This window comes from Necator americanus, chromosome II (assembly GCF_031761385.1).
Source record: "Necator americanus strain Aroian chromosome II, whole genome shotgun sequence".
Taxonomy (NCBI): Eukaryota; Metazoa; Nematoda; class Chromadorea; order Rhabditida; family Ancylostomatidae; genus Necator; species Necator americanus.
Genome location: NC_087372.1, coordinates 25428097 through 25569886, shown reverse-complemented (window position 1 = coordinate 25569886; position 141790 = coordinate 25428097). Strand labels below are relative to the sequence as shown.

Genomic DNA, 141790 nt, shown 5'->3' with positions numbered 1-141790 from the left:
ATTTTACTCGTTGAGCTATGAGCGAATGGTTGCGTAGGTTGTTCCAAAGCTTCCGCGCGTTTCCGGACCCTTATGTGGCCATTCACGCTGCAAAAAAAAAATCGCGTGTTGTTGTCGCTTCCGGTCTCTTCTGGGAAGTTCGATTGTTGCTCGCTTTCTTTGTCCATCATCCTTTGTTCTCTTTCATTGGCCTTCATTTTATTTTTAGCGACCGCATATTTCCATGCAGTATTCTACGTTTATTTCTGCTTTCGCTGATATACGTCAGCAGAATTTGATGAATAGATTTGCTTAATGGCGCATCATGTCGCATCGAAGCGTTTATGCATCGTTTCATGTGCTTGTAGCACTTCTTTCTAACTATTTCAGTAGGTTCCCGTTTCGGTTTTGTTTTTCAATCCTGTTAGCAGTTTGCACAGAGAATCAGAGTGAAGCAGTTGCATGAAAACACAACAGCTTTCCCTTTAAAAGAATAAAACCCCAATATTTCCTTAGATTTCTCTTTTAGCGGGAAGCAAACCGGATAAGATACGCCTCAGTGGCTTTGTTTTTCTGGATGGTTGCTTTCGAACACAATACGTCCCCTCATTATCACATCGGTGTGGATTCCACCATTCGTTTAGTCCTTTTGGAGGAGGTTGAAGATTATGTTATGATTAATTTGTAATGTGGTCGAATAATGCATGCGTCAAATTATCTGGAGACAGGGTTTTACCGCGAAAGAACCTCAACATCAGTTTCACAATGAAAATGAACCGATAAAGCATGTGAACTTGGTTTTCGTGATTATGACATTTCCTACGTCATATTTTGACAAATCTCGCTGATTCTTTGTTCTGTTTCGATCTGAGCAGATGCGCTAAGGGATGACACAGGCGAACTGCAAACTCAGAAGAACTCAGACACGAGGGGTCCCGAGATCACCAGAGTGCTTTTGTTTCCTAGCATCCAGGTCCTCACATCTGCGGAAACCTTTTGTCAGGTCGAGGTCACTGATTCGCCTGAGGCTATGGATTAGCAGATTTAAAATTGCAGGTAGTGTGGTTTTCTGCAGTAGGTAAGAGGTTTGCTGCCTTTCAACCCTTCGCAGTCGACAAATTGGCACTAGAGTTGTCTGGGACAACAAAAACACCGAGTAGACGCATTGGATCCCAGTGCGCTGCGCCCTTCAAAATTGGATATTATCAGCATTAATATTTCTGTGGTCTGTTCGGGCGAGTGTGGGGCAGTCGGTTAGAGGTCTGTTGTAGCCAAACGGTCGATGGTCTGAAACTTAAGGCAAACCAAGCCTTTCATCCCTCCTCGGTCGACAAATTGGTACCAGACTTGTCTGGGAGGATAAAAACACTTACTTGATCATCGGTTGGCCCCCGCAAGAGTAGGCCAACGCGCGTTCCAAAACCTCAGCGAATACGAATTCCAGTAAAACGCGTTGGTGCATCCCAAGTGGATTGATACCCCAGTGACTTTATTCTTTATCCCTTTGATATAGCTGCTTTCTTCGTACTGACTGTCGCGTTGCGGGCTGTTCAAACAAGGCCTTTGCCAACAACATATCCTCAAATGAAGGATGTGGAACTTCCCTTGCTATCGTGTTCAAATTCAATTTTTCTTATGGAGTTTTGTTTTCGCTCAGTCCCACGTCCTCGCAGCAGTTGCTACTTTTTCTTTTTTGAAAAAAAAGCCCAAAGTATGTTTAATTGATTTTCAAATGGCTGTGAATGAGAAAATAAGAATGGATAATCTGTCCTTCCGTTTCCTAAATCACCAGACAATAACTCATTTGTTTTGTGCTTCGACCCTAATAGGCCCGTATGTGTAAACAATTAGACAATAAAATATGCTAATTTTACTTTTTCGTTGTATATTAATTCTCAAAAGTTGAATTAATTTGGCTGGAGACGGAAAAAGCCAAAGCGTAAACTGTGTGTTTACACTTTGGGTAAAACAAAATATTAGTCTAATAATATCTAAGTATAATATAATAATAATTAGTTATGAATAACTGTTATTTTAAAATCATGCTAACTTTAATGACCACATGCAGCGAGCTCAGCGCGTTCTTTGATGGAAACAAATCCTCAAGTTCTATTGGAACTCGTTAAAAATAGTACATGACTTCTATGCATATGTAGTTGAACTCCTTGCGAGCCGGAATGAGTAGAGGACGGCCACGAAGATCCACGCAAGACGCTTTTTATAACTGTTTGTTTTGGTGAAGTCAACCGAAAAATAGCCAGTGCCCAGCCATTTTTCACAAATCTACTCCTGTTTTCGGAGGGTGTGCTAAAACTGGAAGCACACACTCTTTGTTACGGCTAATGTTTCTGCTCTGTCGCTTTCGTCAGAGTCTGGAAAGTAGGAACATTTGTGACGTATTCTCGCCAATACCTCATCCACAATCCCAGCTCTTGCTTCGCATTGATAATCGGCCAGTTGCACTCATTATGCGAAGATTACAGGAAAGTCGAGTTTTTACGCTTCTGTTGGCACACATTCCACAGTTATTTCATGAACAAACGCAGCCAAACTTTGATTAATGCTTCTTTGAACCATTTTACACATTTGGGTCCTGAAAATCATTTATTTATTGTTTTAATGCATTTTCATCGCTCAACGTATCTGTCCCATGTAGCATGAAAGTCGCCATTCTGCACATTCTCTGTGTTATCCTGAGAATAGCTTTCTGTTTCCATACTCGGCTACCTTTGAATCTTGGCGTATGTGAACACTGTGGATGGACTGCGGATGTTGCTGTGCAAGTCACTTGAGGTGTGCCCCAAAATTGTGGTCGTACTTCATTTACAACTAATATTTCATCGCTACAATCCGTCGAAGCACAGGAAACCAGACACTCAGATGATTTATCCTCACCCTACAGAAAGTATGCAAGTGTCTAGGGCACTGAAAAACTGCAAAAGTGGTAAGAAAGTGGTTACCCTACAGAATGAACTGAAGAAACAGACTACTTCGCGCCAAAACTATGGATCGCGAATGTTTCTGAGTTGACTACTTATTTTCCTTACACATCGGAGAAAATTGACTGGGAAGAAGAAGCTGGGATACGAATTCCTTGTGGTTCCAATAGCTTCCTAACAAAAAATAGACGTCGCATTTCTGTTGTACCAACGTTGTAATGCAAATATATAGACATCATATTCTACAAATGGAAGCAACGGCATATGGCACGTCAGGCGGCTGCAAATGTAAACGAGGCGTTGGGCGATGGGACAACTACTCGCTTAACCGTCAAAAACTTCATCCCAGATGCTGGATCATCCAGGCGTGAACTCACGGAGAATGCTGTAGTGGGACCCTTGGTCGACGTCAGGGTCTACAGCTCTGCGAGTTGGCAGCGCCAATCCGAGAAAAGCAACTGAAACGTCCCGCCCTTAATCACCTCCTCGACAACGTGCGACCGCATGTCTCTTCAGCCACCTGCCTCCGAATTAAGGCCCTCGGTTGGAAAACGGTCCCCCACCCACACCTCCCCTGTACTGGACCCATCAGGTTACCATTCGTTCGGGACCTTAAGCATTGCCCGAAGCAAAAGTTGCTTATGTCTTTCACTGACCTCCTGTTTGCGAGTTGTCCTCTTGACTTTCAGCCGCCCAGCTTCTAGTCCCAGGGAATGGTAGTTCCAGAAGGATGGAAAATTGGTGATTATCGAATCGCGATGATTAATGTGTGATAAAGAAACTGTGACACTGAAAAGGGCACGTGTGTGTAAAAAAATAAGTACCCAATCTAATACAAAGCACCGTAGGTTCAGCCTTTTGCGTAGGCCAAAACCCGCAGAGAGTTCAGTGATGACTGCTGATGGCTATTGTTTAGGTCATTGTTAATCGTCGTTCATTTAGTTAGAAAACGTCTTCTCATAATTTCTATGAAAATGGCTTATTCTCGAACAGCAGTGCTGAAGATTCAACAGAACGACTGCAATGTACCGCATCTCTGGATCGCTAGTCTGGTTTTCGCAGTGTAGAGACTGCCTTCGGAGTGTTCTTTCTCGCATAACTTCTCCTTCATTCGAAACACAAATATTTCGATGTGTTTTAGTGCCTTTGACACATTCCTTTCGTGACTGGAAGCAGATAAGGTAACAACGAACGTAGAATATTCTTGTTTGTTGAACCCCAGCATTTTGTTTCGATGCTCCTTGACAGCTTTTCTTTGAGCGACAATTTCCGAACCAAAGGAAAAACACCAAAGACTCATACTTCAACCCAATCAAATTATTTCAACATGAATAGGTGGACTTATAAGATGGTTATCAGTTCGAGTTCTCCTGTCATCATTCACACAGAGATCATTCTCGAGGCAGGAGTGACGAACTTACAAACCTCAATTCTCCGAAATTCAAACTAGCCGCGAACGGTCGTTGTGCGAAGAAGTCACGGGAAGAAATGGAGACCTATTCTATTCACCAGCATTTGACACATTCATCAAGCCACTGGAAGCAGAACAACACTCCAAAGTAGCGACTTTGAATGGTTCTCAAAATATATGAACACAATAGAATAATTACTTAGACGTCATGGTCAGAACGTTTCTGAAAGAAATTCGATTGTGTTTGTTTTTAATGCAACAATGAAAAGAAACAACACTTGCGCGTTCCGCACATTCTGTGGATGAGCTGCCCTCAGAAGATTTTTTGAAGCAGTTGACGAATGCAGCGCAACAGCAAAATGACCCAGTTGCGTTTTTTGAATGCTTCGATGTCTCCTAAGGCCAAGCAGCTCAGTCATCGCTTACAATAAGGAGATAAACTGACAGTAGGCTTCTCTTAAATGATATGGACACTGGCTTGTCGTAACGATTTTTGCAAAATCTTGCAAAAACAAGCCGTTACGACAAGCCAGTGTCCATATCAATATGACTTTTTGTGCCGCATTAAAAAAATACATATATGTAGTATGAATTTTTACGGTCTTTAGTAGAATCTTCTAACCCCTCGGCTCTATCTAAAGGAACTGAACGCTCCCAAACATTATCATTTCCTATTCTGTACAAGAAACAGGTTTGTTCGCCTTTTGTACAGTTTTTTTTCTCGGTTTTTTGACTCCTTAGGTTTAGTCGCCTAGAAGAACTGTAGGTTTTTAAGACCTAATAACTTCTGAAACCACCTTTCGATGAATGGAATCTTGACTTATAGGAATTCCTCTGTTGTTGGCATCCGCCAACTCTTACTACTGAGTAGTTTTGTAGCCTCAGCTCAACTCCATCGGCTTCCTCAACTGGGATAAGCGGACCACATTTTGCTTTGCGCGAAAATTAACACTAAAACATGCACCATTGATTGTAGTTATCTCTTAACGTATAAAGACAATCCCTCTGCATAAAATGCACCACCTACGAGGTTTTTCGATGGGACTGACAATTACTCAGGGTCTTCAGCAGAAGGAAGGACAAATCCGAGAATCCTCAGCAGAAGAAAGACAAACAGCAGCAAGTAGAGAATACAACATGAAGATATATGCGTAGTGTGAGTAACAGTTCGTCTACAGGTGTTAGGAGAAATGTTGTGAAGGAATTACAATAACTTCATATTTTTACCCGCGATAATACTTTGTGCACTCACTTGACTTAGTTTTAATTAAATTTTAAATTTTTCGATTAGTCGCAACTTCGCCGAGGTGTGTCTTCCTTACGCATATCCGAGCCCTTTCTGTTCGATTTTCAACCGGAGTTCGCACGGAATCTATCTATCTACTCCATGATCTGCGAATCTTTACATCTTGATTAAACTGCCTTTCAACACTAAATGTCTTCAGATCTTCTTTTTTCACTCCGTCGAAAATCTTCTTTTACGACCAGGATGCTATCTTGAGTTTGGGAGCATCCGTCGGGACAATTTGCACACGATGATCAGTGGGTCACCTTATAATGTGATAAAAAAGAGCGAACGCGGTTCCCTGAATACTTTGGAAGGCCGCTCAAGGTGTTGACGTTTTCTACTTGTCGTCTGCTGGCACACCACATCCAGTTTCGAGTAAAGTTCTCTGCTGTGGCACACCATAGGCCAGAAGTAGCCTGACAGTTGTCTAAACAGCTTCCTTTTCATGCTTCCTTTTCAAAATTGTCCATCCCTGTCACCGACACTGCCCAAGTCTGGAATCCGTACATCATAATAGGGCGTATTGCGGCTAAGCACACTCGCAGTCGACTTCGTTGGCGATTGGGGTCGATCACGGGCACTTGGTCAATGAGTTGAATGCAGAAAAGGCCGTAGTGGTTTTCTTGCAACAATCTTTTGTGATTATGCTACGTCGAGTTCATGTTCAGTGGAACATTTGCAGTTCGGTTTGTTTCCAGCCCTAAACACATGTCGCACCACTAGGACTAAGAAAATCCAAAACTTACCTTTTACTAACATTCTCCACTCATCCATATAGTAGTTTTTTCTACAAGGAACCCATTCAGTTGAAATTAATTGGCACGGATTTTGTTGATATTTTAAGCCCTCTTAGAGTAAAAATTTCCGTGAGTCCGTGAGAACAATCGCTGCAGAGACGGGGCAATATGTGATGTTCTGACGCCTTTGAGGTTTTGCTAGAATATCGAGCACTAGAAAAAATGATGTAAAGTGCATGGCAGACGGAAAGGTCAAGAGATGCTGCGTATGTTTGCTGTTGGACCTATGATTCCGATTTCAGAGCAATTTATTTTGCCATCGCTTCTCTGAACTAGTCGAGTTAACGTCTCCGTCCGTGAGTGTGCTTCTTCTTGCCTCCTTACTCTTTGCATGGCTAGCTGATGTTTGAAACATTCACTACTTTAGCAGTAACTCAGCGGCTGTATAGGGGTGTTTGCCACAATTTCCGCTGCATTTCATTAGTAAATGGGATGAGCAGCAGCGCTCTCTTCGCTATTGTTTTGTTGTTGGCATACTCTGCAACTTCTGGAAAACATCTTTAAGGATACTCGCACGATAAAGCCATCGTGAACTGCTGTCCAGGAACAGTTCCCGTGGCATACTTCCGCGTCCTTTTTTAAGTATTTTCTACTGCTCTCTAAACCTCTCGGAACGTTGAACACCCTTTGCCGGTCTGACTTCCTTCTTTGTCATTTTCTCATTTTTTGCTTTGCACTTCTGTTTTCCATTCTTTTTTGTCTGAAATATTATCTTCTATTTCCATGTATCGGGCTGCAATGTTATCCATTTATTCGCTCACATCAATTCGATCCTTGAGAGAAAGCGCATTTCTTTGTAGGGTTAAGCGTCCGGAATTCATGGGCTACCCCCGCACGTCATTGTACTGGCTAGACCCACGTTCGCAAAACCTCAAACGATCCCGAGTTGAAGTGAAGCATCCCAAGCGGATTGATTACCGCCAGACACTTTGTCCTTCATTCAGGAGTTTTTGTCTGCGAAGTGTGGAAATTCAGATTACTCTCATTCTCCTTTTGTGTGGGCGAAGGGCGTTTCGTCCTTCGAGTTCTTCTTATTTACGCATGCATTTAATTGATATTTATGCATATATGAAAAAATTAATGTTCTATAGCAAAAGTACCAGTGTAATCAGCAATCGGTCTGTCAGATCTGTTGTTTACCCCTCACATTCGATTTTTCATTGTCTTGGCCATACATACTGTTTGTGTTAATTCTGCCAGCATTCAGTCAGGATAAAATCTCCTCTTGCGGTCCGTGCGCTCAAACATCGGAGCGAAAACCATGCACGTTCTGCTGAAAAAGATTAGTGGAGAAGGATGTGGTTGAAATAAGGAGCGACGCCATTTTTTCTCCCAGTATAGTTTCCCATGGAGTTCCGTAGCTTTATCGTTTGGAAGTGAGTGCTAAGAAGAGAATGGCTGGTGTAAATCAGGTTTTCACAGCATTCAAGGCAGCGCTAGCACTAAGCTGAAAAATAGTGGGAGATTATGGTACTGGAAAAGACTTCTTCGTCCCCTTATTTGAGGCTTATTTTTTTCGAACACAAGGAAAAGTACTCTCGGATCAGTTGCTTATTTTTGTAGACAATGCGGAAAGAAGTAACTAACTAATTAATATTGGCTGATGATGATGCACCATAGCTTTCCTTGTTGTTGATTGTGAGCTTGTTTAATTTTGATAAAGTTGAGATAGCGAAACATTGGTACGTTACCGCTGTATTATTTCTTGTGTTGTATCTATTGCTTGCTTTTTGTTTTTTGTACTCAAAACCTGAACCATTTCTAATTTACCCGTTCGAAAACAATACCACAATTTAAAAAATACAAACTCAATAGCATTAATTTCAAGAGAAAGACGTAATATTTGCGTCGACACTGGCAATATTCGATTCCGTATAGTAATTTGCTAGGATATGAAACGCCAATCAGTGTCCTTTAATCTATTGGTGGGCGTTCCTCCTGTTCATTCGCTTAAAAAATGCTTCCAAAAACTCGTTAGATGATATCATGGCAGCTCGAGCTCTGCGTAGCTTGAGTAATTTTGTGTTTTGTGATAATTGCGCCCACTTTTCCTATGAATCGACTGTTGGTTCGCAGAATAAGCGAATTTCGCACTTTCCATCGCTTCGGCATTCTCTTGCAGTTCTCTTTTTTTGCGGATTGCATAGATTGATTGCACTTCTGTTTTAAATGGATGCGATGTGGATGTGACCTTGTTAGAGATAAACGGAAACAGCACTCTTCCAAACAGGTCACTGGGGATTTACTACGGCGGTTCATGCATTCTGTTTTCGCTCCATTTATCTTCTTTTTTTTTTCTCTCTCTGGTGCGCACTGCGCTGACGTCGCCACTACCGAACGAGCTCCCAGTGGGGTTCAGTTCATCCGAAGAGACAACTTTCTACGACACCGACAAGAGTGGTAACACGAATGCGAGCAAAGTGCCTCTCATCAACCTTGTGGATTGTAGAGTTGCTGCTTACGGTAAATTGTATCCTTTGACCAATTGATGTGTGTCTGATGGAGGGGAAGAGGTGGAGAGACGGGTTTTGCGTTTCAGTTGCGATGCCTGCAAAGCATCTTTTGAACGCTGCAATTACTGGTGAAAAGAATCCAATAGAAGGAATTTCCTAAAGTCTTTGAGATAGTTGATTATGACGAGGCAACTGGAAATGTCTCCAGTTTTTGAAGTTGTTCTCTAAAAGTAAATGACATCTGAATGCGGACTACCGCGTCATAGACAGCTACTGCCCTTCAGCCATTTTATCTCTCTGGCGCTCCTTGAACAAACAACCTCCTGGGGCAATCTCTGAGTTCTTCAAGGTCGTTCGCGCTTTCAATTCCTAAGTCTTGTGCTCTTTTTGCTCTAGTCCGCCTATGGCACTGTTTCATCCCATAGATTCTCCGTTTTTGCCGTCCACACAACTATTCAAATTGAGCCGTAGATAAGTATGTAGATACTATAGTGATCTGCAACTGCTTTCACAGTCCTGGAGGAAAAAGTTAACTAAGGAGCAACGGCTCAATGGAACCCTCCCTAAACTACTAGCTTGGAATAGAGAAATAGCGATCTTTTTCATAAGAAAGCCACAAATTTCTCTTCTGCTCCTTTTTCTAAGGTTATTTTGTTTCCCTATGATTTTTCGAGAAAAACACCTCTAACTTCCATAATTCGGCTGCATGAACATGAAACTCAAAATTCTAAAAACTTTTTCAATGATATTCTATTCTGTTTATTCCATTATATTCTAGATAGAAGAAAAAATGACTAAATTTTTTGCCCTGCATTTAGGACTATCCTCAAATTCTCTGTGTATTTCCTCTTTTTTGTCTGTGTAAAGTACCGATTACTATTTTCCAGTGGCGCCCCCTTCAATCCTTTTCTTTGAGTGCGTAACTTGTTTTCAATGATTTCCAGCCGGTAATTGGTGGTTCAGAAAACAAAACGATGAACTCGTTGCTCGCTGTGCGAGAGGAGGCCATCCTGGAGAGGAAGCCATCTTCTCTCTAACTCTGCGAGCACACGAACTGTATTTAACATCACCGCTTGTGTTCGTTAGTCGACTCATCAGCGATAGGAGTTCGTGCCCTGCGGATGATTCGATTTTTCAAGCAATTTATGCACGAGAATCCCTCTGGAAGAGCACGTCGCGAAGCTGGATTTCCACCTCTCGGGTGAGAATTCCCAGCAGCTTTGCAACGCTCAGCGAACTGAGCGAGTATCACATTGGCGCCCAAGTGAGCTGTTTTCAGCCCATATCAGAGTTGTTTACGTGGAAAATTCTTCTTTTTTTTTCGATTCGTGTCATGCCTGCGGCCTTCGCTCTTTCATTTCAAATACATCGCTCCTCGTACCTTCTGCAGGGCTCTGGCAGCCTCTTACCGTCTAATTCCAATTTCAATTTTGCGGACACCTTTACTCTATTCTTCTTACTGGAATTGACATATTCTTACCACTTGATTTTAACTGCACATTTTTTGAAAAGTAGCAATTTCCGTGGGCGAAATAAATGATTTCTGACGGTCCTCAGCGCTTACTTAAAAGCGGATTTCTAAAGAATAATAAATTACTGAGTACTTTTGATGTTTGTGATTATTCTTCATATTCCTGTCACTTTGACAAAAACAAAGTACGTTGCAAAATTGCTGAGATTTCAAGGAGTGAACTTCCTGCATAATTTTTATAGAATTTTCACTAAGAAAAACCCTTCAAAACCCTTTCATTAGTGAAAAGATTGTACTTCACATGCAAGAGAAAAATCGGATTTTTCACGAGGGATCATCATTTCTACTCGGAATCAGTGCACAAATGCCGTATTGCGGGAAGTTGTAACACTGGAACTTGTGACAAAGTCAGCCCTGACAAAATTCAAGAAATCTCCCACACGGCAAATAGCCATCCTGGCTATACATTTTGTGCAGCGAGCTGTGGATGTTTAACTTGCAGTGGCTGCTTTTTCTGTTTGACAAGCTGCCTTTTCTATCGCTACTACGCGTATCCGGAATTGCCAACAATATACACGGCTTTCAACTGTCCACTATGGGAATTCAACGTCGAAGCACATGTAACACTGCAACAGAATGGTCACTCGGAAAGCACAGACATTGTCTTACATCCCGCGAAAACCACTAGAAGGCACAACATTCGTCTGTCACTGATCGCGTCAATGGCACCTCAAATGCCAGTACTATCGTCTACGTTTGTAATCGCTGGACAAACAACAGCTGTTACAGAACGAGCGTCATCAGGACAACTCATCCCCAATGCAATTGGTCAGCTACAATGTATGAGCCGCGACGATGCCAAACATTTCAGATGCAAGTAACGCGTGCGTTTGCAACCAGCAACGAATCAAGCCGTATGCACCTGCAGTAATGGAGATATCAGCGAACTGTTCAAGAAAACACCTCTACCACAAATCACCAAAAATGTCATGATGTATCAGAAGGAAACCGAAGTCATCGCAAAAACTAAAGTAGGAATTGCCGTACAACTCTACATCATCACAGATGACTTACAGCTAGTCTCTTCACGTCTCAACACAAATTGTTCGATAATCACCTCAGAATTATCCGGATACTGCGATTGCTTCACATGAGCAGAAGTATCTATCGTACGCAAATCCGATAAAGGAGAAATCACAGCCGAAGTCAACTGTAAACATCAATTTCAAGTTGTGATTTGTACCCCAAGCGGCCACATTAACAAAGTCTTCCTCAACTTCAACTCATCAAGAATTCGAGAACATTGCACAATTTTCTGCCCGGGAGAGACGATTTCCCTCGAAATAGTCGGAGAACTCAGCTACTTCAACGATGGTGTTTTGCTACAACAACAAGGAATAACGAATCTTCTGACTGGTAACCACTTGTCTTTGCCATCCGCTAAAAAAATTGCGGAAATTTTTCGTACATTGTGTACATCGATTGTATCACCTCTCCTCTCATTTAAGACATTGCTTTTCATACTGATTATCACACCGATCCTAACTATTCTTATGCGACTTCTCGAAACTTATCAAAGAGCAAAAGCGCGAAAAAAAGGCAATCTGACTCGTTTGCTTCCGCGGGAGTTTTCTGCATCTCTGCAGAATTCTAAAGTTTTCGGAAATGAATCAAAAGCTAATACGAATCTCTAAAACCTTAATCATCGATTTTAATAACGTCTAATGTTTTGTCTAAGCCGAAGCTGAATTGTACGATTGAGTTTCGGACATGTATATATACTTTGCCGAAATCGTAACAAACGCCTTGGGAACAAATCGTCAAAGCAATATCAATAAGACTCGTCATTCGTCATGGTTGAGAGCAGAGCAACAAGGCATTACAATAAACAATCCGTCAGCGTAATGATATGCTATCAGTGACCACAATACGGTAACTTGATTTACTGAGCCTACAGGGATTACGGAAATGTACATACTACTATTGTGCCTGCCACGTTTGAAAACCAAGGAAAAATTATTTGGGTAGAACTGCTGATGCCTGATTACTGTTACTCCGACTTCCTGATATCGGAGCGAAAACAGGGAAGTCACATGTTTCACCTCAATGATATTCTCCTCACAGCAAGATGGTGGTGATTTCCTCTCAGCTTGAAAGAGTTGTTGCCTCAACTTCTTCAGTTGTTCTATGATCAGAACGAAAATCTCTTGTAGAGAGAACACGCAGAAATTGTCTTCTTATTCAACGACTCTAGAAAATCAGGTATTGTCGGAACAGAGTTTCCAGGACTATATACTATGACACCACCTGATGACAAAAAACAACCCATCCAGTTCCAAAAAGTGTACATCAACGACTATATAGTGTAGTGGCATTGTGTTCATGTTCACGCCATACCTTTCAGTATCCACTTCCCGGAAGCTTCGCCGAACTCTGACGTCGAACGTGCAACGTTTCGTGGAGGATTTTTCGCGAAGCACTTTTCCTCCTTTTGACGATATTTGCGGCGGTTTCCGCTAAATATATACGTCATTCATATTCTCTTATTGACGGGTTTGTTTCTGCATTAGATGTGCAGTAGTCATCCCAGCAACGCAGACGCAAGCTTCCTTTGCTCTTCCATTTCTCGCATCTTTTATAGCCTAACACTTTTTTGAAACATTTTTTAATCTTAAAAAATGATTTGTTACAGGTAGACCCGTGTTTGATGCAGAAATTTACCTATGACACATATGTATGTACATCTGCATGCATAGATTTGCGCGCTTCTGTCTACGTGTGCACATACTGTGTGTAAATGTGAATGCAAGCATGCATATGTACACTTACATGTATTCGTGTGTATTCGCACATGTGTGTATGTGTATCTGGGACCATGCAATTGGTGCAACACATGTGTATGTATGCATAATATGTACACATGTATATGTATGTATATGTGTATATGTACGTATATTTGCATATGGTAGCCACATCTATGCGTGTGTATGTTTATGTACATCTGTGTATATGTGTGTGCATATTTGTATGTTTCCATATGCTTCCACATATTCCTGCACGCATATGTGTACGTGGGTATGTGTATTTGTATATATATATATATATATATATATATATATATATATATATATATATGTATATATATATGTATATATATATATACCGGAGTTGTGTGTACGTATATGGTGTGCGTATGTCTACGTGTGTATGTGTGTGTGTGTTTTCCACTTTTTTGGCGTAAACAGTAGCAGAAGTAATTGAATGAATTGAATCAATGCTATCTCGAGTTCAATTTCGTTACCGCGTTGCTATTGAGGGATTTCACCCCTGTTCGCTCAAAGTCCGATGTGCCACCCATTTTCTGCCCAGCCAGTCACTGGAAGCGCTTCACTCCTTTCGTAGTTCGGATTTTCTAGTGAAGACGTTGGCTTCTCATCGCTTCCAATCGCTATGCCTATCGTTCCCGCCCGTCTTCGCTCGATTTCCTCACATTTCCGTTGCGTTGATTACAATTCAAGCCGTTGTTTACATATCACATCATGGCTTCCACTATCTAAAATTTTCAAAGTTATTTCCTCTATTGCTCCTACTATATTTTGCCTATTTTCTCGTCCCTTTCGAACGTTTAGACGCCCTTACAGATGTTGTTTGAACTGAATAAGCACTGAATACTGAGACGATATCAATTGGTATTGTAGCGGATCCTGCAGCGAAAATCGGTGCTAAAAAATAAACAGAAACAGTTAATGTGAACGGCGGAGTTTCGGTGGCGAACAGCTTCACCGATGATGGTGAACGGAGTTTAATTGTGCCACATCCCACGTCTATTTACCTTATTTTATTTTATTTTATTTATTTGTTTATTTATTTATTTGTTTTCCATTTACAACGTCTAGTGTTATACGCCTAGCTTTCCCCTGCTCATGTCTCACTGTACTTTTTGCATTCATCTTTAACTTTTTGTTTCCTCTTTATCTTCCTTCTTCTACTTCTTTATCTCTCTATCTTTTTTCTCCTTCTTTCTATCCTCTTCCTTTTTCACTTTCTTTTCCCTTCTTTCTTCTTTTCTTTTTCTGTGTTTAAGTAATTTTTGAGATGCTGGTCTTTACTCGGGAGTTGATGTGCTGCGAGTTTCACGTCAGCTTTTATAATGGGTTGTTGGGTAGCATTCACGGGATTTCCAATACATCTAAGGGCCTCCCTTACATAAAACAAAACATAACGTCACGTCTCTTACAATTGCAGGGTTCTTTTTGGGCAGCCTGTAGCACACCCTCAATTGCTGCACTAAAACACGACCTTCAAATGAGGAAAAATGACTGCCGACAATTTTTGGAACAAAAAAAGAAACCTTCCCTTAAAAGGCGGAGACCTCTCTTAAGAAGCTCACTAACGTCCTAGGACTGATCCATTGTGCAAAGCTTCCTTTTCTTTGCGAATTTGTTTCCTGCAAGGAACATTAGAAAAAGGGCTTCGGACGACGCTGCACTTTCAAACATCGTTTAGCGCAACAGGTCGTTCCGAGAGTTTCAGGATTCAATTACGTAAGTACGCTATTACAGCGCTTCTCATTGCGCATCAAAAGTGCGCTTCCCGGATAAAATGCGATTGACCCTGATGCGGTTTAGCCTATTTGAACGAGTGGTAAGTGAAACCACTGCGCGAGCAGACACTGTGGCCTCCGTCCGCTCCGCGCTGCCCCTCGTCGCTCTCGCTCTGTAATCGACGCTTGCTAATCTCGGTAATGGATTTTGGCTTATTCCGCATTCTCAAATCTCGAAAGCCATTCAAGGCTTGTGCACGGCTTGCCCGTTTTTCTGCTGCACTCCCGCCACTTCATTCTCCACCCATTTTTTTCTAACCACTAATTTGTACCCCTGAAATAGCAACCCTCCGGTGAGAAATAGGCCTTTCGAAGGGACAGTTGTGATTTATTCTGCTACAAAATCCGAGCATTGTGAAAAAAGACAATCATTTTGGTTTTTACAGTTGATCTCCGTCATCGGCGAAAAATGTTCATTTTAACTGTTAGCCGAAATTTTGAAGTAAACTTACAAAATGAACACTATCTTTACCACTATCTATAGTACAATCATAGTCGATATAATGTTGTAATTGTTATCATTGTGTCTACTATTATATATAATTACTACATTATTACAATATATTTTATTCTGTAATAAGATTAGTAATTATTTATCTCAAATCGTATGAAAATACGAGGAAACTACTAGAACTCGGTTGGTAACAGGGGTTGGCTAGGTTTGGCCACCCGAGCATCCAGACCCAAATATCTTGCTGATTCTAAACATTTAGAAGACTGAAAATACTCAGAAGTGCTTCTCAGGACCCAAACTCTCTTCGCGAAGGCGTCCTTAACAGTTACCGTACACGTAACGAACAAGTACTAGAAAAATTTCCAGTGTTGTAGTAAGCACCAGTGAAACTCTTCCATTCATTGGTTGCATCAGGCCTCGATTTGGAACGCACGCTGCATAAATTTTCCATTGAAATGTAGTATTTCTATGCACCGTTTCAGTGTGCATAAATGAGCCATATTAATTTTCCTAGAAACTTGAGCCTTCTCAAAGTGCACTTCAAGGCGATGCTGAAAAAATCTTGGTGGAAAAGTTATAAAAACCTCATTGAATAACGTGCTTTTGATTGCTTCCCAATCACAAAGATTCCAATCGACTCCAAAACCTGGAGTTTTTCCTAGATTTTGACGCTCATTTATCGTATTTTGGCTGAAGAAGCACACGCCGCTGCTCATATCAACGAATCCAGCTTCATTGTTTTTGTGCATCTAAATGAAGCGGAGAAAAAGGGGCACAACTAGCTGGAATAGAGAAGGTTTTGGCTTTTTAACTCCGAAATCAATGCCAAACGACGGACGAAATGCTTTCATTCATGAAATTCTACAATTTTACGGCAATTTTTGCAAGAAGTACCAGAATCAATTTTCGAAGAATATATCTGACAAAAAATCGCTTTAAAAAGAAATGTTGCTGATAAACCCCAAATGTACAGAAGTTGTTTTTAACAGAACAGTTTCTTTGAACAGTAAAAGAATATAGAAATAAGTCAGTAGTCCCTTTTCACTGTTGTCTCCTCTGAAAAATGAGGTTAAAAAAAGGAAAGAAACAAAACAGCACCGGAATGTTATTGCTTTCTTTTTTGTAAGTTCGAATCTGGTCTGACTACGTACATAAAGCAAACACCGTAAGTGCTACAGATCTCCTGTGTTTTTGATGTCTACTAGCTCTCATTCTACATTTAAAGGTGAAAATCAAAACTCGCTTTGTTGACGCGAGACCGAGCAGAACTTCATCATAATCTTCTCGGAATAGATTAATTGCAGTCAACGCAAAAAGTTTCATTTGCGTGCGAAAATTGAGTGCTCCACTCATCACCGGATGCTTTCATAATGAACATCGAAAAGCTATCCAAGGCGGTTTTTAGATATTCTGACGATGGTTTGCGGGGTTCCTGAAATGGAGGTTGAAAACGAGACATTAACTAATTATGGCGGTAATTTTGAAGCGCTATCGACTGTTTGTTAAATTTTTGCAGTTTTTTTTTGCATTTTTTTTTAAAAGCTACAGTCTAGGAAGGATGCAGTACGAAACAGGATTCCATCTGTTTTCTGAATCATACAAAGGCGGACCTTCTCCATAAGTGGTTCATCCAACTGATGTGTACTATTTTCCACTACGAGTTAAGACAGAAATAGGTGCATAAGATATTATTCAGAAAGAAGAGAATGACAAACGCAGAAGCCGTACCAATCCAAAAATCAGAGGCTTATTTTTGCCCTGCGAGGCAACTTTTTACACGTCCTGCACTTGTGAAAAGAAAGCACGTGAATCATAGTAAAATTGACAAAGTTTAGCGATGCGACTACTTCAACACATATGTGTAAAAAATTCTCTCCACACGCTTCCATTTGGTCATCCGCACGAGTGAGCGTAAAGCGTTGCCTCGTTGACTGAACTGAGAACTCCTGCTGCTGAAAAAGGGCAGCGGATGCTGCTTTAAAATCTAACGGAGAAATTCCCCGTACCAAATTCATCAAAAGTCTTTAGTGGATTACAATTGCGTGGTAAGATATCGAGCTTATTTACTGCAACAAAAACCTACTAGTAAATTTGAGAAGTATCGCGATCTGGAGTTCACGTCATCAAAAATTTAGCTGCTCCACTGAATGTGCCAGTGAAGTCTAACGAGGTGCTTCTACATGCTAACGAAAATCATTAGAGCGAAACGGTCATTGCTTATGCTGCATGTTCTGTGAAGGCGTAGGCGTCGGCTCTCACCACGAATCCGTTGTGTAATTCAGCCTTGTTGCTGGATGAGAAGTGCTACACACGCTTTTTCCACAATCTGTTTGCCATCGCAAGCACTTCTACACCCAGGAATATGATCATTTCGCTCCAGATATCAATTGAAATAGTTGTATGTTATAAGATTCCTTCGAGGGCAGCTTAGCATGTGTAAAATCCCCAATAAATTGCTGGAGTAGAGGATATTTTACTGAACCGGTGTTGCGGAATAAAAGTAGATCTGACGTAGCATGCTTAGTCCGTTCAAGCCTTTTGAATCTTTCATCAGGAACATTTAGACCTTGAAAGCAAAACATCTTGTAATCAACAGAATACATCACATACTGAAGACAAAGAAATGAAAAATGTTGACCAGTAACCAGGTACTTATCCGGAATACTTTGGTAAGCATCTTCATCTAGGATGGATACGTCAGAAACGATAACAGCTCCCCGTTTGTTGATGTAGGCCGAAACGACCGCAATAAGTCGAAAATGGAACGATTTCGTTGGTCGTGGAAGCATAGTCGTCCTTCCTCTCCATTTTTAGATTCATGATGGGAATCCAGGAAGGCAATAGAGGCTTGCAGAAACCTGAGTTTCAAGGCGACAAAATCGAGATTCTTGCACCGCAACTTCTTAGCGGTATAACAGAACATTGGCAAATGCCTGAGGAAGACCTGGATTTTTGTGAGCCATCCAAATGTTTTTTCTTCGTCCTAAGACGAATTGACCCCCCAGTTTCACCAGTGGTTCCCTCATTTCCACACAACGTGCAAAGTATTACGTAAACGAATAGGAACCCTTGCAGTCACTTTGTGATAATATTGGAAATTGTGTTGCTTTGATGTTACGTGGGCGGTCGTTGGCACAATATCGTATGAGCCGTTCCCCAGCGATTGCAACTGACATCTCTACCGTACACAGTGAGTTTTGTATGCAAAAGCGACCCATACCCCCAAAATACACACAGGCATTCGTATTTTGTTCGCAGAATGACCCAAAAAAACCCGAAAAGGACGGAAATCTCCCATTATCCTCTTCGTAGGATGGGTTTTTCGCCAATTTTTGTTTCTGATATAACCGCAATGGTGCAGACCCATGGTATTTCTTTCATTACTAGTTTGTTTTTTCAAAAAAAAAAGAGAAAAAGTATGACAGTGACGTAGAAAAGAGAAGTGCGTCGTATCCCAAGTTCACAGCTTGATCCGACATGCTTCCCTGTTTGAAGACGGGAACCAGTTTCGAGGCCACACTCCTCTCGATGACGATGCGCGAAACCCGAAGCTTTCAGCCGCCTTTCCGTATCGCATTACAATCTGAAACTCTTCGGAAAGCTGAGGAAATATTGGCTGCTGGGATACAGCCATACGTAAGCGATACTCTTCGCACTCCGAAAATACACTTACACTATGAAAATATGGCATAACAATTAACGGAGGAGCATTTTTCGATGAAAACCTCATAAGCCATTTCTTCGTTAATTCGTAAACCAGTCCTTCGCCAACCGAGACAGCAAACAATGGCTCATTTGTTCGTCATATTGGTTTTGATAATCTTTTTCCGCGTATACATGCTTATATCGCTACTAGGACGTTTGAAGACGCTACTAGAAATTAACGCGACAAATTTCCTCATGAAACTCGTTGTAAGTTGAATTGTACGTATGAAGTAATTCTTGTAGAAGTAGAACACAAATATTTAAAGGGTCACTGAAGACACGCAACTGTTTCTTCGCACCTGATGTGGACAGCGGCAAAGTTATTTGCAAATCATCTATTTTACATACCTACCACCTCTTTGTGTGTTTCGGAGCGTTCTCGACACTTTTGACCACTAACATATATTTGTTTCAATGAATAGCCAAAAATGAAATGGCATACGGCAGAGAGTAGGCGTGGCTCGCGTGGAACTCGCCCCCGATGGATGATGCAGACTTTTCCACTTTTCCTGTGGCGATATCAAAAAATTTCCACCGGCATAGCTCCTGTGGCATACGACCAAGGGGACGGCCGGAGAAGCCCTGACACGATACGATTCCCACTGACATGAAGCAGGCTGTCATCCATCCTGGTCAAGCACATGACCGGAAAAGATGGTGCCACCTAAAGAGAAAGCAGACTTCGCAACTAAAGAGGACAAACGCCGAAGAAGTAGATTCAGGAGCAGAATTCACTGCTTTCCGAACTATTGTCATCTTGTACACTAGCTCCTGTCGCCCAACACTCCCAAGGCACTGATTGAATCTCAGCCTTCAAGAACGCTTCGAACAAATTCGAGACAATAACTATGGATTAGCAGTGTTGGTTCGAAAGGTTTTGATCCATGCTGGAAAATCATCGATTATATAAGTGATGCAGACAATTCACAATTGTTCGCAGTCATCTGCTAGCGTATTTCTGCAGAGATGAAGAAAGAGATAATGAATGGCTGACTTCCAGCCCGACAGCGAAAGTAAAGGCTGCGTATCACGAGCGGAACCACGCTGGGTTCCGCAGTCACCTATCCAAACTCCACGCTTTCGTTGTGGGTTCCGCACCACGTCAAAATCGTGATACGCTGCGCTTAAACGAAGGTTCTGCCACGCAGACGTCTTTGTCGAAAAACGAGACGAAAAACTTTGGCGAAATGGAAGTAAAGGTTGGTTGACTGACTGACAAGGGATTACTCTGAAGATCGGAAACCTTTGACTGCACTGTGCACGGATACAATGATTCGATCTCTAACAAATAGATTTGAAATCGTACGTGTCCTTTTGTTTTCCTTTTTCCAAAGAAAGTTAAATCACTGATACTGCCTCTGGAACTCTGGAACTCCAGAAACTTTATAAAGCTTAAATAAAACGGAATTTGTGTTCTTAAAGTCATATGTGAGAAAGCTGCTCTTGGCGAAGTCTTCGAAAGGTGTGAATTGGAGGTTAGTGGTGCTATGGACTTTCAGTGTTTCCGAAGCACAATAGTTTATTCCTGGCGTACTTACGATGCACTTATGCTCGTAAAGTGTCGTTTTTCCCACACCAAAGCTAAACCTTGATTATAATACGCAGTGAACAACTGATGTTCAGCTAATTTCGTTCACCTCTTTGTTCCGTTCCACATACCACTAGAAACCGACTAGAAATGGAAATGGTATGCTCTGGGTTGTCTGTGCAAATTTCAACTAATTTGAGGAAGGAACGTTACATCTACGTAATGTATGTCCTGCAAGCCGGGTTGGTTCGCATACCTTGCGTACACTTTCAGGTCTCCTTAACCTTAAGGAGACCTGAAAGTGTGCTAAGTTTACCATCGGATTTCTATGAGATTATCTTGATTTGCATTACAGTAATCACAGATTAATCACAGATCACAGTAATCTTAGTTTCTTTCAGTATAGGATAGGATATATATAGGCTTAGGTTACTTACCTTATAATTATTTTATTACAAGTAAAAGATTGAAATGTTAACTAACTAGTTTTTACTTGAGTTTGTAGCTAATCAATAGATCATTATGGGGCGGGTGTGGCGCACTCGGTTAGAGGTCCGTTGTAGCCACACGGTCGAAGGTTCGAATCCGCCCTAGTGCTTATCAAGCCTTTCATCCCTCCGGCGTCGATAAATTGGTACCAGACTTGTCTGCGAGGATAAAACACTTACTTGATCATCGGCTGGCCCCCGCAATTCATTGTATAGGCCAACACTGGTTCCAAAACCTCAACGATTACGAATTCCAGTAAAACGCGTTGGCGCTTCCCGAGTGGATTGATACGCCAGTGACTTTATCCTTTTTAATAGATCATTTGTTAGTTGTGCAATCCATAGTGGGTTCTCCGCAGAATCGCCTATCCAGAGTTGCTCGCTGCAGCGAACCGTCAATAATAATGAGCTTATGGTAGGGTCAAAACCACATGAAGCACGGCGCAGTTGCGTAGGCGATTGCGCTCAGAGCGGGGCAATGGTGCGTAGCGGTTAGGATCCACGGTGGACCCTTACTAGCACCATCCATAGCTGTACTTCGTGATGCTCGATCCCTACCCATGCCGAGCGGGAAGAACAGTCGCTGCTCTTCTTGTTACTCTCCAAAATATTTGCTAGATTGAGGATTTACTTAATTTTACATTTCTGCTCTTCTTTTCAAAAAGAAGAAAACAAAAAGAATATTACTATGAGCCAAGACACTAGAAAAAGAATAAACCAAACTTAAACACAGCAGAGAAAACAGAAAAGGAACAACTAGAAACAAGTAGAGAAAACACTAGTCTCTTAACATAACATTTCTAACACGCAACAGCACGAAAATAACCCTAAAATAAAAGCACAAGTGTTCGTGAAGTCATCGTTAAGTGATACACATCCCATAAGGAACATCGCTCTGGTGAGCCGCTCCTTCACATTTGGAAGCTCACTTCAGAGTCAACGGAGCCAGTATTGAAAAAGAACTTGTACGCACAACACTTTTCGTCCTGACGAAGATGCTCAAAGTAGAATTGAGTTGTGAGTATGCGCATTCTCGAGCGATTTCTGCTTCTGCCAGAAAGGAATGGGTTACGTACGTATTATGTTTTTCACGTCAATTAGAGGGCCTTGGGCGCGGCTACGTTCATACTCGTACTCTTCGCCCCCAATGTATATTTGCCCATAAAGACCCCAACATCGCCAGTTTCTTGATAGACTGCATTTAATTTCTGGCACTCGGATTTTATAAGTTACCGACGACTTTCGTGGTAATCTCGAGGAACATTCTATCTAACACCGTACGTCAAAATTCGTCGCCATTTGTGTCGATTGAGTTCCAATCATTCGAAATTCACTGCAACAAAAAAAAAACAACCTGGGGAGGGGATTGCTGGCAAGCGTTGTCAGCGAGCGAGTGGGCGAAGCTTCATGCATCCCATAATAAAATAAGGACTAGAGTTTTACTAAGCAGTTTTCCATCTCCAGGACTTTTTAATGTGGAGATTCAAAATATACTCACGATATTTCTCTCTTTTCCTACAAATCCAACTTCTCATAGAGCAGGTCAAAACGACTATGGGAGGCACTGTGCAGTAAGCGGCTATTATAGATACGGAATTTCTCGCCAAGTGCTGCGAAATCCTCTTCGAGAAATCGTTTCGGATCAAACTCGAAGTTGTGTTATAAATATTTGTACTACTCAGCTTGACTCTTATCCACCATCCGTTCCTTCAGTTGACCCGTCAATATCACTAGGAGGAGAAAATTCGGTTCTCAAATCGAACTCGTTATAAATTATCAATTCCTCTTTAGTTTCTATCCACTACTTCTTCGACAGTTTCATTTAAGGAGATTTTGTGCGCTCAAATGAGAAGATGTAGCAAGTCTTTCCTTTCTTTTCCTTTCTATCCACATTCTAGCATTTCTTTCACAAAACTTAATCCGTATCAAATACGAAAATGGCGACCAGATCCAGACTGAATCAGATGTGGAGGTTTTTCTATGCGCTGTGGTTTACAAGCTTTGCTGAAAACCTTGGATTGCACAGATGAATGGAGCTAGTGAGGCTCCACCTCTATCGAAAACGACAAGCGCGCCAGCGACGCTTTGACGCAGCCACCTGCGCAACTGCGCCAGGCTTCAGCTCGTTTTAGCTGCACGTACGCAGCCAAAGGTCACATGTAACGCATGAAGCTGGGGTTTCTATGGAAATGTGGGACAAAGATCTCTCTCTTGGTAACGGTCTAGAAGGTGAATTTGTGGATCAGAGCCTCTATTGAATGGAATAGTCGGATCAATTCTAGCTGAAACCTGCTGCAGTTCCTGCAGTAGGCAGCCGTGCTCGAGGCGGTGCTTTAGAGCTAACGGTTTAGAAACGCGAGGGTGTGACCCTCGTCACATTTCTGTGGTCCGTGTGGGGCTAGCGATGGTCCCACACCGATTGCAACCTCCGGCTCTGAGTCGCTTTGACCCGACTATAGCGACTATAGCTTATGAATTTATGAAAATACTGTAGCTGTGGTTTAGAAACCCAAGTACTCGCTAGACGAGGATATAAAGCAACCAGCACGATTATCTACTCTAACGCATCACATCATTAGAACTTCCTACCATGCGAATTAGCGCGTTTTTACTTTGTTTCCATGTCCATGAACAAAAAAGGCGAACTTCTTCAACAAGGAGGTGAGCACTCTGCACCGTTCAGATGTGGGTTATTGGTCCCGTACCCACGTATGTCAGGAAAGCCACAATGCGTTTTCTAAGGGACGATGGAGATGGCAGAGAATGTGCGTGTGAGGAAGGAGGAAAGAACGCACGGATATTTGTGCACAGGCGTGAATTGACCTGATAAAGTTACTTGGTGCCGATGTTAGCGGCAGTACATGGCATAGTATTGCTGTTAAAATCGACTCCAAATTGCTTCATCAGGAAAGAAGGAGGGCGAGTGGAGCGAGTTGATGCTTTATGCGGAGCTCTTTTTTCTGTTTCAATGAAGCGGTGAGTCGAGAGAAGGGGGAAAGTTACTTTGGTAAGAGATACGAGCTCGCATCATATGTGTTCGTTCTTTGGTGGATAAATGCAATAACGGGAGTGAACCTATAGGCGCTCGTTTTTCCCTGCCATGTGATACCATCTGCTTGATTCATTGACACAAAGTCGGTGCAGTTGGGCTCCGCTGCGAGAACTAGCCACGTTCATCGGACTGACACTTCCAGCGCAAAAACAGATATGTATTTCCGCTGTGTGATGGATCCGCGAACGAATTTTTATTGGACAGCAACACACTCAACGCAGGCCCCTTTATTCACCAGAGCACGCTATCCTGTGCACCAATTTTTGATGTTGGATACGGGTCCTGGACATTAGCAGAATTCTTATCTTTTGAGTGCATGCATCGCAAATTGTTGGAGGTGCACTTCGTCTTAGAGAACGCAATAAATGGTTGTGAAAGAAACAGGATTAGCCCCAACATGGTGGAAAATCCTTCGGGCAATGTCAACGTGCTTTTTCTTCCAATGTTTGCTGTCCTTTTATTATGTAGATTGGGGAATTAATCACGTCAAAATTGAATGGGAACATTTAAAAGAGATTTATTCTACTTATTTCAAAGAGCAATAATCCGTTCCTTAGTGTTTGTGATTTATTATATTGCCCTTTGTCACACTTTTTTTTCCAATTTTCCTTTTTTAGCGGTCATGTGGCCTCCAACCATAAATTTTTCTCATGAGTCCTTTCTCTGGTCATGGTCGGGAATTAGTTGGAGAAGAAATCGACAAAGTGGCAGGAATACAGACTCAATTCGACAATGTCCTTCATCCAGAAGTCGTACTCAGCAGCCCCTCTTCTATTCTTCTATTCTTTTAAGCAGCACTGATCGCCTGTGAAAAGTTGGCGCGTCGGTCCGATATGCACAGACTTCCCTCGTTGAACTCATGACCGCGCCTCAAATACTGACACTTTGAAACTGCACGGGCGCCCTACGCATCCGGATGGTGATGACAGCTGTGTACTTGATGAACGAAACTGAGCAAACATGCCTTTGACGGCTGCCATTTTCGTATTGCCTCTTCCCATTGCGGTTATTAGTCGCCATTTGTCCGGTGCATCAACGTTTCCACTTCATTCGATCTTCTTCTCTTCACTTGTTGAGGTCGAGATTTCTTTGCTCGCTGCTTGTCCGCTGCCCACTGCTTTCAATTGGTTGCCATTAATGCCACCTGTTTGTTAAGGCTCAGGCTCATCTGACTTCTGCTTATCGATTGATTGCATATCATATTACATTCCCTTTCTCCTATCACTCCATGTTTATCCTATACTTATATTTATACATATTTATTCTGTCCAACTAAATCTAGGAACGTTTTCGTCCTCTTTCTGGTCAGTTCTCAAAAATTGTTGCTTCTTTTGACGTAGCAAGTCTTCTTCACATCGGGGAGTCCCCTCGAAAGAAGTCGGAGAATTGAAAGCAGCGTCCCGCAGGTGAACCTCCGCTCATGGCCTAAACTTAGATGAATTACTACGTGTTGAATAACTCAATGATCATTGCTCCCTCTACGTGATCAGGTAAAAATATAATATTATTTCTGCTCTTCAAGAAAATTGCTGGCAGGCATTGAGATTCAGTTGGGCATGGTCCACGGACATATTTCCATTGTTCTAGGTGGGTAAGTAATCAGAAAATCTGCCCAAAACTACTCTCATCAACAACTTCGCAATAAGTTTATGTGGTTATTATGGAGGACGTGGGCAAAGACATGAATATTGGTTTAAAAAGAACGTTCAAGCCACAAATTGTCTTCACCATTTCAATCAAGCAAAAATTAATTTACTTAAATGGTTCGATCGAAGATGTGAACGACTAATACAATTGTAATAACACATAGTTAGCTCTTCCTTATTCTATGATTGTATAACTAACATCTCCGCTCATTTTCGTCATAATTACCGTGACATAAAAATGTTTGCGATCTCGAACTTCTTCATGATTTTTTTCCAACAGACAGATGTGAATTGAATATGTAGTAACTAGCGTGTGTCAGCTCGATTTATCTTGCAAAAAACCGAATGAGAAAAGGAGAACCATCGCTAAGCCACGCAAGCACTCGGAGTTGTTCCCCGCTCTGAGCCCTGAACGTCTTCCAGCTCATGAATATCTTCTAAATTATCCTTTATCTCTCGACTAAAGCAGCTACGTTCCACTGTTTGAACATTTCTCGTTAAAAGTGAGTTTGGAGGGGATTTGAGGAATGAGAAGGTTTTTGATACTTGGTTACTCAGATACGATCCTAGCGCAGTGTTCTCCAATTCCACATTGTGCTCCTATTAAGCTAAGGAAGATGAGGGAAAAACAAGACTTGACTCCCTCCATGGTATCCCGAGTCCTAAGAATTGCCATCATTGCAAAGTGAGTCCGACAAGTCGTGTCGGAATGCACTCCCTTTTCTACTCGTCACAAACGCAGACCACTTAAAAAATTGAATAGAAAATTACTTGCAAAAATTGAAATAGAATTAAACACCAACAAATAAAATCAATAATGCAATGTTCAATCGATTTTTTGTGATAAACCGTCTTTTTCCGGACATAGTTATCGGCGTCAAAGCTACTTGAATGCGGGTTTCCTTTCAGGGAGCTGGTTACAGTGACGGCGTGAAATCTATAGAAAAGCTTTGACATGACAGTTTTCGGAAATTTCTGAATTAGAAGCCATACCCTCAATCTTTCCTTCTTCATTTATGTCCATCGCTTTTCTCCGAACTCTGTCAGATCCTTTCAAGCGTCATATGGGGAAACTAAGAAAATTTTTTCTTGTTGCGTGAAATAATTATCTCCGAGCAGAACGGAGCTCTAACAAGCAATAAAAATATAATTAACATTCCGGGAACGGGGAAACATGTGAACACCTGCGACTCAGTTTAACGACATACTAACATACTTCCTGGTTTCTTTGAAGAAAAAGAAGAAAATAGAAAATCGAAGAAAATCATTCAAATAGTTATTGAGTGTGATTACTCGGTGATATTTCAAACAAATCTTCGAACAAGGAGATGATATATACCTAGAATATAGTAGCTACATTAAAGAAAGTTGTGGCACTACCACGCATGCTCTGATATTTAGATGACCCTCTTAACTGAACGTACCGGCCTCTGCATCTCCCCCAGCCGTTTCATCCCCTTGCAGCAGTCATCCAAGATGTTTGCAAGTTCTGGGAGTGACGAGGCCGTAGGGAGCTGAGTTCTCAGCTGGTCCTTCCGAGCGCAGCGAGCACCTCAGCACACCTTGTTCACAGCCGCCCTCGAGGGCTTTCAACCTCTCTGGGGATCCACTCTCACGCTCCATCTATCGTGAATTCTCCTCAATTCGCGATACGGGCGCTGCGTTTCGTCGCGCTGTTTACGAGATCTACAGTTAAAGTTTGCGTGCCAAAGACTCTGCCTAGTTACACTTCCTGGCAGCTAAAAATTGGCTGCCTATGCGTTTGCAGTCACCCTTGAGCGGTTGAGAACCAGTCTCGGCCCGGACTCATCTTCTCGTGAATTACTTCCCCAGTGTTAGGCGGTTTTGACCCGACTGTTCCTCGATACTTCGAAGGATCTCCCTCTTCAGAACCATAGAGCCTTGAAGTTTTTTTATTACGACTTTTAAAGCTTTTAGTTAAGTTAGTGAATAATTAGGTGAGTTTTGTTTTTACAGTTTCAACAAACTTCTTATTTCACACTCCGGCACAGATAGGAATTTTTCAATGTTGTACTAAATCCACCACCTATTGAAAAGCTGTTCAACTGTTTATAGAAATTATTAATTGCACACAGTGGCGTTGATAATAACTTTTCAAATGATAATAACTGATAATAATAATGATGCGTTGACAATAACTTTGATTAAAACTTTTCAAATGGTTAGCAAATCTAGTTTTCCTCGCTAAGAAGTAAAAAGTAGAAAATATTCTTTTTTTAAGATAATTTTGTTGCTCCTCCTATCCTCATCTCCACCTTTCATCCCACTCCTCCACTCGAACACGAAGCACTGACGAACCAGGAACCTCAGAATCACCTCAGATTTCTGCCTACAAGGAAGTGTTTTGTCTCTGCTATTGTTCGTGCGACAACGACAAAATAGTCAGAAAGTTATTATCAACGCCACTGTGCAACAAACGGATGCAAGCGGATCACAACTGGGAATTATGTTTTGCTGGAAGCGTCCAGCTGCTTTGATGACAGCTGTCAAGAGAGCTAAGAACAAAGGCCCCAGGAAGAAACTCGACTGTTTTTCGCATGAAATGTTTATTAAGAAGTATTTATTTATATGTATTTCCTTGAACGCTACATATCAACTCTTTTTGATTGGTCTATGTGTGAAACTAGAAAAACCACTCCTACCACACCATAGTATACCACCTTGTCTAATTACTTCACTAAATAACATTTATTTTAGTATTTTTATTTCTACGCCATTAATTCTTTTTACATTTTTGCTAGCGCTCGAATCAACCTTCCAAGCAAATCTCTTTTTCCGCGCTCAAGTCCAGCGATTTGCAGCAAACGGTTTCAGAGGAATAAGTGGTCCCAAGGGAACAAATCCTATTTCAGATTTCTGTGGTTCTTCAAAGCTGCAAGCGAAAACGCTGAGAATGGAAAATAGAAAAAAGGGGAAAAAAGCAGTGGCCCATTTACTGATAGCATTTTTCTATTGCTGTTAGTTCGCAGCTGTTCTGGGTGAATATTTCTTTCCGGAGAGGGCCTCTCACTTCTCTCTTCCCCTCTCTTCCCCTCTCTTCCCCTCTCGTCCCTTCCCTCCAATGATGAACGCAGTATTAACACTTATTGTGAAGAGAAAGCGTTTTTTGGTGGATAACCCGAGACCCGACAACCGACTTGGAAATATTATGGATGTAGTCGTATTCAAGTACGTTTCTATTCATCCGTATCATGTTTGCAAGCGGTCGTTCTACTGTTTAGAACAATTGGCATCTCCTTTCGACAGCTGTTTCTCAGAACAACCAAAGAAAACATAAAACACATCCTACTCAACTTGCTGCCGGACGATACATCGCCACAACTCATTCTTTCCTCTTCCCAGAATTCCCAACCATTCCTTACTCTCCACAGTTTATTTCAAACTCTTCTTTTTCTCTCCTTCCACTGTTTCCGGTTCATTTGGTGCTGATAGTGCGAAAAACGAAAATCGCAGAACTTCTTCACAATACTTAGAATTCTTAAATAGGCTAGTAATTTTACAGTGCTGTGAAATCAAATCACATATCTTGACGAGTCGTTTGAACACCTGAAACAGCTGAGTTGAAACAGTGTCTGGATCACGAACCAATCCCGTCCCGAGCGTTGCAACTGTCCATCTACAGCACAGCTGGTGCAAACCTTCTGTCAACTTTCTCTTCCACTTTCTACTGTTTTTTTCTGTGCAACCTCGCAATGGAAACTAACTTAAGCGCATAGTTAACAAGCAAACCTCGAATTACAATCTGTGCCCTTGACGAGAAAAAACAACCAATCGCCTCAAGAAGTGGGTATACATTCATAGATTATTTATGCACTCTTTTCCGCTCCATACGTCGATCTGTGATTTTTTAATTTCAAATTTTTGTTAAAAAATATCATTGATTTTACGATAATAAAGCAAGTAGTTCTAAGATTCAGTATGTCATAAGAAATGGCCATGAAACTACGCGAATAACGGCAATCAATGCCTAGTAAGGTTTAACCAATTTCTCGAGAAAATAATTGATCTTTCTTTTTTGAGGTCCTTACGTTACCATTTAAATCGACTTCGACAATGTTTTTGATATGATCAGCGAAATTCAGCTTCTCCGATTCCACATCGATGGCGCGAAGCGCAGCTTTCCTGCGCATACCGCGCTTAGCGACATCATTGTCTCCAATTTTCCAGCACTTTCGATGTGAAGAAACTTCTCTACAGCCTTAAAAGAGCTGGAACTCTTTCAAAAAAATAAAACTAAGCATTGCTGAGTATTCTGCAGCATTTCAATCTATTTCTAGAAAGTTCAGCACATCTATGAACTAAAACAAAATATTAAAAATTGATTTCATGCCAGCAAAGCTAAAAAAAATAATAAGTAAAAATAAATAAATAATTTGGTCTTGTTGTAGTGACCAACAGGTGCCAGAACTACACGGCGTAAACCCGAACCACGTAAGCCGAAGAATTTCTAAATTTGAAACAATTCGAAAATTCTGCTTGAAATTCAAGCGGCAAATGTCGACCTCTTTTTTTGTATCACGGAACATTTTCGACGAGTGACTTTACATTTTTGGCAGAGGATTCTCTCCTTGCCTCTGCTTCTTATTGATGGCGATTATTCCCATGAGGAGGCACCGATTCAGAGAGTGCACAAACTTATGCTCGTTGCTCCGGAAGCGGTTGTTCTATTTCTGAATTTCTTAATTTTTTCAACTCATTTTCTCAAGGACTCCATCTTGAATTTATTGGAGGTTCATCCTTGTAAAAAAAATGCTGGATATTCTGATATTTTACGTCATTTTTGGTTCAAATATTGAAATTAACTTCGTTGAAACATCTCTAGAATCTATCTCTAGAATCTCTCTGATTACCTCTGAAATGAAATATCTCCAGAAAAAAGAAATCTTCCAATTGCAGTTCTTCAACGACTATTCTCGCCTGAGGGCAAAACATAATTTTTTAGCCAATCAAGGATCTAGAAAATTCAAGTAATAATGCTGTTTGTCAGGCAACACTTACCTGCATCATCCGTAAAAGGATCGATTCTTAGAACTTATTTTCTAGAACTTACTTAGAAGTCGTTCTTAGCGAAAGGACAAATGAGAGGATAGGTTGCGTCTAAAAACAATCGGTTGGATAATGGTGGATTAACCATAAAACAATAATAAATAGTAGGCAGTTCTTAGATGGCCAAAACATTGTTAAGGCGAACATTGTTAAGAAGGAAATAAATTGAGGAAGTGGACTCCTTTTTTCCGCTCTGCCAAGAGGCTTCGTGTTTTGGCTTATTCTTTCAGTGTGGACCCACGCACAATCATACATGCGACAAAGTGTTTCCGGGAAATCCGTCCGATGTAAGGCTTGCACTCAAACAACTGAAAGGTGCAAAGGAATCGGCTTGGAGCCGCCTTCAAAAAGTTTTTTTTTCCTTGCACTCCACCCATGCAAGTGACGAACCGGCCGTCAGTTGAACGTTCAGACGAGTTTTCTGGGAGCTCACTTAGTTCTCTTGGATTGGAGCTCAGCGAACTAGCACCGGGCTCTAGCTTCTTGACACAAAAGCGGAAGGCCTAGTGACTTCTGCGGACCTCTGGTATGACTCCGTTGGAAAAGACACAGTTACAGGAGTTATCCGCTTCTCGAACATAAAAGAACCAGGGTAACTATTCTTACATCGAATGCACGTGCGCTCACATCACAAACGACCATTGTGCACGTCAGTAAGGATAAGTTCGACGTCATCATGCTGACGAGGAAAAGATGACAAGGAAAAAAAACGTATAAAACTCTCCGAATTCGATGGAAGAAAAGTGGTGCGTGCTATTCCTAGAACTGTTGTCTTCCGCAAAAAGAGGGTTTGATGCTGTGGAAATTTCGCGCTATGTGCAAGCAGGTTTTACATTCAATGCTTATTCGCAGCCTCTCGATTTCATTGCTTCCACACACTGCCTCTTGTACATACGCGATGCACCGCATTTCCTGTTTTTCAACGAGTAATCCCAGGAACTTTTTTGTCCTTCTTCTGTCCCTGTTCCTATAATTAGGTCGCGTAGTTCTCCATCTTCTTAAAAAGCAAACGTCTGTTGTGCGTCCCCAAATATTTGTATATTTTTCTACCACAGCGAAACTCTCACTCGGAAAATCTTTTCCGCAGAACATCCATTGAAGAAATGTGAGGAATAAAAGCAAGAAGTGCATGTCGTTAGTCGCTCCCTACGGGGATGCGCCTACGCGTTCGAATTCAATTCAGAATCGTTTGAGGATTACGGATGTGTTCGCGGGCTTGGGGTTGAGGTTTAAGTGATTCATCGCGTCAGTACCTTTACCCTCTGAGGCAAATATGTTACCAATTATTGACCATGGAGTGAGGAAAGCCTTGGTTGGTAGTGGGACAGTTTCGAACAATTGATCAATAGTGCAGTCAGAGTCGATCCACTCACCGACTGCGCCACGCCCGGCCTGACAAAATACGCTCAGATTAAAAATCGACGGCGAATCATTTCAAGGCTTTAAAAGAACAGAATCACAACCCTCTTACAATTGCATACGAATTACAATCTACAAACAGTGCACCAGGATTTTTTTTGTAGAATTCCCGAATATAGCATCTCTAGAAAACTTTTGTAGCCAGCAAAAAAAGCAACTGGAAGTTAGGAACGCGAGACAGTACAGATAACGACATGGAAAATTTATAACGACATGCCGCTGAAAATTTTCGTTCAAAAACATGGAGAAGTTTTTGAACGAAAATTTTCAGCGGCAGTGTTTTGAGATCAGCCAAATTTCTCCGCTATTTCCAACAATCTGACACTTTCATGCTTTGCAAGTGCGAAACTTTACAAGCTACAGATGCTCTCTCTGCGCCATGTTATTGGAAGGCTTGAGAGAAAAATCCTGTGTACCCTCAGCTTTAGAAGAAAACTATTGACAAACTGTTCCTTCTTTGTTTTCGTTTCTGAACAACAAACCTCTCTGCGGAACGAATTGCAGCAGATCTGTTCTCCCGTTTAATTGCCGAACTGTTGTTTATTCCCCACTTTTTGAGAGACATTTGAGCTTCCGATTCATCAGTTCCCTAAAATTTCGTCTTCAATATTTTTCTTTCGATTTTTCCTTATAAGATCGTTAAGACAGCGATCCGCCCCTGACCTTTTCAGAAAAATGTTAGTGTAAAGTGAGATTTCTGAACCACTAAGCTTATTTTTGTTGATTGGGAAAGAAACAGACAGTTGACACAAAAGTGCTGAGATAGAATGAGAGTGTTTGCTCTAAAGGAATATTAGTTGTGTTCATAATCGTTTATAATTGTTTGTTAGTTGTTTAATTGTTAATTGTTGCTGCCAATTTTGAAGAGGTCCTAGCCGGAATTTCCTATCAGCAGTTAGCACAAAGATTGACTGATTCTATCCCGATGACGTGACATCGCCAGAACATTTCTCGATAGTGCAAAACAAGGACAAGCTGGTTAGATCCTGAGCAAATTACGTGATATTGAGGGATTCTGCTGCACGAAGTGCAACTTTCCTGTTCGTTTGTCAACTCGAACACCGTTATTCTGCGTCGTTGATGAGGAAACAAGTGCTGAGGGAGAAACGTAGAGCACACGAGGCGTTCCGTAGTCTGGATTGGTCAATGCTCACACAAAGTGTCAGTCGTTCTCTTTTCTGCTACTCGAGGGATTTCTGAGGAAAACAACTAGGTGGCTGATTACTGTTCACCGAATGCTCAAGCACACAATCCAGTCGTTTATCCTGAAGCTTTTTCCCACCTCTCGGTAACATTTCGCTCGACTGTCGAGGTAAGCAGGTTGGTTCTTTGTTTGAGCGGTTCTTTTCCATGTTCCTCTGTTTCTAACTGACTCTTCTCCTCCGTACTAGAAATTTCGCCTCACTTCTGCAAACACCGATCACTTTTTTTCAGCTTGAAGTGAAAATGAACATTCTCATTTTGAAATTATGGAAGATAAGAAGTAGAGCAATTTGTAGGGATGAGATCGTCATATTTTTCTGCCAGTTTGATCACTTTTCATCATTTTTAAGTCCTTTTTCAAAACACTTAACACACCCGTGTTAATTAAAGAGATCGTCGTTTAATTTTTGCACTCTACTATCTATATTACACGATTATCTTCGTCCATCTTCCGGTTTGGACCAAACACTTAAGCCTCCAATCCAGAATGCTATTTTATATACTTTAACTTATCGCTTATAAATATGTAAATTGCTTTGCATCTGAAACAAACCATGATTTACCACTGATCGACAGAATCGACTCATCTGGTTAGTGCTCTCTTTAGTTTCGGTTGCAGAATTCTGATATTTTTCTTTTATTTGCTTCCTCGAACTGTTCGTTAAGGGTTTTTTTTTTTTCGAAATGTTAGCTATCTCCTGAACGATTTGCTGAAAACTGAGTCACCTCGAATAAATTACTGCGGCGAACCGACCTTGATCATGTGGTTTCTACGGATGTGTGGAGATGGGGTAGCTATTGCATTTCTGTTCCCCTATAAAGTTCCCGCTACTTCAGAGCAGAATTTCATGTGCTGGGTCCGCTTCGTTTGCCGTGTTTGTGGTGCAACTGGAGGCGAAAGCGATTACTGCCTTTTTCCCAAGAGGAAGCAAAACATTTTCGTTATGCATATCACATTTCTACAGCGGCAATATACTGCCACGTTACCAACGTCGAGTTTTTTTGACTTCGCTATCCTGTTGCTATAAACACTTGCTTTCAAGTATGAAGCACTAGATAAATCAGGATTGTCACTGCTCCCAGCTTCTCTTGAAAGGAGTCTTTTCTCCCTCTTTTTCTTCTTTGTTCGCTCTTTTTTGAGGAACAGCGCATGATTATCGTTTTGTTTTCTGCTCTCGACGTTATTCTCAAAATCTTTGCCGTATTCGATCAAGCGCGGAAATTTGCATAAATGTTTTAGCTCGAACGAACTCTTCCGTCAGTTGACGACGGGCAGAAAAAAATCTCCTGGTTCACGCTGAATCAGCATGGTGTCGACTCGGTCAGTGACCTGGACCTCTCTGCTCATACAACTCGTCATGTCAGTGGCTTGTCTCGTCGCATCAATGGCGGTAATTGCTGCTAAACTCCAGTCCGTATCTATTTATGAGGATAAGCAGTACGTGAGGTATGTGAATCGTATGCACTAGATTCCCACAATTTACTACCCCCAACAAGCTGAGTTTCGAGAAAGATCGAGTTCTTGTGGGTGTTCAGAAATATGGTTGCCTGGGATCCAGTTCCATGTTTCACCTGTGAGTGCTTCTGAGCTGATCACAATTTTATACTGTATATAGAACAATACAGAACAAAATGACAGTAGAGGAAGTGATTTTATGCTCTGTGGTTTGAAGAGTAGAAATAACCCAACTTTATTCCGATATACATCCGAAGCATTCCATAATTATTCCACTCCATAATTGAGTGTACATAAACGATGTTCTCCATGTCCCCACTTTTGGTAGGCGAACACTCTCAATTGGCTTTCAAAATATACTTTCGTCGTCCTCTGCACCAATGGAAGTAACACTGTTAGGGCTAGCTGCAGTGGTTCATAGGAAGCAGCTCTCAGAGTAAACAGTTCTATTGCTTACTTTTGACTTCCTGGTGAGTTCCCACGAGGGCAGTCATTTGTCTTTTTGCATACTGAATGAATAGACGAGCTCTCACTCTTTAATGACCTGAAATTTTCTTCTGCGCTTAACTGACTCTGATTTTTTGTGTTCGCACAGCACTGAGCGGAGATCTACCACACCGCTTTGAGTGCTGCACCAACAAAACGTGTAGGTTTGTAGTAGTCTACGTTAGAAAAACATAGCGAAGAAGGAGTTAACAATCGAAATCTCTGTCGAAAATTTCTCACTTTCAAGCCTAGAAAATTTGGGGCAGCTACGCACTGCCGCATAAATTTATAGGGTATCTCAAATATTTTAAGGACGAAAATTTGGGGAATTCCTCACAAAAGTTTTCGCTATCTCTCTTCTTGAACGACTATTGAAAACGGCAAGTCTCCAGAGGATTCACATATGAGCACGGGATGAGCAAGGCAAAGAGGTGGCGATTTCCTTCGTGGCACACCGTTCTATAATACCTAATCTTTTTGGGGGCCAAGTTTTCGATTAAGTCGAGATGTTTTCGGCATATAAAAGTATAAACAATATATTGGTCGAGTTTAAATTCGAAATTTCAACCCCGAGTCCTTTTGAATCCCGGAATTTTCTAGAAGCTTGAAGGAAAATGATAATAAGTCCTATCAAAAGCTCCCGTTAAAGCCAAGAACTCTTCAAACCTCTCGCTCATGCAGCGATATACTGCGACAAAACTCTCATACATACTCAACGGTCCAAATGCAGTTAAAGTTTTGCTAGCATTCGGGTCACTTTTTTTGACATAACTCCCCCTATTCAGCTAAATTTCATCTTTCTTAAATAAAAGGGAGCACCGTTTGCCTCAATAGGTAAGGTCGCTAAAATGCCGCTGCTAATCACACCTGTAGAAGTGCTGAAATACTCTTCATGCGCTTTCGTTAAATCTCTTTTAAGGGTATAAAGAATAGGTTCATTCCAAACTTCCAAACTGGTCAATCCGCTGCTCGCAATCCATCGATTCCTTAATTTCTGCGGTAGACTGGATATCTCTGAAGGATCATGCAATGATATTCATTTTTCCGATTTGCAAGAGAATACAGAAAATATCAGCAGTAGAGCGAAACATCTGAAGAAAGTATGAAAAAACAATACTAACAGGACTTGTCTCATTGTTTTTCAGTGTCGAATGGTGGGCATTCTCTTGTATGAGTTTCGCGATGATTCTCGCCACCGTCGTCTCCATGTTCGGTCTGTCAGGGAACAAAAAATCACTACTTATACCACACTTTTTTCTACTAGTGGGTTTTTTTGCAATAAAGTCATGTCGCTTGCGCGCTCTACGACCGCCATAATAATTATGATCCGTAATCCGCGAGGGTTGAGAGAGAGGTTTCCATAGCAGGTAATCGCGTACCGGGCCAACGCTCCAACCTTATTAACCTCATGGCTGCCTCTCCTGACGCTCATTTAGGCAGTCCTCCTGTTTTCATATTTGAAGCATTAGAAATCATTAAAAGTTCGGAAAAATTCACTGATAAAAATCAGCTGTTTCATATGTCTTTGTAAGTGTGGTTCTTATTCGTAGAGAGGGAGGAACGAGATGATAGGAGGTGAAGCCAAATATAAAACAGGGCGACTGCTCTCATTTTCAACCAATCGATTCTCCTTCGTTCAATAGGAATCGGAATATGTTCTGTAACCCTTGAGTGTAGGTTTTCTCAACGTCTAGATTTTCTTCCTGAACGTTCTAGTTCAATCCGAAATTCTGCTGCGCTAACTTTCTGTTAACCTAATATCGTATTTTCTGTAGTCGCAGTTTTAAGCGTTTTCCCTACTGCAGCTGTCATTCTCAGCGTCGTGCGCTATAGAAACAAACCCTTCTTCCCCAACATTTGAGGGCATTAAATGTGTTTTATCCAGTGGTTCTAGCTATTCTGATTTATTTAGTTCGTTTTCTGCGTTTTTGTGGCGCGAGTGATTACCTCTGTAGTCTTTGAGCTCGACTTCTCGGAGCCGGATTGGATATTTCGGATTTCGGTACTTGCTCTGGCTGGTGAGTTCCTTCTTAAAAAGTACTCAGTCAGTTTCAGTTTCCCTTTCAAAGATCTTTCTTACCTTTTTGCAAAATAAATAGGGAAGTTCATTCTACTATGGAAGTTAAGCAGTAGAAAGTCTGAGTCATGTGTGGACTTATTCCAGAAATATTTCTGATCTGTTCTTTGCTGTGCGAATTCCAAACGCTCAATAGTCTGTGACCGAAATGAATCACCAGGTAGTCCCTTGTTCTTCAAAAATAATTCATGCAAAAATTTCTAGTTGGGTTCTTTCCACAAATGGACGGGGTTCGAAGCATAGTTTTCAACGAAAACATAGAACAGATTCTTCCAAATTTGGAAATCAGGGTCTACAGCATCCAATTCGCCTGACGAAGCAACTCTGTGAATGGATGAAATGAGGCCGCAAAACATTATCCTCAGTGCTCAGAACTCTTCTGCCCCATCAGTCATGTGGGTGTAAGAAGCTTCCGGCCGAATTGAGGGCTTCGGATGCTCCTGAGACCACCTATATTTGCCAGTTCTTGTTCCACGTTTTCGTTTGTATTCTTGAAAACTACATCCGAAATCCTATGTAATAGTGAAAAGAGTTCAGTATCAAAAAATTCTGCCAATTTTCTTTATCGGAGGTGTCGCCAAAATTAAATTAACGAAATATTGCAGGTAGCTCTCGCGGGTGAAATGGCTCTCCTGATCGTCGGTCTCACTGGGTTGGGCATCCTGCATGGCTGGACGGAGGGAGTTGGATACCACATGAGAGCATATTATACTCCGCTGTACGTGCAACCTTGTTTCCTCAAGCTCACCTCAGCAAAAATATGCTCCCCTGAAATGTGTTGTTCATTCCATTGGCCTAACACCAAAAACCTCTTAATCTCGAATCAGGGTACCGTAATCTGGAACATGTTATGACCATATCATTGAGCACAAATTTCTTTCAAGGTGGCTATGTGCGGTTCTTATGTGCCTCCTGCTTCTGCTAATCATTTCCCTATTTCTGGTGTTCGTCTGCCTCCACTTTAATCATCCGGGTATTATCAAGCAGCACATCATGCTGTTGGTGAGTTACAGTTTAGTGCAACTTGCTTCGTATCAAATTTCATAAACAAACTCAGCTGCAGTTGTTCGTCCGTCCTACTGATTGTTTTCTGCGTGAAATTCAGGCCGTCTCCTGGTCAGTGGCTGTGCTTCTGATCGCCTCCGCCTTCGTGACAGGTTCCCCGATTCTCGTTGGTCTGCTTCTCATACTCTACTTCACGGCTCTTCTCCCGTTCGCCTATCTCTACAATAACGCAACTTGGACTGCTACCATTGATCCTCCGGTGTAATCTCCTCTCCTCGTCCCTCATGTCAACTTCGGTGCCTGATCGACGCCATATTCCTGCTAAAGGCTTGTTATCTGTTCTTGTCACTCTGCAATTGTTTGTGGCCGTAATATTATTCCTGGAAAATTCTCTCAATCTCACAAAAAACGCTGAACACTTCGAAAGCAAGGAAACGAAGTAAGCATAATTCCCAGATGCAAATAAATTTAAATTCTGAGAATTAGACAAAATGCACAACAGAAATAAAACGATCTGAAAAGTGGAGTCGGCTGTTAGGTTTTGAGTACTTTGTTTTAAAAAGAGCTCTAATTAAAATGTTCCCCTAGCAAAATTTCCAAAACAAAGGCGGACACAGGGAACCCAGAGAAACCCTAAATTGGCAAGCAACCTAGAAGGATTGAAATTTGTTCATCTAGGTAAAATCCTAGAAATATCAAAACCCCAAGTATTGTATGCACGTAGTCGTAGTCAGTTTAACACATTTTAACAGACTCTCCGGAGGTAACGCAACTGCAAATCGAATCAATTTAAAATTTCAGAATTTATCGTCAAACACCTTAGCGAATAGATTTTTCCTTAACGAACGCAGTAGGTTCTCCCGAAATTAGTTTAAAAAATGCAAGGCGGATAAACTACCGTTTATCGTTTCTTTGTGATCAGACGAATCTTCCCCATCTTCCAATTTTATGATCAGATGTAAAATAAGTAGATGAAATTCAATCTCTAAACGAAGTTGCTCCATTGTTAACGTTAGAGGCAGCATTTTCGAGAATTTGCGAATAAATAGAATTAAAGAAATAGTTTGCAAATAGAAGACCAAAACCGCGATACAGTACCCACAAACCAGGAAGTCAGACAGATTAAAAGCACCAGTTCACCCAACGAAGGAGCTCTTTACACATGTTCAAATAAGTTATCTGATGCGCCTGATGTGTAGTGAGGAGGAAATACGTCAATGGAACAAATTCTTTGTACTAGTATGAATGGCGATGTTACCAGCTACAAGCTTTCTACTTATCACTTAATAGTTACAAGCATTCTACTTATCCCTTGTAATTTTGTTAAGAGTTGCTTCGTTGGAAAAAAATTATCCGTCTGCGGCTAACCCACATATCTTCAATATTCACTATAACACTTTCAAACTATGTTCCCAACCCTATATACCTCTGACAAGATCCCATCTGTGGAAATTTCTTCCCGAGCACTGCTTTCAAAGGCCCCATACCAAAAATCTGATCTGGTGAGGGAATCTACATGAGAGACTAGTGATGGTGTTGCAGATTGCAGGATTCAGGGCGGTTCCGCTCATTTCTTCGTAATCGCCGTGAAAAATGACGTGGGAACCGCCTTAGTTCCTACGAAGTACGTTAGAACGCGTCTCTATGTACATGTTTCGCCTCCCTCAGCAGCGTATTCATTAGTAGTACTTGAACTGGCTGGTGAGAAGACATCATCGACCTTCGACCGCTCGCACTTGGGCGCGCCGCGTGCACAAGTGTGTCGAGTTGCAACTGAAGTCGTTGTAAAAAAACGGTGTCTTCCATGGTTTTCCATCGTTTCCTTACGACGATTAGAGAGAAATGAATGAAACCACCCTGAAAACCAAACATTCCGCAATCTACCACCACATCCTTAGCTCTTCCCCCGGAGCGTCAGATTCGTGGTGCGCTACCTTTTAACGGTCTCTTGCTGAACAATCCTCTTAATCAGCTTTCGAATAATGAGATAAAACGTACACTTGTACAATTTTTCTGCGAATCTCGTCCACTACATCATTTCTATTTTCTCAGAGTCGTTGTGTTCGTTGCATGGCTGGTGGTTTTAATCTGGTTGCTCACCATCTTATTATCACTCATTGCCCTCTCCTCTAACTCCTGCAATCTGCTGCTTCCACATCTGGTTTGGACGGTATGTTAACACTCTTCTTATGAGAATCTTGAAAAATAGTCCTTGAACAGACAGCTGAATCCTTTCGTTGCGAGAACCAAGCCGAAACATTCAGGCCGCTCTTTGTGTCGTATGTGTGTGTTGCTCCGTAACGCTCCTTCTGTCTGACACTCGTCCATGGACGATGATATTCTCTACAGGAATCTCAATCCTCTTAGGAGTTTCCATAGTGTTTGAAACGAAGTGCTTTATTGCTATGCGAAAATGTCTGCATTAGGGTCCTCCCTTATTTCGTCTCTCTCTCATCGAATGTGTTCGGTTGTTGCACTGTGATCGCCCTCACTTGTGTATATTTCACTTTTCAAGTGCTTTATTTGGTTTTTTTTTCTATTTTCATGGATAAATATGATCGTTTTATAATGAACATTCTTACGAATACTTTGGTTCAGCAATCCTCTTCAGACTTGAGCCTTCAACGACATCCAGAAATTGACGCGTTTGTTACATTGGAGATTAGTAGAACTTTCTGCCTGGAGAAAAGTCACACAGAAAATTCAACGCTGTTCAGTTAAAGAACCGTCTATTCTCGACAACGGTTTAGCTGTGTTTTTCTATATTTATTCCAGGAATTCTCCATTTTGTCGAGTTCGAACCCATAACTTACTCTGCACCACTGTTTACTCCAATGTTTGAACAGCTGAGAACAGCCTACGAGGAATGTTTCAGTCCTAATACTCGATAATTCCTAGAAATCTTATTTCTCTGGACATCGGCAATTAGTATGCCGATTATGCTAGTCTTCAATTATTATAACCTGCGAGTGTGTTCACAAAATCGCAATTTCTTCAGTTGCAAAATTTTATACATATAAGATACTACATACTTATGTTTAACACACATGGAGAGAATTTCTTACACAACAAAACCATATACCGGATGACATTGAATTCAAATAAATTTACGAAGTTCAGAATGTCTACCAACGACTCCCTCCCTTTTGTAGGGCAGCCAGTTATCGCGAGATGGCCACCATCTGCCGGCTCAGCTATTAAAGTAGAGCATTCGTGGCATACTGATAAAATTACATTTTAACATAGATTGAGTACGGGGTTCTTGATCACAGCCACTACAATGGACGAATCAAAACCCTAAAGAGAAGTCCGAATACAGTATGCTTCATAGGTTCTTAGTTGGAACTTTTATTATACACTACATTGTGCTTTGCGGCCTGACATTCGCGGACGTGGTGGACTGTTGTTTTTATCTTCTTTAAAGATTCGAGAGTGTTTTCCAACTCGCAATCTAAATCAGTAGATACCTTACCTCTTTCCAGTTAGTTTATGAGAGTAAAGTGAATTAAAGATAATTTAAGGTGTAAATACCAATCTAGAGGACGCAACCACCCTTCAATTCTACAATTTTGTGGTGGAGAATGTCGCACTGACGCCGGCACCGCCTGCCCCACATGTGAGTGTCACTCGCACGCTGTCCAGATTGGCGTTAGATTAGGAGCCGTGAGTGGTCTGCAGCTTTCATAAGACTACAGACATCGAGACGTTATTTCGTTCTTCTCGTTGTAATCTCAATCTCTGCCAGTGTCGTACATTAAATGCATTAAAATCACTACAGAGGTGGGTGTAGCGCAGTAGCGCAGTCGGTAACAGGTTCCACTGTAACAGCACGACGACAAGTTCGACTCGATGGTTCGAAACTGTCCCAAACAAATCTTTCATCCCTGCGGGGTTGATGAACTGGTGCTAGACTATTTGAGAGAATAACGAAATTTATGGCCCAACCCCGTAAGTCATTGTATAGGATATCACGCGTTCAAAACTACATCGACTTCGAATTACAGTCAAACGCGTTGGCGCATATTAGATCTGTTGGTACACTACAGACTTCATTCTCTAATCCTTTATCCTTAAATCTCCACCAGTGTGTTTTTCTGAGGTTGGATCTCCCCTTTATTCAATGCTCTAATCCCCGTTGATTCCAACCATGGTATACTTTAACACAGTTCAAGAAATGCCCACGTTCAAGGAATATGAGATTTTCTCTAGAAAGGAAACAATTATAAAGACGACACAATAAGAGGAGGATTCTATTTCGTGCAGCATTCGGCTTTGCTTCATTCACATGAAAGCAGCGAACTGTGTGAAAGCATACAAACGTTGTGCAAAATGTAAATAAATATTCAATTGCTGCCATCTACATATCAACCATCTACATGCATAAAAGCACGCGCAAGCGAATAAATGCACAGTTAAGAAACAACATGAAACGTCTTCTTTTCTTTGCTTCTTTTCTTTTCTTTCTCTCCCAGGTAGGTTCAAATTGTGACCACCAACATATGCTCCGGCGAATACTTGTCGTTATTATTAGATTTGCGCTCCAGATGAAATATTAAACAATTTGAGGGCGATTACGGATTGCCAGCTGGAAAAATGTTAGTGAAAATGATAGTGGAAACCGAGAAGGAGTACAATGAACAAACTAAAGAGAAGGATTTAGAAGCTGTTAACATGAAGGTGATTGATAGCAGCGATCCGATCACCGCAAAGTATCATTTTCAGCTTGATGAAATCCGTCAATCGATGGGATACAACAAGACCAGTTATCCGGTTTACCAAATGGTGTGGAGCATAGAAGGACTGTTCACCGTCACTTACAGGATGTATGTTCCAGCGTCAATCAAGGAATGTTCGAAGGTAGGCACAAATGGGATTTGGCTTGAGGTTTCTCACAAAATATATTTTCTATGCCTGCTTCTTTGTTACGCGCCTTTCCAGCATTGTGCAGTACACTAGATATGATGTAAAATCTGTCATGAATTCCTGAAAGTCTCTCAAATCTCCTAAATGATCAGCAGAGATCCGCAAAGACTGTTTCCGTATAACAACTGCATCTAACAATATACCCAATTTTCTTTGCTTTTTCTCGCGAAAATACGCTAGACAGAATATAAACGAGCATCCTAGATGAGAGCATTAGCGGCAGAAGTGCGGATGAGGCTGTACCCAATGATTGATGCTGTGGTCAGTTGCACAATTCTACCGAGGTGGCTTGAGTTATAGAGAAGCATTAAAGAGATAATAAAGTTTCTCCTCTTTATTGAATACGAAACAACTCAAGCGAGTTCAAAATAAGTAAAGTTTTGGATAAAGAAGACCAAAAACCAAAAACCAACTCTAACCAAGACTCACCGGTTTATTGCACACACACTCAACAACACTTTGAAAAGAGCACTTCTGCGAATCATGTCCTGATCCCATCGAGACAGCTGAGGACTTCGACCAGCATTCTTCTCAGGACGTTTTTTTTTGACTTCAGAACAATGTTTATTTTCTGAGTTCAATAATAAATTGCAAAAAAAAACAAAGAGAAACGGTGAGATAAAGCCTGCAAAATCATTTTAAAAAGTGCCGTGCCAGGTTTCGGGCGGGAAACGGTAAAGAGGGTCCCGGCGGATTCTCCGCAAATGCTTCCGAGTCATAACGTGACAGTAGATATGCCGACGAATACGCGAAAATACCTCGACGAGGTTACTCTCCACTCGTTCAGACAACAGACAGGTCTTAGATGTTCTTCTAGCCACAGGGACGCTATGAACGGTGCAGTTACAAGGAAATTTTCAAAGAAGAGTGGTGTGAGTTGTCGAAATTACCGATTAAGTCAAAGATTAATAGAGTCAGATAGAAGTACATGGGATTTTGTACGGTTTTCTAATGAAGAAAGGGACTCAGTGCCCTGCCGACATTGTCTTAGCACCATCCGGGTGCCCCTTGAGTGACCTCGAGTACGCCGACGATGTTGTTATATTCGCGAAAAGCAGTACGAAACTTCAACATGTTGTCAACCTTGTATCGAAGGCTATGGACTACGCCTACGCCCTGATAAATGCAAGCAGATGTGGACCTCTTCGAGACCACGAACGGGAATCAGGGTGGACGGACAACCGATAGAACTCGTCGATGAGTTCTGTTACCTAGGCTGTACGCTGAAGAATAATGGCAGGTACGAGAGAGATGTTCAGCAAAGATGCGCTAAGACCACTTCTGCATTTAACTCCTTAACGAAATGCCTGTGGTCGACCCCCATCACCAACGAAGTCAAGCTGCGAGTCTACCTATCCGCAATTCGCCCCATCATGATGTACGGATCGGAGACTTGGGCAGCACCATCAACGGTTATGGAGAGGCTTGACTGCACGGAACGAAAGCTGCTTAGACGGCTACTTGGCTACTTTTGGCCTAGGGTATGTCGCAATGAAGATCTTTATGCAGAAATTGATGTGGTATACCGGCGGATGACACGTGGAAAACATCAACATCTTGCACCGCCATCGAAAGTGGCTAACGTAAATCGTCTTCGCTTCTTTGGTCATATATTAAGGAGTCCGGCAGATCGCCTTGTTCAACTAGTTCTGAGGAGTTCGTCGGGTTCGAGCTGGAAGGAGCCATCTGGCCGAAAACGGAAGTTCTGGACTGAGGCGGTAAAAGAGGACCTGAGGACACTCGGCGTGGATAGGCAGTTCAGGCGAGACGTAAGGTTTCGCAGAACATGGAATAGCGACGAATGGATTGATTCTGTGCAAGCTCTTGCAGAAGATCGAGAAGGTTGGGCAGAGCTGTGTTCAAGGACGACAAACCTCGTCGAAGATGCTGGTAATCGCGTCAGGCGATGACATCAGCCCGCCGATTGAGTAAGTCATAGCTTTCGTTCATGACATTGGACACTAACATAGAAATAAATACAATTTTGAACCAAACTTCAAAAGCAAATACAACATATACAACAAAAATACGAAAAAGAAATATAAAAAACGAAGAAAATCAGAAAGAAGAGCACAAAGAATGAAAAGAACTAAAAAAATAGCGGTCAATATCGATCCAAGTGACGCCACTTAGCAAAATTTGGCAAATTGCCCAGCGAACCGCTCGCAGGCTGTCTGCGAGCGGTAAAAAACCAGCGCCACCGCTCGTGTTCCACCTTGCTTCATGTCGTTTTGACCCTTGATTGATTTAATGCGACTTTCTACAATGCTAACCCGATAAATCTGACGTATTGTCTTTTAGTACCGATTATAGGTAGTCAGTTCATTCACCATCAGTCTGCTGATGGAGCTGATACTTGCTTGAACTCTTAAATACTTAGATTCTTTGATGAGCCGTCCGTCTTCCTTGAACGCGCTGGCCTATCTTTTCCATTTTTTTACTATCTCTTTCTTTAAGTAGCAGTCGTCATCCAAGATGAGTCCAACTGTTGAAACCATGCTTCTTGATAGTAAAGGTTCGTCGGGAGGTGGGGGGAGGCGATCCTTAGGTACCCGCAGCCGAATAAGTGCCTGCAGAAAGTCGATAGGCCAGACCAAGCATATCTTGGGCTAGTTGTGATCACTAAACCACGCCCATCCATCACCACATCACTGAGATCATGTGACATGTTTGTATTTCAATAACTTGATAGAGTTGACTTCCTGGAAAGTTCAGAGAACAAGAAGGAGACAACGTAGCCATGTAGAAAGTGGGAAAAAACGTAGAAAATGAAAATCCTAAAAATGAAGCGAAAACGTAGAAGATTTGTATTTGTACAAGAACAAAACAACATCAGAAAACATAAATGAAGCTGGGAATGCAGTGCAATGCTCTGCTGATGCTATTAACTGCTGCGCAGCGCAACTAGAGATCGCCGCTGCCAGTCGTTTCCCCTAAGGATAGGTTGTCGCGGAGGCTGCGGGTAAAGAGATACGCACCCGTTCGTCCAAAACAGGATCCCTACCATAATATTCCTGCCGCGAAAGTTACAAAATGTTTTACATTTTTGAAAGTGATGCGGTATCAACGTCAGCAAGTCACGAAACTGGCGACGTTATGACCACGCTGGAGCCAGGGGTGTAGTTAACTGTATGAGAGTGATCTCTCTCAATTCCCACTAGCAAAAAAGGCATTGGCTCCACAAGTGTCACCTACAAGAAATTTATTACGGGCAGCAGACGATGGCTATCCGCCATTCTGTGATTACGCAAGTTTGGGATCTTCTGCTGTTTATTTGAGCTACATTAGGATTCCGGACGTTGGATAACGACAGACTTGCTCGCGTAAGAAGTTGTATCGTAAGAGACCGGCAAAAGGCAGTTTTTATTGTTTCTATTCCAACACCGTCAGTTACGTTTTATGATGCCTTTAGGGAGTCAAGGTCTGCAGCGTATCAGAAGAGCTGGCCATGCTTCGATGTGTTGGCTATCAGCAACGGTGCTTCGATGTGTTGGCTTTCAGCAACGGTGCTTCGATGTGTTGGCTTTCAGCAACGGTGCTTTGATGTTTATGTCTCAACGTTCTGGACTGCAGAGAGACTGTTAGTGTGGAATCATACTATGAAGACAGTGGAAAATTAGTTGATGGGTTCTTTCCACTAGTAGGAAGTGTTCAGGATGTAATGCTCAAGAATGGCAGCGTAAACACCACAACCCCTCTAAAATGCAGAAATCATATTTGAGTACATATTTACATATTTTATTCATTTTCATATTTTATTTTCTACTCACATCGACTTGGCACTCGGAAGTCTGGAGCGATGCTGAATGTTACTTGTTTCTTAGCTCGTTTCGCATTTCATGTCTTCACTCTTTATCTCTTCTAATAAGACGATAATGCGACATAATTTAAAAATTCCATTGCCAACACAGTTGCTCTCGAACGTATCCTGACCGTGCAACAGTAGTCTTAAGTGGAGGTTGGAACTGATCTGCCTTCACCTATCTTCGGAACGACAATCGTTCGATAGCCACTGTATATCACCTCGCACCACGTTTTTACCTCCAAAAATTGCAGATATAAAAGATGGTTAAAGGCTGTCAAGTTTTCAAACAATTGTATTGGTTGTATATTGCTCATAATATAGTTTACTTCTAAATCCTAAGACGATATGCGACAGTTCTCGTTCAAATAAATGTTCAGCTACGCAGAAGCGCAGTCGCAAAACGTCGTGTCTTTAGATACCAAATTTGATGCGGACTGAATCAGGAACGACTACTACTAGGAACCACTTTGAAAGGGCAATTTATTTTGGAATAATCATATGTAGTCGCCGCCGAACGTGTTCACATTTTGGCACACAGCTGACAGGTGCTCCGCAACAGGGTAACCACCACCTTGACATAGCGTCAACTATAGCTGCCTCTTAGTCTTCCTAAAGGCATCATCCCACGAATCTGAGGTGGTACGGATTTCAGGTGGAGTATTCGTATACGGGATCGTAGATTAAGGAGAGGGGGGGTAATTCCGTCCACTTCTTCCTAATTGCCGCAAAAACGGCCCGGAAGATACGGATTCGAGCATTCTGGTGCGCTACCTCCCACAACGAGTTCGACTGGAGCGCACCATCCGTGTGCACACGCCGCATCTTCCGGGCCGTTTTTTATGCCAATTAGCCAGAAATGGACGGAATTACTCACTTCTCCATAATCTACGATCCCGTGCACGAATACTCCACCTGAAATCCGTATCACCTCAGATTCGTGGGGTGATGCTTCTAACATGATGCGCCGGATTCCTAATTATATTCGTGGCCACGCATTAGGTGGGTTTATTTCACAGAAACGGTAACAACCTATAAGATTATTCTAGAGCTAATTCTGATGGGTTAAAGAGGTTTTGGAGAGTCGAAGGAAGGTGAGAAGCTCCAGTTACTGTTCTATGATGATTGTCGGGAAGACCGCACAAACTTTCTAACTTTCTAAACTTTCTACTTTTGAGAAATCGCTTTACAGTTAAGGTGATGTTAACTTCTGACGCATAGGTTTCACCTTTCAAAATGGTTGTAAAAAAAATGTAAAAAAGAAGGAAATATGTTCTGCTACGAAAATCTGGTGTTATCGGGGTAACGATGCATAACTACCATGAATACATCAACAAGGTTTTTTTTTGCTGCAAAAATTACAAGCACAATCGAGACAACTCACTTTCTGAAGTTGAAAGAAATTTTATTCACCAAAAATATCACTTATTTCAGAACAGGTGCCATCATACTACTCTAACCGACTCTCACTTGAATTGAATATTTTCACTAACAGCGGTAATAACCAGAATGAAAGAAAATCACAAATGACAGTCGAAAACGTAAATACATACAGTGATTAAGCATAAATTAAATTCTCAAGAGATCAAGATCGTTCATTGGAGTTCATGCCATATGATCCCCTCCTCCACCTAAAAAACCAGCACTACTACATAGTAAGGTCTAGATTTTTTTGATCTTGTTTCCAAGATCAGCAGTTCCTCGAGTCATGTTTGAATAGTGTGTAAATATTCTTTGAGATTTCGCCAAGAAGGAATGCGATGTGCACCTTATGACTTCAAATCTAGACTGAATGCTGTTGATTCGAGTTGTCTGATTTAGATAATAACGTCTGTCGCAGTGCAGTTTCCATGTGCAGCACAAAACTGGTTCAACTGCTTTCACAATTACGATATCAGCTTCAAAAATCAAGTTCACTCTGGGCTCTTTAAAAAAGAAGTGCTATTGAGACTGCTCAAGGAAGATGTTGAACACGCCAAAAGTTGAGCGAACTTACAGCTGTCCTAATCCAATTCTAGATAGTCCTTCGCAGGCGGTTTATTGAACAAGTGAACGTCAAGTAGGTCTAGCAATACTTCAATGTCAAACGCAGTAGATCTTGGATAAATGTTGACGGTTCAAAGCAGCGCAAACAAAGACCTAGCTAACGTTCGTAAAGTTATGTTGTGTTTGGAACGACAAACAACGGCAAAATTCAGTCGAAATTTTCACCTAAGAGTATTAAATCGGGAAGTACTGATAACAACTTAACTACTGGACAGCAAAAATCGAACTCTGCCCGAGATGTTGGAACTGCGCTCATCTGATATCCTTTAGCTTTATAGACTGTATTGGTGGATGTTTTTGTACATGAATAATACCTTACGAAGTATTAAATGCGTCAACACGACCATCTCAAACACTGGCTAGTCAAAGTTTTCTCTTTCACGTTCACGATCATATAGAAAGGGACTTCGCTTTCTACACGATCGTGAACAAAATTTCTTGATAACTAACTATAGCACCGTCATCTGCATTTCTATGAATAAATTTGTTTGAGAAACAATATGCATACCTGATTCGTACGATCCAGTCAACTGCGAAGAACATAAATCGTGGTCAAAAGTTGACAATTTATTATTCAACCTGAGAGAACACATAAGCTAGCCGGACCGTTACATTGCTTTGAAAAGTTTATCTAATATTTTGAAAATCTTACCTATTTACGTGTCGTTCTGCTAGGATACTGAGAGCTTCTGATCTCTGTAACTCAAGCTGCATAAATTGTTTTGATGTCTCGTCAAGCTGTTTCTTCAACTCTATAAAAAAAGTTTAGATTCTACGTAAATTTTAATGCACAAGCTCCTCAGATTTCTAAATTTATTGGGACAAAAAACATCGTATTTTATGATTGAATAGTTCTAATTACGTATAAGTAACATTAACTACACGTAGTAATATATAATGCCCGCGGTCACCTCTAATTTAAGAGGTCCCTGAGTAGTAATTAGACTATGTGGCGAGTCTTCAAGTTGCAGCTGAGGGTTAAGCTGCGATCAAATAAACACCGCCTGATGCACAGACCGCCAAAGGCAAAGATTGAGCATGGTACTGGTAAAAATAAGCTGCAATTACGTGGAAACGCAATCAAAATTCTTGTCAAGAAAGGGAAGGTGTCCTATTAGGACCTTTATATGTTTCGAATTATTCCACAATAATCGTAGCATATAGTCGGTGCAGGATTTTCTTACCCAGATGAGTGCCACATGTATTCCTCAACTCTCCTTCATGCACTCTCTCCCTTCTCTCTACCTTTTCGCTATCAACGATGTTCGAGCTCATTAGGATGAATAAATTTCGCCCCGATTATGTACACTTTAAACTGAAACCAAGAGAATGTCATAAAGGAATAAAGAAGTATAACACGCCATCTGTCATGGTGTGTGCCGTGGTTTGATCGAGCCAAACTACGGCACATATCATTGCTAACTTCTTGCACATGGCATGTGCCTAGTATAACACTTTGTATTCAAACTTAAATGCTTCTCATTGAACCAAAGGATACACTGTAAGGATACTAGAATACTACACAGTCCTTTCCATGGAAAAAAAAACAGGACGTAGCTGTACGTTGAAATAGAGGGAAAAAGTAATTAATCGTGAGAGCAGTTAGGGTTGCTAAGACACTTATCCGGATGACTAACACACAATTTGACTCTTTTAAACTACGAAATAGGAGTCTACAAACTCTTTTGACTCTTTTGCTTATTTGTTCTACGCTCCACATTTGAGCGAACGTGGTGTTTATATGTGTTGAAGGTGTGAACGCTATTTCTTAACACTACCCGCTGAAAACTATTTGCCCCGCTTATCGCTTAAATTCCTCGCTCCGCATCCACAAGCGAGCGGTCGGAAATCAGTGAGATGTCGTTAACAGCCTATTCAAGTAAAACTAATGAAAAAAGCTGCTGAGAGAATCGGAATGTATCCAAAGGTGCTAACGCTCCTAACAAGAACTACGCCGTTTTTCAGGCTTAGGTATTGAACGTGGTCATACTTAATCTACACCCCGAACTTTATACTTGCCCATAGAAACATCGGCATCGTCAGCTTCGTGGTACGCTGCCTTTAATATGCGCAAATGGAAATGTTGGAATGCTTTGATATTGACTGAAAACAACCAAAGCACATGTACTCCCTTAGTAAATAATCGCTTCAAAAATCATCAAGATTCTCTGACTCAGCTCCGTTCCGCTAAGTCTAATAATTACTCCGTAACAAGTCCTAAGTGCCTCAATCATAATTACGACTTTAGCAGTGAACATTGGATAAAAAGTACAACAAACAACAATTGGACGTGGAGTTCGATTGTGTAACCTGCAAAAAGGAAGGTGCCGTTCATCAGAAAAGAGAAGAATCACAGAAATTAACTTAAAATTGTCAAGTTAATCGAACTGAGAAGGAATTAGGTCAAAATAATTCGACCTAATCGACATAATATACGGGAATTACATTGGTATACTGACCCTCTAGATAAAACATTTCCTTCATAACTTGTGTCCATGGTCTTACCCTCAGCCTTAGTGCGGTAACCATTTATCGTATTTTCAAGATCAGCACACAACCGCTCCTTTTCAGCACATTGCTTTCTTCTCACTTCGTTCTGTGCTGAACCATCTTTTACACGTTCTTCAAGACTATGCAAGTCGGACAAGTATTCTGAAAAGAAGGCACTACATCTCCCAAAGGGAAGATGTTATCATTCATACTTTGAATTGCTTACTTTGCTTGATCTGACTCTTGCGTGTCCCTGCCTTCCTTATTTTCGTCGAGAGTTGACTCGTTTTTGAAAGTAAGTCTTCAAATACTCCGTCTTGACTGTCCTTCAAAGCAATAGATAGCCTCAGTGAAGAACGAAACGGTGTGAGGCATTTAAATTACAAAACAGTAGCGAAGATTCTACTGTCGTCATTAGAGGTCCAAAATGTCCACACAGTTGGAAACCCACTGAAACATTTAATTCTGCACTACTAGATCCACACAATTTCAAAGGGTGCTAGATGATGGTTCATTTTCAAAAAAAATATACTAGTTATTAATACCCACTGGGAACTCTACTGATGGAAGTATCTGTGAAAATCCGATAGAAGGCTAGACAAACATAACCAAGATGAATAAATTATCGTCCATTTCTTCGAGGAAAAAACTGCTAAAGCAAGAGCGCTCTCATTTGAGTATGGAGCACAACTTGTTGATCCCTATCGACTTGTCAATGAGACAATCAGTGCTTTACGTAAATTATCTATACGAAATACCAGTAGTGTTGGGCAGTGTTTGGTTAATGTGTGAGTTTTTGTTTTCCTCCATAACTATAGTCGGGTCAATACGACATGAAGCACGGACATTTGCGCAAGCGGCTGCGTTCGAAGCGGAGCGGTGGAGCGTAGCGGTTAGGATCGCGTAAGGACCCTCACTGCCGCCACTCACCTCTGCAGTTCGCCATGATCCCACCTCGATTCCAACCGCTGTCTCGACCGCACCGCTTCCGAGCGCAGTCTCTTGCGTAACGGTCCGTGCTTCATGTCGTTTTGACCCAACTATAAATGTCGTATTAAGTGCATTAATATTAGCTTACTGTAACCGCACTGCCACCAGTATTTGGGGTTGCCGATTTGACAAATACCTATTGTCAACACACCAACCCCCACAATTTCTCGAGCCCTAATATGGACTGATTGCCTTCTTTACAGTTGTGCAGTTATTAATTAAGGGACCGCGTATACGAGTTTGATTGCCATCTGTCCGCAGTGGCCCTGCTTATACTAACTGCAATCAGGCAACTGAGCATACGCTTTGTGTCCATTCAAGCTATATAACTTGCACAGTTATATGACGAAAATTATCCAGGTATTGCAAAGAGATGTTGTTGTCCGGCACACTGCCAGAGCGAAACCGATATAGGTCAAATACGTAAGGGGAGTGAAACCTTTGGCAACAACTTTTCGTTTCTCTACACCGAATTGACGAACATTATCGACCTGAGGTATTCGGGTCATTCGATGTCGATAAGCCGTTCAAACGGGACGCCAAGTCTTGTAGGATATGGCACGGAGACGAATGGATGGACTCTAGACGAGCGCTTGCTGTAAATCAAGAAAGTTGGTCAGAGCTGTGTTAAAAGACGACACGCCAGGGCAAATATGCGCAAAGCCGAGTAAAGCTATAATGCCAGCCCTCCAATTAAGTCAAGTCGAGTAAATCACTAGGAAGTTGTGAAACAAACAAGCAAACGTCAAACGTAGGTCGGTTCGAATGACATTATTTAGAAATATTATTATTTAGGAATCATACAATCCCAACTACATGCAGTAGAAAACTCAAAAGACCAAACCGTCTCTCTGTTTTAGATAACAGGTTGCTGATATAGGACCAAAGTTATGATTAAGATGTGGCAAATTAGAAACTAGATAAAAATGAACTTTTTCCAACCGTGGATCTTTCAGCACTTAACCTGAACGGGACACTCCTCCTCCAAAGATGATGGTCGTTCTAAAGACGACATCCAACAGGAAGAGGAGTGGTGACTTCACAGCTAGGAAAATTCCGACGACATTGCAATACAGCAATGCCAAGGTCTTACGCACTAAAAAGTGTTACAAGGGGTCCACCCTAATTGAAGAAGCTACCATTTCTCAAAATTTGGAAAAAGAGAATGCAGAAAAAGGACTAAACTGGGGCAAAGCATTCATATTTAAATTCATCACGTTCACGTACCATGCACTATATATAATATAGACAGGACGTACCGTGAAATACTCCTGTACATTGTCGAAGAGAGAAAAGAGTTCAGCATACGTAACTTCATCCTCCAATGACGACAAGGATGACCTATTCATGAATCTAAAAAGTCAAGCAGAAACCACTATGGATATCTAATATACAACTAATAGTGCAGTGAAATGCAGAGTCGGAACATCGGAAACAGTGCAAAGGCAGCTAAAGCACGGTTGACCGGAGAGAACTTTGCCATTCGAACAGGGATAACTAAAATCCCACGGAATACATCCCCATACTTGCAGTAAAACGGAAGGACGAAAGCAATTCCGAGCAAATTTTGAAACTGAAATGTTCGCGGCCCTGCTGCGCATATAGGTCTTAAGAAGAACGCCGCTACGGTGCCAGCGATATTTCAAAGGAAGGACCTGAGATGCAATACTGTAGCACTTTCGGTGACGTCATGTTTTTATGACGTAGTAGTCCTAAGGAGTAGTTGTTCTTCTGAATGCTTGAGGGTTTCGAGTTAGAATCAGCCAGAATAGTTTGGGTTTCCGACCTGTGCAGCAGAGAGAGTGCAGGCAGTGAGAGAGGCGTGCGGGTCAGCGCGGCGCCGTCGTTGCGAAACGACTGCGAGACTGCTTCCTCAGTTCGTTCCTCAGCATATTCTTCCTTCTAGACAGTTGTCTCTTGGATGGATGTCGTTTGAAGTTACTGCTTCAGTTAACCCTAACATATACTCGACCCACCGAGACCAAAACCCAACCGTTGCTCACGTAGAACACGTGCCAAAGCGTCGCCAAAATTACGCCAAAGCGCACTCTGCGAACTAATTCACTGACTGGGTAGAAAGTAGGTCCCGGAGCAAACCATATGCACTACTTTTATCGCTATTTCCAGGAGCTATTCAGTAGAACTGGGTGCTCCATCGTCAATCCAGCGCTCCAAAGTTAATATTTCCACAAAAATGAAAGTTTCTGAGAGGTGTTGTTCCTGTCTAGTGACTTAACCAATTGACATCAAAACATTAAAGCAGCTAAAATGTTCCTTGACACAATCTGCAGTGAGGATGGTGAGATTTGGTAAGGTGTTTGTCACGATTCTTTGTTCTGTAGAATCAAAGTTTACGTTTTCTTGCTCTGTTCCGCGTGAAAGCGTGCTAGGAAAGAAGCGTAATCGTGATGTTTCAGTCCTTATTCCGTCCTGAATCAACCATGCCTGGGGCGATACTTCCGGTGACAGAGCGTGCTCCTTCACTACGTATTAGTCTTCGCAAAAAAGCAATGGCACAGGTACAGGAAACTGAAGTTACATCAGCAGCAGGATCTGCGAGAAGTTCGAAGAGAAACCAGAGTAAGAAGCGTGCGAAGTCGACGGGATCGAAGGCGAAGACCGCTTGCGCTACCAAAACGCATACCGAAGCTCGAGTTAGGTTCGTTTCAAAGCTGCAACTCTCCTACACTTTGTGTGGAAAGTGTTTGATCTTTTGTCCGGTTATGCACGGTTATGTTATCATGGCTCTCTGCACTTTTTTTACATTCCGACGTCATTGCTTTGCCTGGTTTACCTGTTCTGCATGCTCCCTTGGAAGTAGTAGTGGAATTACCTTCAGGTCTTCTACAAAAGGAAAACCAGGCAAAAGCAAGCACTCAAAACCGTGGGAGTATGATGACGCTGAAGATCAACACTACGACTACGTTTCTTGCTCAGAATCTGAGTCGTCATCCAGCGAGGAAGAATACTCCATGAGTGCATCACGTATGTCATTATATTTTTGTAGGAATTCTTCGGATTTTTTTCTACTCTGCGAAAAGTCCCTTCTTATCTAAACATGTGAGCATTTCAGAGTCCCATGTACAGTTTCTTGAAGATGAGCAAGATGACGATTGCATCACCAACGATGACTCAAATGCTCTTTCTGAGGAAGATGCTGTGAGTTGCATAGTATAGCCTAGACTAGTTTGTACATTCCATTTCTAGTGGAGCAACTGTTTCCCTTTTCTTCCGTACCTAGCTAGAATTAAATTCTCTTTACTAGTAAGACCATTCACAGTTGTATGATTCATTGTTGCTATATAAGAATTCTCATAAAAAAGTAGGGCGGGCGGTGATTATGTTCAACTTCGCGGTCTGCGATAACGTACTCTTTATTATGTTGCTTATTGCAAATCTTGCTCATGAAGTTGAATGCAGTCGGTAACCACTATCCTAAGTGTTGGAATTTGTGACGTAAAAGTTCTACACCCCATTTCTGAGGATACGTTCATATTACAGTGGAACCAAAAACTTGGATAAAATGTAGTAGAAGGGGTCAAATCAATCGGGGCCTTTAGGCCTAAACATTAGTCTTAGAGAATCTATGACATGTGAACTACTAAAGCTACTAAAGAGAAAAAAAGTAAGCTAGAGCGTCGGGAAATAAGGGCGCCACTGAGTGCCCACAATCCCTTTCCCTGTATTATCGTAAACTGGCACTATAATTACTTCAATTCTTCAAATTTTCGTTCACTGTTAAATTTCCTCGTAGGCAAAAATAGACATAGTTGTGCGAAATCTGAAAGACTAGTGTTTTATTCCTAATTCTTGTTCCAGCACATCCGTGTTTCAAAATATAGGGTCATCTAGAAATTTCTTTCTTTGCAATTTTTGAAACATCTCTTCTTAAAGACATTAATTACAGGGACAATGTTTGCGATTACCATGGGTGGAGTTGTGCAGTACAGATATTCCTCCACTTGAGCTTCCCGAAAGTAGTAAGGACATTCCCATTCCTGTTGAGTATTTGTTGGATACAGTAGAGGTTAATTTTATTCTCTCTCCATTAACGTTGTGTTTTGCAGGAATAGCTAGTTTCATATTTTAGCTTTATGAACTTTTGCGCAGTTATTGGCGCACTTTACGACTTACACCCTTCCTCTTCGAAGATTTCTGTGCAGCGCTACTATCGTCGGATAATTCATGTTTACTAGCGGAAATCCATATCGTCCTCATTAGGATGTGTTTCAAAAATGATGACGAAGAGCAGGCAAGTGAAAAATAACTAATTTAGTGTTCTCCCTCAGAAATCGCAAAACGCACGGACGGCTTTTGTTCAGGTTCACTATTCTGGAAACGAAACTAATAATGCATATAATATTGTTACAGCCTGTTTGGAACCTATGACCTACGCTGAGGTAAGTTTTATTCTTCATGTTTTCACCTAGAGATCAAATAATCGATGTTGGCAAGCGGTTTTTTCTTTCAAAACCGTCTTGTTTTTGCTTTCTCTTCGTATTTTCAAATTTCTTTCTAAGGAATTTATTAACTATCCCTGCTTTATAGTGGCTGAAATTGTCTTTTTAAGAGGACACCTCGAGGGCAACACATCGCGATATTGGCGATGTCGAGGTCTCTGTGGGACAGTGTAGAATTCGGGTTGTGGATTACGAGTGTCAGGGTGGCTATGCTTGGTGTTCTCTAATCGTCGACAAAAAAATGCTTGGAAAGCGACATCAGCTCATACGAGTTATGTTAGAATGCACCACTCTTGTGTATGCACTGACGTCCTCTAGCGAGTGGTCAGAATTTCTATTCTAATGCACCTCATCGGAACTAAGGCGGGTCCCACGTCGTTTTTCAGGATAATTAGGGCGATTATACGTGGCCACTATCAGGATCGTAATCTACAACCCAAACTCTTGCTACGGAGATAATAACATCGTCTATTTCATCATATGTCTTTAACTTTGAACATTTTCTTTGGTTCACATTTTTGATCAGTTTTGCTCTCTTCATTTTATTGTTTTTCGCTATCCACTAACTACAATAGTTCTGTTGTAATTTTATCTGTACTTAGAGTTTTGCATTGATTATATTTAGGTGCTCCGGCAATACCTTTCTAGTGATGTGCATGTTCCCGTTGAAATCATGGAGGCAATAAATGCCCCTAATTATCCATTTGTCGAGTTCTCCGCGCGGCTAGTCCTTATTACATTCCTTAGCTATCGTTTTCTGTACTCAAATGAGTATAAAAAAGTTGTGGTTGCATCTAATGGAAAGATTGAAGTAAGTATAAATTCAATGTTCACAATTTTTTGTTTCCCCAGCTGCAGCAATAATTATTTGGGTTGTTTGTTTAGCACGATGAAACGTGTCGATCATGCTGCAAGAACGGTGAACTGTTGCAATGTATTTCGTGTGAGGCTTCTTTTCACCCCTCATGTATTGAGCTGGACAAGCATCCTTCTGAATGGACATGCGACTTGTGCGAAAAAAGCAAGGTGACTACATTTTCTTTATTTTTAATGTGAGTGACGTGGCTTCGTTATTTTCCTGACTTTGATCTACCTTGTCTCGATCCTTGTTTTTGTGCTGCTGTCTTTTTCTCGACCCTTTTCCTTTCAGGTAAGAGGAGTACAAGATTGCTTGCCGTTAGGGGAATGCGCCAACAAGGAACCATTGCGCATGGAACCTATTGGGCGAGACCGCCATGGCAGATTTTACTGGTTTGTCGTAAGGAGGATTTTCGTGTGAGTGGTCAGATTTTTCACTGATAAACTATGTATTTTGGAAGCGGAGAGACAAGAATGGGATTATTTATGCAGAGAACTCTCTCTGTAGTAATTTCCGTTCAGATTTTTATTGGATCCATTTCCGGTGTCGTAGTAATAATTTGCTAGCAGAATACTTATAGGTAGTTTAAGTAGACCAACTGTACACAGCACCTGAGCACAACACGTTTTTAATGTTAGTAAGTTGAGGATCACAATTTATCGACAAAGCTGTGTTATTATGTGAGAACTCTGTACTTTATAACTTCTGTAAATTGTGAACCTTTCGAAAGGCATCCGCATAATTTTACTTCTTCCCAGAATTAGATTTTTTTTCGTTGGGGGGGGGTGTTGTAGCCTCTATTCTTATTCTCTCAGGTTCCCGCCATATTCTTATCTACTTCTCATCACTAGTTCTTATTTTTTCCTATTTCTAGACATAATATGGATGAGTCTGACTTGCGGTATTATTCAACGGCACCGAAATTTTACCAGCTTGTAAAGAGCATGGATCCATCTTTTTTCGAATTTGACTTGTGCAATTTCTTTTATGAAAGGTTAAGCGATATTTTGGAACAGGTACGTTGGCAGTGCTAATTCTATTTCTACTTTCACTTCTTAATTTACAGATGTCTGTAACGCTTGAGTTATCATCTGATCGTAGGGATATTCTTTATCGCGAAAACTACAACACCAGTAAACCGTTGCCTGCCGAAGTTTTCCTCCAACAAGACAACAGTTTGTTTTTCAACAACTTTAATTCTTCCTTTCCACAGTGTGCTCTATGTTGTTCAATCCAGTGCATTTGATGGCCGATATTCTCGCTGCAGAGTCTAAGGAGATTAAAACTGAAGAATCCGAAGAAGAACCTGGATTGAAAGCTGAAGAAGGGGAAGACCAGGTCCGTTTTGCATTTCATTTGTCTTATTTCTTAATGTTATCATTATCTGCTCAGAAGCCGTTTGCAACTCTTGATGGTTGTTTCAAAACAATGCTGGGATTTTCTAAAGGACATCTTATAAATAACTTTTGGAGTGGTAATGTTGAAGGTGAGTATTCTATTTTTTCTTTTGTAATAATTGTAATTCCTTGTCAATTTTTCTTTTCAAGAAAGTGAATTGCTCCAGTACAAAAGTGCACGTGATTCGGAGTGCAGGAGTACTAGTCCCGATCCATCGAAACTATTTCGCATGGGAAATCCTAGAGATGATGTAAATTTTTGGTGAGTTTCCTTATACAAATATGATATATGGTTAAAACAGCTTCGTGAAACACTATTCAGCAAATACGTTAACCTCTTCGTTGAACACAAGTTTGGTGAACATCCTACCACAAAGAAGAAGATAGTTGACAAGAAGAAATATCTTTGTACTAAATTTTCTTTAATGGAGGAAGGAGAATGGGCTTTTGAGGTTTGTCACATACTGTTTTTGAAAGCTGATAAATTTTACTCTTCATGAAATCACAGTAATGTGATTGTGATGTGATGTGTTTTATTTTGCGATTTTCGAATTATTACGTTCTTTACCTATTTCTTCTAGTTGACCTCTTTCTAATTCTCGTTTTCGTTTAGCTTTTATTCAATTTATTATCATTTCTGCTGCCTATAGCCTATATTTTTCATTGATACATCGAGTATTGTTGAATGATTGTTCATCTTTTTTTTTCTAAATCAATATGTAGTTGTTGCGAATCTCCTTGTTCCCTCACTTGCAGCTACCTCTTTCGAAAAATACTTGTTCCAATGTTTTTTTTTGCTTTCTCAAGTGGTTCCTTTATTTATTATTACTTACTACTTATTATTACTACTACTTATTACTACTACTACTTATTTATTACGATTTAGGCTCTGCATATTTTATAAGGGTGCGAAGATTGTTACGAACCCCACATTTAACACATTAATTCGCATTCGATCTTTTCTTCTTGTGCCAGCAAAACGATATCATTCTCTTTTTTCTTTCTTTTTTTTGCTAGGAGAGAATTTCACTGAGCTGCGGACGTTTTTTTTTTTTTTTAATCCTAAAGCAACGAATGCATTAAAGGCATCACCTCACGAATCTTGGGTGGTACGGGTTTTAGGAAGATGCGGCTTCGAGTGTTCCGGGGCGCTGTTGTCTACGAAGAATTGTATTGGAGCGCGCCAGTCTTCTGCACGCGCTGCATCTTCCGGGCCGTTTTTAGGAAGAAATGGACGGAATCACCCTCTCTCCCACAATCTACGACCCCGTGTAGGCATAATCACTTGAAACCCCTACCACCCCCGATTCGTTAGGTGATGCCTTTAAATTATAACCTCTCTTCTTCATTCGTGACGTGATGTAATCTACTACAAAATTCTCTACAATCTGATACTTTCTGCTCGAAACGCAAACATATAACGTGCTCGCTATCTTCAACGAAATTTTTCGATTGTATTTCAGATTGCGCTTGGTTAAACGGGGGAATAGCTCTTTTCTTTCGAAAGAAAATTGTTTAGGGAGTTACATGTATGTTCGCATAACACTATAGCTGAAAAACCTCGCAAAACGGTTTGTAACAATATCATCTTTAGGCTTCCCTAATATGAGCGATCATTGCAGATTCCATTCTGGCAACTGGAAATAAAGCGCTTATCCGCTTCTTGAACTTCTAACAATATCATCTGTGAGAAGTGTTCCTGCTGTTCTGAGCAGCAATTATAGTACAGTTAAAATATCCCTGACTGAAGATTTTGTTCATACTTGTCAGTCTTGTCTTGACTTCTATGTTACAACACACTCACCAGCTCGTGTCCCGAAATCATTTTGGTGGATTAATACATCAGCATCCTCGTAATTGTGCAAGATAAAATTTTGGAAAACCACTCGACAGCAAATGAGCTGCTGATTTCAAATATTAATATACCTCCAAGATTTGAATTTGACGAATGTGTGGCTTGACAACAGGCGAAGTTTCAGCAGCCGTTAACTACTTTCACAGTACAATTCTACCATTGGCATATCCCGAGGACAGGTCTCGGTGAAACTAAAAGAATCTGCGGGAAGATATGGAGTTCTGAGGTGTAGATTGCGAATATTATGATCCCGCTCAACTTCGGGTGCGTGTAAAGAGGGTCCCGGCGGAATTTCCAGCATGCCTCGGTCATGCCTCGTCAGAGCAATTGACGATGGTGCGTGTCCTAAAGAGATTCACTTTCGCACCTAAATAACTGACTCTGCTCATCTACCGCTAATCATACGCTGCATCAACGGCTAGGATATAATTCACTATATACTAAATTGTCTTTTAGAATCAGACACATTCCCTGCAATTTTGTGACGTGAGGTGATCTCAATTTTGTAATCGTACCAGAAGCAAGAGAAATTCTCACGTGAAATATGAGATAAGGATGTATCTGATAGCTTCAAATTACGTGCATAAAAATTTTCTTTGAAACGTAATATTCCAGCTCTCAAAAGTAACGGTAATGAGAATTATCGTTATCCTGTAACTCCCAAGTTTTTTTTTAGCCTAATTTATTCCTGAACTTCTGCATCTCTGACTTCTTGGAACTTACAGGAAGAAAAAGAGTTCAAATTTGGTAAGATTTCTAGACTTTCTGAAGGAGATATAAAGGCAAACTCATTCCCTTTCTTTATTAGAACACCATACAAATCCCATGTACTTCTATCTAACACTATTATTCTTCGACTTATTCGGTAATTTCGACAGCTCACACCACTCTTCTTTGCATATTTCATTGTAACTGCGCAGTTTTCTGCGTCTCTATGGCTAGAAAAACATCTAATACGGTTGTCTGCGTCTTCATGAACGACTGGAGCGTGACCTCGTCGAGGTACGTTCGCTTGTCCGCCGGCATATCCACTGGGCACGTTATGCCTCGGAGACATTCGCGGAGAATCCGCCGGGACCCTCTTTACCGTTCCCCCTCAAGGGTTCCCCCTTCCTCTAATCAGCCTCACAAACTTCGTGAACCGCTTTATTTCCCATCCACTAGGTACATTAGAACGTGCTGCCTTTGTACATGCTCCAATTCCTTCAGCAGCCTATTCTCTTCTTTTACTAGGATGGGCTGCTAAAGAGACCTCATTGATTCTCGGCCGCTCTCTCGTGAGCGCTGCGCGTGCGCAAGGGTGGCGCGTTCCAACTTAGCTTGTAAGAACGGACGCCGTTTCCTACGCCTTCTTCTGGACGACGCACTGAAAATGAGCGAGACCACGACCATATTCGTAACCTACATCACGAACTCTATATTTTCCCTCAGATTTCCCAACTATGTCTGTTTCATGACATGCTGCCTTTAACAAATATTAGAAATGATTCGTAGAGGCAAAAAAAAAATCACGTTTTTGTGGAAGCAGTCGAAATTTTCTTCTTTTTGGTCACTTGGGAATCCCTGCTGCCCTTAAACTACCTCGGCGAATAATCCAATACCAACTACATTGCAGTGGTCGACTGCGAAAGGGCACAACTTATATGGCAGTGAAAAGCTACAAACATTGTATGTTGCATGGACTATTGGCAAACTTCTGAGAAAGGTTCCTATAGAACTGATGCACCGCAAATGGCCTAGTGTGTTTCCAGACTTCAAAAAGGTATGAATCCTTGTTTCCTTTTTTGTTGCGGTAGCTGAAAATTTCTTTCTCTCTCCTCATTCTTCCACTTTAATATTAGGATTTGGACCAACCAAACACTTCATGGAAGAAGTTGCGAGAACTTTTGCTCCGCTTAGAATGTGGTATGAGGCGCACTCTTTTTCTACCTCAATGGTGGAACAATCTTGGACATACGAGACTTACCCGCACTACGATTGAGGATCGCGAGCGATTGATGAAAGAAGCTCAGCGTCGAAAGAAAGATGAAAGAGTAACATCTTGTTTGATTCATTAAGTATTCGAAGCAGGGTATCTACAACATCTTCACTTCCTATCTAGGAATCTGTAGATGCCCTGGACGAAGATATCATCGTTGTTAAGCACACGAAACTTCCACATGGAGTTAGCAGAGAGTTGACTCGTATGCGGGTAGGTTTTTTTTTCGTCATGTGAACGACCTAGTTCTCATCCTTAAAATCAAAAACGGCACTGGCAGGACGAAAAATATCGTCTTTATGGCCGAGGGGAGCTGGGTGGGTGGATATGGATATCCCGAACCTTGGTGAGAGATATTCGCGACCAACCCGGTCCATATTCCGTTGAGAAAAATGGACAAGAATCCGTGAGTTCAAGCAACCAGCTTGATGCATGGTTTTATTAAGTCTCGAAGCAAATGCTTTGCAACGGTCTGTGAAAGTCTTGGACTATAATAGGTTACTAAATTCAGGCAACGAATGGAAGCATCAAACGGCCGTCGATCGATGTTGTGGCTTCTAAACTGATGCAGTGGCGCTCAGAACAAGAGGCGGCAAAGAAGAAAAAGAGTTGCGTGTGTTATTCCCCTAGTTGTCGTATGGGGATCCCATCAAGGTACGCTAAATGTCATGCAACTTGTTCTCTTACCTTACGATTTTTTTCTGTTTAGATCTGTTTGTTCTAATGATGCTATGGCTGGATATCAGTCCTGCTACTCGCAAGAGTGCCGGCAAAAGGAGTTGGATCTTGACGGACTGTTAGATCTTAACCCCTGTTTTGCTTCCTCATGTAAGTTTTTTTTCTCTTGTATCTCAATACTATAGCTCTTCTTGCTGGCTTATTGGATGTTTCTGGTGTGAATGATCTATTTCTTTCAAAATCTTAACTTTGTTTTTGTACCAAAATGTTGTAGACCGAATTGTTCTCTTTTTATTGAGTGAGGGCACTTAGCATTTTTTAAATCTACATTGAACACTGGAAAATTTACTAAATGTTTGAGTTGACTTTGTTATACAGGCATGTGATTTCTCTAGAAACATTTCACTTTTTCTGGGATAATTGCTTGTTGAAACTGTAGTACGGAGGGAATTGGATCTCTTTAATCGTCAGTTTTAAGAATACATGAAGATTTCATTTACTACTTATCAATTTAAATTTCAGATCCTTCAACTAGTACATCGGCTGTTGCCAAAGCTTATGATCCTTCCAGAGTTTCCGAACCTCGCAAAGGAGTTTTAGGAGAAGATCTCCCATGGCCTCTCCCGGAAATAAACCATTTTGTAACAAAAGGATCGAAGCGTACCAGCATTTTTGTCCTTCCTCAAGTGTGCGCGTTGCTCTATAGTTTTTCTAACATTTTGTTGATTTCTAATTCATCTACATTTACTTCGACATTTTAGTACCCTACGAAGGTTGGCGAAAACTGCTGGTCGAAAAGCGATCTATGTGCCAAGTTTTTCCGCCTCTGCCAAGGGTAACTTACAGTATTGGAACTATCCGACTCCTAGACCGTGTTTTGATCTTTGCTGGAGGTGCTAATTTCGTTCACACTCTTTCATATTTTTGGAATGTCTCGGTGTTGTTGTTTAATTCTTGTCACAGATGGTTGACTGTAAACTGTGCGTCGTTACATGCTGTTGCGCTGCAGCTTCGAATACTGTGGGCTTCAATTCGATGGCAGGACATGAAGCCAGAGGACGATGTGTGATTTCTGCTGGTCTTTCTGACTTGTTCCCAACTATTTTAGCCTTTAAAGGATCCTGATAGGCGCATCATCACTCACTATCCCGACCGTGACGAACGCAGATGGATTTCTTCGCATAAGGAGTACTCTTCGCCATGTATCTATGAGAGGTTTTTAATAAAATTCATTGTTCTCCAAGCAAAACATTCGATTGTTTACGACTTAGATTTTTCTTCTTTAAGGTATCGTATTTCAATAGAGGTGCTTCCACTAGATGACGACAAGGAAGTTGAGGAGGAAGATGACTTGTCATGGACAAGTGGCGAACGAGCAGAAAGGAGAAAGAGTAAATATTTTTGGCATTATCTATTCATTTCGGATTGATCTGAGTATCTTCCTGTGTTAGGTACAAGGAGGAAGAAACCTATACACTCATCCAGCGTTCAGCGAGTTAGTCATATCAAAGAAGAATGGGTTGATGGTGTGGACCTTAAACTCCACGAAATCTAGTCAGTGTTAATTTTTGGAAAATATTGTTGTTCTTCTTCTGAACAAAGTATGTTATTGGTGAATGAGTATTTTCAGTGATTATTGGAAAGGGTACAACAACAAATTAGAAGCAGAAGCTCGAAAAAAGCAAGCTGCGGCTGCTGCACAAAAGGTGCAACCTGTACGTGCTCTTGCAAAGACACCTCGTAAGTACTCTAAGATTCCTTATTTTTCCATTATATGTATAGCTATTCGATTACAATTCTTTGAAGAAACTTCTGATCGTTCAACTTCTTCGCCACTGAACGCTGCTAACATCAGAAGGGCAGTTTCTGTTCAAGATCGATTTCGTCAACCAATTCCTCAGCCTGTTCGTCACTCTACAGCACCACAACCTGAACTACGTAGTGATACATTGATTGCTTCGGAAAGAAAGAGGAAGCCAGCACGAATCAGTGTTCGTCAGAATCTGTTTCCATCAACTTCCAGAAAGCTTGAATTCGGTTCCACTCACTTTTCCTTTTAGGATTACGAATATTACTCTCCAGCTCCTGACGGGGAAGACGGCGCAGCTAACGAAGATGGATCTGAGCTTACTGGCTGGGAACCGCGAGCTGCAAAGCGTCCTAGACCAGCGTATAGAATGGATTCTACTCGCTTGCTGCAGACTCTTACTCCATCTTCTAGGATTGTTGGTCGCCAGTATCAGGTCGGCGTGTTGCGTGGAGGTGGCCGAACCGCACAGCAGGTGAGACATTCCAATTTATCTCTAGGTACTATTTATGTGCTTTTGTTTCTACGGTGGCTCTGAATCGCTCACCTCTCTGCCGATTCCTCTCGGAGACTAGCGTTGTCTGGTCGAAAAGCAAGAAAGTTCGATCGGTAATCATCGAGTCAGCCGGAATGCTGCTGTAATGTTTCTTGCCGCGCAAAACCACCGTCGGGGCCATCTTCAATGCTTACCCACAGACCGCGCTCTTTCTGTAGCTCGGCGCACTATTCCATAATTTCTGGCCATCCGCCAGGCCACGCCCAATATCGATCGCCTCGCAAACGGCGTGTGATTGCCTGCTTCCTTCCATCACCCGTACGTTCCGCCATCGCTATGTTTAAATGCGCCTACTCAAGTCGTAGCGTAGAAACGGTGTATACTTGTTCAAAGTAACAGCATCCCGCAGATTAGTAACTTCGCGCCGTCGTATCGGGGATGCTATGTTGCAGTTCTTGAGTAGTTTCGTTTTGAAAATTAATTTTACTTTCCTTTTTCTTCTCTCGTTACCTTTCCTCATCTAAGAACTTTTTTTAAACAAATTTCTTTCTTTTAACATCGTTTGGATATATTTTACGTTTCAAGAAAGTTCAGACTTTTGAAATCCCAAACATGCTTTCAGCCGGTTGGGGACGGCATGCAGCCTGCGGGCTTATTGGAAGAAAGTGTAGTTCCACTGGGAGCTGAAGAAACCATCGTCACTACTGATCGGAACGATGTCACACCAGCACGAAACGCGATTACTTCTAGAATTATTGGAAATGGAAAGATTCAGGATTCTCCTGGTGTCGTATCCAGGTGATGGAAATTTAGATTTTATGCTATTACAATGAAAACCATTTTGACTATTGGTTATAATGCTTATCCCTATTAATATGTGGTGAAAACTTAGATATGAGAACACTGGTGGAAGTAGTGTTGTACGTTCCACTTCACGAGTGATGTCACCTGCTTCTCGAGCAGGGATTCTACACACCCCGAAAGCTACAACGGTACATCCCATCTTGCACTTCCCATTCCAGTTTTTTGTTTATATTTTTCCTACAACTTATTTTCTGTCTATCTCTTTCTAACTGCTGAAAGTACCCGTTGTTCTAGCGTTCGTCAATCGGTGTGGCAGGTGGTGGAAGCAAGTTGTTAATGGTGCGTCGGTCCGATGGTACGACACAATTCCTACGCCAAATTCCACAAGGATCGGAAGAAACTGTTCCAGCGTTCGTTTAGCTCGACATTTTAAAAATCAGTTGCCCATCATCATAAACGTAATGATGAGATTTGTTTAAGAACAGGCATTCCAGACATGTATCGATGGTGAGAGCTAGAAACACACAAACTGTTCGCACGGTGCCTGGATCCAGAATAATTCAAGTGACGGTAACTATTATTCTGCATGCAATGTCGAGTGCAGTGCATTAAAAAAAAGTTTACTGTCATGTTGTAGGGACGAGAACAAGATCAGCCAACATCTACACGACGTATAGCAGCACATGCAGTAGACTCCGCTACTATACGGACAGAATTCGAACAAACATCGGATCCGTTTATGAAGAGAATGGCCGTTGAAAAAGCGGTTTCTGGTCCGGTTACTCTTTCGCAGGGCTTAGTGAGTACTTTTGATATCTCCAAGATGTGATGATCATCTTGAAAACGAATGTGGTAGGTTCGGCGACAGCTTCCTCGACCATCTGAGACATACGAAGAGATCTATTATGAGCCGTCTGAAGTTAAAGTGAGTGAAATCCTATCGATCTCTTTTTTTGTACTTTGCGCATGAGATTTGTGATTCTGCACAGGACCACGTGATGTACTCCGATGGTACTCGCCAAATTGCTGCACGCCCCAGATTGTCGCAACCGTATGGTGGGGGGTGAGTACTTTCTTTATGAATGTTCCGCCTTGAAGCATTAGACATTCTTTAAGGTACGCTCAAAATCCTTCCGTTCAGCAGACGACACGTGGCTCACCTGTTGTTGTCGCAGGAAGAGCTCATTCTAATTCTGTAAGGAGAATGTTAAGAGCGTTTCTTTTTTTATTAGTTAATTTCTCGTATAAAACGAGGACCCAGATTGTTGCTTTTGTTCTAAACATATTTTCTTTTTACTTAGTATCCGATATGTTAATATTTTCCTGTTTTTTACATACAAAATCTTTGTAGTTTTATGACCGTTTGTGGCTCATGTTGGCTCAGACTTACTGCAGTCTTATTCAGAATTCTCAGCGGGTATACTACGTTAAAAATGCGGTGGCAATGGTGCCTTCGCGTGTGGTGTTAGCGCCAGCGCCTGTGGAAGGTTACGTACAAGAGGAAATTGTGCTCGATAACGGTGACTATGTCATCGACGGTGGTGAAATTCCTAGCAATTCCGGCATTCACATGTCGTAAAGCACAGTAGGCGCTGCATGAGGAGCAAAATTCCACTCGATAAACTGCAAGCCCGTCCCCAACCGGCTCAGAAAATCAAGAGCATGTAGTCATGATCATCATCCGTTGCAATTTTGATTTTGTCAGCTCTCCCGGAGTTTATCAGGTACTATCAAAATAAGCAGTTAATATTCTTGCTCGGGAGCAGTTTTATTGTTAGAATGTTATGTCTTATTCGTTGTTCATTGTTCTGATCGTGTGAGGCCATCATTATTGTTATAATTGGCCTTTAGGTACTTCATAAAATACGGTTCTATGATTGGCAGATGTTGTTTCATTTCTCGTAATCTTTCACCTTATTTTCCTTTTGTTATTTATCGTACTCTACACCTTTCAAATCTTGTAATATTGTATGTTTGGAGTGCTTTATTGACCTCAATGATTTTTCGTCAATAAATGTTCGGTCCTTCATGTTTCTCACACGATCAGTCCAATGCATAAACATGTTAACTGCAGTTAAATTCTGGGTTAAAGTAAACTTGAAATAGTCCGAATTACAGTGCTGCTTAACTGATGGTGTCGCGAACATAATAAAATTTGGCGAAGGTTCTTTCGTTCTTTATTCTTCAAATTTGGCCGAGATAGCTCACTGCAAGATTTGCTAGGAATTTACGCTACATGTTACTTTACTTTCTTGTAAGTGAGCGAAAGGTTCACATCAATAGTCATCGCATTGAAGCTGTGAATTGTGACTCGAAAAAGCACGAAATAAAGGAGGAAACATATCAAATGCAACATACTATAGTGCACAACGGTTAGGCTTAGATGGAATAACGGATAAGTCTGGATTATGATTGCGCTTGAGTTCAGTTCCACAGACATTTCCAACACTTCTGTTGTTTCAGTATGCATCAACGGTACCTATGCGCAGAGTGACTAGTTACAAGGAATTTTGCAAGAACAGAAGAGCCGCAGATAATACAAGGTAACCTCAGGAACAGTTACTTCAAAGATTTTAATTTATCTTTTAAAGCAACTTGGAGCAAATGATATTTTGAAAATGCTTTAACAACCGTTTTTGTATTTGCTCGCGGCTGCGCTCGATGCGTCGCGGTGGAGACAGCGACTAGAATTGAAATGGGACCGTGGCGAACTGCAGTGAAGAGTGGTGCCAGTATGGGTCCCTCTGCTCTTATCCACTACACTCCACCGCACTGCTTCGTGCGCAGCTGCGTAACCAGCTGCGCACGAAGCAGTGCGGTGGAGTGTAGTGGATAGGAGCTTCATGTCGTTTTGACCCGACTATAATAACTGGAGCGGTTGGTAGTGTTCCTTTTTTTGTAGACCTTCGACTGAACTGTGATTGGGTAAGTAGTTCCTGTGAATTTTCCATTGTGATAGACTGGAATCTTCGAAGAATTGACAGTATGTAAGTTGGCAGACTATATTTGAGGATCCATGCAATTTTAAGTATTCGATGAATTGATCGCTGCTTGACCAACAATCTTGCATACGCGATTGGGAGATTTCCCACCTTTTGCACAATTTTTGGTTTGTTGTGAAGGAAGAGTAAGTGAGAACGATTTGTTGGTCTGTTTAGGTGGAAGAGATCAAACTTTCGCATTTGCAGGTAGCCTAAGTAGAAATTCTATTTTTAAAGAAAAATTGTTCAGTCATTGGAACTGACCAGCAGATAGTGCTTGTAACTTTGATTGTGCTAAGAAATATCAGTAAAATTGTAAGATAAGTTCTCATCTCATCTCAAAAGTGATCAAGTATCGGTTTTCTCTTCTTAATTGAGCCATCTCTCGTAATTTACTCCTTACAAGACATGTAAAAACTTCAGCACTGCTTTCCCTAGCAAATTACTGTTCCATGTAATGACTTACACCAATTTGTGAAATATTTTTGTTGGGACAAAAACCTTCAAGGTTGTGATGCAATAATTTGAGAGTAGAACATTTGATGATTTCAGTGATAGGTTGTGATGAACTTTTACAAAATGGGTTCTTCCTGCTTCAGTTTTTTTTTTCAAGTATGATAGAATGGAACAGAGAACTACCAAATACATGCATCATAAATCATTGGTCATGGTTTTGATGAAAGCGCCGGAACTTGTTCACGGAAAGTTCACAAAAATCAGCTCTACTAATAATTCACTTTTTTCCCTATTGTGTTGAGTGCTTAGGATTCTAAGTCGCCCATACCGTTTCGACTTCGAAAATAATGAGGACGAAGAAAGGGCGATCGCTGAGGCGATTGCTAGAGAGGAAGAGCTAATGCGACAAGAAGAAGCTGATAAAGGAGGACGTCCAGAGCCAGGAGCACGAGATCGTGCGTACTCAGTTAAGTCACTGTGGAATGAAGTGCGTAAGACTACGATAATTCAGCGGCTGGACGTCCTTACGATGAGGATCCCGAAGAGCACGCGCGGATGGTGCCGTCGTCAACACACCTCGGGTACAGCCTCTATCCTCATCCAGCTACATCGCGGTACATGTCAAATCTAACCATTCACAAGGACGACACCGCTGATACTCGTGTAATAAAGCATGTAAGTTCTTTCATCTGTTTTTATTGTGAACTCTGTTTGAAGCTTAGATCTACCTTAGATTCTGGAGACAATGGTTATGCAAGTATGTCGATGGGACAAACAGTTTGGATGGTATAAAAATCTTCTCCTGAAGCCGAGACGACCTCATCTCGAAAGGTAAATTGACGGCGCGGTAGTGAATTTTTAAGAAATTTTTAAAAGTTCTATATAAAACAATTTTTCAAGACGGCGAATGTTCACGAATCAGAGAGAGACCATACTAGCGGAGCACATTGATAGGCTTAGAAAGGAGATCAACAAGAGAAGAACGAAAATTGAGAACCAAGCGGAGGAACTATGCGGATTACCGACACCATGGAGGAAATCAAGGATGAAGTCCCATTTACGAGGCATGATTTTCGTTATGCTAATATTATGCTTACGGCATAGGGTAACCAAGGACCAGCACATTGAGATGATCCACCAGCAAGAGATGAGAGTTTTATACTTTTCTGCTCGTAAAACTTTTAAGTATGGGTGGTGAGTGAGTCAGTGAGTTCGCTACCTTTTGTAAAATCCATAAGAGTGTGATCTTCTTCTTGATCTCTGTGACCCAAGATTGCACTGTTTTTTTCCGGATTGTGAGAACAGATGAAGTGTAGAAACTTCGCTCTACCTCCCTGCACGGCTTCATGACGGGAGTAGTGTAGTCGGTAAGATGACCGGCTGTGGCTGCACGATCGATGGTTCGAAACCGCAGTAGTGCCAACCAAACCCAAAATAAACAAATAAATATTAGATAATAATAAGTAAATGATAACAAAAAACAGATATATTGGTAACAGACCTGTCTATAGGGCAAAAGGGGCACGGTGAACGGACACTACCGTCGTTAATTGACTGCGTCTCCTGATACGTATAAACTCATTATAGTTAGCCGCTTACGACAATTATTTCCTTCAAAAGCCTCGTACATGCGATTTTAGAATCGAACAAAAAGGAAAGTACATGGTATTAGATGTTGCGCATATGAGATTGTAAGTTAATATAAAAAAAAAAGCAATGAAATAGGTTTGTATAAGTGACATGTCATTTAGAAATGCGAGTGAAAAAGAAATTATCCTGTCTCGACCTGTTAGGTGAAAAACACTCATTCATCCTGGGAGTGCAAGAGATGTTTCAAAAATGTCCCACTGATTGGTGTTATGTATCTTCTTTACCTTTTTTCCCTTCTAGGATTTCTTTTTGTTTATCTAGCTGGGTAAAACTGGCATCCAACGATTAACGAGGCGCGAATAATGTCTCGCAGACATCTGTACCTAAAGGTTTCTCGAAAATACAAAGCTCTCTGTTCTAACAACCTAATCTCTATTGATTTTATGTAGAGAATAGATAAAAATGAAGCGATAAAACGGTGGTGAAAAGTTTGAGAACCATACAAAGTTCTATTATATAAAACTGTATAAAACGTACAAGCAAGTATTAGTTTGACAGACGCTCGATATAAACATTATATCTAAGTAAAATTTTGAAAAGGAAAAAATAGAAAGAAGTTTAAAAAAAAAAAAAGGAATGTATAAAAGTAATTAGCGCATAAATTTACTGTTATTATAGGTGCTGCAGTTGAGGTTGAACACGAATTCGCTGAATGACATCGAGACAAACACATACTTATGACTACTAGTTTATATAGAAAACTTGGGGCATAAATGTGTTAAATTATGAGACCTTTGAAAATATATGCATGTTTTTTTTTCCTGGAGCATTTTTTGAGATAATTTTACTTATGTAAAGTTACATTGGATAGAAGGATCCAATTTTTCTTTATTCCCAATAATATGCTCTTGGTTTACTATATCCGTACATCAGAATTGGCTGCGGAAATCCTTTTCCTCCCCTTCCTTTCAAAATTTCCATTTTCCGCTTCTCGCGACGCGAACGCCGCGGCTTGATCAGAGAGCAATAGGGGGGTGTAGGTGATCTCGACGGTCGTAGGATGCCTAGTGGGGGATTGGAGTGCTGAAGGGAGATGGGTCGTTTTAGGGTACTTGTCGCGCCCGGGAATGTCCTTCGCCGAAGGTTTCTCTAAAATCATTTGCGGAATGTGACAGTTTAGTTGTTTTTCCAGCGTTACAATTATGTTTACAATTATTTAACATTGAGTATTTTACAATATGTGACAGTTTATTAAATTCATCCTTCAGTTCATTCTTCTGGTAATTGCATTCTTGCTCTTTCCTGCCAGTTGTGTGCCTTCAGTTGTTTCTGAAATCAATCACGGCTTTGGTCTGCCCCCCGCGCTCAGATTGCGGGTGGACATCCCGCTCGAGTTTCCAGAAATGTACAGAAATTCTCTCGTCAAGTACCGATTTACATATATATGTATATATATATATATATATATATATATATATATATATATATATATATATATATATATATATATATATATATATATATATATATATATATGAACAGAAAATGAACTGTAGGCTATCCAGCTGGAACACACAAACATCAGATGTGATCACTTCCTCAGTATAAAACTTAATAGTGGATACCTATGAGAAAACTGGTTCGAAATGCTACTTTGACATCACTGGGAACCGCGAAAAGGAATGTGTGATTGTAATCGTGAAGTTCTATAGATCCGATAATCTTGGAGCGTGGCTCTGTGGCCGTTAAAACGTCTAGGCATCTATTCTTGAGTTACTCTTACAATTTCACGAAATTCTCGCTCAGATCCAACAACAGTATCACACGTTTAATACGGGAACGTGAATGTAGCTTAAGAGGAAGGTATGTCCAGCTGTTTGCGAAGACCTAAATCAATGAGTTTCTCCTCCCGGTTTCGCAGAGGAAGGTGGTCAAAGAGATCGGACGCTCGCCAAAGGGTCTTACTTCAATCTTGCAAGGCAAAATGCGGGGAATATTTCTGAGGGTCACTCAGTGGATAGCAAGTTCTTCAAGCAAATAGGATCAATTCCTAGCAATACAGTTCCAGCCTTGTATTGTAACCACATTTCTCATTCTTTGCAAACTTACTCCTAAACCGAATGACTTTTGAACATTGAGAAGTCTGGGTATGTCACATGTAAATCGTTCTCATAAATATATTCATCTCAAAAATTTTGACTCTAAACCATGCTGAGCATTAAAGCTGGCAGAATCAATTGTCATGTATCTAATGGATTATGCAACTGTGTGGCTTTCACAGTATACTCAGTAGATCACCGTGTACGTGCACGTGTACGGTGATCTAGAAGAGTACACGGTGAACATATTACTGGTAATGAGCGCGTAGCACTTGAATAGTTGAAAAAAAGATTTACAGCAACCATCTGTAAGTTTAGGCAATGTTTCTGTGCTTCTATTTGCCTTTCAAATCTCCAGGAAAGCCTGCTTACTGTGGAATTCTACAAGCATATTATGATTTTTGACCATCCAAGGGTTTATTCAAACATTTGTTTGTGTTATAAAATCAGCACAATCTCAAGGTGGTTGTGAGTCATTCATTAGGACAATCATACGTACCGTTTTCGCTGTTATCCACGAAGATGGATATTCGAATGTGCGCTGAGGTGAGCGAGCTCGATCATGTGACGACCGCAATGGTCAGTTGCTGGTCACTCGTCAGCAACGAGATAGCGCTGGAATCATATAGAGGACGCTCGAAGAGTTTTCGAGAAAGAGTACTCTAATTAGGAGGTGGTCGGGTATGCGCCACGAGAGAGCGCTAATCGGCGAGATTGACCAGACAGCCACCAACGTGGCGCCCTTATAAAAGCACAGGGTGGTCAGACAACATCCTGCGATCTCTGTTTATTATGTTGACTAGCGATTGGTGAAATATCATGAAGCACGTCTTTACACCACCTACTCGCACCCCATCCACTAAAGACTGTATTCATCGCTCGGCCTCAACGTCCTCCACCCTTACTGACGTGATTAGCGAAGAGCTGTTTCCGAAATTTCCCTCAGAAGATGAGGACTGGCAAAGTTTTGGATATCTCCTCGACGCGGAAAAAGACAGTGTTGTCCCAGTTGACGGTATTTGCATTATATCGCCTAGATAAAAGTTTCATGATAACAATGCATCTTTTATACTATTCTGTTGAGTTGTAGCCAGATCTGATCTATGTCACCGTTAATTTATACATTTCAGCGTCCCGTAGTTCTGCTCTCGCTAAGGCTACGGAAATAAGCCGACCCCCTCCTGTTGTAATCAATCCGGCTGAAATAAGTCTAGGAGGAGATGTAGTGAAGGATTGGGCAAAAGAGTCAGATACAACCACTAACGTTAAAGAGGTGGGATTTTCACGACATTAGCAAGGAAGCTATTCAAACGACTAGAGTCACTAGAGTTGTTGATTTATCATGCGGTTTCTGATTGGCTTTTCTTATTCTTAAGGAAGATAAAAGTGAAAAAAAGTCGGAAGATGAGAAGGAATCCAAAAAAGTCACTCCTCTTAGTGAACCGATGGTGGAGGACTCGTCTAGAGTTGCAGACTGGCAGCCGTTGAGAAAGGGACCCGCTCTTTCTTCCCCGAAACACAAACGACGGGTGGGTATCGCTTTCTAGATATGTTATACCCTCTTACATTCTCATTGAACTTGTTGTTTCGTGAGAATAAAGAGTTGAATGTAGAGCCAGATTTTTAGCATGACAATCGATCTGTGGAAGAGATCTCCTCCGCTGGCTCAGAAGTACGCAGAAGAGGGCGACCTCCAAAGCGCCATCACAGAGAACTCGAGCACAGCACAGTGAGTGGTCTACGACAAAACTTATGCAGGTTACTTTGGAGTGGTTTACTGTAGTGAGATATTTGTAGAGATTGAATGAGGATTATCCACGTGACAGATCACCGCCTGAAGGACTGGATCCTAATTTGTTGCATTGCATCTGCAGAACTACCTTCAATCCAAGAAGGTAACAAATTTCATCGTTTCGAAGTTTTCCTTCATGGTGCAAAAGTCGTCTTTCACCGCTATACAGTTATGGGCTTATTTTTTTCCTTTCGCTTTTCTACGGTTCATTTCGTTGGTTTATTTCATAGCAGCCCACATGCAGATCCACAGTCACTAGGCACTAAAGTATTTTCAGTTTTTACGACATATGCTTGAAAGGGCGGACAGAGCTTACTCTGCTGTTTTCTTATCATGTGATTCGAACGCTTCTCACCACAGATCAAATATTTTACTCCAAATGGTCACTTTATTCATAAATAAAGTATGCCAGGGAGCGTTTCTTTTCACCAAAAGATGAGGTGTCGGGAACATGCTTTTTAGATACCTACTCAACCACCTGCCAGCAACGATGCATGTGTCTACCCAGTTCGGTACCAGCGCATTTTAGAAGCAAACGGACATAAGCACACTAGCTGTTCTCGCTGTGTAGGCCGCTCATAACTCGATTTAGCTGATAATATGCTGCGTCGCTCCTTTTTGATATTTACCAATTTATATAAGTCTTTCCCATAACTACTCTTTTCTTGTTCTCCTTTTCTGTTGAATCTTTCATTTACACTTACTTTCCATTTGTTGCTGTTGATTATTAGTCTCGATTCTCTATCACTATTCTTGTTCTAGTTTGTTGGTCTATATAGAATCTATCTTTGGCTGTTGAGATATAATTTTCAGGTTCTACCTTCCCTGTGAGATGTGCTTTCGCTGGTTCCACGGTCGATGCGTTGGTGTCACCGAAGAGTCGTTCAAAGAGATGGATGGATGGACTTGCCGGGAGTGTTTGCAAGAGAAAAAACGAGCTCGTCAAGAGCAAGAGCTCTACTGCACATGTCGCACTCCTTACAGTGACTCGGAGTAGGTTTCATCTCAATTTTTAGTGTGTGCTACATTATGCCTGCTTAGATTTAATTTTTTTCACTGCAGGTTTTACGTTGGCTGTGAAGCGTGTGAGGGATGGTTCCATCCACGTTGTGTTGGGATTACGCAAAAGTGAGGTTTATTTCTTTTTAAATGTAAAATTTGAGTCATTTACGAGATATTTTGTTGACGTGACATTCCCTACGTTACTAAGCAGAACAAGAAGTGCGATATGCACAAAACACCTTTGTTGAAATTCGTTGGTATATGCGTCAACAGTACTATGATCTAGGATCTTTGAATCATTCGCGAGTTTGAAGTAAATATCTTATTTTTCTGTTCCTGTCTTCTCTCACTTTCTGGATCATTTATCCTCACAGTGCTTCTTTTTATTTTCTCTACTCCCTGTACTTTTCTGGAACCCTTATGTCACATTAGGGCGTTCAACCCAAAATAATCAAAAGCATCCATTGTGACTAGGAATTAAGACATTTTATATTGTCGGTGACATTGTGTCTATTTGAGGGAAGCTGAAGCTATGGATGAATATCTATGCCCTACTTGTGCAGAAGCTCAAACTGCCCAAGGCTACGAGTCAGCTAGCAGTTCTGCGAGCAGCACGCAACCTACTTTATGGTCAGGCAAATATTATAGTAATATCATTGCGCTTGTAATAACAATGTCTACTCGCTTTATACGAAGGCACTGAGCGAACTTCTCTTGTTCCTTAGGTTGTGTTGGTTTTCAGTCGCGCCGACTATCCGCTAGTGTGGCGTCTCCTGGAATGTGTTGTTGACCACAGGATGTCGTGGCCCTTCCGTAAACCAGTAAACCAGGAGGAGTTTCCAAATTATTCAAGTGTGGTGGAAAATCCTATAGGTATGTACATCGCAAGTATAAAGTTATTGAGTCGTTACATAGTGCTTAGAGTGTTTTTTTTTTTTTGTTAATCAGAAATTTTTCTTGAATGTTGGGTCAACTATAACAATAAATAAATCAGTTATGTATTTCCCTCCTTGTATACGATCTGCCTTCATCTCTCGATCAGTTCATTGATACCGTTTCGCCAAAAATCACCCACGTCAAAACTGTTACTTTTTTTACTCTACAAATCATTTCTGAGCAATAGATTCGCCCTTGATACGCTGTGCGTAAACGGTACCAATCGTCTCTAGCTGCTTTGCCGGCCACTTGAAGTCCATGAAAAGCGAAGAAGAGTAGGCGTCGAAATGCTGATTTTTTTTTGCGGAAGTTTCATTTTATGTTAGGTTCTGTTTTTCAAACCTACGTTATTCAAGAAGAAGCAGAACAAGCTTTCAAAGTGATGTACGTGCTTTGAATACACAAATAGCTTCTGAAGAAAAGCGGAAGTTGAAACTTCACGAACTTTTGTTACAGCCTCATACACATTGATTCCATTACTTTTTGTTTTTTTATCCTTCTTTCTTTTTGTAAAAGTCATGACGAATTTCAACCTTCTCGAAACTTTCGAATGCAATCTGATTCAGATCTATCCGTCATACAAAAACGGTTAGAAAATCTCGAGTATCAACGTCTCAAAGACTTCACTAGAGATATGTCTCGTTTGTTTGAGAATGCTCGGTTATTTTATCCGAAGGTGAGTTTCATTCCTTAAGTGACATTCCTAAGAATTAGACTGTGTTGATTTTTTGCTGACCTTCCATTTAGGATAGTAATATCTACCAGTGCGCAGATACACTGGAGAAAATTTTTGAGCACTCGTTGGCTGAGGTTCGCTCTGAGATTGAAGCACGAATCAGTGGAAGAAAGGTATGTGCAATCATTGAAGCAAATGCAAATATGACAGTTTCGGCTTTTTAGGTGTCTGAATCGCAGACTATCGACAGTTCCCTAGACATTGACACTGACCAGTTGATTGATGTTAATTTAGATGTCGATCCTACCATGTTCCTTCTCTAAACTTATTAGTCCCTGCATCCTAATCATGTTTGTTTTTCCAATCATGCCCTCTCCTCATAGTCTTCTTTCACTTTGTTCTTATGTTTTATCTGTGTTTTCCGTGCCTTGTTGGTGATTTCTCTAACACTTCTGTGTCGATGCATTTATAACTGAAAGGTTCCATTTTGTTCCTATACTGTCCTTTCAAGGATCTCCTACCTGGGGTTGAGCATGTCTATGAGATCAAACAGTTGTGTAAAATCAGTAAGAATAAATTTTTATTGTGAGAAAGCCGATCGTATATCGTGGATCTAAGAAGTGTCCAGATATCAGTTATAGGAGATTTCATTTCGAGAGCACATTTTCTGACCCGTGAGTCAGTGAGATCTAGATCCGGCTTCCTCGGCGGTCAGCTCCGGTGCAACCTTTCATTTTTTCCTTAATTACTTGTACACAACTGGGTCGTTCGCCTTAATCGTAATTATTGGAGCCGTCGAGAGAATCTAGTTTTGCGGTTTAGATCGTTGCCTACGCCCGAATCCTAGAACGTATTCAAGCTAATGAAGCTTACTGCTCAGTGGCTAGAAGAAGGCTAAAAGGAGTAAGTAATGATTCCTATAAGCGGTTTTTTCTCATAGATTATATACCTTGTTGGTGCGATTGTTCTCACGATGAGGTAGCCAATTCTCCTGGCACAGTATGTGTGAAGGAGGGAGTTTGACGTGCTAATTGAGACCTCTTCGAAGAGGGGAGACCAGTGGTGTCAGGCCGATCCGACCAATAGAGGATAATTTCCTGTAATTGCAACATGATAACTAAGTAAGAAGCGAGAAGAACAGTATTCCTCGTACTTATCTTTGATTCTCCGCTGATTCTTAGGTGATCATTTGGCAGCATCAATGCAAATGCTTTCTTCGCCCCCGTTACTCTTTGTTCCAGATCCTCTCCCCAACTATTGAACGTCATCGAACAAATGTTAAATGGAAATAATCAAAAATGAACACTAAAGGTACACACGACACATACAGACTTCACATGCACTGCGCACGCTTCCTATCTCTTAAATTCTAATTTTTTTACTTTCCACAGTACAGCTTAACAAAATTGACATTCCACTTGGCGTGTTCCGTCCGACCTACAGTAAGCCATCGCTTCGCGGTATCGCTCAAATCCAACATCGGGGTGGAAGAAGGCCACTAAGTGTGCTCAGAACAAAAGTACCTGTCCTTTATTGCACTATAAGTCATGTTGTATTGATCGGGCAGTAATTATCAAAGTCAAAGTCAAATAATTATCGTAGATTAATGCAAAAGAAGAGTAGACATGGACTGAGGTGAAGTAGATGGAAAGTATAAGGCGAGGTATTTAATGAGCTTCTTCCTTTGTTTTTCTTCTACTTTGTTTTTTTTTCTTTCATGAAGGAATAATCGATTTGACTACAATGGTCTGAAATGCTGAAATCAATCACCTGATCGGAAGGACAACTGGTTGTAAACGACTTCAGCTGGTAACCATTCTTCATGTACGACCACAAAGAAGAATATTCAGAAGGAATATCGAAGTCTTTAAGTGCCTAAACTAGCGTTCCTCATGCGTATATAAATCAGAACTTCATACAGTAGTAGAAATTCACCTTTGCAGCGATCCTTATCGAGTGCAGTCGAGGGAGGACAACACAGTCAACGTGTGACGGCTCGTTTCCAGCAAGGAAACAAGTACCGACCGAAGCAAGGAATTGGTCGATCCGCAGCAATTCTCCGAGAAGAGCCTAAAAATAGTGATTACTTCTAATTGTTTCCGGAGAGGTCCATTGCTACCATTTCGTACCGTTGGCTCCTTTTTGACATCTTTTATGTAGAATGCAAAAATTCGAAAGAGATCGGAGGTGGCATCTTCAGCCTCAGGTGCTCGCTTACGCGCGTTTCCATATCTATCCAGCTCTTCGACGATTTCATCCTCCACGGAGAACGCTGTATCGTCGGAAATTTGGAGCGCCGGGGCTCGTCGAAGACCCGCCTAGCAATCGATGGTTCAGTGTTGCTCAGTGGTACCATTTCTTGAAATTAAAGAAACTGTGAACCTCTTTAAATTCAGGAGGTGGACGCGACTCATTCACGGTTTTTACGTCAAACTTGAGATTAGGATCCTGTTCGCTTTTCCACAGCATAAGCATGAAAAGTCGATGTGCAGCAGGATCTCCTCCACATCTTAGACCATCCGAGCCAGCTCGAACCCAAAGGACTATGCGGGACATCACTTCTTATACCGATCCTGAAACTACTTCTATTGCTTACTTCTATTTACTTCTATTGCTGCTCAAGAAAAACGGTGTTTATCGTCACTGAAACAGCAAGCTCAGTTACTTTGGTTCCGAACCGTTCCAAAGAGCAGTTCTTCTCCACATTAGCAGATCGCGTTTACTTTACTGTGTTTTGATTTTACTTTGAAGCAAGTTGTTATGCATTCCAGTTAAAGGCAGGGGAACTGGCAATGTTTGGTTCTCTCCAGAAAAAGATAAGGTTAGGAGTGTAGATTACAAGAATGAGCATGACCGCGCCCTAATCGACCTGAAAAAAGTCCAGGGGAGTCTATCTTCCGTTACGATTTTTCCTACGACGCACATAATAACGCGTCAAACTCGTGGACGTTCGAGAGCGAACGAACCCAGCAGCTTAGTCAAGTAAAACCAATTAATGGGCTGCTGTGGGAACCGCCGCGTCCATGAGAGTAGCGCGTTACAAAGTGTCTCGTAAGAAAAATCGTAACGGAAGGCCGCTTTCGTTGACGTTTTTCAGGATTACGAAGAATTGAGCGTGGTAACGCTCAATTCTTCGTAATCCTGAAAAACGAGCGTGGTAACGCTCCCATTCGTAATCTATACCTTGAGCTCCCTCTTTTCCCGGAACAATTCCAACATCGTCATTTCGAGATGCACTGTATTTATTCAGTGTCAGTAGAGTGAAGGAGCCAGCTATGTCTTCAACTCGATTCGTACATTTGAATGCGAAACGTTCCGTGTTTAGGATTCACACACAATACGACGGAAACGAGACGAGAGTTTGGAAATCTTTGTGGGGAGATTCTTGAGGTCATGGAGGCTGAGCGTACATTGACCAGTCTCATCGAAACATGTCGAAATGTTAGTGTAAAGTCTCGAGAAGACAGTGTTCATGAGAAAGAGGTGAGTCTCGTGCCCTGGGAAACGGATATATCCCAATGTCCGACCTGTTCTGGGTTGGGAAATCAGGAACAGGATAAAAGGAAAGTAGATAGATAGAGGAAAAGATAGATAGAAAAAGGATAAAAGGATTCCAGAATTGAGCTGAGGAAAATGAATGGTTTTGAAAAAATAATAAGGAGCATAGAGAATGTGGTGGAGAACGCGTCTACTGCGCTCATCTCATTAACATCGTCATTCCTGTTTTTTTGAACTATATTTCGGAAACCTGTGCACTTCATAGGCATGAGCAGAATGCGGTTAACATCATCGGGCGTTGCATAAAAAAGATGAGTATCTAACGCAGATGAAAAAGAATATTCGAAGTTCTATTCTATGCAAAATAAAGAGGTTTAGTGACGTTTTCATAACCTGAGAAGAGTGAAGTGCAGCCAAACAAATGATAGATCCTAGAAACAAATGATGAACAAGAGCTGGACGAGACGGGGTTCCATGAGCCATAAAGAAGGAAAAAAGCCTAATGATTCGACTTTCTAGTGGAGTTTTTTCTATAAGAAAACATGATGTTCTACGAGTTTTTTTAAACGAGCAGGAGTGGACAACTCCTCTACGCTACAGGGAAGAACGAAAACGTTAAGGGTCAATTAATTCGAGGTTCAACGGAGAGTAGATACGATACGTAATGTGTCATTCTTTCATAAACATCCTGTGATGACCTTTGGTCTACAATTTTGTCGCAATGAAAGAAAAGTGTTATAACCAATGTCGAATAGGCACAAATGAACCAATTTTGCAAGTAACATTTCAAACATAACGCTGAAAGAATCGGCGCCTTCAGAAGAACCACTGGTTGAAATAGTGAACGAACAATGTCAATTAAAAGAGAAAAAGAAGAGGAAAACCAAGCAGCGAAAACGGCACTCCTGGATATTAATCAGCGGTGCTGTGGAAAGGATCCGGAAGAGTTGTGGGCAGGTATTGTGTTTTTGGGAGTAAATTATGCAAGGCAAAATGCATAAAGAAAAATGCCAATAACAGTGACTGGTAAATAAGACTGCTTCGAGGACGGATAAGATTTCCTCTTAAAGCGAATGGATAACTGGATTCATGCGGAGAAATTGCATTCGTGGGATCGGAGTTAATTGTGACTGAATGCGAGGCATGCACAAAAACTGACAAAATGGAGGGACAGCTCCACTATACCAGCGGTTATTAAATGGAAGTAAATGCGGAAAGGTACTTAGATCCGCTGCAATACGACATGAGGATTCGCTTGCCGAGCACTTTCCATTAAATTTATTAGCTACATCATCCCATCAATAATTCTATGACGACAGCAGCATCCAAGGGGAGACTGCTCTGGAAAAAAGCGTGAGTGAGATCTGGTCGTTTGGTGAACAATGCGGAAATGTCAAACGTTTCCAGATATATGGTTTAGATTGGAGGGCAAATATTCAGGAACAAGTAGGATTCCATGCGACCAGAGAATAACACTAGATAGCACAGAATGTAATAAGGAGTACTAACGAGCGGGTACAGGCTTGCAGTAGTAGTGAGGAGTTCGGATACGCAACTGCTTAACAGTAATGTGTATTATCAAATCTTAGCTTGAGGACAGGTTCGTCGCCCACGTCCCTCCAAACCCACCGCGCTACTTCAGCCATCTGAGGGTTATTTGGATGACACAAATGTCAACTCAACAGGCCCTGAGGACATGTGGGCGGGCAGTCGTCTGCACTCGTCGAGCTTTCCAGCGAAACTCGTAAAAACTATGCGGTATGCGTTGGAGCCGGAGAGAATGAGGGAATTAATCGATAGGGCGGCTGTTCACTGGAGCTCAAAGGGTGGAATGAGGTTGTTATGAGATACGGAAGGAAAAGAAGGGAAATTTGGCTCATTGTGGCTATAGATTATGAGACTGTTCCCAGCCATGATTGTACTGTGTTTTTTTTTTCAACCACCTGCGTTTACAAAGTAATGTTTAATTGATCGATTTGTTCAGGAGAATGGAGTTGCCGCTCAAAAATCGGAAATGACTGATGAGTAATGGCGAGAGATTCCTGGCGCTTAACGAAAAATAACCTCAAAGGAGAGGACGTAGGAAGTTCTCGAAGAGCACCCACCTCACCTACAGAATCTCCTCAAATTTATTTATTTGTTTATTCACACTCTCCAATTACGCACAAAGAGGTTAACCATATTTTGGCCGACCCAGAACAGAAAAAAAGAAACAAAAGTTTCCATACTTGGTTTTTTTTTACAAAGAAAATTTCCCAATCCTTCTTACAACAAGTAAGCAGGTCGTCCTCCTCATATAAAATCTGAAAAGTCCTCCTTTGAGATCTGTTCTCCTAATCAAGAACGAAAAAAAAGAAACCTGTGCTTGGTTGATTTTTGCTGATGATACTCAAAAAATAAGAATTTCTCTCACAAACAGAATTCTTCTTCATCTGAAACAATCCACGTGAAGAACAATTCATTCCCATATTCATCGAACTGCAGCGGCAGAGAGCAGTGCGTTTTTGATGCTACCGGAACAGCACACTGTAAACAGTCAGCGCTCCTCCGACATGTGCGGAAAGGTTCAGTCAGAATTCAGTGAAAACCCATGTTGGGCTTGATATGTGAACCGTGCCCGTTGTCGGAAATTCCAAGCTTTGCAACAAAATCTTCAATCAATTATCCATTCCATATGCTCTTAAGGTGCTGCACACAGTTAACGAAATGTAATTTTATTTAATCAGTTTTGAGGAAAGTGAGAGTATATTTTCAAAAGAAAGAGCTGAGTTGTATATGTTGTTTAGAACACCAGAGGGATACAGACAAATTATGTTTCGAAAAGGCCACTTTCGCGTCAGGAGGAAAAAAACTAAAGTAAAACGGTTGATTTTGCTGTCAGTCGCAACCACAACATTTGTTTGCCGCTAATTTCATATATTAGCAAAATTAATATCATCATATCATATTATCATAATAATATTAATATCATCCCAGTGGCATTGGTAGACTATAAGAAAGGGCATATGTCGTTATCGGGAATTTGTTGCCTGCATAGACATCTACGTTCAGCGACGTGTTCAACCGCGTGAGCGCGATGCGACTTCGGCCGGGGAAAAGCAGAAGGATGGAGTGTGAATGAAGCAGAAAAGGATGGCGTGTTACGGTAGCACGTCGTGCTCACCTGGTTCAACTGAGGAAACTCGACTCCAAGCACATTTGCTATGTTATCAGCAACCGAACATGTTGCTCAAATTGTAATTTCTTGTAGCCTGAAAATTTCTACGCTTCTGCGCACAACAACTCTTCTCTGGTTCGTTTTGGCAACTCTGATTCCCATCTGTTTTTATAAATCCTATTATGCAGCACGTATGCTTTTACTTTGAATGCAAGATCTTATCCTAATTTGGGTTTGTGATTATGTACATATACCTGCTACCAGGGGTCCGCGAGAATTGGATTTGATTCTTAAGTAAAACGATCGCAGGATTCGTCATACCCGACCCCCCAAAGATCTATAATCCAGAAATGAGTCATGGTTAAGAATGTAGAGTGGTTTTTTTTAAAATATAAGCAAACAACCAGGAATTGAGCGGAGGCGATCATGCAAACATTTGCTGTTTCATATTTCTGAGCAGGTAACTGTCATCTGATAGGTTGGACTGGTAGAAAAGCACTCTATCGATTGAGTGAGAAGAACGATTCCTGAATTCACTACATAAACTTGCGCGGATAACATTCTTTGACCTAATATTCATAGGACATCGTACATTTGTGCGCCGAATACACCGAGCAGAGTTGCCACTGTTCGGAGCTACCACCTCTGCTTTGCTACATCCATTCTTTTTTTTTGATACATCAGACAGAAGCAGAACCATACAGAAAACAGTAAAAACTCTACAGACATATTAGCTTCGCTGTAGAAAGGACCACATAAACTAGTGCTAAACATAGCATGTTGAACTTTAAACGCGCCTCAAACATTCGTGACCCAACCTTTCACCCGCGAATGTACCGTGCATTGTGCCAATCGTTGTTTTTTCTGCCCATGACTTCACGTGGGATATGTGCACCCTGGATTGCGAGGAAGGTATGTAGGTATAAAGTCGCCCTATATGGATACTCTAAAACAGTTTTCTTACCGAATGGTGCACGCCTTGGTCCAGTATCAACGACATCCTCAGTTGCCTCAGATTTGATCACCTGTCTCTGTCAGCACAGTGCCCGAGACGGCAGAGTCCAGTGTGTACGCTGCTGAGAAAAATGGTAATAGCAGCGAGTAGATTTTTGCTCTTACTATGCAGCTTTTTAATAACGACCTTATGAATACGAGTATTATTGTATTAGTATTATTGTATTAGTATTTTATGAGTACAACTGAGGAGGCTTCTTGCGCTTTCTTACCTATATCTCTTGAGAACACATCAGTGACCCCTATATGATTACATCGCAGTCTAAAATGTACTCCGGAGAAAATGATTTGACCCTATCTCAGCAACCTGGTGTGATTGGGTCAAATTCAGCTGAAGCTCCGTGTAATTCGCAAGCGGCTGCTGTTTCAAGCACCTGACAACGTGTGTCTCCTAATGCTGGTTTTACTTATGTTTATATTCGCTGAAGTATGAAACTCGATGGAAAGGAGCGTGAAGCAAGAGGAACGCGACCCTAACAGAGAGGAAATTCAGCGTGTATGGGTGGTCCACCGTGGCAACTTATGGTGCATATTTGACACTAAGCAAGGCACAACCGTCGAACCGTATAAAACAGCACGGTGTCTCTTCAATATATTAATCATATTTAATCAATAAAATTTATCATTTGCAAATGTTCCTGTTTTTGTTTTTGCTTATACAAACCTGATTTAATTTTTACTACACAAACTTGACTAACTAATAAAACCTTAGACTCAAATCAAATTATAAAGTCTTGTCAGAAACCTGTGAACAAAAACAAAATGCAAATAGCAGGGAAAAGGAGGAAATGAACCACCAATGATAATGCATCACCGTAGCATTCTACATTCAAAACTGAAACTATTTAGATTTGTTTGAATGAGTTTTGAAGAAGTAAGAGTAAGTAAAAAGTAAGTAAGTAAGAAGAAGTCTTGTTGATTCAGTAGTTGGCACGAGTTTCCTATGAATCATTTGTTGACACACCGAACACGAGAGTGTCTCTGCCATAAAATCATCTGTAGCCTTATCTCCGAGCAAAATAGACTCCGGAAAATTTAATACACCCTTGAGATGGTCTTGTATTGAACTCGATAAAGAAATCTTGCAACACCTATTTTATTTTATTTTTTTCTGCGGAAAATTTCCATTTTTAAATTGCAACTTCATATCTTCGTTACAGTTATTTTCTGCCATTTAACTCCAGTGTAAAGAACATCTCTTAAACTCCTTTTTTTAAAGTTTCGGAATGCGGTACTGCTAGCTTTGTTTTTGTGTGGGAAATCGATGACAATTGGATGCTGTGCTAAAAGTGACGGGATTTATAGAGCTCAAGAGAATTCTAGCGGATGATCGCGGTTGTTGTGATGGAGATGATCTGGAAAGCCAAGTATAGTAGGATGGAATTTTCGAGGGGAGAAATCAGATTTGCTCAGTTTTTCACTACGTGAACCAAGCCCGCAAGAGGATGTGAGCGATGTGCATTTATTTGGGACGGAGCAGAGAAAAAGTATACGGTGCTACAGACGTACACCTGTCCGAATATGTCCACCGGCGTCCTAGAGAAAGAATGTCTAGGCGCAGCTGCATGTTTGTGGTCTAGCTCTATAGAATGCACCTCTACTCAAGAACCCTCCACTTACGAACAACTTCCAGGTGTACTAGCAAGGAGGACCGCAACTACGAAGAAATACGTAGTAAGTTATTATCATGGTTGCTTCTAGAAGTAAACTTTAATCCAATACAGTAAGACATAGGATGATGGATGACGAATTATGGACACCTAAAGTGAAAAGGATTGAATGGTTGTTTGGAAGGTAACTTGTACCGTGCTTTGGAAACACAGTGGTACAAACTACATCAAATTAAAAATGAATCGTGTAAGAGAATTAGGCTACCAATATGAAGCTTTTTTCAAATTAACAGAAGTTGTTTCTGAGTTCAGTCTTGACACTGAGTAAAGGTTTCCTTGAATTGTGCATAGAAGCGGAATTGAACATTCTCTTCAGCTTTGCCTTCTCTACAGAAATACCTTGCTTTAAATTGTGGTGCCTCCGAAAAAACGATAACAGCGCTTCAACAAACAAGTGATAACAGTAAAGTATACGTCTCGAGGTTGCCTCCTTTCTATGGCAGTTGCAGCTGCGTCGGTACTAAGTTGATTACTCGGATTTCAGTTAATTGTCTTTTCGTTCTAAGATCTCTGTGCTCCTTATCATTTTTGCCGAGTTCATTGGCAAAAACAAGCTAGTTTCTACACTTTGGTCTTTGATGCTGGTTTTTTCGTTCCCAAACGTTTTTTCCAAACGTTTCCAGACTCCAATGTTATTCGAATTTTTTTTGCAGTATTCACCCTCACAACAAATATTTTATTTCAAAACATTTTATTTCACATACATTTTATTTCAGAATGGCTTTAACTCCTTTTGTTGTTGCTATTACTATTATTGCACTTATTGTGTACTGGAGGAAAATTTACACTCTCATACGAGCGCGGATACGTCTTATCGAACACGTAGAGAAAATCCCTGGACCGTATTCCGTACCTATTCTTGGCACAACATGGCAATTCAAGTGGAACATAGCAGGTTTCCCTCTTTCTTCGTTTTATGTTTTTACTTTATTTTTTTGTAACATTCGGGAAGAAATCTGAATATTGAGTTTATACTCGGCGACAAGTATGTTAAAAAAAGCGGATACAATGTCCTTGCAACTAGTTGTGACTAGGGCAGACCAAAGACAGGAGGAACGTTACGCAAAATATGTCTGGAATGAATTTCTTTTAAGGACTATCTATGCAATTGAGAGATTGGGGTCATCAATATGCGAGTCAGGGACGAGGAATTGTTCGATTTTGGATGGGAATGCGACCAATGGTAGGGATAATCAGGCCAGAAATTGCAAAGGTGCGTTGTAATTCCTGTGTTTCCAATAGAAATCCCTTCTAAGATCTCCACGTACTCCTGTTATAGGTGGTTCTTGAAAGCATGGATCTTATAACAAAAGGGGACGAATATAACATACTCTTGCCATGGCTTGGCACAGGATTATTAATCTCAACTGGTGGGTGAATGGTCACCTTCGCTGATCACTCAAATTCTATTTTATACCACTAGAAAGACGCATAATTTGGTCGTTTTATTTCAATAAACATCCGTGAAGTGAAAATTTCTTACTTTCGAATTTTCTTCTAACATTCCTCATTTGATTACTAATAAATTACTTGGAGCTCAAAATTACAGGGAGTCAAGTTGAGAGAAATGAAGTTTTCTGCATGCTTTCTGATTGAAGTTTAATCGGAACACAAAAGGCAGTCTGATCTCCAACGAGTTTCGGTTGTTTTCGAACGAAAAACTCAAAAAACTTAAAAAACGTAAACACAAAAAACGTGTGTGGAATTTTCTTTTTCTTTTTTTTTCTAAGTAAGAATTTGTTGTAAATGGTGTAAGAGTATATTTGGTTGCTCAATATTATCTTTTTAGTTGCTTTAAAAAATTCGGATATAAAAAATTATGCACCAACTTAATATTTGCAGAAAAATTTCCATTAAGGCGAGAAGTGGCGCTCAAGAAGGAAGATACTCACCCCTTCCTTCCACTTCAAAGTGCTCAACGATTTCCTGACGATCCATGACAGCCAAGCGAAGGTTCTTGTTTTTTGCATCAGTTTCATCATCAGTGGCAGAATTTGTAGGAAAACATTGTTTTGTTTAGTATAAAGTGAGTATATTTCATAAGTTCTATTGTTCTAGATATTCGTCGATCAGTTGCAGAAATTCTCCTCAAACGAAGAACAGTTCGACATATTTCCTTACGTCAAGCGATGTGCTCTGGACATTATTTGCGGTGGATGTTGAAAATTACACAGAAACAATCCTCAGAGGTTTTCATACGAGAACTCTTGCAGAAACGGCTATGGGCTGTCATGTGTCCTCGCAAGAAAACCATAATCATCTCTATGTGACTTCAGTTCAAAAGTTAAATCAGCTGGCATTTCTTCATGAGCGAATGCCTTGGATGTGGATCAAAGTGATATGGTGCGTTCCCAAATTGACCCAACGTCGGGTCCGGCATTTTTGGTCGCAAGTGACCGAGCGAGAAATTCGTGGGCCGCGCTCTTTTAACCTCATGTCGCGCATGTGCGAGCATTCTTAGGGTTTTAGTGTGTTCAATAAGTGAATTAGCTTTAAGCAACACTAGTGGAAGCAATAGTCCAAGATTTACATCGAGCAGTGTAATATAACTGAAAAGGCGCGGTTGGAAGTTCGGGAAATGGCCAACACAATGTGTGAAGCATTCATTACATCTCCTAGAAACTTTGCTACAAAGTGCACTTAAAAAAGTGTAAAATCACACTTAAAGGCATCATCCCACTAATTTGAGGTAGTGCAGATTTCAGGTGGATTCTATTTTTAAAAACGGCCCGGAAGATGCGGCGCCGCACAAGGCTGGTGCGCTCCAGTCGAACTCCCTGTAGAAAATAGTGCGCCAGAACGTCCGAAGCAGTATCTTCTGGTCCGGCAATTAGGAAGAAATGGACGGAATCACCCTCCTTTCCATAATCTACTATGCCGTATACGAGTACTCCACCTGAAATCCATACCACCTCAGATTCATGGAGTGATGCCTTTAAAAACGCACTAACAAAGAAAACGTTTTTTTGTTCAACTATTGGAATCAGTTCTGAAAAGTTTGAGATCGACCAACTAAATTTTAACTTGTACGCCATCGTAAAATATCCATGAATCGATTAATGACCAAACTTGTTTTTGTGAAAAGAATAAACAAAATTGGAACTGGAAAATGCGTCCTCAGGACAACCGTGTAGAGCATATCCATAAAAAATGACAATCCCATTCAACAAAAATCTAGATCATAATCTGATGTGCATATATACGCCACGTAAAGTCGTATTGACTGATCCCAGACGTTCGCTTCTCGTTTGGAACCACCTCATCGACATTCCGTATTGTTGAGGTGTTGGTTCTTTCTTTGCCATTTGCACCTCCTTTCACTTCCTTTTCGTAGCAGATTTTCCGTATCAGACACATTGCTACTGGTGGTACTCTGTGGTGATCTTTATCATCGGAATCAACTTGAATTTCTCTATTCATTACATGCAGTGCTTCCAAGGACCAATAAAGTGTTCGAGGTTGGATCTCATAAATATATCCACTAATCTTGGTCTTTTTCCGGAAATACTGCTGCAGTGACGAAGTTTACTCGTGTATTGACTTCTCTTGGCAGTTCTCTAAAACAACTGCAGTGGAAAATTCTTAACAGATGACCCATCCCCATAATATCTTCCTAAATTCGCCTCTCCTCCAAAACTCATCGTACACCACTGGTTCCCCCTTTTTTTTTTTTTTATTTTTTCTTTTTTCTATTTTTATTGTTTTTCTTGCATCTGGGTTCGCGGTGACCACTCAGGCCTACTCTTCTCCACAACAGAAATTGACAGACGCAGTTTGCCTGAAGCGTGAGAAAATTAGTCATGTTCCTCTACGGCATGACAATCCCCGTGGCGAAACTTATTCGTCAAAAAATTATCGAACTTGGTTGAAAACTTCCACCACTCCTTGATGATTCTCTTGACTTTTCTCCGTCTGACTGCCATTTGTTTCGGGCGCTGAAGATGCATCGACGAGGGAAAAAATCCGGTGAACAGAAAGAGGTGGAAAGTGATATTTCTGCGCTTCGTCTACTCGTAGCCGCCAGAGTTGTGGACTTCTGGAATTGATAGTGTAGTGAAGCGTTGGACATATCTAATGGATCATGATAGTCATTATTTTGATTGGTATCTATGAACAATAAAGCTAAATTGCTAGAAAAAAGTTTCAAATTTGTCACAGGACTTTCGGGCCAGTGTAATACGTTCATCATTTTAAATTGGTTCTGGTGCTTTCTTTCTCCTCCATTCACTCCATCGGTGTCGGCTCTTACCTCACTATCATTTTGTCGAGATGCCCCAAGTCGGGGATTGTTCGGTTGTCCCTTGTTTGCATCTGCTGAAAGAACGAGATCTTCCTTTTCTCGACTCTTCTTTTCATGGTTGCCAGTTGCTTCTGGTGCTCCTCAAAGGTACCGACTTGTACAGGGTACGGTGCGTGAACCAAATAAAATGGCGTTACTGAGGCATTAGAACAGGAGGAGCGTGCGGCCGTGAGGTGGGAAGTGGCGAGTCGGTAACGACGGTTCAGCGTGAACTTCGCCGGAAATTCAACATTAGTCGAAACGGCTCTGTTTCAGTCAGATCTTGTTATATTCTCTTATTAACTCCAAACTTCTGAAGAAGATTTGCATTTCATATAACAATTTTTATCTCCATGAAGTCAGTTCCAGAAGAGGAGAGGATTAGAGAATCAATTTTGCACCACTAAATGAAATTATTAGCAGCATTCTGTCATTTTTGAACTCCACACTGAAATCCACAAACTTGTCAGGATTTTTCATTTTAATGCTAGAAAATGACAAAATTAGCTAAGCAAAACAGCATTAGCACACCTATTTGCTTCACTTGCCTTACTTCAGGTACGCTTCTACTTACGGATTCGAATATGATCACCACTTGAGAATCGTTACTGATTTCACGAGAAAGGTAGGACAGTCATGACTGAGAGGTAACTACTGACTCGATGAGGATAGGACAAACCAGCAGATTGCAGGTGATACAAGATAGACTTGATGAGCGGAGACATGATGCTAATCCGCTGAAAACAGACAAGAAAAAAGCGTTTCTTGATCTGCTACTGGATGTACAAGAAGAAGGAAACCTCTCATACGAAGATATTCGCGAAGAAGTTGACACATTTATGTTTGAAGGTTAATAGTGCTTCCTTTCATGGAACAATATTGCCGATTTACTCATAGTTCAGGACACGACACGACCTCTTCCAGTATGGGATGGACGTTGTGGTTCCTCGCACAAAACCCGCATTGCCAAAAGAAGGTGCATGATGAGATGGACGAAATTTTTGGTAGACTGGTAGATTTTCCCAACAACTCCAGCTGAGAGAAACATGAATATAACCGATGTTTCAGGCTCTTCGGACAGATCGTGCAACAACGACGATCTGAAACAAATGAAATATACGGAAAGGTGCATCAAAGAGGCTCTACGTCTTCGACCTCCGGTCCCAAATTTCACCAGAAAGGTCGAAAATGACATCGAGATAGGTTCGTACGAGTGCCTGAAATAACTGAACGCACACGGGAAACAATACCGGTGCATTTCAGATGGATCAACGCTCCCGAAAGGATGTTCGCTTCTCGTTTCGCCTTTCATGATACACAGTAATCCAATGGTCAGCGCTAAACTTATTTACATGATGTTCCCTAAGTAGGAAAAAAACTGATCACCGCCACTGGTATCCTCAATAGGTATTTTCTGCTGCTACCATTCACTAAACTCACGTGACGTTTTTAAGAAACCGTGATAGCCTCAGTGTTGAAAACCAACACACTTATCAAGCTCATTCCGATGAAAGGAAGAATTGAACATTCTGACGTAAAAACAACCCACTGCAGCTTTTCAGACTGAACAGGGGACCAAACAATCATGTTTTAGCGACTTGAAAGATTTATAACGTAGACGGACCACTTTCGACATAAGATGTGTGTGTGTGTGTGGTGTGTGTGGTGTGTGTGGTGTGTGTGTGTGTGTGTGTGTGTGTGTGTGTGTGTGTGTGGTGTGTGGTGTGTGTGTGTGGTGTGTGTGTGGTGTGTGTGTGTGTGTGGTGTGTGTGTGTGGTGTGTGTGTGTGTGTGTGGTGTGTGTGGTGTGTGTGGTGTGTGTGTATGTGTGTGGAATATGCGGGAGTAATGCTGTTCAGCGAAAAGATAGGAATTAGGAAATGATCTTCACGTAACCATCTGGAATTGTGTGGAAGGAACACAGCTAGTCTGACCGTGCTTCGATCTGCACTCACAGCCGAATGCGCTCGGGAAGGTAGCGGCAGAAACGAGCACGTCTATGATATCTCTAGTGATGTACAGTACATTCCACACACTGATTGCAAGACCCTGAGAGAAGTTGGTAACAATCCACACTTCACCGCACTCGATATTCAAAAACATTTGGCTAAATTTTCGAAAATTTAGTGTGTGTGTTCCAGGATCTTCAGTCTTCAGTTGATGTACTGCTCGATTGTTAAAGGCATCACCCCACAAATCTGGGTGGTGCGGGTTTCAGGTGGCTTATGCCTATACGGGGTCGTAGATTATGGGGAGGAGGATAATTCCGTCCACTTCTTCCCAATTGCCGTAAAAAACTGCATAGAAGATGCGGATTCGAGCGTTTCGGAGCGCTAGTTTCTACAACGAGTTCTATTGGAGCGCGCCAGCCTTGTGCAGGCGCCGCATCTCCGGACCGTTTTTTACAGCAACTAGGAAGAAATGTACGGAATCACCCTCTTCCTCACAATCTACGACCCGTATAGGCATAACTCACTTGAAACCCGTATCACCCCAGATTAGTGGGGTGATGCCTTTAAGGTAGCTGTTAATGACAGCATAACACGAAATTGACGATGTTGGAATCTCCCATGAACAATACAGGGATCGGGATTTAGATTGCGAGTATGATTCATTATTACCAGGAATTTGACATTTAGGGTTGAATTTGGCGCTGATTGTGCGTTAAAAAAGGTCTGTCCATCACTTTCAAATAATATACACTTCGACTCATCAGTGAGTATCGCATTTGTACAGTCCTGTTCCATCCCACGCACGTGCGATTTTTTGTGGACGCTACTCGGGCAGTAACACAGCATACCAACGGTTCCGTTCAGGATCTTCAATGAAAGAATCTGCCAGCACATGAAGGACGTTGAAAGATCCAGCGAGAAGCATGAAAACCTTTGAAAATTGAACTAGATGTTTTTGAACATCGACTGCGGTAAAATATGGACTGCTAATAACTCCGCTTTTTCTCCGGTTATTTCTAGTGGTTTTCGCAATGACATCTTTCTTTTTGAAACTTTTACAAAATTTAGTAACAGTACTTGGGTGATCAAAACTAATGGCAGCAACTTTTTCCTAATTTTATTCGTTTATTCGTTATAGCAGAAGAAAACTTTTGATGAAAAACCCTTGAATATTTGGAATCTTCGCCTTTTTCTACGTCTGAAATGAAGAAGTAATTCCAAGCAGTGAAAAAGATAATAAAAAGCAACAAAAGAGGACAAAAGTAATCTAAACAATAAAAGAGCGGAAGAACTAACGAACCTTTGTCCGTATAATTCCATATAAAGATAAAAGACAAAGTCCGCGACGTTGACTTCAATTCAGAAACGCGAACGCGTATCCAGCCTACACAAGAAATTGCGGGGAGTATCCGATGCATCCAGTCAGCGCTTGTATCCTTCCAAGCACGTCTGGTACCAATTTCCTCGAACTCGGAGGGGTGAAAGACCTCGCTGGCTCTAGCTCGGTTTCAAACAAGGAAAATCTTTCAGACACAGCGGAACCTCTTACCGACAGCGCTCAATCCACCTTTATTTCATTTTTTATATATTCGAAGACCGAAAACTTTTCAGAACCTTTGCCTTCCACTGTCAAACAATCAGACCAGCGTCAGTGACCATTTTATGGGCCAAGAATACGCTCTTTTCGACTTTTAAAAATGAACAGATCCCCATTTCTGAAGCTCGTCTTGATTTTTAACATGAGGTTGATTGCAGTGAATTGATTCAACATAAATAAATCTCGAATATTTATAAAATTAAGACAGAATGAGCAGTCGGAAGCGTGAACTATCGAGACCAATTTTTGGGAATTCCCCTCCAACTCTTTTTCGAGGTCTCGTTGTTCAATCATCACTGTAGAACTGTTGCTCTCTTTTCTAGATCTACGATGATCCTCAGGTGTTCGATCCAGAAAGATTCAGCGAGGAGAACATTCAGAAAAGGCACCCCTATGCTTATATACCGTTTAGTGCGGGACCGAGGAATTGCATAGGTGAGATTTTCTCCGGATTCTACAAATAGCAGTAAAATAGCATATTCCAGGTCAAAAATTCGCTATGCTCGAGGAGAAGACGGTATTGTCGTGGTTCTTCCGACGATATTCGATCACGACATCCATGGCGCAGGATCTAAACGTGCCCCTTCCGGAAATCATTCTGAGACCATCTCTAGGATTTCCAGTTGTCATATCAAAAAGATGATTTTGGTGTGTAGAAGTTTCTGGAAGAAACTGCAGTGGAATCGTATTTTGTGCACAGATGTATAAAAATGCATGGGTATGTCTTGTTCTCTACTGGCCTTTTGTTGTGAAGCAAGTAAAACATCCATGGGAACTAATCTCGTTGAATAATCGCAAAGGAGAAACGCCCAGTGAATTCCTTGGAACAACTCCGACTAAAACACGTTGATAAGGATCGGAGTCTTACCTTCGCGCTGACATGAAATTGCGCAGGCGGCAACTTTGGCCTTTATTTCCTGTTTTTAAAGCTAAATATTGATTTTCTGTTGCAGAAAACGTAGGCAAAAGGATTTTTCAAAGGAAAATCATTCAGTTGAACTGCCATAAAGGAATATACAGTATGTACAAGTCGACAGTCCCCTACTCCTCGTGAAAATGTGAAGCATTTCCGATGCAGTAGGTCACATTGCGTAAATGGAACTTACTGATGAAAACATCTACACTTACATGGATTAATCGCTTTTAATCAGGATCAGGATCATAAGCAGGATCATAAACCTCAGAAATACCGGAGATATGCACAATTATTACAGAAAATGGATGAACAAATAAAAAGTCATCGTTCGTTGTTCAAGTAGCATGATGTTTGGGTTTACAAGGAGGTTTGAGGTCTATCAACAATCTATCAAGTTCAATTGTTGTTTGATCTTCGTCGAAGTTTTCTTATCTGGTTGCTCTCTCAATTTGCTTCGAATTTTACCATGCAGTGGTTCGCTGTACGAATGTGATGAGTTAGCTCAACGAGAGAGTTACTCACCGCAGATTAGCTCGTTTTTTTTACTGCTAAAGGAACAGGAACGCTTGGTAAAAAAGCGAATGAAAAATTGCAGTCGTCTCGTGATTCTTCCACTTACAGAGTGGAAACTGTGTGCTGTTCCCACTTTAGCAGTCCTTAGTAAGGTATGTTGGTGTTCATGTTAGTGTTTCGATTTCATATCTACGGCCATCCACAAAACGTCATTCTCACATTTTTGATTGGTTAAATTGCGGTTAATTAATTGTCCTTCCAGTTAAGGAGGTATTAATTTTGTCACTTAAGGGTAGCGTTTGAGGAAAATTCAATGTTGGGTTCTCCACAGCAGTAAATAAGGCTCACGATTTAGTTTGGAAGATTAGCAGAGGAAACGTCAAACATAATATTTCGGTACGGAATTCAGGATGACCAGGAGCATCTGATTGATCAGTTTAATCGCCAGTAACACTTTACGTCCACTAATGTGGTGAAGTCCATTTTGCTTGTTAACACTTCACCACGATGTATGATTATAAAGAATTTCGTCTTGTGAACTGATCGGCCCTCGATCTTGATCGGTGATCTCAGTCGATCGGTGGTCTCAATCAATATTTTCTGGTTTTGTGCGAGGATGGCCCCTTGGAGTAGTTGCGAACTGTGTAGCAAACTCTGTCTACTATTAGAGAGACCCAACAAAAAAAAATTCCCCCAACACTCCTTAGGTAAGTAATTTTTATATTCACATTTTATCTTTGGATCTTTTTTAGCCGCATTATGTTCATTTTGCTACGATGTTTCACCATTTTCTATAATAACATCAACTATGTATGTTCTCCCAACGATAATCGTAAGGCTTTAGTTAGTCTCATACTTAAAAAGGAGCACTAAAAATTTCACTTCTATGAAGTACTACAAATTAGAAGCATGTATAAATTAAAAATAACATTGTTGTTGAATAAACTTAAGAGCGTCTCTTCTGTGGTCTGAACTATGAGAAAACACTACACGAGGGTGGTTTATCCGACTGTATCGTATCCTACATCTTTTTTGGGAGCCACTTTTACAAAAATGTACCGCTACAATTATCAAAGCGTCGGCATTACAGCCGCTTCTGGAGGTAACCATCGAATAGTTCTTTCAACCACCCGAATGCGTATGTACGATTTCCGTTATGGTACCTAATTCTTAGTATCGGACTATTTATTGGGTGCTACAGACAGGGTGTTTTAGCGTTCCTTTGAATGCGACCGAACATAGGTGGTTCAGTGGAATGTTTATTGAAGGCAGATAAAGAACTTGCAACACAAACGGGTATTCAGTTGAATGGGCAGACCGTTCTCTGCCGCGGTACTTTACAAAGCAGGATCACGTCTCTGGCGTTAATCAGTCCCATTTGGATGCGCTACTTCAACTCAGAATCGTTTGAGGGTCACGAACGCGTGTCTAGCAAACGTAATTACTTGCAGAAGCTATCCTTGATGTGATAGTTGATGTTTCTCCTCCTAGACATGTGTCATACAAACTTATCGATCTCGGAAGGGTGGAACGATTGGGGCCCTGGGGCGGTTCCGAACGTCCAGTCACAGTCACCTCTCACCGCCCGGACGACCCCCGAGATAACAATGAGCAACCACATCAAAACTGCGATAACCACATCAAAACCGCGTCCCTTTACCATGATCGAGATCCATGGCACTTTTCTGAAGGAAGAGGAGTAAATTCTACTACGTGTCTTAGGAAGGTGCATCTATAGAATGTCCTACTTGCACTGAGCTTTAAGAGAAAGTTCCCTTCACAGCTTTGACCTCTGCCCTACGTGACACTATCATAGAGATAAATCCACCGTGCAATATCTGGGAATTCCCAGCTCAAGAAGAACTCACAAGGAACACAAGCTTTCTATCACAGAATATCTTGTAAATGACTGTGATTCATTAAACCGTATCAGCAGAAAATTCTATGCAAAAACCTTGAAACTCTTATATGCACCTCATAAGACCCTAACTATTATGGGTTATGGTGAGGCCTTCTGAAGGATTCATCCTGTCCGAAACACTTGTTTACTGTTTGTGCAGCTGCGCTGCTGCAGCGGTACTTGAAGCCGACGTTCAGAAAGCAAAGGGGCATTTTCAATGCTGGGTTCTATCCAATGGTAAAAAAAGGTTCGAATTGGCATCAAAACGAAGATGCGGAGACCAACAGATCCAGATGAGGCTCAAAACCATCCAGCCAACTAATTCTCTCAATCGATGCAACTGTTTACAGCTGTTCGAATAATGAAATGAAAAGTATGGTCGTAGGATAGGTTTCGTCACTTGTACACCGCTGTAAAGAGTTGCGTCGTCGGGTAATTTTATCGCTAATCCAAGCTTTGCTTTCTTCGCTTCTCTGTAATAGTTGTGAAGGACTGTTTTGGCAGAAAAGTGATTACTCTGAGGTGCTCCCCATCCACTAGATTTCCATATTTTGGGACTGTTTCACGTTTCTGCTGTGTGGAATGGGAGCCACATCCCGAAGCTTTTAGTGAAAAAAATAAAGAGTCTTCGAAAAGAATTCCTTTCCTTTTGTCTTTCTATCTTTCTTCAAAAATCGTCGGTAGCGCACTACTGCTTGGTACGCAAACAACTAAGTACGTCTCCCAAGAAAACGTAAGGAATGCGTGGCCCGAGGATATAGGGTTTTTCGCGATGTTGTACGTGATGTGAGACGTGACGAGCAGCTTTAACGACGTGCGAATGGGCGATCGACATGATCGAACTTCGTACGGAGGTGACCGAGTTGTTGCGCAGCGCAGATAAGGCGTCGGGGTGTTCGCTTCCGAATTCCACCTGAGCACTCGCAAAGAACAGCTGGTTCATCTTCTCTGCCCCAGTCTTACTCGCCGTAGCGGTTCTATTGGAGACCATTGTTCATCTCGAACAAGCTTCTTTGTTTGTCTCGTGAAAAAAGAGACATTCTACTCTGATCAACTGCTTTTTGGCCGTCATATTCTGTTGTTCTGGATAGTTTATTCTAGTGAAAAAGTCAAATTGGTTATGATGAACTAGGTCGGCATCTCTTTTGAGCGACCCCATTTTGCTGCAACGGTCGGTCTTTCATGGAAGGCGTCGGCTACTTGACATACTACTCAACGTATTTCGGTCGCGTGACATCTTCGGTGACTAATGGACATTCCTTGTCATTTCATAGCTAAAATTTCCAAAGTTTGCCGAATTCATTTCCTTGAGTTCCTGTGAAATTTCATTTCTTAACCTTTGCATTTTCTTACTTCTCAAGACTTACAACTGTTCTAGTCTTCATTTTCTCAATCAGTTTAACTTCATCAGTCTTGCACGTACACCTATTCTTCCAGGCAGCTCGAAAACAAAAACTAAGGCTCGTAACCAAAAAGCATATGAAAAATGAAAGTTTTTGTGTTATCCTACTTCTTCATTATTTCTAATTGGCACATAGTTCCCTATAGTCTTGAGAAGTGGATTTACAGTAGATCCACAATAAGTACCGCTGCAATGAAATGTAGCGTTAACTGACTTATAGCTTATGTGGCAAAGGAAGAATTTTAGAAAATTGAAATAAATAAAATAATTCTTTTATTCTGTTTTTTTTTTGAATTGCGTCCCACTCCCATCAAATTTCGGTGAGTAATAATTCATGACAGTTTTTGTTCCAATCTTGAAATTGCACATAACAACAAAAGTACTCCTAAAATGTTTTGTGTAGTTCGATGAAGAGTTTCCTGGCCTATAAGGAGCCTGTAATCCATTTTCTTTTATTTCCACCAATTTTTGTCTTCCTTGATCATCAAAATGAAGTAGGCAAAGTACGGCATTCTCAACTTCCTCCCTCTCTTTTTTACATTTGTCGAGGTTATGAGAGTGCTGAGGATGCTCACGAGATTTGGTGCTGTCTACGGAAGACATCGAATTGTTCAGAAAAACTTTAAAAAGGCCAAAAAACAGAAAATATGAAAAATAAACATGGTGGAACACAATGCAAGGTTTCAAAGAACATTAGATGTGTGAAAAACATTGGGAACGGTACGAGGAACAACGGCGAAGAGAATGCTGCCACTGATTGTTTGCTGTAGTTTTTTTCTTTCGAAAACAAAATGGGAAAAAATGAATTTCTTCCCAAACTCCGAAAATCCATTTCTGAGTTCACAATTCTCCATTTTAATCGAAAACACCAACATCGGGAGCTACTTTGAAATCCTGGCCTCCATATTGAGCACCAATCTCAGCTTCAGCGACCTTATCATTTCGTTTAAATGCTAAAACAAAATGGTGCCCAGCATGCGCGTTAACGTGTAGTTCCAATGGACTCCAAAAAACAATGATAAATAAAGTCTGAAGGTTGCATCTCTATCATTTAGTAAAGCGGGAGGTTGTCTATCAAATCTTTTAGGATATCTTGTCAATACTTTTAATTCTCTGTGGATTTTCAAGTTCGAAGAAAAAAGCCACAGTTTGAACCACATAAAAATAGTGAAAGATATTTTTTAATTGTATAATATGAATATACTTTAGAGGGCGAAGATACTTATACAGTAAAAAAAAACGGATATACAATTTGTATAATTTGAAGAATCGGTAGCTTAACCTTACCCAGCCATAACAGGAATAACACTCCAGTTACAACAAAAGGTATTAAACATTATAAATTGATATAGCGTAAAATACACAGCAAGTGGTGAAGATTTTAGCACTACCGTTGTTTGTATTTTTGTGCTTCTTACATGCGTGTACGTATCTTAAAAACTATGCTTCTTTCTAAGTAGACTTTGTTATTACAGCATATTGATATATATATATATATATATTGAATATATTGTCTGCTTTTTCTGCCAATTTCGATCGAGATTATCCTACGGCTGCAAATAAACAGAAACTGTTCGGGAAGGCCAATCCTTTCATTTATGCTTTACGGTGTGATTGTGTTAAATCGTTCATGCTCTCGTCCGCTGCCTCCTCTATAGTCACACATTTTTGCAAAAAAAAATTCATTGCTTACAGGCGTTCCAAAGGAAAAAAATTTCTTTTTACCTTGCAAAGAATTTTCTTCACGGTAGCAAAGCTTCCAATCCACTAGGGGCCGGAGGATCCGCTGCAGCAGTGTCACTCGATGGTATGGGTTGCCAAAGACATGAAAAATGGGATGAAAGGAGCGCTGGGGAACAGTTCAGAGCAGCGAGTGATTAGTTCCTTTCCAAAAATTCCATTTCGAGATCGCACGTCCCTCTCAATTTCCAAAACAGCTAAGCGCTCACAATCCTTAACAAAGCGCCTCGTGCAATTCATGCAAAAAACGACGCGTGGAAAGTTTGCAGAGACAAATCCCGATTCGAGGTCACCTCCTTTCGCTGGTCGGTTATCTGAGGTGAAAACCGGAGTGCTTTCTTAGTTTGCTCAGAAGAAACAATGCTACCGTTTCCTATAAAAAAGCGCTTCCATCTCGCATTCTAGAAGGGATAAACAAGGTAACGTCGATAACTGTTCTACTATAAATGAATCGAAAAATCCTGCACATTTGTTCGTCTATAGGCCAACTCAGTTTCTGTTGTGTTATGTAAATGAATAAATGAAATCTAAATAGACACGTCCTTCAGAGCTTTTTTTATGCGTAGTTGCTTTTTTTGAAAACGATGTTTACCACACGGGCGAATGTGAAGGAATTTTTCAAAAAATTGAATGACCATATATTTTGAAAAAGATTTTTTCATAAAATTACCAAATTCCTTGATTCATGAGGGCTTCCATCTTCGTCAATAGTTTTCTTTTTCAAACTTTTTTCAATCCGAAAGTGCATTATGCTCACTCTATCGGACATTTGAGGGCGACTGTATGAAGGAAGGTTTTCCAACATGGAAATTCCTGCGGTTCCTGACACCAGCGCAGCGGATGAGACACTTTCGGCTACAGTAGTCCACAAGTTAGTGGCGAAGGCTATTAGCAGGTCCAAAGAAAGTCTTCAAACTTCATCCAGTTTGCAATACGACGGTTGCGTACGTTTCTTTTCGAAATGAAGTCAGATGTTATTTCCATCATCTCCGCGTAGCGATTTTGCTAACAAAAACTCTGAAAATCATATTTTACGCTAGAATGGTCACGAAACTTGGTGCTAAATGTTCAAATTTGATCGAAATGTGTTTTTTTGAGATCAGCAAAAATTATTAGTATAAGTAAAGAATGATAATATAAGAATGATTTATTCATACAGTGATATGAGGAATGATGCAGAAGAATATTCAAAGTAGAAAATTAGGGACGCTGACGAGTCATTTAGAACAAAAAGCTATGTGAATCATTTGCGAGAGAGAACGAATTACTTCAGCGACTTTCGGTGACACATTGTCCTCGAGAACAGCACTGCGCGGATATTCCCTTCGTTCCTCACAGTCCTCGATTTCGCTCTCGAGACCAGCCCTCAGATGTGAACCCTTATCACCCTCGTTCATCTCTCCAGCGTATGAAATCTCATGCGATATCGTTTTGGTTTTAGTCTATTTTCCAAGAACTTCTTCCCTATATTCACGTTTCGCTTTGTACGCACTTGTGCTTCCAGGAGTCTTTAGAGGAATAAGATCCTCGTTATTCAAAGAATAATTCAAAAAGTTCTACATCATAGATGCATGATAATGCTTTTTTATTCCTTCATACTATTAGATGCGCTCCTATACGTTCTCTGATAGGTGGTATGAAATCATCAGCGATCCCGAATCATCGCTGACGGCTTCATGCCACACATCACATAACGTAACTCGAGGTATGGAACGTTTGCCCACGGCCAAGGAAGCGTTTCGTCCTTCCTGTGTCAGCAAATTCGGTTGTAGATTTGTACAGAAAGACGAGGACACCACCTTGATGTAGCGATTGATCTCCGTTCATTGCGTGAAGTCATACTATGTGCGCATACGCATTCATGAAGGTTTACGAATTGAAGTCTCCATGCAGATTCGCCAGCGCCAAGCCCTTTATCTCATTATTGGCCCTAAACTTATTTATTAAGTGTCTTGTTTTATTTGAGCGTTTGCTCGGTTCTGACGAATTTCAAGAAACGAAGAAAATGACAACAATATTTGAACCAGGAGCCAAAGAAAAGGACGTTTAGGTCTCTCTGTTTCAACATTTTGTTGGTTTTTTCTCTCGTTCTAACTTCAAACCTCGAATTATTACCTACAAGTCGTACTCTTTTTTTAAAATCATCCCTGAGAGCCGAATCACTGCTGTTCTCATTTCGAGATCTTGAGTACTTATACAATTAAGTAATTGACTTAATTAGTGATGAAGTAATTAAGTAAGTGACAAAGGTGTAGTAGATCGTCAGTGTCAAACTTTTTTCCGTGATTTCTCATTTTTCCAGTTGTAGCAGATCGTGATCGTCAGAAAGGTGGAACTACATATTCCTAACGTTTTATAAATCATACAATCGTACAACAGCTTTACCATTTATTTTTTAATACTATAATTTTATTAGGTCACCTCATTGTTCTGGAAATAAGCTCTTGGCTCTATCAGATTATCATTTTGATCTTTTGTTTCAACACTTCAAAACTATTGTGTCCACCTGCACTCACAAATGTGCTTCTGAATAGATTTTCCTAGAAAACTGCTTAAGACGAGTATGTTGCTGAATTCCTCTTATGGCACCGCTTGCGAAATGTTTTTTTTTTTTCTTCAAAAAGGCAAAAATGATACTGAGAGTGTTCCCTTCTTTTCCTTCTTTTAACGAAATGGTGATCAACAGAGATTCAAAATATATTCTGCAATAAAACACTTAATTTGAGAAAATTCCTACATATATTTGTTGCTTTTTTTCTTGTTGTTGGATTTTTTCTCGTAATAACTTTCTTATTTAATGTAGGCAGTAGAGGAACAAATTACCATCAGATTACAGCGGTGAGAGATTGTTCTGGATATCATTCTGGGCGTGAAATTGCCTTCACAAACGAAAGTAAAAAGCGATACATTAACACTGCATGTGATCACGAACGTTGGTATTTAGGACGGCTCCGAACGCGTTATCTTCGCAAGAGCTCGGGGAGGCGAATGTTTCTGGGTACATAAAAAGATCTGTAATAAGACTAATTCCACTTAAATTTCAATTTTAACAAATTTTGATATCTTAGCAACAACGAAACTTGTGAACCATCACAATAATTTGGAAAAATTATTCAACGATGTTGTGAAGACGTTTTCTACAGCAATCCACAATGGTCGCACAGTTTTTCAGTGTTATTTCGTCCCATGTACGTTTTCACGCCACTTTTGAAGTTTCAGAGATCTTTTGTTTGAAGACAATGAAGAGTTTAACTGTAGGTCTAAAGGTTCAAATTGGGCGAGTTCAGACATTTTCTATCTCTTTTATGGAACTCAACGACTTCAGTGCGTTCTTCGCATTCTTTTATGGCAATCTAAAAACTAACACGCATCTACATAAAAGCACTACTGCATGCGATATTCAGGAAGAATTTTAAAAAAAGCGCAAAAGCACATTGAAATTTTCCGCAAGCCAAAGAATAATTAGGTCAGATCTTAGAGATCTTTTCACATACCCTTTAAATTTGTTGTAACTGAACATAGACGATAACAGAAACTCTAGATAGAGAGCGTCACCTATGACAACTTCTAATCCTTGCCTAAGTATTTTCCGTAGGAACTAAGAAGTAAATAGTCCATTGTGACTATTCCTAAAAAAGGTAATCCTTCAGATGTCAATTATTTGTGGATTGATTGCAAAATCAAAAAAGAAATGTTTCACATATATTTTAAAAGTAGTACTCCTCGTCACAAGGAAGAAAAACTGATGTACAAAACTTACGGAGAAAGGAAAAAATTCGCATGCTGTCACTGACAGGTAACGTAGCTCGATGAAAATTAGACCATACATAGAAGAAATTGCTACAAGATTGTACAGACGACTTTAAAAAAATACGCAACCATTTTCTCTAGTCATGTTCTGCACAGTCAAGCACGCTTTGTGTGTGCTCCCATGCTGGCCGCAGCGTTGGTAAGGCGTTCTTGTGATAGGGCACTAAAGTCTTTAGTCGCGTATAGTCGTATCGTCACACCAACCTCACGCCAAGTGACGTCAAGCTTTCTGTGATGGACTGGGACAGTTCTGAGAGCATATACCAGCACTTTCATTCATTTCCAGCGGATTTACAGTAGAATGGTTCGTATAGTTTGCCTATCTCGTCCAGAGCAGTGTAGGAACCAACAGTATTTCAGTATTCCATGTATTATATATATATATATATATATATATATATATATATATATATATATATATATATATGAGATTTTCTTTTTGGTTTTGTAGCAGATCCACAAATGAAATGATTCAACTCAGTCTCAGAACTCACTTTTTTGCTGAAACTGTCACAACGAACTATTTACTATTTATTGTCTCTTAGAATGACTTTCTGTGAGTATTGGGGGAGGGTGGATATGTTCTGACTCTTAGAAAAACATACAACAGACTCAATATGTCATCGGCAGATTATTATACGAAGGGATGCAGTGGAATTTATGTAAATATGATCAAGCTTCATCGAAGAACACCCCTGTATTCCGGTGTCAGAGTCCAGTTAAGCCTAAAATTCAGTATCAATTGTTGTTTCCCTTTTCTTTTCGTTTTCTTTTGCGGACCAAATACTACGGCTATCGCACCTTCCTCCTACTTCAATCAAATTAGCGACGTCGTTTCGTCGGATGCACTGTGCGATGGGTCATTTCTCTTAACGTCTTGGTTCTCTAGTTGATGACAGCAGTCTGATAACTACAAAAAAAAACATAACAACGGTGAAATCATGGATTTTCTTTCCATTTTCGATCTTCAAACAAACTTCTAGCTCATTTGAAGCGCGAGAAGTAATAAATAGTAGAATAAATAATATTCCATTCCATCTCCTATTCCGTTTTCTTGAACGTCACAAAACAAGGCTGCTAGATTCAGAGGATACTCTGCGTGATAAATTACGATGTCTCTATCGACAGTCTACATTCTACATTTGCAGACATACGCGGGGTGTGGTTGTAGCCTCAGTTCTGAGTTTCTCAGATGCAACAAGAACTCCTCGACGGCATAACATTTCCGTATGATGATGCGACGAGGAAAAAACTCTTATTTCTCTATAAACAGAAGGTAAATATAGTCGGCGTTGGATATCTTTATCCGACTGACTAGTTTCTCTTGTTCGACGCTTACAAAACGACCTGACTTGTGGTGCAATCGCGTAGGTGATTGTGCTCGAAATAGCGCAATGGAAATCGCGCTCAGCTTCGCAGCTGATTGGAGCTGACGACGGTCCCTTCGCGAGTACAGTACGTTTGCACAGTAACACCACAGGCCTGGCCGTTCTTACTCCACTGTGCCCCCAATTCCCTGGCATTAATCAAAAGGCACATGTACTGGGGTCAAAACGACATGAAGCACGGTGCGGTTGTGTAGGTGGCTGCGCTCGAAGCGGAGTAAAGAAAGCGGTTGGAGTGGAGGTGGGACCATTTGCGAACTCCAGCGATGAATAGTGCTAGCAAGGGCACTCTCTTCATCCTGATCGCTACGCTCAACCACCGCACATCGAGCCCAACAGCTTACGCAACTGCACCGAGCTTCATTTCATTTCGACACTGCTATAGCGTTCAGCCGTTCTGAGCAAAATCGCTGCCACTTTCATATATGGAGAATTCTAAATTAGCAGAATGCTAATGGACCGAAAAGGAATTCGGGTGATCTTCAGGAATCACTCTTGGATGGCGAAATTGTACAAGAACATCTGGTCAACCAACCGTTACTCGGGGTCCTGCTGCTAATGTTCGCCATCCTCTCACTGGGTACCTTCATCTTCGCCATTATATTCATCGCCTGCAGAGCACTCGACAATTGTGGATCTAAGCGATATCAAGCAAGTCGCACGCAAATGATGGAGTGAATATATGTTAAAGGTTTTTTTTTTCAGTCCCATCCGACCAGTGGACGTCGCTATGTGTTTTATCTGGCTCTGCTAATCATTTCATGGGTCGGCTTAGCCGGTGCGACTATTCATTTCATGACAGCTGGGATAGCCCTTTGGGATCAGAATACAGATATTGAGACTGAGCCTCAACACAGCTCACCACTGGGTCTCCAACCTCGCAGATATGTAGTAAGTCTTTTTTTTCATTTCGGAGACAGTAAGAGGATAGTGGATGCGATGCAAGAAATCATCTTGAAATTTGCACCGATAGAAATAATTCATGTGGATGCCGGTGAGACGTGCCAACCCACCACCCCTCACGCTTTGAAGGGCCAGTCTTGTTGTGTAAAATTCAGGCGAAATTCTGTTGAGTGAGCTCTGTTCCATCTTCTTCTCTTTTTTTGTTTTATGGCACACCTGCAGGTGTTTTCAACAAATAAATGAATAAATTTTGATACAAGCATGCACAAATGCGCCAAAATGTGTTTTCTTTTGTTCATTCATCCACTGACTCATCTACTCGTTCATTCGTTTCTTTTTCCTATATCATTCCATGCGGTATAGGTACACGATGCTGACGAGACAATGAGCTCGACACATGCAAAAAATATGATTTTAAAAGTTCTTCAATCGATATGTGATGTTACGGATCGAATAAAACCAAAAACCAGAAGCAAAAAATTCAAAGAACAAAAAATTCTACGCATGTTAGCATCGGCGCTGTTTGGTGAAAGCTCTGACAACGTTCGCTTACATTCGATTTGAAGATCTGATACTTGATGAAGGCTTAGAGACTGAATTTCCTTGGAGATTTCCGATATTCGATTCTTTTCATTGATCGGCAGGATTGGAGACGTCGATAATTTCTAGAAAAAATGGGACATCCCTTCCTCTACAAAACTAAGAAACACAGGACTCAGGAACATCAGAGAACTCACTTCCCTTGATTTTAAATTCTTTGTGGGATGGGTGAGTGCCGTCTGTAAGAGGCTTCACCGTGTCTGGACGATCGAGCGATGCTTCCACTCCGCCGCAGAGCAAAACAAGTCTTTCATCCCTCCGAGATCGATAAATTGATACCAGACTTGTCTGGGAGGATAAGAATACTGGCTTCATACATAAGCTAGCCCTCGCGAGTCATCATAGTGTATTCTATATCGTTACATCCACAGTTTTGATTGTGCGAAACCTCCTGGAGTAGATTTCGTAAGTCGTAGGGGGTGTAAAATGTTGCCTTGTGAGGAAACTGAGGTCTCCGTTTTCTGGATTTGGTGGCGATTTTTGTATTTACGCTGTTATACCTCAAAATTGCCTTCCGGACTCTTGCTATTAAATGGAAGAACCTAGCATCGAAAGTCTACGCAAACGTTTCCTTTAATAAACATTATTCATCAATGAACATTTCCTTTTAATTTCCACCCCGTGCTCTATCAAGTAATTTTGTTCCAGAGATCACAACGCAGTAAAGAGGAAAAGACAGTGGGGCAGCTTTTTGAGGATTCCGACTACGCAGGAGACTTTGAACAACTGGATTTCACCACGATTGCAGAGCCTTCCTTTGTTACAAAAATGCCCCTGCGAACAACAACCGCGCATGTTCTTAAGCAGAGCAAAAAACAAGGTTATTTACTCGCTCTTTTTTGTCTTCTCTGTACATCATGCACATTACTCGTTGCTTTTGAGGAAACTTCAAGCATGTCAAAAGAGTTCGACACTTCTACGGACGACGTTTGAGAACGAACAGCACGACTCCGTCTAACGCTTCTCCAATTTCTTTTTTATACGAGATAGGACCAAAGGTGAAAATAATGTGTTTGGAGCACACAAATGCTGGTTGGCAGTGCCTTGTCGATTAGTCGCGGTTTTTCTTTAACAATATCTTTGTGGTCTTTTCACCTAAGCGAACGTTCGGAGAAACTTCCGGTATTAGGTTTTCTCCACTTTTGAATAGGTCGTATGGCTGTAAAGAATTACTCCGTCAGGTAATATGTGCTCCTGATTCATCGGATTGAATTTGTGAGGAGTAATTCCTTTCTCTTTTTCTCTTTGTGATAGTTCTCGTTGTGATACTAACAAACTGCTTTCCGAACCTATCTGTTTCTGGTTCTTGAAGCGCAATTTCACGCGCTAGAAGCGCTGGAATCTGCGCTCAGGTCCGCTACGCAATTACACCGCAAATCAAATCATTTCTGACCCGGTTGTGCTAATAAGGTCACCCACCATCAGAAACTTTCTTGAACACTAAAAAGCTTTGGACTGCACAGAGAGTTATAATACTTTTCAGCCAGCAATGCGCGACGTTGAAGTAAACTCGCTCACATCTCCGCCTCCATCTTCTCCACCAATTTTCCACAATTCACCTGCACGAAAACTAAATGCAACGTTTGCCACCAGAGGAGTGGGCTCTATTAAAGCAAGTTCAATTCTCAGCAGAAAAAACGGCAAATCGCTAAGCTACTACTAACTGCAGGCAATCCGTGGACCATTCGTTTCTGATATGTGGAGTAACGCTGGAAAGCAGGCGTTCTATCGACATGACGCGGCATCTATGGTGAGCCAATGTATCTCCGATTTTACCAATTTCGTTCACCTATTCAGCTGAACCCGCAAGCTCATGTACTAAGCCTGGAGCTACGGCGAATATTAGGTGGAGGGCGTAGGGTGCTCGAATTCATATAATGAAGTATAGAATTTTAGCAAATCAAATCCGCTGAAGTGAAGCCAAGAGAGCAACAACCTTGTAGCACAATCCATATGTTAACTAATGGTGCAACATCCCTAACATAAACAAAAATTACTCCAAGATTTCATCACCTATAGCCTCACTTCTACAAAATCACTTGTGAGCCACACTGCTCCTCTCCCTTCAGAAAAAAAGGTCAGAAACTGGTCTTTTCCCATAGAAATAAGATGAGACGTATTACGCACAAGCCGGGCAAATATTTTAGACCTCCGTGTTGCGTTCCGCTGTGGCTCCGACGGATCTACTGTAAAAGCCCGCGCGACGGAATGCTCTATTGCCTTCACTTTCAGGCGGGAAACTACCCACCGAACTTGCTACAATGAATGAGTTCGGGGACGCTACTTAACTGCTACGTAGCTACTTACGAGACGTTGCGATGGATAAATCATAATGTCTTGCGCGGAGTATAGTCACTTCATGCAGTGAACCCGCGCCGCAGTGAAACAATTGTTTTCTTTCTCTGCGATCTTACGGGTAGAGAATAAGGGTGCGACGTTGATCACTCACTTCGGAATTCATAATCGCTCACGAACGCAAGTGCAGTTTATACAGTGACCTGTAGAGCCTAGCTGATAATTCAAGTCAGTGGGTTTATCCTGACCAGACACTTTTGGTAACGAGTTGTCGACCCTGGCGAGTCGAAGGGTTCATTTGGCTGTAGGGTTCAAAACATCGACCTTGCTCTAGCACACGAACTTCTTAGCTACTGTGTTACATCCTTATTCGCAACGATCTAATAACAAGAAATAGAAGTATCTTTAATTTTTGTAACTGGCTTGAATGCGGAATAAAGCCAACGTACAGCATTTATTCAGCCTCAGCCAGCACACATACAGCATCATTTAATCGCCTTTTCATGTTTGCTATGTTTAGTCCCACATCGGAGGCTAGGTCGATCATCACCTTCGTTTCCGAGACGTGGCTGGATCGTTCGTATATTTTACTTCTTTTAAGCATTCATGGAGCAGAGAGATACTTGTGTTAGTAACCTTTAGCTTTAGTTTAGCTACCGGGCAACCTTCTGCAGGTTTCGTAGAAATCGGACAGTTTTCGGTATCTTGAGCCATGAGCTGACGGTTCGTGTTAAACAAAATGATGTTGTTAGTGAAAGTTTGTACAACAACCGCTGACCAACTTTCTCTCACAGTATCATCTTCCCGGACTCTTCACATCGATAATGAGGTCATTCGCCATAGAATTGCAATGTTTCGGCTGTGAAATTGCCGTATGACTCAAACTTAAAGGCTGACTACCACAAATTAGACGTGCTGAGCGAATCCGGGGGAAGCTAGAAATTGTGTTGTAGATTGCAGGATCAGGGGTGGTACCGCTCACCTCTCCATAGTCGTCCTAAAAAAGGCGTGGAACCGCTTATGTTGCTACGAGTGACGTTAGAATGCTCCTCCGTAAGTTCTGGATGCGTTCTGGTCCCTCAGCAACCTATTCCTATTCAGGACACATTCACTTTCGACCGCTGCGCAGCTGGATGCAGCGTATACAAGAGTGGCGCGTTGCAGCTGAAATCGTCGTGAAAAACGGAAAAAAAGAACCTTTGAGTCTAAGTTGCTGGGGAGACCAGAAACGAACGTATACACAGAGGTTCCTCATAGGAACTAAAGCGGTTTCCACGCCTTTTTTACAACAATTAGCTAGAGATGAGCAGAATCACCCCTGATCCCGCCATCTACGACCCCATTTCTGGCTTATCCAGCGGTTTATCTCATTACGTCGGATTTTTGGTATTCAACGTTGTGCAGAAGTATTCCTCTGTATTATGCGGAAATGAATCGAAAACAGGAATGCTTCTGCATTACAAGGAAACTCGCTCCCCCATTTCAGGCTAACGTTCGACTTCACCGTTCCAGACTACGAAGGTGATCTCGCCGAAACGTTAGCCACAAATGAAGGATTACAACAACCTCGGGTCCGGGTAAAAAAAATCTATGAGAAGTCATCAAATAATCGTCGTCAAAGTTTGAAAGGGTGAAGTCGAACGTCAGCCTGAAGCAGGGAGCGAGTTCCCATGTACTACAGAGGCATTCCTTTTTTGTTGTCGTTGTCCAACAACGTGTAAAAAACTACCCGGTCGACCAGTTGTTAGTTTGCGCAAGGAAAGTGCCGCATTTTATGCTGCATTCGTAAGTCTACAACAGTATGGTCCACGTTTTGAGTTTACCCTAACATGTAGAGCGCTACCAAAAAGTGACCCCGCGCTGCAACCCTGCTAATTGCCCAGCTGTTAGAAGCTATTACTTCAACTTGTTTCTATTTTAGACTGCAGGATCATCATCATCAGCGGCTTTGGTGGTTGATAACTCAGTAACTAGGACGGACCTAATAGGAATACAGCAACCTGGCCTTCCTAATTTGACCGATTTTGAGTCTGGACACGAGAATACCGTGGCAGATGAGGATGCAGCATCAGTAGAAACTTCGCCTACATCAACTGCGATGACAACGACACTGGCACAAACGTCGTCAACAGCACTCCCGACGACCACATTTTCTAATTCGCCCATGACTGCAGAGACCATGAGCACTACAGAGTACTCTACGATCACTTCTGAATACTCTGAATCAGAGACGGTTGAACTTTTGTCGACAATTCCTAATGAAGTCCCTGAAGATATAGAAGAGTCGAGCAACACGTCAACAACCACAGAAGAAGTCGAGCTACTGGACGCGGAAACTAAAGAGCTGCACTATTCTGCATCTGCTGAGTCAAACCCAACTCCAAAGTCACTTCCCTCTGACATTCCTTCCCTGCAGACAGAGGGATTCTCCTCTACAACTACTATGATGGAAACATCTACAACTCTGATGTCAACAACAACGTCAAGCACAACGTCGTCGACGACCACCGCAGCTACGTCAGTAGCAACATCGACAGCTACGTCAGTAGCAACATCGACAGCTACGTCAGTAGCAACATCGACACCAACAATTGTTGCCACCACAAAACCGACAACAACAACAAATGCCTTGACAACAACAACAACAACAATAACAAAAGATGCTCTGGAAGCTGCAGCGACGATAGTACCAGAGGCGTTTGCGAAGGATGAAGTTGTAGATAAGATAAAAGATGCTGTGCCTGAATTAATGGCAACGAAATGGGGAAATAGAGACAGTGAACAGGTAGAAATACTCACCATCTAGTAATTCTATACAACTTTCCTCCAATTTTAGGAACAGCTTCTTTCCTCTTCCACGTCTCGTCCAGCACAAGTTGATTCAACTACATCACTACGCCAGGAGAAAAAGAGGCTGGTCAACTATGTGGGTTTTAAATTGTTTCGGATTTAGATTAGAGAAGCCACGGAAGAGATGAGAAATAATTTCATGGAGGAGAAGGCCTAAATGAAACCATTTCACATTCCGCTAAAATCTGTGAACCTCCAAAACAACATAGAGCCACAGCGTGTAAAGTAGAGGGAGTTTTACGTATTAAACAGACAGTAGCACCAAGACGCATGTTCTTTCCGTTCGGAAAATTTGTCCCTAATCTGGGAAAATGTTTTGGGCGAAGTGACCAAAACCAGGACAAACAGGACAAAATGGGAAGTTCTAGAAAAATGGGAACCTTTTGAAACCTTTAGTGCATTTTTTACATCCTACTTTGACTGAAGATGATACTTTCAAGGCGAATTGTCAGTGAATGTTCATTAAATAATGATATTTGATATACTAACCGCCGAATGCGTTCAGCCGGACCGAGGCGATGCACCTGCGGTGCGGGCGAAATTTTCGTGCTGCCTCTGTGCATTCGCCGATCATCGGGGCAGTTTTCTGCGTTGCTAAACTGCTTGGGCCGCCAATGTCTGCTTTTACCGCGGACGCTTCCCACAAGTTCAGTTGAATTTTTTTAAGAGCGAGTGTAAAACAGAGTTGATAATGTAGTTTCAAGGCTTTGGAAATTTTTGTTTTTTTCCCATTCTCCTAAGTGCAGGTAATGAAAAAAGTGCAACAACAATACCCATTTGCACCATAGTTTTGAAGACATATATTCAAAATATTCCTGAAAGTTTCAGAGGAAAGCGCGTTTTGAATCTGAAAGCATGTTTCCTGTCGAAACAGTTTTAGAACAAAGGAGACACCAGAACTCCACTGTGCGTTTCACTTTTCCATTAGTGGTTTTCTTTTCACATTGTAACGCATCTGGACAGGAAACTTTGTAGAGCACTGTTGAATTTCGATCTACCTACAACGGATATTCGTCGTGGATTGCTCGGTTCTTCGTTCTCTTCATTGGAGTTGTGATGGTGTTGTTGGTGATCCCGATGCCAGTTCTTCTAACGGCAGGTTTGGACTTTCTAAGACTCACGCTTGCGACTTTTCACCTCAAAGGAAATATAGTGGCGTCGAAACGAAATGAACCTCGGCGCAGTTGCATAAGCGGCTGCTTTCAAAGGTCTGCACTGGAGCGTAGCGATAAGGATCGAGCAAAGACCCTCACTGGCACCATCCTTCGCTGCCTTATCCGGTGCTAAAGTCTCGATTCCAAGCGTAGTCTCCACCGCGTCGCTTCGAGCGCTGACGCAACTGCACCGCGCGTCATGTCGTTTTGACCCGACTACATTTTTACATACATAACTGTGAGTTTAGGTTATTTTATCGTATGAGACGAAACATCTGTACAGCACAAATTACAATTTCAACAGTTTCTGACTAGAGATTTGACGGTCCTAAGAAGTACGAGTTGCAAGCAACAATTCCCACAAGTCCCTATTAAAACAACATTTTATCCTGGATTCTCTTATCAATACTATCCTTGATTAATGCCAGTCATTAGAATTGTTGCTAACGAAATATGAACTTACGAACAGTTAGCAATTTACGAAAATTAGTCTTCAAAACCTATGTCTTTTTGATGAGCGACAATCGAAAATCCATGCTTTAAATGTGAAATCTTCCGTTTCCTACAGCAAAGCCTTAGAAGATTGTGTGAGCATCTAATCAAACTCCAAATATCATTTATTTTCTCTGATCACTCTAAGGAAAAAGCATCTGCATAATGTGTGTTCTTTTTTTTAACTGAGTGCGTTTCTTTCAGAAAAGGCTGTCAAATTTCGGATCGTATTCTTAAAGAATTCTGCGTTTTTATTATTTATTTATTTAGGTACAGTGTGTTACATGCGCAGCTACCATCCCATGGACAGAACAGTGTTCTCGGAAAGGGTAAGCGACAGAGCTAGTACTCTAATGTAGACATGGCAAAACGGAAAGATTAGAAGCAGCTTCCGCGGAGGTTTTTCTTCAGGATAGCGGAAATGCGAAACATCTTTGCAGTTCTAGAAATCATAGGTCTCAATTTGCCCGACGAGGCAACTTTTTGCACTCACAGATGTTACGTGAAGAGAAGTGAAATAGACCACCACTAAGGGTACAAAGGCTTGTAAGTTCACCGCTAATTCAATTCATGCGTGATGGTTCCGTCATCGCTGTGGGTGTAATGAATTTGCTTCCTCTGGCAAATTTAGGCCTCTGGATTCTAGATGATGTTTGACGTTTCTGCTACCATTTTTGAAATGCTGTTCCTGGAAACCTACCTACGGTGGAAAGGAAACAGCATCAAAACTTGCTTCTAGAAGATAAAGTGCAGTATTTACAGATAGGACAAGTATGCGTTGTACTCGCCACAATCCTGTTGTTCCTCGGACCATGCCTTCACCTTTACCTTGGTGTTCTTCTCACTTATATGCACATATACTTTACTATGTGTCCTGCTATCGAATTACTGGTAAGATTTCGATTTAATGAACATGGATTTTTCTAGGGAAACTGACTCATTTCACTCTAATTGACAAGTGATGCTTCAGTTGCAATTTAAAACTCTGCCGACTGACGATTTTGCAATACTGAATGGGGCATTATCGAACGGAAACAACACTGAAACATGTAAACGAAATCTAGAAACTATCCAGGTAATAAAAATTCTCCTACGAAAAATGTTGCAAAAAGGTTAGAAAAGTTTCTTTAATTGACTGGAACTTTTCTGTTCTGTTTACATCAAAACATAATCACTAATCTCGACAAGGATATGATGAGTTTCTTAATTGAATCCCAATCACTAGGTAGTTTATTCGGGAACACTTAGGAGGATTTCTTTGAAAATACCAGCTCGGAAGAGGCTCGCAGTATAGTCGTATCTTCACAAAGGGAAAGATTTTGTTCCACACGGTCATTTTGGTCTCCATCGAAATGGGAACTCTCACTTTTCAGAAGAAAAATGCTCTTTTTCAGTTTCTTTTGAATCGAATTAATATACCAATATCCAGGAACTGTTCAAGGATTTATTTGAATCTTTGAAAAGAGTAACAAATTTTGGGCATTTGACAGCACATTAATTAGCATATTTGTAAATTCAGAACATTGCGGTAAAATTTTGCTTTTGCAACCGTAGATTAGTCCTCGACTTCAGGGAATCTGGATAGGCTGCTTCGCGTTCGCTTTGTTTTCGATACCAGCTGTGTTCGCTCTGTTCAAGATCTCAAAGTACTATCTACGTATGAAAACTGAATATTATTGGAATGTGGGCGATGGATATGGGGTGATCCGCCCAAAAGTTGCCACGACGACTGATGCCATTTACGGCAATATTTATGGGACTCTTCAAAAGAAGAGACCGACTGCGAAACCCCCTCCACGCCCCGTTGAACGTCAACTGGCATCAGAACCTGTAGCCTACGGCGTTTATGTGGAACAGCCCATTTATGGAGCTTTTCAATGACTGCCGCGAAGAGGAAGACAATTATTCTGCGAATTGGGTCAACAAATCTCCAAAGCATTCCGCATTAATATTCCACTCTTTGTTATTGCCTTGTCGATCATCTTCATGTCGTTGTGACAAAGTGTGCAAAACTTAAATAAGGGTATTTGCCTACATTGTATTGTTATATTGTATGAATAGTTGATGTCTGATTGAATAAATAATTCTATCTCTTCTGCAGTGGACGACCAGCAGTCGAAGGAGCCAAAAAAGTATGTTACTTCGAGAAGCGCAGAACTGTGCGAATAATTACCTTTCCCCCTTAAAGGCGACAAATAATTCTTACCCTTACTACGAATGCCCATGAAGGCAGCTAGTGAAATAAAAAAAAAACCTACAGGACACCGATATGACTTAGTAAACGTTTAGCACAAAACAATGTCAGCGCACATTGATGGTCACCTTCACCCCAGAATTCTGTGATGTTATTGAGCATCTAGTTTCTGGAGTTGCACTGCTAATGCTAATATGAATGCCTCTTTGAATTTGAGACAGTGGGTCAGAAGGTTTTCATCCGATGCCGATTCATTGGTCACAAGGAAGCACTCACTTTTGATTGTAACCGAAAAATCCTTCCGATGTTCCGAGCATTTCCGATTATCTTCGAATGACAATATGTGAGTTCTAACTTGAAAGAAGCACTGTTCCAGCATCGTCAGCCCTAAAAAGCTCGACGATTTGTACTTTACGGTCCTATCTAGGCCCCCCTTAAATGGCACAGACAGCGCTTTTCCTGTACTCTCATTGTATCCAGCCGCATATGACACATAATTTATAACTTTCAGGTGGTCAGGTACATAATTAATTTCTGGAACCACGCACTCACCCTGCCTTTTTTCGTACGAGATGTTCTAGGAAGTCTTGTGTAGAAACGATTCCAAACAACCTTTTCAGTTTTGCGGTTGGTGTTGTCTACCACTCTCTCTCTCTCTCTCTCTGAGTATTCCAGACCACCCTGCCATAGGTCAGCTCGCACCAAGAAAATTCAAAATAAAAAGGAAGCAGTAATGAGTCATCATTGTAATTTTCATGAGGGAAATTGGCACTCTGTGGCGTGGCTCTGTTTTGAATCGGAAACCTACGTTGGTCTTCCACTGAATCGTGCGATGTGGTTAAAGGCATCACACGAATCTGAGATGGTACGGATTTCAGGTGGAGTATTCGTATACGGGATAGTGGATTATGGAGAGGGGGTGGGGGGAGTGATTCCGTCAATTTCTTCCTAATTCCCGTAAAAAAACTGCCCGGAAGATGCGGCACGTGCACAAGGCTGGCGCGCTCCAATCGAACTCCTTGTAGAAAACAGCGCGCCGGAACTCCCGAAGCCGTATCTTCCGGGCCGTTTTTACGGCAATTAAGCAGAAATGAACGGGATCACCCCTCTCTCCATAATCTATCATCCCGTATACGAATACTCCATCTGAAATCCGTACCACCTCAGATTCGTGGGGTGATGCCTTTAACCAAATTCACAATTCGCTCCAAAGCGCATTCGGGCAGTTACATTAGTATTGGGGAGTAAAAGTTCTAAAAAAATCATTGAAATCAGTGCAAAATCCACCTTATTTTCGTTCTGCTGCTAATTAGAACTGTGTTCCTCTTTCCTCCTATAACTCAAACGTACAATTCTGTCCACCTTCGGTCCCTTTGTTTTCACTGAATAAAATAAACGCTCTCTGACGTTCTAATCTACACCTTTTGCGCACACGCAACGCAGATTCAGCAATAACTGGGCGCACGTATTTCTTGTGAGCCTCGATGACAATGGTAGGATTACAAGCACCTGAGAAAGTAGATAAATACAAAAGGGAATTCTGTGATAAGACGCGAAGTGGCGTCAGTTTGTGAAAATACAAAACCTCACAAAAAAGCAGTTGAAATTAACAGAAAGCATTAAAGACAATTAATGCAATTATCCAGCCTAGTTCACACTTAGGAGTTTGCGTTAGATCAAAGAGACGGTGCACCTACACTGTTAGAAGTTGTGTTCTCAGACTGCGATTATCCCTACGCTCATGTATTTCCCAGTTTTATTATAACTATGGTACAGTAGTACCATGACGGGGAGAAAGCGACAATAACTGAGATCATGCAATGGAGCTCTTCTTGTTTAAATTAAGTTAGTTTATGAATTCATCCGAATCCCTAGAGAAATTTATTGAAGTTAATTGGTGACGATTTATTGTAGCGGCCAGAAATCAATTAACAAATATTGTTTCGAGGTTTTCTCTTCTGAGAATCACTAAGTCCTCAAACTTGCACCAATTATTTCTTTAGAGTTTTTTAACCCTAGAAAAGTATACAATCAGCTCAAACCAGGGTTCATAAAATCATCGATTATTCGATTTCTTTGAAAACAAGCGAAAAATCACATAGTCACTTTATTTAAACAAAATACTGATAACAACCTTCAAAAACCAAAATATCATAGCAATTGCAAAATATCACCCTGACTACTTTGCTGCATCCATGACGGCTTGGCATCTCCGTGGCATTGGGTCCAACAAATTACCAAGACATGGTTTTAGGATAGCATTCCAGGCTTCTTCAAGCTCAGCGAATTTTTCGGCAGAATTTCTTGCTTTTTCGCTTTTTATGCAACGTTTCAGTTCTTCCCACAAATAATCAATCGGATTTAGATCTGGAGACTAACTAGCCTAGTCAAGAACTTGCACATGACGCCGGTTGAATCAGTCACGAATATGGCCACGTGTGCTCTTCGGGTCATAATCTTGCTGGAAGATGAATCCTCTGCCAATGAATTGGAGAGCAAATAAACGCACTGTTGTTCCTAAGACATCCCCGTAGCTGTATCTATCCAAATGTCTTTGAATCTACCGAAGAGGTCCCATTCCATGACTACTGGAACAACCCCACAGCATTATGTTTCCTCCACCATCCTTTACAGTGGGCAATTGATACTCGAGACCGAATCTTTTTCCAACTAGACGCCTGACATACTTGAACCATCACTCCCCATCGAGTTAAAACTGTAGAGACCGGCAACTTGTCGGCATCTTTGAATAGTTCTAACTGATCCAATCTGTTCACTGGCGACGGCCAATTCAATTTGAATATCGGACACTGTGAGTCTCGGATAAGCACGACTCATTCTAAAGATGTTTTTATCGGTAGCTCATGTAGTTATTCGGCTTCGTCCTGGGTTTGGCGTTGCTCCAATTACTCGATGTGCCGATACTCTCTTTAGAAAAGCGGTGATAGTCGCTCTTGAGAACAGTTCTGCTAGTTCGAATTGTCTCAATCTTTGATAGATTCCTCGCAGAATACCCCTTCGGGTTTCATTTGACATGTTGCGTGCTCCGAATGTTCTAGCTGTAACCCAAATACAATAGAAAGTTGTAAATTGAAAAAATCCGGGAGAAAAACAAAAAAAAAGCACATAAAACAAGCATGAAATTGAAAAAGTGAGATTTTCAGTCCTGAATCTTCATTCCTGAGAAATACTAATTCTGAAACAGCAAAGTAAACCTAATTTTTTGAAAAAGTTTGTGATTCCAAATTAAACATATGGTGCAAGTTTGGGAACGATTCATTGATTTTCAGAAGAGAAAGCTTCAAAAAACCTTCTGTCAATTGATTTTTGGCTCCTACTGCTTTCATCTTGTTGCGACCACTTAAGTGTAGAATTTTTTTCCAAGTCTTGAACCAAGATTGATGACTTTCGTATTTTGCAAGCCTCAGCTCTTTAACAAAACAAATTTTGTTTTTCTCCCTTAGAGCACCCTGCCACCATTTCTTTTCTTGTCTGATACATTTTGTGGACTATGAAGTGGATCTTATATATGAAGGATAAAGGATAAAGTTTCTGGCGTTAGTCAATCCGCTTGGGATGTGCCCTCCCCCCGTTCACTTCAATTCAGAATCGCTTGAGGTTTACGAACGTGTACCTGGCCTATACAATGACTTGCGGTGGCTAGCCGATTGCTAGTGTCAAGTCAGTGTTTTTATCTTCCCAGACAAGTCTGGTAGTCTGCAATTTATCGACCCCGGAGGGATGAAAGGCTTAGTGAGCTCGAGGGCCAATTCGAACCTCCGATCAATCGTGCAGGATAGCGGTTATAATGTTTTTGTGCGTGTGGACAAAAAAAAAATAAAAAGATAAAGGACAAAACGTCCGACGTTAATCAATCTCCTTCGTATGCGCTAACAGGTTCACTTCAATTCAGAGTCTTTAGATACTTACGAATACGTAGTTTATGCAATCAGTGACTTGCGGTAGACCGCCATGACCGCAATGCACGTAACATTGTGTCACATTGTGCATGTCCTCATTCGCACGTGGCGTGTTGTCAGATACGTTGTAGGGAACTTCGGTAGACAAAGCAGTTTCCCACGTGGCACGTTCTAACGTTGCTTCGTAAGAACAAAGATCGTTTTCAATGCCGTTTTTCAGCAGAGTTAAAGGGAACTGAGCGTGATCGCGATCATACTTGTGGTCTTCACCGCCAATCTTTTTGGAGAGAACCTAACATCGTCAATTTTGTTGCATGCTGCGTTCAACAACTCCTAATTTTAGATACCTCTTTGGTTTCCTTTGAAGAAAAGATCACGTGGAATCTTACTTGTTTCCACGATTCCTGATAGACGGCACTAAAAGAACCACAATTGTCCATGAGTGTAGTTTGTAGCCGAAATGTTTACTTCACGGCTCGGGAAGAACTACGAACACAGCACCAAATGATCGATACCGCTCTATGTTGCTGAATTATCAAAACGTCTCGTTATCGCTGCTCTGCAGACTAAACGACTAAACAGGACGATTGTTAGGGGCTAAAGAATATTCGACCTTTTCTCCATGGAAACGCCGGTACGTTGTTTTTCAAGATATCGGAAAAATGTCGTTTTTTGAAGACCTTTCTTATTCTTCAGATTGAACGCAATATGAAGTTGTAAATTAATTGAGAATTTAGGAATAGATGGAGTGAGATACCGCGCTAAGATATAAGCAAGATAAGGATGACTTGAGCATATCGGAACTTTTATCTTATATATTATATCCTATATATCCTATATTATCTATATTATTGGAAATTTCTGACAATTTTTAATCCATACTAATACTTGGAATAGATTTGAAATACCATAACAAAAATTCCTCGTAAACCTGCGTACTTCTTAAGAACGAAATGATCGATAAGTTGTCTTGAATCGGATTTTTTTTTCAATTCTATTCAATTTTCATTTCATTCTTTTATGATCTATGTATTTTCAATCACCCTGAGAGAAAACAAAACAGCTGTGAATATGTGTCGGTTGACACTGTGAATCTGTAGTGTAGCAGATGGTTAATTTCTGTGTTCGCCATACTCGGACTAACATTTGATAGGAAAGTAGGAAAATTCTACCAACATGGGTGCTTCTCACACCGTTTATCAGGGCAGTTAGAGAAAAGTGAGCGCCTGTACCCGTGATCTACGCTCTTGAACATGTCTTTTAGCGGAAATATCCCAAAACCGTCAATTTCGTAGTATGCAGTGCGAGTATAGTGAGTTAGTTTCATTCCTGATACGCTTCAGTCATCAGCCCTTCGATGATCTCTATAAATAGGTACTATGCGCATGAGGAGGGTAAACCGAGGCCTCTGACTGCTTCGGAACCCTCAGATCCGAGGATTTGTGGAGTTCGCGTCGGAAAGTACTTTCGAACTCCTATATACTACCGAAAAAAAAACTCACTATCGAAAAACAGTCTTCATTCCGTATGTTCATCTCCAACGGCGCACCAGTTTCCGAAACATCTCAAAAACCTTAGTCCCTTTGGTAGAATTCTCGGTCTGATTCAACAGAACTGAATGACAATGCTTAGAAGCTGCTCTCCGTCTTCCAAAAAGTGTGCTGTTTTCAATCGACTTCAAGCGAACCCAACCAGTGCATCAAAAGATAGTTTCCTCACAGCACGCGAGTTTCCAGGTGTACTGTTAATCAGTACAAATTCAACAGAGCAACTAGCAACAAGTTTTAGAGGACCCACTGTCAAGAAATATTTCTCCTAACTACATCGGTTAGCGCGCACTTGCTCAAGTGCACTGAAATGATTCCTTTCAACTCCTCCTCCTCCTCCCAGTTACAAAGACGAGCACAGTTGCGTTTAGGATTGATAGCGTACCTGTTCCCAGCCTAAGGCGGAGTTACAAAAGACCCCTGCTCTGCAGATGTAGGCCGTGGATTCCTCGAAAACGCAACCTGAATCTGTTCGGAAATGTCCGAGCAATCTGTTGTACGAGGAAGAACGAGGATTTTCGGAAAATAATGTTTATATCACAGCGTTGCAACGCACCCTGATCTCGTACTCATCATTATTTCCAATAATGATAGATGTCGTACTGTATCCGGAATTTCAAATAATACATCCTATTTTCATTCTTCCTTCTAATTAGTTGCCATTTATCTGCAGTTGGACCTGCTTTTTCTGATATCCTTCTTAACTCAAAACTCAGAAATTGTTTGCTTTTCACTCCGAACCATACGAACAGTTACGTTTCATACAGTTTTTACAAGGCAATCATTATAGGTCCACATTTTTCGTGCATGTACTGCCTCCTCGCATGAGAAAGCATTTTTGCAGTAAGGGCCTCTCGCTGCCTCATGAACCTCTACAATCCTGAATTGAAGTTGGCCGCGCTGGACAATCCAGATGAAATTGTCCCAATTCCAACTCCTTTATATGTAGTTCATCCTTGTTTTATTACACTCCTACAAAGTTGCAGTAGAACAGTAGCTCGACACATGAATAATCCTAGCTCTTTCCTAGCAATTAGTGTTCATTAATAGGTTAATCATATCAAAAAATGATTGGAATTAAGATCGCGAACATTGATGACGTGAGGGTGATCAATGGATACGCGTTTCTGGCGGACACAATACTTCTCATTAGTTTCGGTATAATTTTCACTTTTATGCTTCTCTTATATAGCTCCGAAATTCCAATTTTTAGGACTTGTCGGCGCAGCGCTTATCCCAGAACTGATGGGCACATTCCATAGGGGATTCTTTTGCAATGACCAAACTATTCAGTATCCATACAAAGAAGATACAATTACTCCGACAGTTCTTTTCCTATACTCGTTTCTCGCGATGATATTGGCCGTAAGTTGGAGTATTGCAAAAAGACTAATTCTGAAAGGAAGCCATCGTGAGAGTGCAGTTGTTCCTAACTGCTACATACTTATAGATTGTTGGAACGGAGTGCTACCGAGCACGGAAGAACAATGATGCTATGGCTGCTCGCTACAGACTCGGCAATTTCGCCATTCACTCCACGATTGTCCGAACTACCATATACATAGGTATTGTCGTCGCCGGACGTATTGGGTCGTTCAGACGGGCCCTCGGCAGAGTAGGTCACTGGCTCTGATGGAGCGGTGGCATCGATAAGTCCTCAGAGTTCCTTTCTTGCTTGCTTTGTTGAAGATAGTGTTTCGCTTTTGTTTGTGTAATTAATAATCGCGTAATTAGGCGTGAAACATTCTGTAACATGACGACGCACCACGTCCTCGGTGAAGTGATACACAGGACTCCCAATAGAGTATGCGGAAAACCATCCGAAACTCCCTTTTTTGTTTTTCATCTTTTTTCGTATAGTAATACATAAATGAGGTTATGAAGCCTCAACAGAGCCCTTTCTCACTATTTTCACCATTTGCTCCCAGGATCCCTCTAGGATCTTATTTTGCAAGGATTCGATTTCTGTCTCATTTTTTATGTGAAATAGCGCATGCTTAGCGTTTGTTGTAATTGAAATCGCAGTAAAATCCCTGAATCCGTCATAAAAGAAGGCTAATTATTCACAGTTGCACCGAAAGAAGTGCAGAAGTCCAATTCCTGCAAACTGAAGTCTTTGAGGAGAAATCCTGGAATGAGGAGGAACTTCTATACTAGTGAAAAAGGGTTTTCCCGCATCAGGAATACGAGAGATGAAAATCGGATAGAAGTTAAATCCCCACAAAATAGAAAAGGGTGCTGATCAGGCATAGATCTGCAGCCCCTCACCATCCATTTCCAGAAATCTGAAACTGGATGAATACTATACTAAACTAGGAAAGTTTACGAAAGAAAGTCAGTAGCAGCTTGGTTCACTATTCCGCGACACCTAATTTTGTGCTACCCCAACTCTGATACCCTTTCCTCCCACCCAGACGCATTTATCGCATTGAATGAGAAAGGACTTCACTGGGACTGTTCAATCATATTCCTGAACTACTGTTCGGAAAACAATGAAAACCATTAAAAAAGCAAAAAGAAGAGAGGTCCAAGGAGTCTTCTGCATACTGTAAAGTTACACCGACGTCGCTCTACTGATCGACGGAGGCGTGTACAACTCCACTTCTCCGCCGAGAATGCCAGTGGGACAGGCCGATACGATACTTTCACTGCTTTCAAGATCTTCAGCCATAATCTATATGTTCTAACAGAGATTTAGGATACTCACTAATAGGCTTTATGTGCGTTCTTGTGCTCACAAACGTCACAAAGAGCTGTGTTGGACGTTTGAGGCCCCATTTTTTGGATGTATGCAAACCACTTAATATCACATGCCATGATGATACGTGAGTTGTTTCTCAGATTCAGAGACAGTAAACTGAAGAGTTCACATAACTACAGGTTCTATAATGACTACACCTGCACAGGGAACCCACTAACGGTGGAGGAAGCACGGAAATCATTTTTTAGCGGTCACTCGTCCATTTCGATGTATGCTTCTACATTTACAGCGGTGAGTAGGAAATGACAAATCTGAGCCCCTAGAAGTGAAGTCTGCCTCGAATGTACTGTGTTGGCCTAGCTTGTTACGTCCTCGGTTAGGCAGGCAATGGCAGCCGCCCTCACTGCTAAATGAAACGACAGTCGCTAGGAGATGTTTTACTAGACTACAGACTAACTCCTTCCATGCGTAATTGCACAAAAAAGGAACAAAGAGCTGCAAGAAGAAACAAAGAGCTTATCGGCACCGCTACCTTATCGACTATCGTCCCATCGACGAGGCAGATACCAGTGACCGCATCCGTCGAAGATTCACACACCACAATATGTTCAGCGGCGACAGCAAATTTGTCGGTGAAGAAGTAAGAAGCATAAAGCTCCCCGCGAGGGCGGCGCCGCCCGCGCGGCTGTGAACTCTGTGGGCGCCGCTGCGAACTCGCCTAAGCATCTCTACCTATCCAGCGTGAACGCAATCGATTCTCCTCGCAACTCTTATTGTATTGTGAGAATTTCTATGTCTTAAGGACAGGGTATCAGAAAATTTTTGATGATTCGATCTCTTGTTGACGGCGAGAGCAGTGTCGGGATGTGCATTACAAGCATGAGCGTGACCACCCTCAATTCCGCCTAACCTTCTTGAAAAACGGTGTGGCAAACGGTCTTAGTCAGTACGAGCTGTACTTGAGTCAAAACGACATGAATGGAAAAATCAATTAGCTCTCTCCAGCAGCCTATTCAAGTATAACAAACAAATAGGCTGCTGAAAGAACTGGAGTGAGCACAAGGCTATATTCTAACGTATCTCTTAAGAACTAAGACAGTTTCTCAAGCCGTTTTTCAGGACAACTAAGGAGAATTGAGCGTAGTCACGTTCGTACTTGCAATCTACATTCCGAACTCCATATTGTCTACGAGAGATCCAAACATAGAAAACTTCATGATATGTTACCTTTGTGAGATTTGTGGGATTAAGACTTCAGAGAGCTTTCTTAGCATTATAATACAGAAATCAACTAATCACCGCCAATGATCGCGACACAGACACAGATATAAAATTGTTAAGATTGAAATTCAGAGCAATAGAGTAGAGTATGTGTTTACCTTTGAGTCCTAATTTTCCCCAATATTTACTGCTGCCAAAATTGAAACACAACAAAACAATTGCGCAAAAAGTTAGCGCTTACGTTCCTCAAACACTAAGCCTGGCGAAAAGCAGACTGTCGTACCATTACGGACTTTGGTATTTGTTAAAATAATGGTTAAATATACAACAACCACATTAGACGTCCCAGCATCTTTGCAGCTGTATTTACTGGCGCGCTTCCCTAGTCGCTCAATTGGAAGGACCGTCATTCCGGTCATGCAAACAGCGTTAATCGCATCTGGTACGTAAATCGCACCCTTAAGTTTTAAAAAAAATTAGCAGTTACTCCGTCACGCCCTTTCAGGTACGCTCATATCGTTGTCTCGAATTAACGACAACAAGCACCACTGGAGCGACGTCATCATCGGAATTTTCGTAGGAGTATTCGTAGCCACCTACACGGTGAGATACTTCGATCCTACTTTAATGAAACACTAAAAGGACGCCCTCCATCGATTCCTTTTTTACAGTACAGATAATTACGCCCCTATATTTCTGCAAATAAATAAAATAAATCCCAATTGCACCATTCTTTCTTCAATAGGTTTTCATCCTCCTACATACAGAAAAGCTGGGGAAAGACTAGTCTGTGTAATGTTTGTAAAAAAAAATTCATGATAGAGCTTCGTATGGGCCCGAATGTTTGTTGGAGAAGAAGGAATCCCCCTGCGACAACGTTACATCACCTATGTGGATGGTACAACTGATCCATCCAATCACCTTATTGTTCAGCATGCAGAAACAGAACAAAACCGCGTAAGTAGAAGTCTCACTATATGCATTCATTGTGTGGCGTAACTCCTTTGTTCTCTAACGACTTTTTAGGTGTACCAGAAAAACAACTGCAACGCAACGAATTAATGTTTCTCATCACTCTTGTCAACAATACGTGTCTTAGAGCAAATAAAACTTAATAAGAAGCAGTCAGAACAGACGTTTATCCAGAGATCCGGACCATGTTCACCAAGCAAATAACAACATACAGGAAACTCGAAAATATCAGAAGAAACAATAACCACCAACAGACGATCGCAGTTCTCATACTTTTCACTCGAGCATGACGTTGCATCTCCTGCAAATTGGACTTTTGCTACAAGTCGGACTTTTCTTTGAATGATTTCATATTTCGATATTCAAAAATGGAACGTTTTCTCGTCTTTCAAAAGTGAAACTTTGATCGCATTTATTTACTATTGTACTTATATTATTTCTTATTACTAGTTGTATTATGTATTGACTAGACATTTTAGAGAGCCGCGGTCTCAACTACATTTCATTTGTTATAGTGGGATCAAAACGACATGAAGGTCGATGTATTTTCGTAAGCAGGTGCGCTCGAAGCGGTGCAGTGGAGCGTAGTGGTTAAGATCAAGGGAGGGGATCCTTATTAGCACTACCCACAGCAGTTGCAGTTTGCGATGGTCCCAACTTGATCCCAAGCTGACTTCACCATACTAGACCGAGAGCATCTGCTTACACAACTCCACAATTGTTTCATGTCGTTACGACCCGACTATAACTACCATACCTACAGAAGTAAAAGCAGCTTCATCTACTTCCGAGATAATAAGCCACAAAATAAGTATACAAAAGAAATTGGCAGCACAATTAAAAAACACCAAGCTTGGAACACACCTAACTTAGCGACCTCTTCCGCGAGGTCCTCCACGTCCACGTGGTCCACCCCTACCTCTTCCGCGTGGACCTCCACGTCCTCTCCCACGAGCACCAGCCCGAGCCCTGGCAACTTTCTTTCGAGGCTCGTCGTCAATGAGCATTGTATCAAGAGGAAGAGAGTCAGGCAGAATAATGTATCGAATGTTGTTTCCTGGAAGGAAATTATGAAGAAAGAATATTCAATTTTTTTCTGGATTCTCTTCGGTCCCCGAAGAATAGGAGAACTTTAAAATCACACTGCCATAGCCAACACAAACAGTAGTGCTAATACAAAACCTGCTACTAAAAAATAACTTGTTAGGAAGAAGTTGCAAAAGTAGCAACAGATTAAACTAAATTGGAGGTCAATTGACTTTGAAGATGAAAGCTGTTTCCTCAATCGACAATTTCTTAGACCGCTCACACCTAAAAATCGGAAAATCGAAAAAAAGGAAGGAAAAAATGAAATCTATCTAGAATTATAGGGGAAAAAACTGAAATGACGTAGCGGACTCCCTCTTCGGGAAGTATGATGACCTACTACGCCTTGAGAGACTTGCAAAAAGTAATAACGGATAGAAACTAAAGATTCCTCAGCATCATACAAGTGTGTACCAATGTTCTATGTAAGAGATAATTTCTGAAATACACAATGAGCAGAAAGATTGAAAGTAGTAGCTAAAAAAAGCTAATAATGGTTATTTTACTAGAATTCGGGCCAAATATGATGTACGTACGTGAATGTATGTACTACGTGACGACCAACTTATACAGAACTACTCCAATTTGACTAAGTTCCATCCAAAATTACGAATCAACTCATGGACAAGTTCATAACATTCAAACACATGATTGCATCAGGACTCATCCACATCTGACTCTTTCATTTACAGTCAAAATTTCTTTGAAAACCTATTCCAAGGCTCGTTAATAGAATCGAATCCAGTTATCAGAAAACTACACACTGAAAATAGCCGATAAGTACGAGTTTTGGTGTAATCGATTCAAGAAAAATTAAAAATATGTAGTAGAAGTAAAAATAGTATGGAAAATGGAACTCCAAGCAAAAAAAACATTGAAAATCAAATCAGCATAGACCGCAAAACAATTAAAGGCATCATCCCACTAACTTGAGGTGGTGCAGATTTCAGGTGGAGTATGAAATTGATTCCGTCCATTTCTTCCTATTTGCCGTAAAAAACGGCCCGGAAGATGCAGCGCCGCACAAGGCTGGTGCGCTCCAGTCAAACTCCCTGTAGAAAATAGTGCACCAGAAAGTCCGAAGCAGTATCTTCTGGTCCGGCAATTAGGAAAAAATGGACGGAATCACCCTCCTTTCCATAATCTACTATGCCGTACACGAATACTCCACATGAAATCCGTACCACCTCAGATTCGTGGAGTGATGCCTTTAAATTCAACGTCACTCAGATGCAGCAGAACACAGATTATGACTCCAGCTTATCACTTACTGGAATTTTCTCATCAAACCTGAAGTTGTTGTGAGCTGAGCATTCTTCTATCATAATCTCTAGAGAGACTTCAATAAAATGTTTAAGAATCAATATATAATATATATCAATCAATCAAATAACCTAAGATAATGATAAGTAAGCAGTTCAGATGTTTTAACTCTTACCATTAACATTAACATTAGTCTCTTCTCAATTTAAATCCCGGGAAACAAGATTTTAGCAGCGTCATTATGGAGTTGCCTCTTGACTACTCAACAGGTCCTCTCACTGTTGGGGATAATATATTTGGAGGGAGGACCCCCAACTATATTATCTCCAACACTAACAACTGCGCTCTTATTTCGATTGGACTAGTATCCATATATACCGAAACAGCAACCACTGGATAAGTAAAATCAACTGAACAGAAGAAATCTCACTTTAGCATGCGACCACTAGCTTACTCACGTTCTTCAACCTAAAAGGATGTCAAAACAAACACGGTTTTGACAAAGAAGGGGCTCTTTGTCCTCCTCAAGAACATTTCTTTGCAGTCGCACCGAATTGTGTCTCAAGTTTTATGATAACACAGTGGTTTTAACAGGAATTAATGTTTCAAAACAAGATTGAAAGATAGCAACTATTACTATGTAGAGGAACGAGCAAATAAAAAACACTTGGAAAAACACACCCTAGCATCTCAATCGTTTCCCTACTAGTGACTGACTGTTAGTAGTGGTAACTGTATGGAAGGCAAGATATACGAAAGTACATCGTCAACTTTCCGCAACTTCCATCACCTTCCAGATGAGATCTTCAGACTTACCACGAATAGACAGTGAATCGAGGTTGATAGGATCCTTGTTTTTGAGGGACATCTTCACAGAACGAAGGTGCATGTTCATCGCAACGTCAACACCAATGATACCACCCTGCACAAGCGTGCCATTCTTCAATTCAATGGTTACTGATTCATGGATAAGCTTCATTAAGAAGCGAACCAACTTCATCTTTCTGAAACCAAGTATTTGTAACAAACGTGCGAAACCTCAACTCGAAGCACTTGAGAGAACATTAAAACCAGAAAGCCCGGGCTCCCTCTTACTGGCGGCGCGCCAACAATTTTGAAAGGATCCTGATTCAGGGTGAAGGGTCAGCGCGATAACTCGTCCACGACGACACTTAACGCATTGATTAGTCCGTGGCTGCGCTCTTGTTCTGGAACTTTCGATGCGGTGAATCCTCATTGATCCATGCTTTTGGCTCGTTATTTCCCTCGTGGGACAGGTATATCCTTGGAAATGGGGCTGAAAGGCTTCCTATGACTCTGCTGGGTTCCTACGAATTTCATGTTCGTTTCATTTTAATCGTATCGACTGAGTGCAGAAAACCACAGAGGGAGATCCGCTCTCTCTAGCCAAATGTGCAATACCAACAGTTGACATCTCCAATGTCTTCCGTAAAGTGACTTCACTGTTTGTCACGTCTGGTGGGCACATTTACCCAATCCTATCGCAGCTCCGAATGGCACGAGGACAGGGAGCTGATGACGCAGCGCGAATTTACGGACGAGTTCTTTCTTCAGGCTTGGGCGCGTCGCATGACACCGCGCGCTGCTCATCACATATACGTATTCCTGCCATTTTGCTCATGTTGCTGGCACATGTTGGGGTTTTGGTCGCAGGGTTTTGTTTTTGTTGAAGTTTTTTTGTTGACTTGTACGGATTCTATGCGCCCATGCTAGTTTTGCACCCTGTTTACTTGTGGGTAGTCCGGCAAACTTTGGCCACGACCTTGCGTCTGTCTTCTGCATCTATATTGCCTTTCTTCAGACGCTGCTAGAATGGCACGTGTTTACCTGGGACGACTTCCCTTCCGCGCCCGTGAGAGCGACATTGAAAGGTTTGATCATCCCAGACTTCGAAGTCATTGGATTTCCTTAGTGTGTTAATAACTTCGTTTCAGATTTTTCCAAGGTTATGGAAGGATAACTGATATAGCAATGAAGAGAGGATTTGCGTTCATCGAATTTGAAAGTAAAAGAGATGCTGAGGATGCTGTGGATGAGCTTAATGGACGATCTATCTTGGGAGACAGGTAATTAGTTTTCTTCGTATGGACTACGATAAGTTGAAAACGAAAAACTAATGGAGAACAACCAGCCTCCGCTCGGTTCTTGCTTCGCTCGCATTGGCACCCATAGTTCTGAAGAGAGCAGTACTAGGCACCATTTGGATGTCCCACAGCAGAATAGCAATGGCTGTTTCGCTACAGAAGCACTGAATTGTAAGTAGAGACTGGAGCGGCAAAGCTCTCCTTGCGGCCATATGGTTTTGTTGACCATGGACCGCGCGAGCCACCAGCTTGAAAGGGTAACTAGTGAAGCTAGCTTGGGTCTGAGGTGAGACCATCGCAAACTGTATGAGTGGTGTTACTACTGCATAGCTCAAGCCAAATCAAATACATGGGGACTGTTTCAGGCTCTATCTGTACCACTGAAATTAAGCAATATTTGTGTCGCGGCGCGCGTGGATGTTGCTCAGCAGAGCATGAAGAAAAATCGCTTTTGATTTCGCACGTCTGCTTCTTCCTCAGCTCTTTGTAGATGTGTAAGTCAAGATGCTCACGACTCACATAATTAAAAATACCTGAAGATAATGCAGATGTACGAAAGTACAGTTAAAAAGCGCATAACATTAAAGGTCTTTTGTGAGAGGTTTGTTTCAAGTTGCTGAGGAAAAGAGTTTAAGTGGTCTAGAAGTGCTTGTAAAGGGAATGTCTTTTGCACAAAAAAAGAAAAATTTAGCTCTAAAAAGATCTCGAGTTTGAGTGGGTTTTGTGCAAGAAGAAGATTATACATTATTTAAAACTACATGAAATTTTATATATTGACTTAAGCTTTCTTTTAAATATGTTGCCAGTTGGGCGAGGTTCGACTACTGCTGCGATCAATGGTTAAACAGTATTAAAGGACAACCAAATAAATTCACAACAAGAGCGTTAAATCAAGTTCAGCAAGACTTAGGAGGATAACAGCACTCAGCGTTTGACACTAACAATAGGATGCGACAGCGTTCATCGACCTCGACGATTCTTGAAGGCAAAATACCACGAATCTGAGGTGGTGCGGATTTCAGGTGGAGTATCCGTATACGGGGTCGTAGATTATGGAGACGGGGGTAGTTTCGTTCATCTCTTCCTGCACCACTGCAAACAGCCGCATCCAGAATGCTGTTTTGTTTTGCACGACGCCATCTATTGCAACGCTCCACCCTTTGCGCCGCCTCCGCCCGGCGACTCGTCGAAAATCAATTCGGGCTGCCCCGATAGACAGTAAGGGAGGCCTCGCGTGCAAGGGTGGCGCGCTGCAATAGAAGGCATCGCAGAAAATAGCATTCAGGGGCCGGCTGCTTGCACTGATTCAGGGGGAGATGAGCGTAACCGCCCCGGTCTCCATAATCTACGACCCCGTGTGTGGGTACTCCACCTGAAATCCGTACACCCCCAGATTCGTGGTATGCTGCCTTCAATTGCTAATAATGCGTTTTAAGGGTGGTTGATCAACGGTTTAGTTTTCTTCGTATGTTGTTTAATTACTAATTAAAATGAGATTCAATTGAATTTGAAATTAAGGTTGTAAACGAACATATTCAGTGGTGAATTTATATGTGGTCAAGAAATACGAATATTCAACAAGGATTTTTTTCAGAGTGCTCGTGGAAATAGCTAAAGGACGACCTCATGGCAGCGACGTCTATCGTTATCGATCTCGATCACGCTCTCGCGACCGTCGACGCCGCAGTCGTTCCCGTTCTCGAAGCCGGGATCGGAAACGTAGCCGAAGCCCCAGGTAATGACCTTTCTGAGACCCTGTACACTAGACAAATGTGATAGGGTATAAGTGGTGCCACTCTCACATCGTTTGCTGAAGATATCGGTGATTTTCTTGAGTTTTGTTGTGCTTGTGTGTGCTTAAAATTGCACCACTTCAGTGATATATAGTCGGGCAAAGACAGTGGAACTAGAGGGTGGGATCGAGGCTTAACAATTGCCAACTTCACGTGTACTGTAGCGATGAGTGAAGCCAGTGAGAGTCTTCCCTCGACCCCAACCTCGTTTTTGATTGTACTAGAACGCTCCTAATTCTTACATTTAAGGAGAGGACGCAGTCGGTCGCGTAGCCGCAGTGGCTCTCCGAAAACACGATCTCGCGGAAGACGTGATTCGAGCCGTTCCAGAAGCCGCAGCAGGACTCCAGATAAGAAGCGTCGCTCCAGGCGCCGAAGCCGTTCGCCAAAACGCGATAAGCGGTCGCCAAAGAGTTCCCCTGAAAAGACATCAAGTAGAAGCCCGACACCGAAGAAGGAAAGAAGTGCTAGCAGATCTGCATCACCTTCTGAGGAGAAGCGGACAGAGTCTGTTTCTGAGAGAAAAAGTCGCAGCGCCTCTCCTAAAGATGACAAAAGAGATTCTTCGCTCAGCCCATCACCCAAAAAGGCGCGACGTACCAGAAGTTCTTCGAGGGAAAGCGCAGATCGTAGTTTTTCTCCTCGTCGCGACAAGTCGAGGAGTGCTAGCCCAGCAGCTGAAAAGGTAAGAGATTGCTTAGATGGTTTGATTTCTGCTGTTGAATGGTTGGCTGATGTTAATTTCAGAATGGACGCAGCAAATCATCGGAGGACAACGGGGATCGCTCAAGGTCTCGTTCGCGCAGTCGCGATGGAAGTGGGTCGGATCGCAGTCGTAGTGGAAGTCCTGAGGAAAACGGAAAACGTCGAAGATCTTCTAGTGATCGCAGTGGATCTGATCGCGATTAACTGAAAGTGAGTATTGGTGTTGCTTCCCGTTGTCAAATGATCGAGAATTCGCAGAAGCTTGGAATCCCTTTTTGTTTCGGAGTTCTAATCTCAATCCGAATTCTCGACTTATTTTGCATCTGCAATATGCCCATGGTAACGTGTTGTGTTGTTTACGTGGTTATGAAGAGTCCCTTATCTGGGTACTTCATTACTGCAAAGTCATCTGTTGTTTATTTATGTGAAATATGTTCATTCGTTTATTCATTTGCATTTTTCAGTCTATCCATTTTGTTTGAAAAGTAGCAGTGTAAGTGTTCAGTTAATTACAATACATAAATATGTTAAAGAGATTTTCCTCCTCTCTAAATGCACTATTTGAGGACGAGATCAACGACCTCACAACGATCAGCGCCCCCGCCCCATGTTCAATCGTTCCGTGGTTCAATGGTGTCCAATCGTTCAATCCACAACCAACACCAATCACAACAGACCATTCCCACGAACTCGTCTTCTTTGCAATTCGCTAGGAAAAATCAAAAACATGCAAGGACATCTACATCTGTTTGACGGTTGTTTGTAATTGTCATGTAGCGAAAGTTTCGTTTCTGCAACTTTTGCTAAGACCACAAACGCTCGATCGCAGCTTACAGTGGAGAACGTCGTTCGATTTCCATTCATTGGCCTCAATCCACCACATTACAATAACCAAATGCTCAAATACCGCACGGCCTATTCACTTGCTTCAGGTCAACTACCGATCTAAAGGCTTCAGGTTGCTGGAGGTACAATTTTCCGGTAATTTTCACATTAATGTCTTTTAGCGGCAAATTCCAGTGTTCTCAGAGCACAAAGTGCCAAATGGTCAAAGCATTTGCCTTGTCACTTCCGCCTTTTTTTAATATCTGGTAAGCTGTTCACCATACCTGCATGACTGCTTTAAATCTTAGGAGAACATGGAATGTGCGTAGCATAGCGCATACAGGTGAGACAGTCAAACCGCCCTTTGTAGAGAAATTAAAAAAAAAAACTAAGGATATATCAAAAAAAGAAAATGTTAGGGAAACATTTCTTCAATTATATGTCGCATGTATGTGGAAAGGTGGTTGTATATGGAAAGAACACAAATGGAAATTGGTAAACATACAGAAAAATTTGTTTTTCTTCATATGTCATAATTTTGTGCACACTGGGCTCATATCGAAATTCTCCCTAACACGTCGTAGTACCGGCGGTGTTGTCGCACGAACTTCTTTCTTAATTCTTACTTCTAAGTTCAGTATTGTTGCTGGGTCTCAAAAGTATAATTTGAGATATCCCACAAAAAGTAATCAATGACAGAGCTGGGATTGTGTGGAACTTCGGGCATTGTTTAAATAACAATAACAGTTTCTTGTAACAGCTAAACTCTCTGCTCATCACCCTAACGCGGCATCCTCTCTTACTTTCAAATGTGTTGAACATGAAGGTCACCCCTTACTGCACAAATTTATGCACACATTCGGTTTGACTGTCACCCTGTATATACACTGTGAAAAATGTAGATCTTCATGATCTTGCGATGAAACCGCGAGAGCGGTGCTGCTACTTGCTTCACCTCTTCCCACTCCAAAGGGAGAAGCGATATCATTCCCACTCAGTTGGTACTGCAACGGTACATTCTGACTGCTATACGTTCGTATGAAGTATTGACTGCCATACGGAGCTCAGCATCGTAGCACGTAGAATTCCGGTCTTCTCCGTTCGTTTTTCACAGAGGAAGGTACAAAGTTTCATACATTTCTTATCGTATCATAGTGGGATATTGCTAACACAATAAACTGCTTATTTTGCTTATTGTTGTTGTGTACAGTGTTGGCTTAGTATACGTTGGATTGTTACAAAAGCAACATGAAGAAGGACGCATAATAGGTACTAGTTCGGAATCGAATGTACTATTAGCATATATGTGAGATAGCTGCAAAAGTAGAAGTGAAAAAGAATATAGACATTATAAAAGCTGTGTGGTCCATGTGTTGTTACATTGAATTACAGGCTTGTGGAAGGATTGCGGGTCTTCGATTTAACACTGGATTACTTCGTTACTTTCGTTGTTTATGGGTGGGAAAAAGTAGGTTTTTGAAAACACCACGTAAGAGCAGAAAGTGAACCAAAATTCTCTCAGTGAAGGGAAGTCTGGCGAAGCATAAGTGACAATTTAGTGCAGAAATAAGCAGTAAGCAGTTTAGCACAAACATCGAACTTAGTTCTATGATTTGTTGAGTTAGGATGAGGGAAGAAATTTGTATTCATATAAGATGCTCAACTAGCAATCAACAATCTTCTCTTTCTTGGATCTATAATATAAAGTAATCTAACAATCCTGTTTGTATGGATTTAGTGTCTTCATTGGTTGGTGACATTTATCCTGATCAATTGTTACATATTCTGTTTTCTTTATGGTAGAAACTGCAGAACCTCCTTCACAGAACTACGGTGAAGAGCACCGAAAGGAGTTAACAGGTCATGTGGTTCTGCTTGAAAATTTTATGTTGCCTCGTTACAATTTGTCACTGTCACAACGAAAACGTCCTTACGTTTTGCCATGTTCAGCGCCGGTAGCGCCGCACATGCTAGACAGGCACTTATTTTTTCTCACGTGGACCAGTTCTGAGAGCGATGTTTAGGAATCCCACATCTGGCTGGCCAGTGGAATTAAGTCGAGTGATAAATGCAGTGAATGCAGCGGTTGCAAGGCAGCGAAATATCTCAATAAATTATCTTTGTGAGTGGAGAGGCACTTGATGTTTTAAGTACGTCAAGAACATGTCGGTCTGTAGGATTTTAAAGAACATATCCACGACAAGCCCCAGAATCAAAAGGCATCTACAGGAAGGATATCTTTATGCTTCATGAAAAACTAGAATACTTATAAACGAAATGAGACAATGTTATATTCGTAAACAGATGGTATAGTATTGGGATTAAAACATTCTGAACAACACCTGGAGAAGTAAACTACGTTGCTGAAATCTATAAAGGTTAGTATACGCTATAGAAAGCGAACGCTACGCTAGTTCTTGGGTTCGAAAGGAATATGTGTGGCAGAGAGTGGGAATGCAATCGAGCACTGTGATCGACTGTTTGGACGTCCACTATCGCATGACATTCGGATGTTGCGTGACAGCGTTAACTCTGTTCATACTCAGTAAGCGATTCAACCATCATCTTCGCGTATAAGCGAATCTTGTTTGCGAGCAAATATTAACTGCACGCAGACGCCCAAACATCGAAGCTGGAAAATGAGGTGACACAATTTTGTGCAAAATTTCTTTTGCTTTCCCCAAGCCAATAAGATATCATGTGAACACGGGAAATTGATACTAAAGAGCAATTTATTACGGATGCAAGATGCTGACTTAAAAAAAAAAAACTAGATTATCGCCTGTACAAGATTCTGTAGTAAATATAGCAACTCGCACAACATATAACTTAGCCGAGTAGTGAGATCTCAGGAACTAAAAGAGTGTTAAGTTCTAGTTTAAAAAAAACAATTACGAAAACCGCATGGTATCGTGAATGAATTGACAAACTGCCTGAAATGAGAGGAACGAGAGTCGAGACACTGGAGTGTTTGCGATAAGACATAAGTGGAATGACGTGCTTAGAAATCGGCATCAAGTTGGAACTGACGCTCGCCTTCGCTTGCCAAGACTCCAGGTCGTTGGTACTCGGAAACCTTAAGCGAAAGACTTCCAAATGGAGACGCAAACAACGCACAATTTTGCCCACCTTCTTTTCAAAGAAATTGGTTTTCCCATCTATTGAGATGTTTTCCATGAAGTCAAATGGATTCTTCGACTTGTACAACTGCAAAGGTCACAGCACTATTCAGCTGCAGAACTAGAGTAAAACTCGTAACTGAACAAGTACTAACCTTCTCACAACCTAACTCGACCAGCAAATGATCGGCGACGAATTCAATATACTGCGACATTAGACGACAATTCATTCCAATCATGTCCACTGGCAGAGACTCGGTCAAAAATTCCTAGAAGCAAAGATTTCATGTTGGGTAGATCTTCTTTTTTAGCTCCTCACTTGTGTGGAGCAAAAATTAATTTAGTAATTACTCGCATATCCAGAGGACATCGATTCAGTTTCTACCGTCTCATGACCATGTCAGCACGATGAATGTTAATACATCACGTATCACATCGACCATAAATTTCAAGAGCGAAAAGGGAGCGATAATTTATCAATCAATTATATATCACCCAGTGGATCAAAACATGAAACGCGCGGATGTCCCTTGACGAATTGAACTTCCAAATCAAATAATAATTAATTTTATCATGACTGCAAATTTTCATCTTCTATATATTACCTACTGAAAACTTGTCTCCATGTTAATAAACGATAACAAAGACAGAGTCTGTGAACAGCGTCTTCTTGGATGACTGGCGACCATATCAACTATCTCATCTTTTCTGCCAAGATTTTTGATCATTAGATCCTTCCCCGCGCGATCCACATCACTTCTCTGATATGAAGGAGGATATACTTATATGTTTCCACTCCACACAAATACTCGCAACGTTCTTCTCACTCAAACGTTCATGATCGATTTTTGCATTAAAATGTCTGGCGTTAGTCAATTCGCTGGGGATGCGCCAACGCATTCACTTCAGCACAGAATCGTCTGAATTTTATGAACACGTATCTGGCGCATATAATGACTTGTGGGGCTAGCCGATATATCAAGTCAACGTTTTTATCCTACAAGACAAGTCTGGTGCCAATTTATCCTGACTGCGTTACACCCGCTTACGACCACACTACATTGAAAACGCGCCATCTTGTCCGATCTCGCCAGTTAAGCAACGTTGGGTTTGCATCGTACTGGGGATCTTGTATGGCTCGACAGTTTCGTTCCCAAATTTCCCGTCTGAAAATGGTTTTAGGTCTCTGGTGCTATGCATATCCCATCAAACGTGTCCTCTCTCCCTGCTAAACCTCAATATCACTCTAAGTACACTACCCAAGAACTCCAAAAGCACTGACTTGACGATGACCCCACATGGAGGTAGAATTTCCCTGTGCGCCCACTTCGTCTGCAATTCCTCAAGTGAACATCCCGCACTACAGCATCAAGCGACAATTTGTTTGTAACAGAGTCTGTGATAGGCAATCTCTATCGGAATGTTGAGTTGTTTGTCCATTCGGTAAAACTGGAGATTGCACAAAGATAGAAGTAATCAGGTATAATGAGCGAAGAGCATTCTGCTGGTAAAAGGAAACACGATAACGCCATCAAGGCGCCACAAGAATGAGAAACATGATGAAAATGGGTTTGAAATAATGTGCACGCTATTGGCACACGAGAAAGAAATATCTGCTACGAAGGCTTTGAGAGCATTCTGGACTTCTGTCAGGAAACCATTCATGAATATCAGAAATGAGACCCTATCAATTACGGGTGAATTTATACCTTTTGTAATCTTCTGTGAGCTATAAGACTGTCCCACATGCAGTTCATGAGCACTATCCAGACACCAGCACTTCTGGATACTGCACTGTGCGTAGATCACAGTCGCCTTAGATGACAATCTACAAGAACACGATGGTTCACCTGAACCCGCTGCTACTGGGTGAGACTCGTCAGTTTGTTCCCTTCCGAAAGTGAAGGGTTTCGGGGCACCGGCTCCGACTATCGCATCTATGTTTCTTGCGTAATGTACTTAGAATGATATCGAGGCTTAGTAAGGAGAGAGGAAGAATTTCATGGGATATGCATAGCATCAAAGACCTCGAACCATTTCATGCCTTTGATAAAGACGAAATCGAAACGTTAGGTCAATAATAAAGTTTCACCAAAACCTCGTTGGCATAACAAGATAACATAAATACAGTTCTCCACGCAAGCTTACTTTAAAGGAATACCTATGCAACACCATGTAGTACTTTCAACGAAAAAAAAAGAACCGGAAATAGCCTGAGACGCGGCTTCTCCTGGCGTTTTATAAACAGATTAGTAATCGGGTTGATAATCCACTATTTTCAATAATTGCTACAATGTGATAGCTGTAATATTATGAATGTTCAAATGGGAAAGCAATTTGACAGTGAAGAACGATTTTTGTGTTGTCATCAGATAGCGACTAGGACAGTTTGGGTGTGCAATTTAATTACATGTGTATGAATACCTACTTAAAGGCATCACTCCACGAATCTGAGGGGTGCAGATTTCGGGTGGAGTATTCGTATACGGGATGGGAGACTATGGAGAGGGGGGTGATTCTGTCCATTTCTTCCTAATTGCCGTGAAAAACGGCCCGGAAGATGCGGCGC

At 41.3% G+C, this 141790-nt stretch overlaps 15 protein-coding genes across 30 annotated transcripts in view; 11 read left to right on the top strand and 4 right to left on the bottom strand.

The window, feature by feature from the left end:
• Positions 1-28896: 28896 nt before the first annotated feature.
• Positions 28897-29264, top strand: RB195_019449 (uncharacterized protein; the record flags this gene model as incomplete). The annotated part of the gene is made up of 2 exons (XM_064187295.1): positions 28897-29003; positions 29057-29264. 2 exons carry the CDS (start codon positions 28897-28899, stop codon positions 29262-29264), a joined length of 315 nt encoding a protein of 104 aa, XP_064043176.1.
• Positions 29265-34810: 5546 nt separating this feature from the next.
• On the top strand, positions 34811-37665 carry RB195_019448 (uncharacterized protein; the record flags this gene model as incomplete). Its single annotated transcript, XM_064187294.1, has 4 exons — positions 34811-34950; positions 36591-36708; positions 37358-37463; positions 37610-37665. The coding sequence occupies 4 exons, from the start codon at positions 34811-34813 to the stop codon at positions 37663-37665; spliced, it is 420 nt and encodes a 139-aa protein (XP_064043175.1).
• A 480-nt stretch (positions 37666-38145) lies between these two features.
• RB195_019447 (uncharacterized protein) lies at positions 38146-38792 on the top strand (the record flags this gene model as incomplete). The annotated part of the gene is made up of 3 exons (XM_013441565.2): positions 38146-38240; positions 38407-38524; positions 38628-38792. The coding sequence occupies 3 exons, from the start codon at positions 38146-38148 to the stop codon at positions 38790-38792; spliced, it is 378 nt and encodes a 125-aa protein (XP_013297019.2).
• A 19-nt stretch (positions 38793-38811) lies between these two features.
• On the top strand, positions 38812-40953 carry RB195_019446 (uncharacterized protein; the record flags this gene model as incomplete). The annotated part of the gene is made up of 3 exons (XM_064187293.1): positions 38812-38966; positions 40580-40697; positions 40792-40953. 3 exons carry the CDS (start codon positions 38812-38814, stop codon positions 40951-40953), a joined length of 435 nt encoding a protein of 144 aa, XP_064043174.1.
• Positions 40954-42951: 1998 nt separating this feature from the next.
• RB195_019445 (uncharacterized protein) lies at positions 42952-47112 on the top strand (the record flags this gene model as incomplete). 3 transcript variants are annotated; one of them, XM_064187292.1, is made up of 9 exons in its annotated part: positions 42952-42999; positions 43094-43204; positions 43250-43384; positions 43655-43711; positions 44408-44619; positions 44691-45219; positions 45281-45378; positions 46863-47030; positions 47106-47112. In XM_064187292.1, 9 exons carry the CDS (start codon positions 42952-42954, stop codon positions 47110-47112), a joined length of 1365 nt encoding a protein of 454 aa, XP_064043171.1. The 3 variants fall into 3 exon arrangements, with proteins under 3 accessions (XP_064043171.1, XP_064043173.1, XP_064043172.1); XM_064187291.1 differs by lacking the exons at positions 44408-44619; positions 44691-45219; positions 45281-45378; positions 46863-47030; positions 47106-47112 and having other exon boundaries at positions 43655-43750; XM_064187290.1 differs by lacking the exons at positions 42952-42999; positions 43094-43204; positions 43250-43384; positions 43655-43711 and having other exon boundaries at positions 44584-45219.
• A 1745-nt stretch (positions 47113-48857) lies between these two features.
• On the bottom strand, positions 48858-54127 carry RB195_019444 (uncharacterized protein; the record flags this gene model as incomplete). The annotated part of the gene is made up of 6 exons (XM_064187289.1): positions 48858-48883; positions 49807-49877; positions 49951-50050; positions 51804-51950; positions 52015-52114; positions 54038-54127. The coding sequence occupies 6 exons, from the start codon at positions 54125-54127 to the stop codon at positions 48858-48860; spliced, it is 534 nt and encodes a 177-aa protein (XP_064043170.1).
• Positions 54128-55219: 1092 nt separating this feature from the next.
• On the top strand, positions 55220-78967 carry RB195_019443 (uncharacterized protein; the record flags this gene model as incomplete). Of its 5 annotated transcripts, XM_064187288.1 has the most annotated exons (57): positions 55289-55437; positions 55618-55763; positions 55852-55937; positions 56686-56805; positions 56869-57030; positions 57101-57178; positions 57864-58049; positions 58124-58264; positions 58389-58513; positions 58972-59113; positions 59164-59272; positions 59335-59435; positions 59490-59583; positions 59645-59756; positions 59817-59946; positions 62965-63111; positions 63191-63382; positions 63451-63540; positions 63608-63733; positions 63839-63981; positions 64037-64155; positions 64528-64693; positions 64767-64898; positions 64969-65068; positions 65123-65220; positions 65293-65396; positions 65457-65559; positions 65636-65745; positions 65812-65996; positions 66066-66175; positions 66227-66287; positions 66931-67106; positions 67201-67300; positions 67407-67522; positions 67607-67682; positions 67750-67911; positions 67969-68037; positions 68102-68175; positions 68229-68307; positions 68518-68632; positions 69541-69655; positions 70859-71004; positions 71061-71224; positions 71283-71380; positions 71450-71654; positions 75064-75253; positions 75369-75511; positions 75615-75767; positions 75866-75967; positions 76036-76133; positions 76844-77023; positions 77093-77158; positions 77552-77662; positions 77775-77905; positions 78535-78644; positions 78716-78817; positions 78869-78967. In XM_064187288.1, the coding sequence occupies 57 exons, from the start codon at positions 55289-55291 to the stop codon at positions 78965-78967; spliced, it is 7047 nt and encodes a 2348-aa protein (XP_064043167.1). The 5 variants fall into 5 exon arrangements, with proteins under 5 accessions (XP_064043169.1, XP_064043167.1, XP_064043166.1 ...); XM_064187287.1 differs by lacking the exon at positions 75064-75253 and having other exon boundaries at positions 71450-71613; XM_064187286.1 differs by lacking the exons at positions 69541-69655; positions 70859-71004; positions 71061-71224; ... (12 more) ...; positions 78716-78817; positions 78869-78967 and having other exon boundaries at positions 55220-55437; positions 66066-66287; positions 68518-68691.
• Positions 78968-79474: 507 nt separating this feature from the next.
• On the bottom strand, positions 79475-81200 carry RB195_019442 (uncharacterized protein; the record flags this gene model as incomplete). Of its 3 annotated transcripts, none has more annotated exons than XM_064187284.1 (7): positions 79475-79487; positions 79594-79635; positions 79683-79741; positions 80415-80519; positions 80580-80714; positions 80774-80962; positions 81027-81200. In XM_064187284.1, 7 exons carry the CDS (start codon positions 81198-81200, stop codon positions 79475-79477), a joined length of 717 nt encoding a protein of 238 aa, XP_064043164.1. The 3 variants fall into 3 exon arrangements, with proteins under 3 accessions (XP_064043164.1, XP_064043165.1, XP_013297027.1); XM_064187283.1 differs by lacking the exon at positions 79475-79487 and adding an exon at positions 79514-79538; XM_013441573.2 differs by lacking the exon at positions 79475-79487 and having other exon boundaries at positions 79613-79741.
• A 6848-nt stretch (positions 81201-88048) lies between these two features.
• On the top strand, positions 88049-96453 carry RB195_019441 (uncharacterized protein; the record flags this gene model as incomplete). Its single annotated transcript, XM_013441574.2, has 14 exons — positions 88049-88107; positions 88700-88878; positions 89078-89196; positions 89263-89353; positions 89842-89936; positions 90042-90135; positions 90197-90326; positions 92821-92887; positions 92955-93111; positions 93165-93266; positions 93331-93465; positions 93526-93593; positions 96134-96245; positions 96296-96453. The coding sequence occupies 14 exons, from the start codon at positions 88049-88051 to the stop codon at positions 96451-96453; spliced, it is 1566 nt and encodes a 521-aa protein (XP_013297028.2).
• A 10830-nt stretch (positions 96454-107283) lies between these two features.
• On the top strand, positions 107284-117651 carry RB195_019440 (uncharacterized protein; the record flags this gene model as incomplete). 3 transcript variants are annotated; one of them, XM_064187282.1, is made up of 15 exons in its annotated part: positions 107284-107367; positions 107963-108127; positions 108182-108367; positions 109628-109799; positions 109862-109977; positions 110463-110591; positions 110649-110729; positions 113196-114059; positions 114111-114200; positions 114953-115030; positions 115100-115223; positions 116041-116099; positions 116533-116661; positions 116741-116845; positions 117343-117651. In XM_064187282.1, the coding sequence occupies 15 exons, from the start codon at positions 107284-107286 to the stop codon at positions 117649-117651; spliced, it is 2691 nt and encodes an 896-aa protein (XP_064043161.1). The 3 variants fall into 3 exon arrangements, with proteins under 3 accessions (XP_064043161.1, XP_064043163.1, XP_064043162.1); XM_064187280.1 differs by lacking the exons at positions 107284-107367; positions 107963-108127; positions 108182-108367; ... (1 more) ...; positions 109862-109977; positions 110463-110591 and having other exon boundaries at positions 110727-110729; XM_064187281.1 differs by lacking the exons at positions 113196-114059; positions 114111-114200; positions 114953-115030; ... (3 more) ...; positions 116741-116845; positions 117343-117651 and having other exon boundaries at positions 110463-110595; positions 110649-110674.
• A 4855-nt stretch (positions 117652-122506) lies between these two features.
• On the top strand, positions 122507-128415 carry RB195_019439 (uncharacterized protein; the record flags this gene model as incomplete). 2 transcript variants are annotated; one of them, XM_064187279.1, is made up of 10 exons in its annotated part: positions 122507-122518; positions 124514-124589; positions 124645-124796; positions 124882-124996; positions 126130-126256; positions 126312-126423; positions 127714-127795; positions 127859-127956; positions 128176-128310; positions 128380-128415. In XM_064187279.1, the coding sequence occupies 10 exons, from the start codon at positions 122507-122509 to the stop codon at positions 128413-128415; spliced, it is 945 nt and encodes a 314-aa protein (XP_064043160.1). The 2 variants fall into 2 exon arrangements, with proteins under 2 accessions (XP_064043160.1, XP_013297033.2); XM_013441579.2 differs by lacking the exon at positions 122507-122518 and having other exon boundaries at positions 124499-124589.
• A 186-nt stretch (positions 128416-128601) lies between these two features.
• RB195_019438 (uncharacterized protein) lies at positions 128602-132163 on the bottom strand (the record flags this gene model as incomplete). Of its 2 annotated transcripts, XM_064187278.1 has the most annotated exons (6): positions 128602-128626; positions 129190-129193; positions 129245-129382; positions 131491-131614; positions 131670-131678; positions 132056-132163. In XM_064187278.1, the coding sequence occupies 6 exons, from the start codon at positions 132161-132163 to the stop codon at positions 128602-128604; spliced, it is 408 nt and encodes a 135-aa protein (XP_064043159.1). The 2 variants fall into 2 exon arrangements, with proteins under 2 accessions (XP_064043159.1, XP_013297034.1); XM_013441580.1 differs by lacking the exons at positions 128602-128626; positions 129190-129193; positions 132056-132163 and having other exon boundaries at positions 129195-129382; positions 131491-131674.
• A 25-nt stretch (positions 132164-132188) lies between these two features.
• Positions 132189-135481, top strand: RB195_019437 (uncharacterized protein; the record flags this gene model as incomplete). 2 transcript variants are annotated; one of them, XM_064187277.1, is made up of 7 exons in its annotated part: positions 132189-132335; positions 132409-132427; positions 132497-132566; positions 132630-132761; positions 134374-134514; positions 134822-135257; positions 135320-135481. In XM_064187277.1, 7 exons carry the CDS (start codon positions 132189-132191, stop codon positions 135479-135481), a joined length of 1107 nt encoding a protein of 368 aa, XP_064043158.1. The 2 variants fall into 2 exon arrangements, with proteins under 2 accessions (XP_064043158.1, XP_013297035.2); XM_013441581.2 differs by lacking the exons at positions 132189-132335; positions 132409-132427 and having other exon boundaries at positions 132508-132566.
• Positions 135482-135907: 426 nt separating this feature from the next.
• On the top strand, positions 135908-137125 carry RB195_019436 (uncharacterized protein; the record flags this gene model as incomplete). 2 transcript variants are annotated; one of them, XM_064187275.1, is made up of 4 exons in its annotated part: positions 135908-136006; positions 136210-136245; positions 136307-136368; positions 137101-137125. In XM_064187275.1, 4 exons carry the CDS (start codon positions 135908-135910, stop codon positions 137123-137125), a joined length of 222 nt encoding a protein of 73 aa, XP_064043156.1. The 2 variants fall into 2 exon arrangements, with proteins under 2 accessions (XP_064043156.1, XP_064043157.1); XM_064187276.1 differs by having other exon boundaries at positions 136298-136368.
• A 1978-nt stretch (positions 137126-139103) lies between these two features.
• The window catches only part of RB195_019435 (uncharacterized protein), a gene marked incomplete at both ends in the record, with an annotated part of 4735 nt that continues 2048 nt past the window's right edge, over positions 139104-141790 (bottom strand). For both annotated transcript variants that reach the window (XM_064187273.1, XM_064187274.1), the window contains 3 exons: positions 139104-139178; positions 139232-139309; positions 139377-139490. In XM_064187273.1, the coding sequence (XP_064043154.1) occupies positions 139104-139178; positions 139232-139309; positions 139377-139490 (267 nt within the window). The remainder of the gene's footprint in view (positions 139179-139231; positions 139310-139376; positions 139491-141790) is intronic.